The 144,179-nt window shown below is 38.8% G+C and overlaps 3 protein-coding genes, 1 long non-coding RNA gene and 1 pseudogene across 5 annotated transcripts; 1 reads left to right on the top strand and 4 right to left on the bottom strand.

The window, feature by feature from the left end:
- Positions 1 to 29,667: 29,667 nt before the first annotated feature.
- On the bottom strand, positions 29,668 to 35,591 carry LOC131512117 (uncharacterized). The gene is made up of 2 exons (XR_009261968.1): positions 31,673 to 35,591; positions 29,668 to 30,662 (listed from the first exon to the last, which is right to left on the bottom strand). It is a non-coding gene; the product is annotated as an uncharacterized LOC131512117 (long non-coding RNA).
- An 18,480-nt stretch (positions 35,592 to 54,071) lies between these two features.
- On the top strand, positions 54,072 to 54,530 carry LOC131512116 (cytochrome b-c1 complex subunit 7-like). Its single transcript, XM_058730406.1, has one exon. The coding sequence runs from the start codon at positions 54,176 to 54,178 to the stop codon at positions 54,404 to 54,406; it is 231 nt and encodes a 76-aa protein (XP_058586389.1). The 5' UTR covers positions 54,072 to 54,175; the 3' UTR covers positions 54,407 to 54,530.
- An 18,773-nt stretch (positions 54,531 to 73,303) lies between these two features.
- NMD3 (NMD3 ribosome export adaptor) lies at positions 73,304 to 106,297 on the bottom strand. 2 transcript variants are annotated; one of them, XM_058730402.1, is made up of 16 exons: positions 106,165 to 106,297; positions 105,552 to 105,607; positions 103,993 to 104,127; positions 102,221 to 102,317; positions 94,550 to 94,630; positions 93,394 to 93,522; positions 93,026 to 93,116; positions 85,626 to 85,704; positions 84,589 to 84,685; positions 82,679 to 82,796; positions 81,555 to 81,700; positions 78,731 to 78,843; positions 77,870 to 77,942; positions 76,550 to 76,656; positions 75,127 to 75,197; positions 73,304 to 74,688 (listed from the first exon to the last, which is right to left on the bottom strand). In XM_058730402.1, the coding sequence occupies exons 2-16, from the start codon at positions 105,593 to 105,595 to the stop codon at positions 74,555 to 74,557; spliced, it is 1,515 nt and encodes a 504-aa protein (XP_058586385.1). In that variant the 5' UTR covers positions 105,596 to 105,607; positions 106,165 to 106,297; the 3' UTR covers positions 73,304 to 74,554. The 2 variants fall into 2 exon arrangements, with proteins under 2 accessions (XP_058586385.1, XP_058586386.1); XM_058730403.1 differs by having other exon boundaries at positions 106,185 to 106,256.
- Positions 106,298 to 107,694: 1,397 nt separating this feature from the next.
- On the bottom strand, positions 107,695 to 110,864 carry LOC131512109 (small ribosomal subunit protein uS2-like; annotated as a pseudogene).
- Positions 110,865 to 127,482: 16,618 nt separating this feature from the next.
- Positions 127,483 to 131,879, bottom strand: LOC131513112 (uncharacterized). Its single transcript, XM_058732515.1, is given in 5 exon segments — positions 127,483 to 127,857; positions 127,860 to 128,575; positions 128,687 to 130,054; positions 131,682 to 131,720; positions 131,762 to 131,879. Coding segments are annotated over 5 exon segments (2,616 nt in total).
- Between the last annotated feature and the right edge of the window lie 12,300 nt (positions 131,880 to 144,179).

The raw sequence follows: 144,179 nt of genomic DNA, 5'->3' as shown, positions 1-144,179 counted from the left end.
AACAACTGAAAGATAAAGAGTTACCTGGGTGGTTCAGTCAGTTAAACATCCAAACTCTTGATTTCGGCTTAGGTCATGATCTCACAGTTCGTGAGATCAAGCCCAAGTTGAGACTGGTGGGCTCTACACTGACAGCACAGAGCTTGCTTGCAATTCTTTCTCTCCTCTCTCTCTGCTCTTTTCCCACTTCCCACCGCCCCCCACCCCTACTTGTGTGCATGTGCACATGGTCTCTCTCTCACTCCAAATAAACTTTAATGAATAAATAAATAATCAAACATCTCCCTGTTATTCAACCCAACCATCTTTATAATGTAAATTACATTAAACCCAAACATCTATATCATTTAAGTTACATTAAACTGCATTACATCAATGCTGATCATTTTTTATTTTTGTGAAATTTTGTTGGTCCTTAATTCATTTGGGTTTTATAGTTGTGTACCACCTAGAAGCACAAGGTGCTTATATAATTTATACCTAATTATATATCTGTATGTATTGAAGCCACTACATAAAAAATTCAAGTCACTATGGTATGAAGGGGTCCAAAGTTGGGGTGGGGGGTAGGCAGAGTAAAAAAGAAGTTACCAAAATGGGTGCAGGGGAGCAGGAAGTACAATCTTCCAGTTATGGAATGAGTAAGTCACGGGGATGAAATGTACAGCATAGGGAATATAGTCGATGGTATCGTAATGGTTTCATATGGTGACAGACGGCAGTTACACTTGTGAGCATCGCATAATGTACAGAGATATCAAACCACTATGTTGTAAAACTAATATAGCATTGTGTTGTCAATTAATTATATATCAAAAAATTCATTAATTTCTTTAAAGTTGAAGAAAATTATAAACAAAATGATCTTATTTATGTAAAATAGAGGAGCAACATACGTACATGTATATTTGTAAACGCATCAAAAATGTTTGGAAGGAGACATACCACACCATTAACAGACTTCTGAGAACCGAGGAGGTAAGTGTTTTGAGGGATAGAGATGGGAAGGAGCAAACTGAACTTTGACTTTATAATTTCTCTATTGTTTCAATTTATATGTAAATTTATTCATCTGACAGAGTAGAAAGTAAGTAAATGCATAAATAAAAGGGATTAGTAGATTACTCAAGTGATAAAAAGGGCACGGACTTTGGTTTCAGAAAGCATGGGACTAAATTTTGATTCAGGTGTTTCCTTTGAACTATGGTACTTTGGACAAGTCAACTAATCCTCTAAAGCCTCAGTTTTCCTAATCTGCAAAATACCAGTGGTAGTGACTATAGGAATATTGTGAAAATTAAATGAATTAAAGCATGCAACGTGCTAAGCACAATGCCTGGCATAGCACAGTGCCCAATAGATAAAAGGCATGTTTTTACTATACCAATTATTACTATTAATATTAATCACAGCTGTTTTATGAGATTATGTTAACTCTGAAAGTAGCAAAATGCGCTGTTTGGCCAATGCCATGGTTTTCTGTTTCTGCTGGACATCCATTATTTGCCCCTTCAGGTTCATGCCTCTGTGGACTCCACCTGCTCTGTGTCTTGGGAAGGATGACCTTTATGAACTACATCAGCAGATCCCTGTGTCTTTCAGCCTCCAGACAGGCTCTGACAGTGGGTGCACTGGCAGAGTGGGGAGTGTGGGGAAGTACAGTATTCGTTCTCACAGTTCACTCCTTACCAGAGAACCATGGGTTGGGTGCCCACTGTACCAAAGCCCACAGCTTCTGTCCTCAGCCCTCTCTGGGTTCTGGTAAGCTCTACCTCCCAGGCCTAGGGTGGTCAGATCTTCCCAAGTTTGCTCGTCTTAGAGTTCTGCATTACCTTTGTGTTTTTTTCCTGACTCTGTAAAATGGTCCCTTTCTTACCCTCTTTTCAAATTATGCAGTTGGAATGTAGCACCTGTTTCTTCCCAGACTCCTACACATTCACTGTTCTGTAGTTTGGCTCCAAGGGGATAATCTAGCACAACCCAGATAACTCAACTGCAGGAAGCATCCCGTGGCAATTCCTGCAAATCTCAATAGATCAAACACTGTGCCATTTCAGTAGGATGGAAAAAAAAAAATCCCTGTTCTGCTGGTCTGAAATTCTACCTCTATAACTATAGGTTGTTCACTAACTGATGGTTATAAAAGATGAAAGTTTTCTAATTACAGGTTATAACTCCAAAGCGCCCATTCACAGCTGTCTGCCGAGGCAGAGGATGGAATCTTTGCAATGTAGTCTTGTCATCCCTGTTTTCAAGTTTTTTCTCTGCATGTGATTTGCACACTAGTGTTTCTTATACAGGCAACACCCCTTGGGTCAGTGACAATCAGCTTCCTGACAAAAACAGTACCTTTCGCTGGACCACTGGTCCTGCCTTTTATTTATTTATTTTTTTAAGTAGGCCTTATGCCCATCATGGAGCCTAACTCAGGGCTTACACTCATGACCCCGAGATCAAGGCCTGAGCCGAGATCAAGAGTCAGATGCTTAACCAACTCAGCCACCCAGGCGCCCTCCTCGTCTTGCCTTTATTACAACCTCTCAGTTTGCTCCAAGAATGCCACTTCCCTGTTCAAAAACCTACAGTGGACCCTCCTCTTACTTACCAATTACTTCTGTAGAATTCACTATGTGCTGGATCCTGGTCCAAGTAATGTATAACTATTAACTCATCTACACTTCACAATCTCCTTAGATAACTATTACTTTAGATAAGAAAATTGAAGCATAGAGATACTAGGTAAGTTGCTTTGGGTTACACAGCTAAGCGCTAGTAAGTCGAACTGACCATTAAATCCAAATACTCTGGCTCCACAGTTCATGTTTGTTTGTTTGTTTGTTTCCTAAATAAAACTCCAAAGCCAACATGGGGCTCAAACTCACAACCCCAAGATCAAGAGTGGCATACTCTACCAACTTAGCCATCCAGGCATCCCATAGTTCATGCTTTTAACCCCTTCCCCCTAAACCTCTTGCTGAAGAAATTGGTGCAGACTTTTACAGACTTTTTACCAGACTTTTACATTTCTCAAAAAAATGGCCCTATTGAGCTTTTCCAGTATGATCTCCCGTCACCTACTCCATATCCACTCATCCAATAAAACTGTTTTGAACGCTGTGTGGAGATGCAACCTAGTGAAATGTCAAACATTTAAAAACAATCCATCAACAGTGAAGTGGATGGATAAATTGTGGCACGGTCACACAATGAATGCTATACAGCAATGAAAATGAGCAAACTATGACCGCAAGCAAGAGCAGAGCCCAGCTAAGACTGGGACTGCACACACTGGGGCAGGAGCAGCACTCTCAGCTAAAGGTAAATGTTCTCCCGGGAGGAGCTAGAGAACGGGGCCTGTGTGGGGGAGGTGCTGCTTCCTGTGCGTCTTACGCCACCTCCACCCCTGGGAACACAGAGGCGTCAGAATGTCTTTACTGCCCTTCCTTGGTTATTACAGCTCATCCATTCCTCCTGGAGAAAAAAAAACACCAGGAGGATAACAAGATCCATCTCAGAAGGAAAGAAGGAAAAGCCCAGTAAATGATATCAATATTGAAATCCTGTGTTTCACTAAAGCAGCCTATGGCAGATGTTGGCATTCAAGACCTACCCTGCACACATGCCGGCATTATGGGTGATGTAATAATCTTAGTGAACTGACAGAAAATAATGTAGGTCCATCACCGCTGAAGAAGAAAGAGGTATTAATGATAATGAATTAGCATCTAAAGCTTTTTTTCTTTCTTGTTTTAAATTTATTTTTATTTATTTTTTTTATTTTGGAGAGAGAGATTGAGTGTGTGAGCAGGGGCGAGGGGCAGAGAGAGAGAGAGAGAGGGAGGGAGAATTCCAAGCAGGTTCCGCGCTCAGCATGGAGCCTGGCAAGGGGCTCAATCCCACGACCCTGGGGTCATGACCTGAGCCAAAATCAAGAGTCAGCCACTCAACTGACTGAGCCACCCATGTGCCTCAAGATCAAATGCTTTTGTATGCTTCAAAGTCTTATAGCAATATTTGCCCATTCTTTGTGTATCCAGAATCCTTGTATGTTTCCAGAATCCTTGAAAAGGTAGTCTGAATTATTATTACTGGTTAAATTTTTTTTTCTTGTTTCTAGTTCGATTGAGGCAGTAATTAACATCATTGTATAAGTTTAAGGTGTACCACAAAATGATTTGACTTACATATACTGTGAAATGATTACCACAGTAAGTTTAGTTTAGCATCCATAACCTCACATAAATACAACAAAAAGAGGGGCGCCTGGGTGGCGCAGTCGGTTGAGCGTCCGACTTCAGCCAGGTCACGATCTCGCGGTCTGTGAGTTCGAGCCCCGCATCAGGCTCTGGGCTGATGGCTCGGAGCCTGGAGCCTGTTTCCCATTCTGTGTCTCCCTCTCTCTCTGCCCCTCCCCCGTTCATGCTCTGTCTCTCTCTGTCCCAAAAATAAAAAACGTTGAAAAAAAAAAAATTAAAAAAAAAAAATACAACAAAAAGAAAAAGAAAAAGAATCATTTTCCTTGTGATGAGAACTCTTAGGACTTACTCTCCTAACAATTTTCCTATATATCATACAACAGTGTTAGCTATCGTCATCATGTACATCACAACCCTACTAATTATCTTATAACTGTAAGTTCTGACCACCTTACTTCAATTCTCCCTACTCCTCACCCCCCACCTCTGGTAATCCCAAATCTTTCTTTTCTTTTCTATAAGTTTGGTTTGGGATTTTTGTTATTTTTTTTTTTTACATCCCACATATAAGTGAGATCATACAGTATTTGTCTATCTCTGTTTGACTCATTTCACTTAGCATAATGCCTTCAAGTTTCATCCATGTTTTCACAAATGACAGGATTTCCTTGTTTTCTTATGGCTGAATAATATTCCATTGTGTATATATATACCACACCTTTTTTATCCATTTACCCACCAATGGAGACTTAGGTTGTTTCCATGCCTTGGTTATTGTAAATAATGCTACCATGAACATGGGGGCACAGATATCTTTTCAAGTTAGTATTTTTGTTTCCTTTGTATATATTTCCAGAACTGGAATTGCTGGATCATATAGTAGTTCTATTTTTAATTTTTTGCAAGAAGCTCCATGCTGCTTTCCATAGTGGCTGTACCAGTTTGCAATCTCACCAACATGCACAAGGGTTCTCTTTTCTCCACATCCTCTCCAACATTTGTTATCTCTTGTCTTTTTGATGACAGGCATTTTAACAGGCATGAAGTGATATCTCAGTGTGTTTGATTTGCATTTCCCTGATGATGAATGATGTTGAGTATCTTTTCATGTACCTGCTGGCCATTTGTATATTTTCTTTGGAAAAAAATGTCTATGTAGATCTTTCACCCATTTTTTAGTTGAACTATTTGTTTTATTTTGTTTTGTTTTGTTTTGCTATTGAGTTGTATGAGTTTTTTATATAGTTGGGATATTAACCCTTTATCAGATGTATGATTTGCAAATATTTCTTCCTGTTCCATTGGTTGTCTTTTCGCCTTGTTTTTTCCTTTTGCTGTGTAAGAAATAATTTATGTCCATTTATTTTCTTGGTACACTGTTTATATTTGATACATTGTGTAGCAACCATTTATGTAGAAACTAAGTCTCAGTTAAGACTTATGAGGATGAACATTTCTTCTAACAATAAAATCAACATTTCTGATTTTAATTAATTGTTAAAATATAATTTAAAAAATTGATACAAAACTATTTCTTTGAATATCAATATTTTCAATAGAATATATACATTTTTTTAATTCCCATATCATTAAATGTATCATTTTCCAGGGGAAAAAAAGTACAAAGGGGTATATACCTTATGATGTAATTTATATAAAGTTCGAAAAGCAGACAAAATCATTTGCTACTGTCAGAAGTAAAATAATAAGTACACCTGAGAAGTGACTAAAAGGAAGCATAGTGGGGTTCTGAGGGTCTGAATCATATTCTGTGTCTTGATCTGGGGCTGGTCACATGTGTGTGTTTTATTTATAAAAATTCACCAAGCTGTAGACTTTGATTTGTGCTCTTTCTTGTATATGTAGCAATAAAAAGTTTACTCAGACACTCACACAAATTTACAATTACTAATTTTAGTTCTACGTGCCAGTCACTCTATTTACCTCTTTATGTTTATTATCTTTATTATCATCACAAAATCCTCTGAAGTAGGCTCTGTTATTTACAGAGTTTATCTCCTCCTGCCAGCCCCCAGGTGTCTCCCAGATTACCCTTATTTTCTTCCTAGCATTTAACACAATACATAACAATTTTATGTTTCTTTATCATCTGTCCCCTTACCCGAATGTACAGACATGAGGTTTGACTTTTTTATTCACTAATATAACTACTAGGTGAGGCCAATGCCTGGAACACAACAGGCCTTCAATAAATGTTAACAATTGCTAAACAAATGAGTACCTAAATTTTGTGAAGCCAAAGAATACAGTACAAGAGAGAATGGCAGATGGGACCTACTTGAGTGTGGCTACCCAGAGACGTCCTCTCTAAGGAAACCATATTCCCAGATGGCCAGCATTCAGGAGAAGGAAGAGCAGAGAGTGGGAGGAGGAGCACTTGTGAGGGTACAGAGCTGGGACTGGCTTGCTCACTGGAACAAGTAGAGACCAGGGGGCCTCGAGTGTGGGAGCAGGGAGCTGCGGAACCCAAGCTCTCCAAAGTGTTCTACACATTTCTGCCACCATGCCTTTCCTCCTGCCAGCCCCACTTCCTGGAAAGCTGTCCTCTAAAATTTTATCCAACATTCAAGGTTCATCTCAAATCCCACCTCCTCTAAGAAATCTCTCCTGACAACTCCAGTCTGGAAGTAGGTGCAATGGCATTTATGTCACTTTGAACCCTCCAAATCAACCTGCACTTCTCCCATGACATTGACCTTATTGCACTTTGTGTTGCAATTATGTGTGCATGTATTTAATTCTCCCTTCTAGAGAACAAGGTACTTTAAGACAAAGAACTTGACTTACTCATCTTTATAGGACCCCCATTCCAAATGCTAGCATCATACCTTGCAAACATTGTCTAATAGGAACAGAATCGGGGTGTTGGCATAATTTGGCAGATGTGGGGAGTACAGAAATAGTGGGAAGCATTGTGCAAATATGAATGGAGGGGAGGGAAGAAGAATGAATCAATAGGAATACCTATACCTGCAAGTAACAGAAAAGCTAAACAACCATGACTTAAATGATGAAGGATTTATTTTTCTCATATAATCAATCCTAGGCAGTTACTCGCAATTGGTTGAGCTACTCACCTGTACCCAAGGCCCAGGCTCTTGCTTTATTTCTGCTTAGTATCCTTCACAAATTGGCTTTTGCCCCTGTGGCTGTCCCCTTGTGGGTACAAGATGGCTTTTGCATCTCCAGAGAACTTATCCATTTTCAAAGTGGGAAGAAAGGGGTAATAGTAAGGGGCCAAACGAGTTGCACCCGTTCCCTTTTACAGGGAAATAAAGTCCTCAGCTCATCAGCATGTTCTGCCTACATCTCATTGGTCAGAACTGGGTTACATGGCTAGCAACAAGGGAAGCTGAGAAGAAAGGGTTAAATGTGGTTAAAATTTTTGGCATAGACCCAGCTGTGGGCACTTTACCGTCATTAAAAAACTCAAGAGTTTCACTGAAAAGAAAGAAAAAGTAACTGTCTCTTGGAATAAGAAACATATTATTTTAGCCTCAGGGGTGATCTGTGCCCAAAGATGAGATCACAAGTACAAAAGTTAAACCAGGCATTTTAAACCCAAAGTCTGCAAGGGAACAAATGAGTAAAACAGGCAGGTGATTTCTATACAGATTTATTTTATATGCATATGAATCCCTAGGGTTACTCTTCACTTCCACAAGGTAATTTGCTTTCTCCCATCTTTCTCGAATTATGTGACATCTTGGTCTATATCACACTTTTGATATAGACAAGGTTACAGGATATATTCTAATATCTTATTAATTCTACCATAAAGACAACTGTGCAATTACATAGATGGATGGCAATTGACAATCAGCCTCCATGTCTGAAGAAAGCAGAGGGGTAGGAAGAAGATGGACAATAGGGAGCAGCCCTGTCCCCAATGAGCAGCAGCTATTTAGTGATAGTTGCTATGGTGAAATGCTACCAGATTTTTTATTTATTATTATTTTTTAAGGCTTATTCATTTTTCAGAGACAGACAGAGCATGAGCAGGGGAGGGGCAGAAAGAGACACACACACAGAATCCAAAACAGGCTTCTGAGCTGTCAGCACAGAGCCTGACTCGGGGCCCAAACTCACGGACAGTGAGGTCATGACCTGAGCTGAAGTAGGACACTCAACCGACTGAGCCACCCAGGTGCCCCTGCTACCAGATTTTTTAAAAGAAATCAGAAATGTTGATTTTTATGTGAAATCTCATGATTAAATGTTAAAAACAACTGTAGAAAGTTTCAAATGGGCTAAAGGTTTTGTGCCCTCTGAGAGCAGCTCGAGGATGAGAGCTCCCACTACAGTCAAGCCCAGCCAACCCCTTTGGAGCGTCTTTTAAACCCACGTCTAAATCTCAGCATTATCCGTAGGCACCTCTCCCACCTCCCAAATATGGGTTTTTTTTCTACTAACTTTGACCAACAAAAACGTTTTAAATGAAGACACTTCATTTTAAAACTGGAGTTCGGGGCGCCTGGGTGGCTCAGTCGGTTGGGCGTCCGACTTCGGCTCAGGTCATGATCTCGCGGTCCGTGAGTTCGAGCCCCGCGTCGGGCTCTGGGCTGATGGCTCGGAGCCTGGAGCCTGTTTCAGATTCTGTGTCTCCCTCTCTCTCTGCCCCTCCCCCGTTCATGCTCTGTCTCTCTCTGTCTCAAAAATAAATTAAAAACATTAAAAAAAATTAATTAAAACTGGAGTTCGTTTATAAGAGCATTTTTTTTTAAGGATTGAACTACCTTTGTTTAACCTTTAGGAAAAATTTAGAAAATTTTACATCATCAGGCTTAAAAAGCAAAACCAGATATTCTAGTGACCTTACAGAGCAAATACTGACTCACAGAATGATGAGATGATTGCTTCTTTGTTGACTTTTCTGTTTATTTGTATCCATTTAGAAAGTGCTTTTTGCTTTATAAGTCAAACCAATGGTCCGCTTTCAACTCAAAAACAAAACAAAACAAAACAAACCCTTAACTTTTTTTACTTTCTTAAATTTTCCAAAGTAAAACTTTGACAAATAAAGCTCTGCCTTGTCATCAAGCATTTTGATTTTTCTTTTTTTCCTGTTGTTTCATGTTTTCCCATTTCACTCTGGCCCTAGGCTTTCTGGTAAGCCTATATAACAAAACCAAGAGTAATTTGACAGAGAATATCCTCCTCACCTCACAAAATAATATTCTTATTGATTTATGTCACTGTAACTAGCCAAGGCAACCATTCCCCAATCTCAAATGTAATATTGTTTTTCTCTCCTCATGATTGAGGTGCACCTTTCAGACTCTGTCTGACCTTGGTGCCTGTATCTTACATCTGCTTTTCTCATGATTGGACCACAGGGCAGCTTTCTCACCAGGTCTACAATATTCCTTTTCCTCTGAGAAATCCTTTAGATTTTCTATGTCCCTTTCTCTTTCTCCGAGATATTAAAAGAAAAAAAAAAAAACAAAACTATTAAAAACTGAAATAAATTTTTCAACATGATTCTTCTAGCTACATAATATCCATCTGTGCCAGACAACTTTAGCAACTCTCCTCATATAAATGTACCTGTTTGAAGTTTATACATCAGCAGTAAATTCTTTGAATGATCCCCATTGGTCTTTCCTATTGATAATCACAATACATACCACCTTCCCATGTTTATCTAATGCTTATTGCTCCTTGATTTTTCTCAATGTTACCATCATGGTGATTAGGTTCAATATGGTGAAAGGCATTGGTCTTCCTTAAACATAAATCCAAAATTTGCCAAGTACGTTATTTATAATTTATGTTCTTTGTAGTTCTAAAAAGCATTTGGCATTACTTACAATAAACCTATGTAGTCAGGTTAATTTAAAGAAAAATAAAAATGGAAGTAATATATCTTTCAGAATGAGGATGACATAGTTATTGTCACAGAGCATAAAATCTGGCTTGAAGTCTTCTGGCATGCAAGGGAAAAGAAAACCAGAGTATTATATAAAGCTCTCATCATGTAATCAAAAAAGTGTATGAGTTCTTCCTTCGATAAATGAATCCACTTAACAAATGTTTCTGGAGGACTCATAATGCCTCAGAGGCCATGTTCACTGTGTTGGATACAAAGATTGAAGATATAAAAATGACCTGAAGAGCCCAGCAATCAGTGGGGTAGACAGACACATAATGATAATAGAATGAACTGAATTTAGCAGTTGAAATATGTGCAAGATATTACAGAAGCACTTACTCGAGTCAGTAGTTCTCTCTTCTGAAGAAAGAGCAGGTAACCACCTAGGACTGAATTCACAAAGTTTCCATGTACTAGATACCCAAGCTAGAGGACAACACAAGATAGAGGAGCAAAGAATTCCTGGGGCTTCAGCTGAGAAAATCAGTGTAGTTTGTATTAAGTAAACACAATCCATTTGTGTAAAATTGTGTTTCCTCTTTGATGAGTGACATTGTATTTGAGGTATTTCAGGTTCAAACTTTAGTAAATTCAAGGATATGTACCTAGAAAAATACTAACCTATTCTGGGCTATATAAAATATAAAACATGGGCCATTCTGCCTTATTTAAAAGCAGTTCACACAACCTGCAGTTTTAAGACCGTGCATCACTAATTGACATTTGGAGCAATCTGACCAAGAGGGAATTTGGTCAATAGAAACTCAGCAATTATCCTGGATTATGCAGGTTGACCCAACAGAATCACAATGGTCCTTACAAGAGGGAGGTGAGTGATAATGAACTTTACTTTATATAATATATATATTAGTTCAAGTGGGACTTGAACTCATGACCTTGAGATAGAGTCACATGCTCTACTGACTGAGCAAGCCAGGCGCCCCATGGAGTGATGAGTTTTAAAGATAAGGAAGGGGCCACAGGCCAAGGAATACAGGTAGCTACAGAAGCTGCAAGGAGCAAGTTGGTGGATTCCCCTGCCAAGCTGTCAGAAGGCATCAGCCCTGCCAGTACCCTGACTAACCCAGTGAGACTGACTTGGGTCTTCTGACCTCCAGTACCATAAAGGATAAAGTTGTGTTATTTTAAGGCACTAAGTTTATGGTAATTGTTACATTTAGGAAACTAACACAAACACTGTCTCCTCCCTGTCTGACACTGTGGACTACCTTAGGCCTTCGGCTCATTTAGGAACAGACAAGGCAGCAGTGACACAAATTTCTGTATTAGCACACGTGAGGAAGAGCAAGACATCCACTCGGCACCTGTGATAAGAACTGAACTGGGAATGTAGAAAATTGAAAAGGCACTGTCCTCTGAGTTGAATGTGTGCTCAGGGTAGAAAGCCTAGTTTCAGCGGGTTGATTCACAAGCCGGGATGAGGAAATCAGATGGCAAGTGAGTGCAGACCATGTGTTCACACTGCTCGTTGTGAAAGGGAACTAATTTAGCCATACATTTTAGAACCAACAAAGCATTGGATTCTTATACGAAGGGAAATTCGTAATGTAACAAGTAATGTCCTCAAGCAGCAGACTTATAATGATGTTCTTAAAACCTCAAGAAAACAAGAACATATTCTTTGGGTCACAGCCCAGGAGAAGCAAATTTTATAGTAGCAACACAAATTGAGTCAGAATACATTATTTGTGGCAATCTAACTTGATAAAAAATCTAGCGAGTTGAGAGCACCTGGATGAATTACAAACAATGATTCAATGGAAATGGTCTTACACCTTTAGAAAAGTTGGCTTTAAAAATGTATATTAATTTATTGTCTTCGAGAAAGAGAGAGAGAGAATTGGTGGAGGGGCAGGGGGAGAGGGAGAGAGAGAATCTTAAGCAGGCTCCATGTTCAGCACGGAGCCCCCAGTGGGCTCCATCCCACACCCCTGGGATCATGACTTGAGCCAGAATCAAGAGTCAGATGGTCAACTGACTGAGCCACCCAGATGCCCTGAAAAGTTAGCTTGTAAAACCAACAAACATATTAGCAGTGACTTCTAATTTGTTTTGTTTCGTTTTGTTTTTTAACAGAGAGAAACTGAACAGGACAAGACCTGCCTCTGTTTATGCAACTACCAAGTGTCTGCATTCTAACAAGTAGGGTAGATTTGAAAATCTCTTCCCAGCATGGGTTGCTGGGGGCACTGTCTCCAGGCAGTTCGATTCTACACTGTATACTGCAGAATTTACACTCTACTGCAGATCCTGGTTTGCGTTTTGTGACAGAATCAAATGATTGGATTGATGTATTCGTACTGACTAGAGAGTAATTATATTGCACAGTGTGCATTTTTTAATGGCATGTCGATAGGCACACAGAATATACCATACCCATGTGGAATTCTAACAACTCGTTGCTCTGTAAAAAATGAGTGAAAATGCTGACTTGAAGAATTTCCATCTTAGCAATCATGAAATACTAGTCGCCCTGTGCAATATCTCAATTCCAGGTGGGAATGAGTAAAGGGACTGGGATTTTTAACTCCTCTCACTAGCAGCACATAGCTTTCTCTAAACCCCACACAAGAATATATAGTTGGATCTTAGTCTACAGATTCAGGATTACAAAAACATTTATTCTCTTTCTCTGCTTATTTTTGGCCATTTTTTTAAATTTGGATTCTTTTAATTCAGCTTAATTTCTGCTTGGGCTTCCATCCTGCAGGACAAGGAGGCAAGGGCTCTTCCTCTCTGGTCATGCTGGCATCCCAGAATTTGGAGCAGTGGAACACAGTGAGAGGAAGATTGGCTCAGAGACATCCGCCATCACAGGTAGCAGCCCCTAGAGTTCCAGGTTCTTTTCACTTCTGCCCTAACCTACCTGGGACATGGGAGTCTCTGTGAAACTGCCCCAAGCAGATTTCTCAACACTAGTGTCTTGCCACCCTCCCAAAGCCCTGCCTAGAAATTAAGCAAGCAGTTAAGAGAAATGAATCCAGCCTGTCTGGGTTCAACATTCAGCTCGATACTTGCTAGCTATGAGATCAGCAAATTATGTAACCTCTCTATGTGGTAATTTCTTCAGTTGTGAGCTGAGAATATAGCATCTAATTCAATGGGTTGTGAGAAGTAAATACATGCCATGCACTAAGAATAGTGTCTGGCATATAGGAACCCCATATGTTTTGATATTCACTAACATGTAAGCTCCATAAGAGCAAGGGTCTATATGTATCTGTCCAGCAATCTTAGAACAGTGCATGGTGTGTACAAGAGTTGAGTGAGTGAGTATTGAAAGATTCAGGGCATGTTTTTCTCTGTCCCAGGACTTCAGAGCTCTCTGTTCTCCTCCTGCTTTCTCTTTCTAGTCCTGGGAAATCTCTCTTTAGTCTTGGTGAAATCTTTTTTCTTTTGGGTATCTGGCCAGTATGTTGTTTCTGTGCTTTTTGACCCACACCTTCCCCACCTCTGCTCCCAAAGCCAGGAAGACAAGCAGACTGGGCTTGCTCTTCTCTCAACCACATCACCCCATGGAAGCAAAGAACAGACTTAATTACCTGCTTCAGTGGAAGGAAGAGAAAAGAATACAGAAGAAGAGCAATGGTTAAAAACCTCAAAATAGTACCATCCCAAGAGCTTTGACTCTTTTTAAACTTGCAGTTGCTTCTGAATGAATCTTAAGGTTGTGCAAAATGATAGGGCTTTATCATATAATCATTACATGAAATGTAACTCACGCCTGCTCACACGTCAACTGAATCTAACCGGGTATGATTCATAGCTTCGTCACCATGTCGCATTACCGGCCAAAACACAGCTTCCTCCTGGATGCCCTGGACGGGATGGGGCTGGCTGTGGGGCGGCCATGTCATTGGAATCATATCAGTAAGCCATTTTCTATCTTTGGTAAAAACTCTACTCTAGTTGTTAGGTACACATGCAGCCCACACCCAAGCACTCCGCATACACTTTCTAAACAGAGGTGGGGCAAACACTGTAATGGCAAGTTTCCTGCCAAGTCAGACTTCAAGTAATGTTCTCCTTCTCCACCCTTCCTCCCACCTCGTCCTCCATCTTCAGCTCTAGGCAGAACAGATAGTTACCAGCCTCCAGTGTATTTGCCAAAGCAGTCTGGGCTTCATTGCCAAAAGACACACCCAGAAATACATGTTTGCCCCTATCCAGTTACACCAGCCCTGATATCAGCTGGAAGCCTCCCCATCCTTCACTTTCAAGAACCCAGAGATCTGGACCCAAAGTTAACTGGGCTTCCTCTGGGACAGCAGGACAGGGCCTACACATTTTCACTAACATTTCTGGCGAGATTGTGAAAACTCCATTTCAAAACGGACCTGAAGTTGGTTTAAGGTTTTATTTCAAGGGAGATGTATTTCCTGGTGCTTTGTTTGCCCAGGTATGGCTCAGATTAGTGTAATGTGTGCACTGCCTAAAGCTGAAGATGGTGAAACTATCCTACTGGCAAAGACAGCTCTCCCTCAGCCTAACTATTATCCAGGGCTCACTATTATGCCATAGGTACAGGGTAAATATTGATGAGCATTTGAAATGACATAAAATGGAGGTAAGAGCCCTTGACCAAAGTCCAAATATCCGTATCCCAGATTATGGCTTTGTCACTCTTTACCCTTGGAAAAGTCAATGACCTTGCCTGGATCCACTTTCCCCATCTGTATGAGATATTTTTGAAATATTTTCAGATCCTATAATTATCTTTGCCTACATTCGCCTACTTACTGACTCTATACCATCCATCCCTTTGGGAGGACAGATATCCTCTACAACAATGGGTCAGCATCCAAGCCCATAGCTGCTTCTTATTAAAATACATAATCATGCAATAAGTCTAAAATCCCTAAGTATCTTCAGTTTCAAAGCAAACCTTGGAGTAGGGTGACCAATTCATTTCAATTTGCCCAGGACGTTCCTAGTTTTAGCACTGAAAACTCCACATCCTAGGAACCCTCTCAATCCTAGGCAAGTCAGTATAATTGGTCATGCTACCTAGAGGTCTGGACCTATGGCTTAATTATGAGCCATAGTGTACAGATTACTTAAGGAAGAAAAAGCCTGGTAAGAATGTGAGCTCCAGGAGGAGTGAGTACTCCAGTTATCTATTAACAAACCACTCCAAAAGAGTGACTTAAAACAAGAGAAATCATTCGTTTTCTCATAAATCAGAGCATTGAATGAGCTCAGTCAGGTGATTCCTGCTCCGGGTGTCCCTTGAGTTTGCAGCCAGATCGTGGTTGAAACTGATATCCTCTTGAAGCCTTCTTAACTAGCATGTCGGCACCTGGCCTGGCATACTTGAACAGCTAACAGCTCAAGCTCCTCAGATTTCTCCCTCCTCTCTTTTTCCCTCTTTTACTCTATCTCATCTCTCTACATAATCTCCCCAAATGGTGCCCACAAGGTAGCTGGGCTTCTTACATAGTGGCTAAAGGCTCCCAGAAGCACAGCATTTTCTAATCCAGCCTATGTCACACTGCATCACTCATGCCATGTTCTTTTCATTAAGGAAGTCACCGATGTGCATCCAGTTTCAAGGGAAGTGACATAGACTATACCTCTTGATGGAAAGAGTATCAAAGATTTTGCATATGTTTTAAAACTACCATAAGGAAAGGTGCTTACATGGCTCAGTTGGTTGGGCCTCCGACTTCAGCTTAGGTCATGATCCTTCATTTCTTGAGTTCAAGCCTTGTGTCGGGCTCTCTGCTGTCAGCACAGAGCCTGCTTCGGATCCTCTGTCTCCCTCTCTCTGCCCCTTCCCTGTGCTCTCTCTCTCTCAAAAATAAACCTTTAAAAAATAATAATAAAACTACCATAAGGAGGAAGAAAGATACCCCTTCTAGGTCAGAGAATTTGCTAGAAAAAGAAGAGAGGTAGAGAAAGCAAGTTATCAGATGGATATGTGTTATGGATCACCACCACACCTCCCCAGACCATGAGATCGGGGCGGGGCGGGGGGGAGGTATCAGATAGGACAAGGGGCAAGAAGAAAGTTAGGAGTGGAGGAGCTGCTACGACTTTCCATTGAACAACCACAACAAGCTCACTTAGGTAGTGAGAATACTTAACTACTCAGAGACTTCTTTGGTTGCCATATGGCCCAGAAGAGCCCCAGATGTTCCTGCCAGCCTCATGAAGGATGTGAGGTGATGGTGGTAGTGGTAAAGATGCCACAGAGCAACAATGACGTGATTCTGAAGTGCCTTATGTTCGGATTCATAGGCACTCTCCAACCTTAGAGAGAAGGAACTGTGGCATCAGAGAAAATGGAAGTAGGGGTGAGTCTGTAGGAAAGGACTTTGGGCCGACTGAGTCCAGAGAATAGACTAAGAGCCCTCCCAAGACACATCACCCGACTGGATGGACAAGGGCAAGCTTTGGCCCCTGTCAGGATGGAGACAAGGGGAGCTTGAAGGCAGTAGACAACTGGTGTGTGGACTCAGAGCCTCTCTCCTCCCCACCACCTTGCAAAGGCAATGGAGTTATCTGAAAGCAATGAATACACCACAAATTGGCAGGTTTAAACTTCTGGCCCTTTCTTTCAGTCTCCACTTCTATTCAGGGTAACAGCTGTGAGGAAAATCAGGTCAGTGATAGAGGGAGAAAAAGCAATATTTCTTTTGCACCTCTAAGTTACAGTGTTAAACTTGTTCCTGAGCAATACGAAAAATAGGAACCACTCTTTTGATTATCTCATTCCCTGCCCTGCAGTCACAATAGCTCCTCTCACTCACCTCTGACTTGCCAAGCCATTTCTTCCCTTGCACCTTTTCACCTGTGGTTCCCTCTGTCTGGAATGTTCTCTTAGCTGGTTCTTTGCACCTTTTAGATTTCACCTTAAATGTCAACTTCTGAGTGAGGCCTTCATTTACTGCTTTATCAAAATGGATCTACTCTTATTTTTCCCATTCTCAATGCCTATTTTTTTTTTTTTCTGATAATCAATTCCTCACTCCAGTCACTCTCCCCAACCTGCTCTTCAAGGGCATCTTTCCTCTACAGATAGCTGAAAGGACTCTAAATCATCCTCCTAAAAAAAATTTTTTTTTTAATTTTAGAAAGAGAGAGCACATGTGAGTAGGGGAGAGGTCAGAGGGGAAGAAAAAGAGAATTTCTTTCTTTCTTTCTCTCTTTCTTTATTTCTTTCTTTCTTCCTTTCTTTCTTTCTGTTTGGTTTTGTTTTGTTTTTTTGAGAGAGAGAATTTCAAGCAGGCACCATGCTCAGAGTGGCTCCCAATGCAGGGCTCAATCCCACAACCCTGGGATCATGACCTGAGCTAAAATCAAGAATCTGATGCTCAACTGCCTGAGTCACCCCGGTGCCCCTCAATCATCTTTCTTAAGTACAAATTCATATTTGCAAAAATAGAGTAAAACTTCACTATGTAAACAATACAGTTAATACTTGCCGATAAGGTAAGACAGGGCCAAGTAAAATGTAAGTTCCTCATTACAACAAATGATAGAATAAATTGCCTGTGCTCTGGGTCTATTTATAGCTGGCACTTAGCTTTCCTCTGGAATTGGGCTCCTCTGGGCTGGAGCCCAAATTTAAGTCAATGCAAGAAAATACAGAATCAAGACTCTATTTAAACTGCAAATGGTCTGTTGTGTCCCTACCTGGGGCCATATTCTTTATTGTCAGCAGTGCCTGGCTTTTAATTTTGATTCATTTTTCAAGTTCTTCTTGATAAAAAACTATGAGGATATAAGACACGCTCTTTTATTTTGGCAGGGTTCCCAGCTATGATTGTGGCTTGGTGCCTCCAGGCAAACAGCTATAGGACCCAGGACTTCAAGTTCTCTCTCAAAGTACTTCTATTTGGAGAACTATAAAGTGACGTTAAACACTCTTTGAGCTTCAAAATAAGCACATTTCAAGCCAGTCTCTGTGGTGCATTTTTACCACATATAAACTCATTGAGTTTCATAGGTTAAAAGCATAAAAGAATAAGTTTGGGGGGAAAGCAGAAGTTCAGTTTTAAAAATACTAACCAAAGGGGCATCTGGGTGGCTCAGTGGAGGAAGCGTCTGACTCTTGATTTCATTTCAGGTCATGATTTCATGGTTGTGAGGTAGAGCCTTGCATTGGGCTCTATGCTGAGCGTGGAGCCTGCTTGGGATTCTCTCTCTCTGCCCCTCCCCACTCATACTCACATGCTCGTTCTCTCTCTCTCTCTCTCTCTCTCTCAAAAGAAATAAAATTTTATTTTATTTTAAAATAAAATAAAAATAAAAAATAAATAAAAATAAAAATAAAAATACTAAACAAAACAAAAAAATTCTAAGATGTACATGAAAAATACAGGTATTTCTAAGCTTTTTACAAGTATTTTTATTCACTACTTAGTTTTTTTTAACCTTTTAGTTTGAAATACTGATAGGATCCTTCATCCAGCTTCCCCCAATGGTGACATTTTACATATAATAGCAAAAAGGAAATCGACATTTGTACAATAATGTCAACTAGACCAAAGATCATGTTCAATTTTCAGCAATTTTTACATGCACTCATTTGTGTGTTTGTGTTTCTATGCAATATATGCATATGTAATCCCAAGTACATATATTTATGTAGCCACCACCACAATCAAGACACCAGAATGTTACCTCATCACAAAGGAACCCCCTCATACTCTCCATTTATAATCACATCCCATCCTAACACCTGTCCCTGCCCCATGGCAAACTTTAATCTGTTTTCCATCTCTGTAGTTTTGTCATTTTGAGAACGTTACACAAAAAAAATCACAAAGTATTAACCTTTCGAGATTGACTTCTTTCACTGAGTATAATGCCTTGAGATACAGCCAGGTTGCGCATCTATTAATATTGCATTACTCTTTATTACTGAGTAGTATTCTACGGTATGAATGTACCAGAGTTTTGTTGTTTTCATTTTGGAGTGATTACAAAGCTGTTATAAACACAACATTCATATACAGATGTTTGTGTGAATGTAGTTTTCATTTCTCTGGCATAAAAATCCAAGAGTGCAATCGCCAGGTCATTATAGTAAGTGCATGTTTAGTTTTTAAAAAAACTGCCAAAGTATCTTTCCAGAGTGGCTATGCCATCCCCATCAGCAATGTCTGAGAAATCTGGTTTCTCTGCATTCTCTCCAGCACTTGGTGTTATCACTATTTTTTTACTTTAGCTCATCTGATAAGTGAGTAGTGATATCTTGCTGCGATTATAACATGCATTTTCCTAATGGATAATGATATTGATATTTTATGATATTTTGTGTGTTTGCCATCTGTATCTCCTTTTTTGGTGAAATATCTCTTCCAGTCTTTTTCCCATTTTCAAGTTGGATTGTTTTTTACTGAGTGTGGGAATTTTGTTGTTGTTTACTGTAGATACAAGATCTTTGGCAAAGACATGGTTTAAAATGTTTTCTGAAGAAATGGGCAGAAAACATGAATAGACACTTCTCTAAAGAAGACATCCGGATGGCCAACAGGCACATGAAAAGATGTTCAACGTCGCTCCTCATCAGGGAAATACAAATCAAAACCACACTCAGATACCACCTCACGCCAGTCAGAGTGGCCAAAATGAAGAAATCAGGAGACTATAGATGCTGGAGAGGATGTGGAGAGACGGGAACCCTCTTGCACTGTTGGTGGGAATGCAAATTGGTGCAGCCGCTCTGGAAAGCAGTGTGGAGGTTCCTCAAAAAATTAAAAATAGACCTACCCTATGACCCAGCAATAGCACTGCTAGGAATTTATCCAAGGGATACAGGAGTACTGATGCATAGGGGCACTTGTACCCCAATGTTTATAGCAGCACTCTCAACAATCGCCAAATTATGGAAAGAGCCTAAATGTCCATCAACTGATGAATGGATAAAGAAATTGTGGTTTATATACACAATGGAATACTACGTGGCAATGAGAAAGAATGAAATATGGCCTTTTGTAGCAACGTGGATGGAACTGGAGAGTGTGATGCTAAGTGAAATAAGCCATACAGAGAAAGACAGATACCATATGGTTTCACTCTTATGTGGATCCTGAGAAACGTAACAGAAACCCATGGGGGAGGGGAAGGGAAAAAAAAAAAAAAAAGAGGTTAGAGTGGGAGAGAGCCAAAGCATAAGAGACTGTTAAAAACTGAGAACAAACTGAGGGTTGATGGGGGGTGGGAGGGAGGGCAGGGTGGGTGATGGGTATTGAGGAGGGCACCTTTTGGGATGAGCACTGGGTGTTGTATGGAAACCAATTTGACAGTAAATTTCATATATTAAAAAATAAAAAAATAAAAAAAAAATAAATAAATAAAATAAAAAAAAAAATAATTTTCCTAAACATATATTTCCTAGACATTTATAATGTATTTGAAAATTAAAATATTGATTTAATTCAAAAAAAAAAAAAAAAAAAAAAAATAAAATGTTTTCTCTCAGCCTGTAGCTTATCTTTTCTTGCCATGAACAGGGTCTTTTGAAGCAAAATTGTTTTTCATTTTAATGCAGTCCAATTTATCAACTTTCCCTTTTGTGGATGGTACTTTTGTTGTCATGTCTAAGAAGCTTCACTTAGCCCTAGGTCTAAAAGATTTTCTCCTGGGTTTCCTTTCAGAAGTTTTTATAGCTTTACATTTTACTTTTTTTTTTTAATTTTTTTTTTTTTTTAACGTTTATTTATTTTTGGGACAGAGAGAGACAGAGCATGAACTGGGGAGGGGCAGAGAGAGAGTGAGACACAGAATTGGAAGCAGGCTCCAGGCTCTGAGTCATCAGCCCAGAGCCTGACACGGGGCTCGAACTCACGGACCTTGAGATCGTGACCTGAGCTGAAGTCGGACGCTTAACCGACTGAGCCACCCAGGCGCCCCGTCTTTACAGTTTACTTTTAACTCTATGGCCTATATTGGATTAATCTTTGTATAAGGTAATGGGAGGTAAGTCACGGTTTATTTATTTTATTTTTGCTCTGGATGCCCAATTGTTCCAGCACAATTTGTTGAAAAGACTATCTTTCCTCTATTGAACTGCTTTGCCTCTTTGCCAAAAACCAGTTAGTAGTGTATGCTGGAAAGATTTGAAAACAGGTACTCAAATAAGTACATGTACATGGATATTCATATCAGCATGATTTATAGTAGCCAAAGGTAGAAATGGATAAATAAAATATGGCACACACACACAATGGAATATTATTAAGCCATAGCATGATGCATGCTACACGGTGGATGAACCTTGAAACATTATGTTAAGTGAAAGATGCTACAAACAAAAGGTCACATATTGTGTGATTCCATTTATATGAAATATCCTGAATAAGTGAATTCATAGAGATGGAATGCATATTGGTGGTCGCCAGGGGCAGGGGAGAAGGATGAGCGGGGAGCAATTGCTAAACAGGTATATGGTTTGCTTTTGGGGTGCTAAAAGTGTTTTGGAGCCAGATAGGCATGGTGGTTGCACAACATTGTGAATATATTAAATGTCACTTTAAAATGGCTAATTTAAAAAAAATTCTTTTTAATAAAAAAATAAAATGGCTAATTTTATGTTATGTGAATTTTAACTCAATTTCTTTAAAAAAAATCAGTTGAATGTATTTGTGTGGGTCTATTTATTATCATCCAGCCTTGATTACTATAGGTATATAATTAAAATCACGTTTCTCACAGGAACCCTCTTGCACTGTGGGTGGGAATGCAACCTGGCGCAGCTGCTCTGGAAAACTGTATGGAGGTTCCTCAAAAAATTAAGAACAGAACTATCCTATGACCCAGCAATAGCACTGCTGGGAATTTACCCAAGGGATACAGGAGTGCTGATGCACAGGGGCACATGTACCTCAGTGTTTATAGGAGCACTTTCAGCAATAGCCAAATTATGGAAAGAGCCTAAATGTCCATCAACTGGTGAATGGATAAAGAAGATGTGGTTTATATATACAATGGAATACTACTTGGCAATGAGAAAGAATGAAGTCTGACCATTTGCAGCAACGTGGATGAAACTGGAGGGTGTTATGCTAAGTGAAATAAGTCAGTCAGAGAAAGACAGATACCATATGTTTTCACTCATATGTGGATCTTGAGAAACTTAACAGAAGACCATGAGGGAGGTGAAGAGGGGAAAAAAGTTACAGAGAGGGAGGGAAGCAAACCATAAGAGACTCTTGGATACTGAGAATGGACTGAGGGTTGATGGGGGGTGGGAGAGAGGGAAAAGTGGGTGATGGGCATTGAGGAGGGCACTTGTTGGGATGAGCACTAGGTGTTGTGACAATAAGTTATATTTTAAAATAATAAATTTAAAAATAATAAAAATAAATTTTAAAAGAAAAAATAAAATCATGTGTCTCAACCACTGGTGAACTGAATGAGTAGACGCTTGTTTTCACTAAGCTCTTTCCCTCATTGTGCTGGAAGCTTTCCCCAGAGGCACAGACTCTTCTGCCCCAACATACATTCACAGGTCCCCTATTATTTCTCTCCTTATTACATGCAGGAAGTAGTTGGCTTTGCTGACACAAATTATCATAGGGTCTCAAGAAACTGGTAAGTCAAAGTTGATTCATATTATCACTTCTATCTTCTGCTTACCCAGCTAATTATTTAGATAAATCTCCTCCAAGTATTAAATGTAATATTTGTATGTATTATTTAAAATTATATGCATGATTGAAATGGGGAAAAGAGAGTTATTAATATTTCTATTACTCTCTAGAGTTATTTAGAATGTGAATTACTAGCTCATCAAGATATTTAGATGTTTACAGCTTAACTTATTTCTGGGTTTTATCCTAGTGAGAAAGTTCCCGGCAGGCATTTTATTTTTTTTTTTTATTTATTTTTTTTTTTTTAATTTTTTTTTTTTCAACATTTTTTATTTATTTTTGGGACAGAGAGAGACAGAGCATGAACGGGGGAGGGGCAGAGAGAGAGGGAGACACAGAATCGGAAACAGGCTCCAGGCTCCGAGCCATCAGCCCAGAGCCTGACGCGGGGCTCGAACTCACGGACCGCGAGATCGTGACCTGGCTGAAGTCGGACGCTTAACCGACTGCGCCACCCAGGCGCCCCCCGGCAGGCATTTTAAAGACACCCATGCACTGTCACCAAGAGCTGTACTGGGCTTGAATGTTTCCACAGAGCCATGGAACATTCCAGCCTGCCCACTTACAGAAGGCTGGGCCCGTAACTGGGTTTCTTAACCAGCCAGGGTGGAGGCTAATTGGGTTGTACAGCCCTATCTTATGCCTGTGCTTGACAAAGTGAAGAGCTCAGTTGTTGGGTCAAACCTAAAATTTGCTGACTTTGTGGATCTGGTATGAGGATTGATTTTTGCTGTCTTGTCCTTCCTTTCAAATGCTACAGTGAGACAATAAAGAGAATCTGCTCATGTCAAATCCCTGCTTAAAATCTTCCACTAACCTCAGAATAAAGTCCAGCATCCTGGCATGTCATACAAGCTCCTCAGCTTTCCAGATTCCTCTGACCCCTTCTCCTCTAAACGTAAGTCCCAGTCTTAAATATTTGTACTCCCAACACTTTGCCATGTTCTTGTTTGACCCTTCGCATATGCTGTCACCCTTCAAGCTTGGTTCAAATAATCCCTCCTGGAAAGTTCTCTGTGACCTCTCACAATCAGGATCAGGTGAGGGGTGTCTCCACATTTCTCCCTTCCATGGAAAAGCTTACTTGTGTTGCAATTCCCTGTTCACTTGTTTTTCTCCCTCATAAGATTAAAGACAGACCGTGCCAGGTGTTTTGTAGGTGTTCCATAAATGTTTCTTAAATGAATACATTTATTAATTTATTATATTTTTTAATATTTCTTTTTTTAAAGTTTGTTTATTTATTTGGGGGGGGGGTGGGCAAAGAGAGAGGGAGAGAGAAAATCCCAAGCAGACTCCACACTGTCAGCACAGAGCCTGATGCGGGTCTTGACATCACAAACCACGAGATCTTGACCTGAGCTGAGATCAAGAGTTGGTTGCTTAATCAACTGAGCCATCCACCCACCCCTTAATTTATTATCTCATCAGAGATATTTCTTGGACATCTTTTATGTACCAGATACTGCTTTTTATGTGTGGATATAGCACTTTATATAAGACAGGAACAGCCCTTGCCTTTTTAGAGCTTATACTATAGTAAGGTAAAGAGACAGACAAGTAAGTAAATGAATAAGTATATAATAAAGTATGTGAAGAAAAGCAAAACAGAGGGAATGAGGAATGAATGAAAACCTCTGAGCTAGAAATCAGGCTGTTCAAACTACTGCCACAAAAGCCAATTGTGCTACTATAAGTTCAATTTGACATTACATGGATTTATTTTTTAATTTGTGTGCATCCTACAAATTTTATTGTCTTCTATACAACATCCATTGCTCTAGGTCTAGGATACCACAGGGAACAAAACATTTTTATTAGGAATTTTTATTCCTGTTCTTGTGGAGCTAACAAGCAAGTGTTAGCAAATATATAATGTATCAGACGTGATAAGTGGTTGGAGGAAAATAAAGCAAGAAAAAGGCAAAGAAATTATTTTTATTTTTTTATTTTTTGTTATTTTCATGTTTATTTATTTATTTTTTAACTTATTGTCAAGTTAGCTAACATACAGTGTATTCTTGGCTTCAGGAATAGATTCCCATGATTCATCGCTTACATACAACACCCGGTGCTCATCCCTACAAGCGCCCTCCTCAATGCCCATCACCCACCTCCCCTACTCTCTTAACCCCCACCCTTATCAACCCTGGTTTTTTTTCTGTGTTTAAGAGTCTCTTATGGTTTGCCTCCCTGTCTGTAACTTATTTTTCCTTCCCTTCCCCTATGGTCTTCTGTTAAATTTCTCAAATTCCATATATGAGTGAAATCATATGACATCTGTCTTTCTCTGACTGACTTATTTCACTTAGCATAATATCCTCCAGTACCATCCATGTTATTGCAAACGGTAAGATTTCATTCTTTTTCATTACCGAGTAGTATTCCATTGCATATATATACTACATCTTCTTTATCCATACATCAGTTGATGGACATTTGGGCTCTTTCCATAATTTGGCTATTGTTGCTAGCACTGCTATAAACATTGGGGTGCAGGTGCCCCTACGAATCAACACTCTTGTATCCTTTGGATAAATTCCCAGTAGTGCTATTGCTGGGCCGTAGGGTAAATCCATTTTTATTTTTTTGAGGAATCTCCACGCTGTTTTCCAGAGTGGCTGCACCAGTTTGCATTCCCACCAACAGTGCAAGGGGGTTTCCCTTTTTCCACATCCTCACCAACATCTGTTGTTTCCTAAGTTGTTACTTTTAGCCACTCTGACAGGAGTGATGTGGTATCTCAGTGTGGTTTTGATTTGTATTTCCTTGATAATGAGCATCTTTTCATGTGTCTGTTTGCCATCTGGATGTCTTCTTTGGAAAAGTGTCTATTCATGTCTTCTGCCTATTTCTTCATTGGATTATTTGTTTTTTGGATGTTGAGTTTGGTAAGTTCTTTATAGATTCTGGATACTAACCCTTTATCTGATATGTCATTTGCAAATATCTTCTCCCATTATGTCAGTTGCCTTTTAGTTTTGTTGATTGTTTCCTTTGCTGTGCAGAAGGTTTTTATCTTGATGAGGTCCCGGTAATTCATTTTTGCTTTTATTTTCTTAAGGCAAAGAAATTATTGAGTGTGTGTTGGGGGTGGATGTTGACGGTAACTGGCATTTTAAATAATCAGGGAAGAACTCACAAAGAAAGTGGCATCAGAGCAGAAAACTGAAGGAGGTGGGGGAACAAGCCAAGTGGTTATCTGTGGGATGAACAGTCCAGACAGAGAGAATGGAAAGTGCAAAGATCCTGAGGCCAGGGTGAGGCCTGTAAACCTAAAACCTGCTCCTAAATATGCAGTAGAAGTCCAAGTTATATCTGAGAGCATAGCTCTGAACTAGACTGAGAAATCAGACAGAGCTGGGTGTGAGACTCAGGGACACCACTCACTGGTTGTGTGGCTTTAGCCAAGCTTTAATCTCCTTGGGTCTCCAATTCTTTTATATTTTTTTAAAGTTTATTTATTTATTTTGAGACAGAGGGAGAGAGAGAAAGAGAGAGAACAAGTGGGGGAGGGGCAGAGAGAGTAGGAAAGAGAGAGAATCCCAAGCAGGCTCCATAGTGTCTGTGCAGAGCCTGGGGCTGGATCTCACAAACCGTGAGATCATGACCTGAGCTGAAATCAAGAGTCGGTCACTTAACCAACTGAGCCACCCCGACAGGCTCCCCAGGTCTCCAATTCTTCATTTGTACAATCAATGTCTACTGAAGAGTATGTTCGTGCTACTCCAACAGGATGATAGACTCTATATACTGTGCTCTATAAACTGTAGAGGATTACAAATGTCCGTTTTAACTATCTTCTCATATACCATATCTTCTAGGATTGCCAGAAATGTTATTAACTAGATTATTTGATGATCTAGTTACAATGATCTAGTTATGATGAAGAAGCACTTGTTGTTTTTAATGTTTATTTTTGAGAGAGAGAGAGATACAGAGCACAAGTGGGGGAGGAGCAGAGAGAGAGGGAGATACAGAAACCGAAGCAGGCTCCAGGCTCTGAGCTGTTAGCACAGAGCCTGATTCAGGGCTCGAACCCACAGATGTGGGATCATGACCTGAGCCAAAGTCTGGTGCTTAGCTGACAGCCACCCAGGCACCCAGCACTTGATGTAACTAAATGCAACATAAAATTATAGAATTTTCAGCTTCTTATGGTATATTTGCATTATGTAGTCAATTATTTATATAATATGATTTTGACAAACTTTGGATCTCAGTATTTCTTGAAAGAACTATCTTTTTTTTTAATTTAAATTTCATTAAATCCAAGTTAGTCAACATATAGTATAATAATGATTTCAGGAGTAAAATGAAAGAGCTATCATTTTTAATCACTAACAGTATCTGGACTTTCTATGCCATTCAAAGTTAAATGTTTTTAAAAACTGATATTTAGGTTTGTTGTTGATACCTATATCTATATATCTATCTATACCTATATCTATATCTAGATAGATAGATAGATAGATAGATAGATATTCTTTGTCAAATTGATTTTGATTCCTGGTTCTAGACATTGGCCAGATTATTCTTGTCACGATTTTATGATTTAAAATTGAATTCAGCTATTCCTTAACTGCTATGTGGAAAAGAGCCTCTATCATTTTTAGTTTAGATAAACATAGTACAAAGGAAGTTTAAGTTCAAGGAAGTTGAGGTCTGAGCCTCTTGAAGTCTGGGACAGCCCTGACAGGGATACATGTGTTTTGTTGGTGACTGGAACAAAGGGGAGGATTCATTATGATCCCTCATTAGACTTTTATACTATACATTATTACATACATTATATGTATCACCACACAGCTCCATATGCAAAGCTACATTTGTGTGTGCTATGGGTAATATAAAGGATTTTTAAGTATAATTTTGTTCTGTATGAGTCCTTCAGGAAACAATGCAGGCAAACATACAAAGAGAAATCACAGCATGTGACAAATGACAAATGAGTGGCATAGACAATAAAGGTAGAGGAACTTCAGAGACAGAAAGTTAGTTTACTAATTGGACAATCAAGCAAGGCTTTGCAGAAGAGTTGGGACTTGAATTGTGGAAACATCACTCAGAAATGAAAGAAGAGGAGGAAGACATTTCTAAAAAGGTATGGCAAAGGCCCAGAGAGGGTGCCTGTGGAGAATGTTTGAGAGACACTGAGCAAAACGATGTAACTAGAACTGAGGGCGGATCTGAAGCAAAGGCTTTATACAGGAATAAAGGGTGGAAAGAAAAGTCTGTTAGGAGAAAATGTGGAAGGCTTTGAGTGATTTGATCACTGATACAAACACTGTTGGTGGGAATAGTAAATTGACACAACTTTCTAGGGGGCAGGTCAGCAATATTTCTCAAAATGCACATTCCTTTTGACTTAGCAATCTCTCTTTTTTTTTTTTTTTTAATTTTTTTTTTTTTTCAACGTTTTTTATTTATTTTTGGGACAGAGAGAGACAGAGCATGAACGGGGGAGGGGCAGAGAGAGAGGGAGACACAGAATCGGAAACAGGCTCCAGGCTCCGAGCCATCAGCCCAGAGCCTGACGCGGGGCTCGAACTCACGGACCGCGAGATCGTGACCTGGCTGAAGTCGGACGCTTAACCGACTGCGCCACCCAGGCGCCCCAGCAATCTCTCTTTTAGGAATTTTTTAAATGCTTATGTTTGAGAGAGAGAGAGAGGGAGAGAGATTGCTTGGCAGAGGGGGAGAGAAAGGGAGTTAGAGGATCTGAACTAGGCTCCAGGCTCTGAGCTGTCAGCAGACAGCCTGATGTGGGGCTTGAACTCAACGAGCCCCAAGATTATGACCTGAGCTGAAGTCCGACACTTACCCAACTAAGCCAAACAGGTGCCCCTTCTAGGAATTTATTTTTAAAAACGTATTCCATTTCCAGGAACTTATTTTAAGGAATTTACTTATGAGGGAATTTAATTGATATAATCAGATAAGATCTCAAAGACTTGTGTAAAAGGATGTTTATCCTAGTGTTATTTATAATAGGAAAATAAAACTAACTGTCCCACATATCAAACTGGTATTAAATAATAGCATCTTCACAGATGGAATCCCCAATGCAACCATAAAGGAGTATTTTTCAGCATTACCAAAGATATGGAAAGACAATGTAAACATGAAGTGAAGAAAGCAACCCACAACACCTAAAACTCATGTAATATTGTGTGTCAACCATAATTCAATTAAAAAATATATATCTATGGGGGCACCTGGGTGGCTCAGTCGGTTAACCGTCCAACTTTGGCCCAGGTCAGGATCTCACGTTTCGTGAGTTCAAGCCCCACGTCAGGCTGTGTGCTGACAGCTCGGAGCCTGGAGCCTGCTTCAGATTCTGTGTCTCCCTCTCTCTCTGCCCCTCCCTAGCTCATGCTCACTCTCTCTCTGTCAAAAATAAATAAACTTTAAAAAAAATTTAAAAATATATATCTATGGAATAGTATCACCACACTGATCCCTTGTGTTGCCATTTTATAGCATATTCCCCACCCTCCTCTGTTCTTGACACCTGGCATCCACTAAACTACTCTTCATTTCTATAATTTTATCTTCTTCAAGAATGTTATTTCAAGAGAACCATGATGTCCATGACCTTTTTAGAAAGGCTTTTTTCATTCAACATAATATCCTTGAGGTCTATGCAAGTTATTGTATCTATTAATAGTTTGTTCATTTTTAATGCTAAGTATTATTCCATGGTATGAATATATCCATGTAACCAATCACCCATTGATAAACATAGTTTCTTTCCAGTTTTTGTCTATTACAAATAAAGCTGCTATGAACTTAAAAAGAAAAGAAAAGAAAAGAAAAGAAAAGAAAAGAAAAGAAAAGAAAGCACACCACAAAAAATCTTTATACAATATGAACCTGCAGGGGTGGAAATATTTTCTCTTTTCCCCTTCTACGTGCTTTGGTTGGTCTAATAATTAAATCAGCATAAGATCGATTAATAGGAGGGAAAAAAATTTAATTTCATACATACAGGAGCCCTATAAAAAATATGAGATTCCAAGAAGGAAACAAAGCAAGCAGCTTTTATAACTTTCAGACAAGGAAATGATAAATTTGTGAAGAATTGACAAGATAAAGGGGTTTGGGATTGAGGTAGTAAATTAGTGAAGAAGTAACATGTTTTGTTTATCCAGTCTTCTCAACTCTAAATCCCCTGTCTCCAGTGATAAATGCTTCTTCCTTTCTGGTACAGGGAGAATACCTTTCACATGATAGATTTATTTTCTACTTTTGGAGTACAGAGGAGGGTCAGAGCATTCTTATACTGGCTGTTTCTCAAGTAACTTTAGTTCAAAATCATCAATATGCCAAAGTGGCATATTTTGGGGTGGCAATATTCTGCCCCATCTTTGAAACTTCAAAGAAGTTTCACAATTCAGAAGCTGATTGGAAAATTTCTCCCTTATCTCATTGAACAAGTCTCTTGTCTTTGAAAACAGGTCAGTTCAGTTAAACAGTTGTGTCTCATTTCAGGAGGCGGTGCTGCAGGTAGGCTCCCAAGGTTAGGCTTACATGGTGTGAGCATCTGCACCAAGTATTTAATAGCATACATTTCTATGGAAATAAAATAAAAACAATAGTTAATGATTGGAGCAGACTATAATTGCAGTTTCTGAGTTCTGAAGGCAGCTAGTCAAGAAGATTTTTAGATGTCAGGCTCAAAACATCTTCCGATGGAGTGAGGACAAGCAGGGGCACTCTGACAGATTTTCCTGGTTTGCTGTTTGAATATCTCTGGTGATCCTTCTGAGTGATCACACAGCAGCCAGCAGTCATGAAGACTGTCCACATGTGAACTATTATGGTGATTTCTCTGAAGTTTATATCAAGTTGTCCAACTTCAGCATTCATGGCTTTGGGAAAGGGCAGTTTCAGTTCTCAACGATTACAAGTCAAAGGGATGGGAGATGTTAGTTTGGAGAGTTGTAGCTACAAATGGGAGGAAATTAGACACGTTCAGTATCCAGTACAATTTACTGGTAGACAAAAAAAACCTCAAAGACAATTAACAGGACTAGAATCTGGTATCTATAATGCTGTACTACGGTTTTCCATCAAACATCATTTTTCTCTCTATAGACAACCCCATTTCTCTCAGAGATAATCAAAGTAAGATGAATTTTCTTGCAAATAAGTCTTGTATTAATAAATTTGGCCTGATTATTTACATAAGTGCAATAAGACTGGTGATTAACTATATAAACTCTTTTAAAGTCTGCTTTGCTGGAACTTTTCATAACAAATCTCAGATTGGATTTTTAAAACCCTCTTAAGGCTAAGAAGTCAAACCAATAATTGTAATCAGATTTTTACCTGCAATGTCTATAGATTTGGATGAACTCCTTTCTTCGCAAGGTCCCCAAAATATTTTGAGGTTCCTGGGCCTGCCAGGAAGTGACCTTCCTTACTTGCCTCATAGGGTTTTGGGTACCCTATAAGTAAGGCATCAGGCTGTTTTTGATAAGGGGGCTTTATTGACCCCAATAAAGTCAATATGATTCATTAACCATATTTTTAAGGAACAATGTGATTAGTTCCTTAAAGCTGCTTTTTTTGTATTTTTTTTTTTAATTTATTTTTGAGAGAGAGAGACAGACAGAGTGCAAGTAGGGGAGGGGAAGAGAGAGAGGAAGGCACAGAATCCAAAGCAGGCTTCAGGTTCTGAGCTATCAGCATAGAGCCTGACATGGGTTGAACCCATGAACCTGTGAGATCATGACCTGAGCCAAAGTTGGATGCTTAACCGATTGAGCCACCCAGGCACCCCAAAGCTGCTTTTAGTTCTTTAAAGCTGCCTGGTCTATGGACATCTCTCTCAAATGTAAAAGTCAGTTAAAGCCTTAATAATATAACCACTATTTCTAATTATGTTATGAGAAGATAGATTTTTACTGAACTTATGCAAATAACTATATTGCCATGAAAATAAGAATACTCACTAAAAGTTTTCAAATACTGGAGGGATCAGGTAAGGAGAAAAAGTAATTGTTTCATCTTTGCCACAAAGGTATACTTTACCAAATTGCTGATAGCTTAGGAGAAAAGAGAAAAAGGCTTCCTTAAATCTGGAAAAACAAAACAGTAAAGAACCAGCAATATTTCAAACAAAAGTCATAAAAAGTTATAATCATCTTCATCAGTTTATTCATTTCCATATAATTAATTTTGTTGATCTTGATGTTTTGTTAGTTTTATGAAGCCTCTAGTTTCTCCATTAGAGTTCTATAAATTCTTACCCAGTTCAGTGGTATTATCTAAAAGTAATCAGAAACCTGTAATTGTTAGAGTCCTTTCTGTGAGTCTCCTTGAAGATGAAGCATTTTTGCAGGAACACTTTTGCAAAAGCATCTGACTAAAATAATAACTGTCTATAAAGACAGAAGGCTTTTAAAAGGCCATAGTAAAAGATCTGATAAGAATTTTTTATGATGCAATCAGCAAGGTAATTTATTTCTATGACACAACATTTTAAGATGATAAATGCAATTATGACTAATAACATTACCTATCATATTTTTAAAAATGTTATACAATTTCTGGAACATATATGTATATATTTTTAAAATTTTTAATGTTTATTTTTGAGAGACAGACAAAGCATGGGCAAGGGAGGGACAGAGAGAGAGGGAGACATGGGAGACACAGAATCGGAAGCAGGCTCCAGGCTCTGAGCTGTCAGCACAGAGCCCGATGCGGGGCTCAAATTCATGGAGCGCAAGGTCATGACTTGGGCTGAAGTGGAACATTAAACTGACTGAACCACCCAGGCGCCCCTGCAATTTCTGGAACATATATTAATAATATCTATCCATACAGGGGCACCTGGGTGGCTCAGTCAGCTAAGGATTGGGACTCTTGATTTCAGCTCAAGTCTGGGATCTCATGGTTAGTGAGTTGAAGCCCTATGCCCGGCTCCGCACTGACAGCATAGAGCCTGCTTGGGATGCTCTCTCTCCTTCTCTCTCTGCTCTTTCCCCACCCATTCCCATGTGTTCCCTCTCTTATTCCCTCTCTCTCTCAAAATAAATAAACTTTAAATAATAATAATCTATATCCATACAAATACAACACAAAGAAGATTTAACATCACTTCTGATTTAATAATGCTTCCAGTGTAATTTAACATATCAAATAATTCCAATTAGTTTATCAACTCTCTTCTTTACAAGGAGAGAGAATATATCTTTCAAGATGGTCCAGGGACCCTCTACAAAATCCCAAAGTAAGCTCAAGGTCAAAAAGACTTCACTTAGAGTTTGATTGGGGCAGGGGTGCCTCAGTGGGTTAAGCATCTGACTCTTGGTTTCAGTTCAGGTCATGAACTTGAGGTTTATGTGTTCGAGCCCAGGCTCGAGCCCCATGTCAGGCTCCATACTGCAGATGTAGAGTCTGCTTGGGATTTTCTCTCTCTCCCTCTCTTTCTGCCTCTCAACCCCCCTGCTCTCCACGCCACTCAAAATAAATAAATAAACTCAAAAAAAAAAAAAAAAGGAATTTGATTTGGGAAAAGTTTGTCAAAAATATCAGTAGGTTTTAAACATTTGATTAAAGGGTCACAGGTTAGTGTGGAACAATATTAAGTTATTCATTTAACCAAAGTGACAACTAAAAACAACTAAAGACTTAGCAGGAAAATACAGAAAGTTACATAGTAGAAAAAAATTTAGTTCTTTTAATAGAGAAGACTCTGTTTTAAGTAATCAAAGACCTCATAAAGGGAACATAACGTGAGGAAATTAAAACAAAACACAAAATCTTTGCCTTCTAGGCAGATTTCTTAAAGGATGAAGAAAAACCTTCTACAATCTTATCAAAAGCAGACCAATAGTCCAAGAAAACTGTCCTGTTAGCAGACAAAAGAAATTTAAGTGTTTTTTTTACATAAGTACACTATTGATACACTATTGATATTAGACCTTATTTCAAAAAACGCTTATAATAAATATATTCAATTTTAGCTAGCATGACCATACAGGAAAAATTGTCTTTCCTTCTCTCTATTTCTCTCTTTTTCTCTTAAACAACAAGCTATTATACTACTTTTTCCCTTAACAAAAATACATCTCCATGTCTCATACCTTTTCTTAGCCAAAACACATCTTTCTTTGCTTGCATAGTTTTCTTTTCCTTACTATTTTATATATTAATTAGAATTCTTAACTGTTAGAAACATTTATTTTTAGTGAAAACTAAGTAAGCAATTGTGAACTATTATACCAGTATTCTGTAGATTGCCAAACCCATTAAGGCATTTCATAACCTCTAGAAGCATATGTTTTCTTGAAGTACAATTTTTTTTAATGTGAAATAAGACATGTTTATTGGTAGATCCAAATATGTTTAGTATCTCTGCAATAAGAAGCCAAAAGTATATAAACCTATGTTCAATAATTAATGTTTCTGTATTTTACCTTACTTAGAAATGACCTAGATATTCAATGAATTTCCATCATTTATACTTAACTTAGCAAAACTCTGAGGGTTTAAGTTGCTAAAGAGATTTAAGAAAATTTACATAGATGTATCATTAAAAAATGATTACTGTTGGGGTGCTTGGGTGGCTCAGTCGATTAAACATCCAACTTCAGCTCAGGCCATGATCTCACAGTAGGTGAATTTGAGCCCCGCATCAGGCTCTGTGCTGACAGCTCAGAGCCTATAGCCTGCTTCAGATTCTGTGTCTCCCTCTTTCTCTGCCCCTCCCCAACTCACACTCTGCCTCTCTCTCAAAAATAAATAAATATTTTAAAAAATTTTAATGATTATTATTGAAAGTTCACTTAAACATTTTTATCTTCCTTACATTTATTTAATTTACTAATTCTTAATAATCATATTTAGATTACTGAAAATTTCATAAGACTTTAAAGCAGCTAGCCATCATCTTAACTTACTTTTCTTGCTGACAAATTTTGTTAACAGGGATAACATGAGCTTATTTGACTTTTAGTAAACCTAAAATACAGTACCATTAACTGTTTTTAAATGCCAATAACTCTAAAGACATTCATTTTTTTAATTACACCAACTAACTTAAACTAGGTTTTATTTACCAAAGCTACCTCAGGTAACATGAAATGAAAGTACATGGGTTGATTTCTATTACGCTTCTGAGAGTTTAGAAATATTTAATTTGATAAGTGCTTATCTTTCTTTAAGCCAATTAAATAGGGTTTTACTACAAATTAATTTTGGTAATACCATTTGGAGACAGGAAACATCAATCACACATGTATAACATATGTGGATAAACATACATAAATTAACACACAGGGCAGACACAAACTGAGAACTTAGAGCTTTCACTCTAAAATTTTAGCCATGAATCAGGCAGGTACAATAATACAAAACTCACTAGTTTACAAATAACAGTTGGATCCAAATTGTATTTCTGGCAGTTGGAATAAGGTAAGTTTACCCACTCATGTGGCTAATTTTTTTACTATTTGTGGAGAAGACTTTTAAGATTTGTATTTGCCCTTGACAAGTAATCTTATGAAAGCTGTAGACTAGAGTTTGAACAAGGGAGATTTCATTGCAGATTGTATTTTTAAAAACCTCCTACACACACTTTATTTCCTTCAGTCTCACGTGATTATGGACAGTGTTTTAGTTATCTCCTATGGTGTTTACATTTCAATGATATGGTAAGACTCACATCTTCAAGGGACAGAGAAAGAATGCAAGTTTTATCTCAGGAATTTTGGGGTATACTTGTCTATTATCTGAAATTTAAGGTAAATACTATTTAAGTCGACTTCATGCCAAGCACAGAGTCCAACAGAGGGCTTGAACTCACAACCCTGAGATCAAGACCTGAGCTGAGATCAAGAATCAGACACTTAACTGACTGAGCCACCCAGGTGCCCCTAAGGTAAATACTACTTAAATTTTTCTCTCTTTTTTTAAATTAAAAAATATATATATTTTTCATTTTATTTATTTGAGACAGAGAGTACAAGCTGGGGAAAGGGGCAGAGGAAGAGAGAGAGAGAGAGAGAGAGAGAGAGAGAGAGAGAGAGAGAGAATCTCAAGCAGACTCCATGTTCAGCATGGAGCCCAATGGGGTGCTCCATCCCATGACCCTGGGATCATGACCTGAGCTGAAATCAACAGATGCTCAGTTGCTCAATTTGAGCTCAAATAAATACAATTTTAAAAAATATATTTTTTTAATTTAAAAAAAGAGAGAGAAATTTAAGTAGTATTTACCTTAGGGGCACCTGGGTGGCTCAGTCAGTTAAGTGTCTGATTCTTGATCTCAGCTCAGGTCTTGATCTCAGGGTTGTGAGTTCAAACCCTCTGTTGGACTCTGTGCTTGGCATGAAGCCTACTTAAATAATATTTACCTTAAATTTCAGATAATAGACAAGGATACCCCAATATTTGCCACCCAGGTGACTCTAAATTTCTTTTTTTAAAGTGCAGGACAATTGCATTTCCAGGGTCCTGATTTTTTACATTTGAAAATGTCTGGAGGCAAGTAGGAAAGGCTCTCTGTGGACTTTGTTGTTCTCAGAGTTATGCTTTTTTTTCTCTAAATATCCAAATTGCAAATCAAGAATTGTTCATTTCAACTCCTTTTTTTTCTCCTTTCCTGATGGCTATCTTCAAAGAATTGGATAGCTTCTCCCATTATAATGCTTAGAGGTTGACTAGCCCACCCAATCACATTGTTTTGAATTTGCCTTTTTGATATCAGGGAGGAATTTTCCTACCAAGGCAGAAACTAAAAGATCTCTATGCTCTAGAGCTTCAGAATTTAGTGCAGTATGCCTTTGAAAAATCTGTATGAAGTGCTCAACAAAGGCCTTTGGATGCTCTCCTTCTTTCTCAACATACAATTCAAACTTAGACCAGTTCCCCTTAGTGGGAAAAGTTCAACTACTGCTTCTATCAGCCCCTGAACAGTAGCCTTCAGCTGCTCCATTTCCTGATCATTCATAGGAGGGCTTGAGAGAAATTCTGGTCATGTTTCCTCTTTGAGAGGGGTTTTCTCCAGGGGTCCATCTGACTTGTCTGTTAACTACAGTACAATCAAGGGTGAAAAGAACACCCTTGCAGCTAATCAAGGCTCTTGTGAGTGAGGTTGTAAATGGCCATTAATCTAATTTCTACCGAAATTCGGTAGTATCTTCTGAAAGTGGAGGTAAAAGGGCTTTATAGTTTAAAAGATCAGTTGCTGTCCAGAGGACATGAATTCTTCAGGTGGGGCTGGAAGATTCCAAAATACATCTGCAAAGGATATTGCATAGGAAGGCCTGAGCCTGGCAGAGCCTGATCATAGAGACCTGGAAAGCAGGGGCAGTTGAAAGGACAGCAAAACAAGTCTGCTAAATTTACTTCCTGCTGCTTTTGCTAAATATACTTCCTGGCTTTCAGCATTTGCATGAGAGACCTGCATGCCCTGGACCTAAAGATTAGGCTGGAGTGTTCTCTATAAATCTTGTAGGGGAAGAGAAGTTAAAACAGGTAGCCAGCTGTTTAAGGGATTTTGTGGGGAAGGTGGAGGAGTTTGGGGAGCTAAGGGAATTTGCTGAAGAAATAGAGCTAGATTTTAAGAAGGGGCATTTATGTTGAATGTGGATTTTAACTCTTTCCTAAGTCTAATTTCTGTTCTTCCATCTTGTTAAGGAAGTCCCTAAGGCTAACCATTATACTTCTTTGTATCCACTTTTTAATTTGATCTTTCCATAGGTATGAATAGGACAATTTTTTGGAACGAGAGCTCTCTAAAACTTTTTTCAAATACAGAAGTTTTCCAATTCCAAGGACCCATCATTGACAGGTAGGCTCTTATATCCATCTCAATAGTTACTCAAATCAATAACAATATTATGGCACACAAGACATAAGAGGTGTCCCAAAAGAGAGTACAAAAGATGCAGCACTCATCAGACCCAGAAAGTTCACCCCCAGAGTTAGCCTAAGAAAGCAAAGAGTCGGGGTCACAAGCAGTAAGAATGGTGTAATGAAAATGTTGTCTCCAGTTTCCCATGAGAACATGAGATGACTCCAGCTACAGACCTACACAAGTGCTACTAAAATGAGACTTTTCCAGCACTAACAAGACAGCAAAGGTTCAGACAATAAAGGCCCCTTATGGGCTGGAAGCTCTTACGACAAACTCCCCTAAGAACTGGCATGGCCAGACAAAGAAAGTACTGCTTGTAACTGAGTACCTCAGGACCCTAATATTCAACTGGCCACCAAATGTAAGCTGGTATGTGTATCTTCTGGCTGGCAGTGACCAAACAGAATAGTCTAACTAGTTACAAAGCCAAGCTCTGAGGACATAGAACAAGATGAAAGAAAAACTTTATCTGGTGACCCCCAGCAAAGCTTGTCTAAACAGATCCTGGTCTGGTGAGAACTATGAACTCACCAGTCTGTGATGCTGGGTCAAATAACAGGCTTATAGGACTCATGCCTGTGTTCTGCTCTATGGTTTTCTTTGTTGTGACAAATGACATGAAAGACAGAGACAAAAGAAAACACTGACCATCTCTGGGAGAAAAAGGATCAATAAAAAACAAGAGTGCTCGTAACAAACTTTTACCAGAGTTGCTATACCCGAGGAACTAGTTCACACAAATTTTCTCTCCTGCTAATCTAAATTTAGAAAAAGGAAAGAACTCTTACCACTCTAGAGTGGTCACTTACCAGACTCTGCAGGCAAAGAACTGGAAGACTGGCATGGTAAGAATTCTCACCTTCTGCTGGCTCCTGTCACAGGTCCCAGGACCTCTCAGCGGCTGCAGTCAGTGGAGAGCTCCACATTAGGCACCAAAACTACACGGTTAAAAAACTTTTTCCTTCTTCCCTTCTTGCTGCTTTGGCTGGCCTAATAATTAAATTGACATTAGATAGATTAACAGGAGAAAAAAATTAATTTTGTACATATGAGAGCCCCATAAAAAATATGAGACTCAAAGAGGTGACCAAAGCAGGAAACTTTTATACCTTTCAGACAAGGAAACGATAAATTTGTGAAGAATCGACAAGATAAAGGGGTTTCAGCTTGGGGTATTAGTGAAGAAACAACTAGTTTTGTTAATGCACCCTTCTTGGCCCTAAATTCCCTATCTCTAGTGATAAGAGTGCCTTCTATCCTTTGGGTACAGGAAAAGTAACTTCCATGTGGTTTTCAGGGGGACAGGGGAGGGTCAGAATGCCCTTCTTGTACCAGCTAGCTATCTTTTAGGTAACTTTAATTCAAAATAACCAATATGCCAAAAGGGTATTTTTGGGGGTGGCATATTCTGCTCTCCTTCAGCTCCAGTTTCTTAAAGGTTATACAAGATAGACAAAGAATATACCAAAATGTTAACAAGAGTTAATGGGTGATTTTTTTTTTATTTTTTGGAAATAATCAATACTTACCTGTCCCCAATGTGATTAACTGTGATAACGTGGTTAAGGATGCTGAAGATGCTCGGTGCAGTGCAGGGCAGGTGCCTATGAAAAATGGTTCTTTTACAACAAAGCCCTCCTGAAACCAATGCCTGAAGTCCAAAGCATAGTGAAAGGCCAGCTGTGCAGACATTTTGTTGGAAGGTAAGCTTTCACTTTCTCTGATCACACCAAGTAGGAAGAGGGGCTTTAGTTAACATTCATTTGGGTGTCAGGCTTTGTGCTAGTGTTTTTCATAGATGGTCTCATTTAAATCTCCAATACTCCTATGAGTTGGGTACCAGTGTTATTCTCATTTATATATGGAGAAACTGAGGCCCAGAGTGGTTACATAATTAACAAGAGATGGAGCCAGGATCCAACAATGACTCTAGAGTCCACATTGACTATGACACTCTCCCACCCATGTAATGGAAGACAGGGAGACAAATCCATCGTGTAGATCTCATCCCAGAGCCACCTGCTAAAATGCCCGTGGTGGAGAATTAGGCAGCACACTATCCAATGGGAAAATTCTGGATGGGGCCTGTAGGAGCCATTTGATACTGGGCCTGGCACTTGCTAGCTTTGTAACTTTGGACAAGTCATAACCCCTCCGAGCCTTGACTTCCTCATGCATAAAAGGGAAATAATATGACCTGAACTGCAGGCCTCCTAGGATAGCTATGAAGATCAAAGGAGACAAAATACGTGGAAATCCTATGAAAACTGTCAAGCGCCATGCAGGTAAAAGCTATTATTAGTCATAATACAAATATGGAACCCTCAGAGTGTGAAGACTGGACACCAGATTGCTCTGAGAAGCTCCCGAAGGGTTATTCTCAAGGGACTGTATCATAGTGTCCCACAGACATTTGCCCTCACTGCGCCCTGATAATAGTGCTGTGCTGTTTGGAACAGGCGCCTGATTTGCACCACAGGCAAAACACACTCTGTGGAAACACCAACCTGTGAGTAATGGACTCTGAGGGTGAGCTAAGTGATAGCATTCCCAAAACGCAAACCCTGGCCTGGAAAGCCATTCAGAGAACTGACTCTGATATTCTAATAGGAAGGTCTTTCTTGGTTCATGAGAAAGGACAGAATAAGCAAAGAATGATGGTGTCCACAACATGCCGAGCCTTGCCTGACTAGGCCCCTCACAAATATCTTCTCTGAGCCTATTATTATAACCCCATTTTGCAGTTAGAAAAACTGAGACTCAGAGTGGGTAAGGAGCTTGCCCACGAGATTGCTAAAAGATAATGAGAAAATTAAGGGATGAAAACACATTTACTCATCGATTTCTGTTCTGATAAAGTTATCTAAACTTTTTTGGTTTAGTCCCTCCAAAATGAAGATAATTAATAAATGATATGATTTCTTAGGTTTATGTTGACATGTTAGGTAAAACTTACATTGATTAAAAATATTTTATTATAATATATGCCATTATTTTGAGACCAATGCATTGCTGCCAGACTCTCATGAAAATCAAATTAATTTAATAAGGTGAAAGATTTATGCGATCTGGTAGAATCATGTTAATTTAATAGGAAATAGTTTTCTCTAATTTTTTCTCAATTAAGAGGGAAAGGTTTTTGATTTTTAATTAAGAGAAATGAAAGGAATACTTATAATGAATATGATACCTTATTATTGTCAGTAATAAATAGACATATAAATTTATGTTTAACACATAAACAAATGGCCCACAAAATGAGCAGTTCCCAAAGAAATATATATTTTTATCAAGCATATCAAAGTTCACTAATAATCACCTAAATTCAAAGTAAAACAATGAGATCTCACATTTTACATATTGAATAAGTAGAGATTTTTAAAATTTCAATATTTATTTATTTTTTTAAATTTTTTTAACGTTTATTTATTTTTGAGACAGAGAGAGACAGAGCATGAACGGGGGAGGGGCAGAGAGAGAGGGAGACACAGCATCGGAAGCAGGCTCCAGGATCTGAGCCATCAGCCCAGAGCCCGACGCGGGGCTCGAACTCACGGACCGCGAGATCATGACCTGAGTCAAAGTCGGACGCTTAACCGACTGAGCCACCCAGGCGCCCCTAAAATTTCAATATTTAATGTTGTTTAGTGTGATGATGGGCATTCTCAAGAACTGCTGGTGGAACTGCATACCATTACAACTTTTCTGGAAATGATTTGGTGATGCGTATAAAGATCCTTCGACAATGTGTTCTTTGACTATGATAGATTAAATATGACCAAAAATTCTTTGTCACTCCCCTCAGAAAGAGATGTGGTCCAACCATTCTCTGGAAACTGGCCTGGGACTGCTCTGACCACGAGAGCAAGCTGGAAGAGACCCTGTGCCAGTTCCATGCCCAGCCTTTAAGTGGCCTGGCAGCTTCCACCTCCCCCATTTGGAATCCAGTGGAGAAGACCACCTAGGTCAGGGCAAAGGCCCCAGCTGACAGCCAGCACCAACTTGTCAGTCATTGGAGACAGTCTCCTAGGCAGTAGATCCTCCAGCCCCAGTCAAGCTACCCCAGCCAGGTAACATCATGTGGGGTGAGGCAAACTATCCCCAGATGGCAAAATTGTGTGCAAATGAATGATTGCTATTGTTTTAAGGGACTGGGTTTTAAGTTTTGAGAACATGTTACATAGCAATAAATAGCTTAAGATTGACCCAATAATTTTACTTCTAGAAATTTATCGTCAGGTACTAATCAGGAATGCAGACAAAGGCTTACATTCCAAAACATTTTTTGCAGAGTAGTTTTGGAGCATTTTAATATTTTAATTAGGAAAATAATTATGAAGATCACAGTATATCCATTATGGAAGTAATTTAAATGTTAGCAATGCAGGAAAGACTTATGATATACTTTTAGGTGGGAAAAAGTCATATAAAGAACTATGCATATAAAAAGGAAACAAATTAAGGGGTGCTTGGATGGCTCAGCCGGTTGAGCATCCGACTCTTGATTTCGGTTCAGGTTGTGATCTCATGAGTTTGTGAGATTAAGCCCTGCGTCAGGCTCTATGCTGACAGTGCAGAGCCTGTTTGGAATTCTCTCTCCCCCTCTCTCCTTGCCTCTCCCCCAATCACACACATGAGCTCTCTCTCTCTCTCTCTCAAAAATAAATAAACACTTTTAAAAAAGGAAAAAATTAAAAGTTAGTAGTGTTTTTTTCTAGGCAAAATAATTATGAGTGATTTTATTCTGTCTTCATATTTTTGTGATCACTGCAGCATCAGAAAAAAATAACTCTTAAAATTAAGAAAACTATCAACTTGCAAAATCTGTCCATAGATAAAAAAAAATAAATTTCCATTAACTATAGTTTCAAAGTTCTTCATAAAATCATTCTACTGAGGCATCTGGCAATATTGATGTTGAATCATCTAGTTCGCATAACTGACAAGCCAACAGGCAGTTACATTGTAATTTTTAAAGTCAGCAAGAGACAGACCTATTAGCAAAGGGCTTTGATAATCCACAAACTAGATGTAAAAATCCTGAATAATTAAGCAGTTCTAATGACGTGGCACAAAGTAAAATAATGAAGAAAAGGCTTCAGAAAAAATCAGACTAACATCTTTGAAAGTCTGTTACCTGCCAGATTTCCCACAGCCATACCACTTAATCCTGTCAACAGCCTTGTGTGGTAGATAATATTTCCACTTTACAGATGAGGACCCTGTGGCCTTGACTGAAGTTCTTAAAGCCTGCGACTGCACAGCTGGGAGTCAGGCCCAATGCATATGTTCTTCCCACAGCACCACATCACTCCACAGCATGTAAGGCTGTTTGAAAAAGTCTTTCTTTTATTCTAACACAATTAATGAAATATTTAATTGGACTTTTTAAGCCTCTTTCATAGAATCACTTTCTTCTTGCAGAACTTGAAGTAATCCTAAAAAAGTCAAAGCCAATTTTGTGACAAGCCTTGACTTTTCTTGAACAATTGAAAGGGGTTTGGGGGAGGAGGACCAGCTTACAAAGCAGAGGTACTTACGACACAGCTCCTCTCCTCCTTGTGCTCTCTTCTCTGGCATCTCTTCAAAGCCCTATTTTTTTTTTTTAATTTTTTTTAATGTGTATTTATTCTTGAGAGAGAGAGAGCACACACACATGAGTTGGGGAGGGGCAGAGAACGAGGGAGACACAGAATCTGAAGCAGGCTCCAGGCTCTGAGCTATCAGCACAGAGCCTGACATGGGGCCCGAACCCATGAACCATAAGGTCATGACCTGAGCCAAAGTTGGACACTTAACTGACTGAGTGACCCAGGTACCACCAAAGCCCTATCTTTAGCATGGCTGAGGCTTTTAGTAAGCTGGAATCTGGCTGTGCTTTTTAGTTTCATTCACTATTCATATTTGTTTTGGTTTCCAATAGGCCATATTCATTTTGGGATCCAAGATGTGAGGAGCCAGTACCACAGAGAGACCCCACGGGGCATTTGACAGGATAAAATGGAGACAGATGTCAAGCAAGCCCAGTGGTGTTTTGTTTTTAAGGGAGTAACTAATAGTAATAACAGCTAAGATTTCCATAGAGTTTATTTGCATCAGCCCTGTACTATGCACTTTACATGTGAACATTACCCTATTTAAATCCTCACAACTCTAAGAGGTACACACTAATTTTGATCTACATTTTACAGGTGAAGATGCTAAGGACCCAGATACCAGACAGGTGGTGGTCAGGGTATGAACTGTTTGTCTGATCTCAGTCCCTGCTTCTAACTGCCACATAGACTGCATTCGTCAGGGCTGTGGTTTCAGAGAGAAGTCTGCATCTTTACTCTTCTGTCAGCTTCAGAGGGAACCCTGAGTGAACCCTGGGAGAAAGGCCATGGCTGGGAGAATGGAGAAATGGGAATTCCAGTTTTGCAAGGCCAAGCTGGAAGGTGGCTTTTCCCAGGGTGCTTCTCAGTACCAAAGTGCTAAGTACCTTGAGCCTTCTTTTAAAGTGTATTTCTAGGGGCGCCTGGGTGGCTCAGTTGGTTAAGCATCCGACTTCAGCTCAGGTCTGATTTCACTGTTTGTGGGTTCAAGCCCTGCATTGGGTTCTGTGCTGACAGCTCAGAGCCTGGAGCCCGCTTCAGATTCTGTGTCTCCCTCTCTCTCTGACCATCCCCCGCTCACAATGTGTGTGTCTCTCTCAAAAATTAATAAACATTTAAAAAATTCTAAAAATAAAAAAAATTTAAAAAAATAATAAAATAAATGTATTTCTATTCATTCACCATTCCCTATATCTAAAAGGATATAAGGGGGGCCTGGGTGGCTCAGTCGGTTGAGTGTCCAAGTCTTGATCTCGGCTCAGGTCATAATCCCAGGGTCATGGGATCAAGCCCTGTGTTGGGCTCCATGCTCAGTGTGGAGCCTGCTTGAGACACTCTCTCTCCATTTGCTCCTCCCCTGATTGCGCACACACTCTCTAAAATAAAATTTTAAAAAGTCATAAAAAAACTAAAAGGATTTAAGGTAGTTTATTATGGTAGAAAAAAATACAACATGAAGAAAGAAAAAAAAAAAAGAATGGACCTTTAAATATTCAATGGCTAACATAAAATCATGACCAGCAATTGTCACAGATCACAGTGTTCATTAAATTGAAATAAACCAGTGGCTCAAGACCAGCATAACTAATGCCACTATTAAGATCGGGAAAATAATTTATCCTGAAAGCAAAGTGGCACAGTACAATGTGATAAGCAGCGCCCTCATATCTGCAAATATATGCCTAAATATCAGGTAGCAGAACAGTGTGGCTGAGCACAGAGACGCTAGAGCCAGACTTCCTGGGTTCCACCACTTTCCAGCTAGGTAATCTAGGGAAAGTTATCTAAACTGTCTGTGCCTCAGTCTCTTCCTTTAGAAATGGGGACTAGGGAAACATGGAGGATTAAATGAGATAATGGATATGAAGCAGCGTCTGGCATGCATACAGCCCTGTGCCTGTGTGTTCTAATGTTACCATCAGCCTGGCTTGAAACGTAGCAGATACTTCCCACCATAGGACCCCTATACCCATTGCATCCTCTGCCTGGCACACTCTTCCCCCATCACACATGTGGCTCACTCCTAACCCTCCTTCAAGTCTTTGCTCTAATGTCACTTTCTCAGTGAGTTTCCAAACAACACTATTTAAAATAAACTGAGATGTTTTCCCTATTCTTCTCCCACAAACTTAGTAGCCTTTATCTCCTGCCCCAGTTCATTTTTGTCCTTCTTCTGAACACTCCTCATGCTCAAATAACCAATCACATTATTTCCTCTGTTTTTTGTCTATTTTCCTCCACTAAATGAAGGCAGGTTTCTGTTTAATTCACTGCTCCATTCCCAGCACCTAGAACAGAGCATGGCAGAGTTAACGTCCAATAAACACGCGTTGAATAAAATCAATGAACAAATTAATCACTGTACAGTCAATTGCATGGTCCCTATGAAACACCTGTAACGGTAAGTCAGTCAAAAAGTGAACCTGTAAGTTGTCTGGACTTTTCAATCATCTCATAATAATTTGAAAAAGAGTTTGAAAGTCTTATGAAATTTATTGATAACAGAGGTAATTCCACTGAGATTTTAGGTGACATGTACTGTTTTATACTCTTTGGTGAGTTCAGAATTAGTGATTAAGAGTCACTTTCAGCAGGGGCGCAGCTAGATAGTCAAAACATGGAGTAAGAATAAAGCATTACTGGAATCAAATCATCACTCTGTCAGTTCTTAATGGAGCCAGTCCAAATAATTCATAGGTTTTATCATCCAGTTCTCTCCTAACAGCAAAGCAAGGACAGGGAAGCCAGTTATTAATGAGAACATCTTATTTTATGCATCAAAGGAACTCCATGCTTCATAACACAAAGGCAAGTGTTAAATGTGCAGAACTTGGGGAGAGACACCAGAACACGTGGGGCTCTTGCTTAGTACTAACAGTTACGTGCCTGCACAAGCCTCAGTGGTGAGCAACCATCTTTTTAGTCAGCGAAAGGCAATCTAGCAGAACGGAAAACATGCCACAAAAAGAGCAACAGAGGTCAATGAGGTGAGTCAGGCTCCAGGTGGAGCTGGGAAACTCTCCCAGTCCCAAAGGCAGATTGACCTGTGTCATCCACTTGTGGTGAAATGCCAACATCAAAGCAGCTGACATTACTATACACGACTTTTAGGCCAAACAAAAAGCTTTGGGTAGCTCTTGGCTTTCCCATGGTTCAAGTATGAGAGCTAAGAATATTTCTATGATAAATGATATTTCTTTATAAGGTATTTTAGGAAAAAAAAAAAAGTTGAATGGACTAAAGCTGCATTCTGAGCATCCTACTGTTAACCTTATCTTTCTTCATGTAAATTACGGCCTGAGCACAGACCTCACTGAGGTTCCCAACATGAGAAAGAACTGTGTGGCATAAATTGATGGCTGTGAATGAGCCTGTGCCTCAAGGCCCACAAAGCCATCCCATGCCCTCAGCTCACACCAGCCCAGCCACTTTCCACTTGGGTCTCTAGTCTTCTGATTCTTAATTAAATTCAACCCCATCTTACTCCTTTCTTTTTTTTTTTTTTTAAGTGTGATTCCTTTCTCACAGCTAAGCAATAGGTTCCTTAAATGACAAGGGCTACGCTTTACAATTCTTCTCTTGCACCCATAAGACTGGGCACCATTGAATTGACATATAACATTGTGTAAGTTTAAGGTGTACAACACGTTGAGTTGATACATTTATATACTGTGATTACTAAGGTAGCATTAGTTAACACCTCCACCACTTTTCTTTTTAAAAAATCAACTCAGTTTCACTGACTTTTTTCTATTATTTTTCTAGTCTTTATTTCATTTATTTCTGCTGTTCTTTATTTCCCCTCTTCTGCTAACTTTGGGCTTGGTTTATTCTTCTTTGTAGTTGCTTATGGTGTGAAATCTGATAAAGATATTTCGTTTTTCTTTTTTGGGTGGGTATTTTCTGCTTTTTTTATTTTTTTAAATTTTTATCCAAATTAGTTAGCATATAGTGCAGCAATGATTTCATTAGTAGATTCCTTAATGCCCCTTACCCATTTAGCCCATCCCCCCTCCCACAACCCTCCAGCAACCCCCAGTTTGTTCTCCATATTTACGAGTCTCTTATGTTTTGTCCCCCTCCGTTTTTATGATTTTTGTTTCCTTTCCCTTATGTTCATCTGTTTTGTCTCTTAAAGTACTCACATGAGTGAAGACATATGATTTTTGTCTTTCTCTAATTTCACTTAGCATAATACCCTCCAGTTCCATCCACGTAGTTGCCAATGGCAAGATTTCATTCTTTTTAATTGACGAGTAATACTCCATTGTGTATATATACTACATCTTCTTTATCCATTCATCCATCGATGGACATTTGGGCTCTTTCCATATTTTGGCTATTGTTGATAGTGCAGCTATAAACATGGGGATGCATGTGTCCCTTCGAAACAGCACACCTGTATCCCATGGATAAATGCCTAGTAGCTCAATTGCTGGGTTGTAGGGTAGTTCTATTTTTAATTTTTTGAGGAACCTCCATACTGTTTTCCAGAGTGGCTGTACCAGCTTGCATTCCCAAGATTTTTTTCTTAATGTAGGTCTTTATTGTTATAAACTTCCCTCTTTTACTGCATCCCATAGGGTTTGGTATGTTGTGTTTCCATTTTTGTTTAAAGATACACATTTTTTAATTTTGCTTTTGATTTCTTAGACCCATTGCTTGTTCACAAGCATGTTGATTTCCATATGTTTGTTAATTTTCCATCTTTCCTCCTTTTATTATTGATTTCTAGTTTCATATTATTGTGGTCAGGAAAGATACTTAAGATTTCAATATTCTTAAATTTGCTAAGATTTGTTTTGTGACTTATCACATAATCCATCCTGGAGAATGTTTCATGTGCACTTGAGAAGAATGTGTATTGCACTTCTGTTGGGTGAAACATTCTGTATATGTCTGTTAGATCCATTTGGTCTAAGGTATAGTTCAAGTCTGGAGTTTCCTTACTGATTTTCTGTCTATATCCATTGTTGAAAGGGTACTAAAGTCCCCTACTATTAATTGTATCATTTTGTCTATTTCTGCCTTCAGATCTGTATTTGCTTACTGTATTTAGGTGCTCCAGTGATGAGGACATAAATAATTGTAATAACATGTTGATGAATTGACCTATTTTCATTATATAATGACCTTCTTTGTTTCTTGTTACCATTTTTGGCTTAAAGTCTATTTTGTCTGATAGAAGTATAGCTACTCCTGCTCTCTTTTGGTTTCCACTTGCACAGAATATCTCTTTCCATGTCTTCACTTGAAGCCTATGTGTGTTCTGAAAGTGGAAAGTCTCTTGTAGGTAGCATATAGTTGGGTATTGTTATGTCATCCACTCAGCCACTCTCTGTCTTTTGACTGGTGGATTCAATTCACCTACATTTAGAATAATTAATGGTAGGTAAGAACTTACTAATGTCACCTTACTTATTGCTTTCTGGCTGTTTTGTACTTCCACTGTTCCTTTTTTCCTTTCTTTCTGCCTGCCTCCGTGAATTGATTTTCTGCGGTATTTGCTGATTCTCCTCTTTATCTTTTGTGAACCTACTACAGGTTTTTGCTTTGTGGTTAGCAAGATGTGTGTACATAAGACATCTCGTAACTAAAGCTGTCCATTTTAAACTTATAGCAACTTAACTTCAATTACACATAGGAGGTCTACCTTTCTACCCCTCCCCTTTTGTTTTTGATGTTACAATTTACTTCTTTTTATACTGTGTATTAACAAATTATACTAACTATAGTTATTTCTAGTTCTCTTGTCCTTTGATCTTATACTAAAGTGGTTAACACACCACCACTACAGCATTAGTCTGAATTTGACCATATGCTTAGCTTTACCAGTGTGTTGTCTATTTTCGTGTTACTAATTAGATCCTTTCACTTCAGCTGGAAGAACGCCTTTCAGCATTTTTTGTAAGGCAGGTCTAATGGGGATTAACTTCTTCAGCTTTTGTTTGTCTGTGAAAGTCTTTATCTCTTCTTTTCTGAATTTTTTTTTAATGTTTATTCACTTTTGAGAGACACAGCACGAGCAGGGAAGGGGCAGAGAGGGAGATACAAAAACCAAAGCAGGTTGCAGGCTCTGAGCTATTAGCACAGAGCCTGATGTGGGACTCAAACTCACCAACCCTGAGATCATGACCTGAGCTGAAGTCAGACACTTAACTGACTGAGCTACCCAGGTACCCTTCTGAATTCTTGATTGACAGGTTTTGTTCTTTCACCACTTTGAATATATCATACTACTCTCTCCAGGCCTGTAAGGTTTATGCTAAGAAATGCACTCACAGTGTGGGGCATTGAGGCAGTGGGGATACCTACGGGCCAATTGAGGGAATCCACTAGCAAAGAGTCCTTAGTGGTTCATGGGCAGTCTTCTTGGTGGAATCTGTGACACAGTAGGATCCACATCTCTTTCATGCTCTCCAAGAGTTCAGATTGTTGCTCTTCCAACTTTTCCTGCCCCCCTCAGTCATGGAGCTCATGACTCGGTACTCTGGATGGAGAAGAGAGAAATGAGCTTCTTTGGCAGTGTCCCACACAGCTGGAGAAGCCAGATGCTCACCCACACATTCCTTTTCCTCTACAGGAGAGATCAAAGGCCAAGAAGATTTCTCTTGGCCCTAAACTGTGTTGCCTTGGGGTAGAAGTGATACAGATAAAATCAAACTGTTCCTCTCACCCCTTCCAACGCATCCAAACTCATGCTTTTTTTGTTTCTATGGTGCGCTGGAACTTCTCCACTGGAAACCTGGCTCTTTTGTTTGTGGGTGACTGTTGAAGACTGTTTTCTGGGGTTTTCCGGACTGTTTTCCGACCAACATCTATATGCCTATTACATGATGTATGGATGGGCAAAGACTCCCCCCCAGAATCTGTGGCATGTGGTACTGGATCCCACAGCTTCTATGAAGGCACTCTGATGGATGCTACATTGTTGTTGTTGGGAGAAGGACACAAACTATGGGCATCTTATTCAGCCATAAAGCTGACATCACCCTCCAAACAGCCCAGCCCTTATCTCTCAGCAAGCTGAGAAATTCAAGAACAGAAAATTATTGACATCTTACCTCTTTACCACAAAACTCTTGGATACATCAACCAGCTCTTAACCTCCAGCTCCATTCCTACCTTTCAGCTTCATCTCTGTCCAATATTGCCTCTAAACTTTGAACTCTAGTTTTCTAAACTAAAACGGCCCCCTGTTTTCTGTCTTATGCTTGCCCTTTGGATTTGAAATGGACTTGGCTTCTTGGATTTGATACCCTCCTTACTCTCTGGCTCCATCCACCCAGAGTTTTTACTCCAGGATGTCAAGCCTAGGCTCCCAGGATCCAATCTGTCATTATCCACTACTACGGAACTTATCTAGAGTTCCCTTTGGGGAGAGCAGGCAAGAGTAGATGATGATTGGTCATGCCACAATTATCATGAACACAGTCAGAAGGGGAGGGTACAATTCTGCTCACTGTCTGCTGCTGCTACCACCAGCATCAGCAACACATGTCCGTGTCCTGGATGAGTGAGAAGGAACAGTCTGGCTTAGCTCACCACCACCAGAAGCAACAATTGATTTATCAGGGACAACAAGGCATGAAAATAGAGAAGACTACCCAACTATAAGCTCCCTGTAGGGGAATCATATGTGCATCTTATTCATAACTGCTTCTTCATGGCAGGCTGGTGTATAACATGTTAGTAGGTTTTGATAAATGTGTTGAAATAATTAATCAGGAAAAGAGTGGTACTATCTTTGATTTCCATCTCATTGTCCTTGAAAAGAATTTAAGGCAATAAACATGAATGTTCCAATCATGATGTGAGACCTTGCAAATATATAAATAGATCAAATGAGTCACATGTAGTCTTTACTCTTAAGAAGTTTATAGCTCCCTTTAAGCACAAAGGCAGACACGTTTTAGACACTATGTGTTAAGAATTCCACTACAAGTATGGATAAAGTACTATGGGCACACAGCACTGTATGGTATAGTATGTATATATGTATGTAATTTATTATGTTCACATTGGGAGCCTATAGGAAAAGAAAGTGACATTTGAGCTGGGCTTTGAAATATGAAGTATTTGAAAGAAACTTATAACAAGGATGAGACTGACCATATCAGGACTCTATGAGGAAAAGCCCCAGCCTGACAACAGAGTCAGGTTCAGGGCTGCTAGTGCCTCTCTGGTAGACAGCAAATTGCGAACAAGTAGTCTCTATCACAGAGAGTCCAGGATATACTCGAGATGTCCTAGAAGAACCCTGGGGTCATATATTGGGAGCACAAGGTTTATGACAATTGCAACTCTCCCCCAAAGTTGACTAACGATCCATGCAGCTCAGCCTGGAAAATGTCTGACACTGATCAGTTTTAAGGTTCCCTCAGCTGTTTCGGGGCTATTCTGCAGGCCCTGGGGATCTAAGCCAGATGAGAATTCTGGTTCCTCAGAGAGGGCCTGGAACCATTTGAGCCATTAGAGCATGGCTGGCTCTCTGTGGTCACTCCAAGAAGATACCTCCTATGGCAATTTCCTCAGCTCCTCAGACCACCAGAAATAGAGCCTCCCTGAAGACCTAGGCTGGTCTCTACATACGGATGTAGACATAAACTAGGGGATACCTTTTTACCTGCAGTACCTATAAAATCAATAGGATATAGGTTGGGACCCAGATACTGATGCCCATATGGGAAGAAACAGTCCATGACCAGTAAAAATGTGGTGGGGATGTATTAAAGCCAGAAAGTTATCTCTCTTGACTAGTTAGAAAATAGTAACTCTACAGAGTAAGAAGCCAGTTATACATAATTAAAGAGGAAGTGAGACCCCAAGCAGCTAACCTGAAGATCCTAGGAAAGGACCACAGGCTGTGAATCAGGATATTCATAGATCTCCCCAAACTTCATCAGGGCCCCAGCTGCAGCACTGCTACTTGCTGTTTGTCTGTGGACAAATCACATTTCTGTTAATTCAATAAGTATTATCCATTTAAAAAAATAAAATCTTTTTTTTTTTTTTAAAGGAGGGGTTTCTGGCTGGTTTAGTCTGTAGAGAATGCTGACTCTTAATCTTGGGGTTGTGACTTCAAGCCCCATGTTAGGTGTAGAGATTACTTAGAAAAATAAAATCTTGGGGCGCCTGGGTGGCTCAGTCGGTTGGGCGTCCGACTTTGGCTCAGGTCATGATCTCGCGGTCCGTGAGTTCGAGCCCCGCATCGGGCTCTGGGCTGACAGCTCAGAGCCTGGAGCCTGTTTCGGATTCTGTGTCTCCCTCTCTCTCTGACCCTCCCCTGCTCATGCTCTGTCTCTCTCTGTCTCAAAAATAAATAAATGTTAAAAAAAATAAAATTAAAAAAAATAAAATCTTTGAAATATATAAATATTATCAACAGTATTATCATAATAGAGGAAAGAATCCATTTGCAAAGAATAAATGAGCCTCATTTAAATTATATTATGAACTAGGGATGCCCAGGTGGCTCTGTCGGTTGAGTGTCAGACTCTTGATCTTGGTTTAGGTCTTGATCTCATGTCATGAGTTTGGGCCCCAGCGTGGGCTCCATGCTGGTCATGGAGCTTACTTAAGAAGAAGAAAAAAAATTATATTATGAACTAGAATTAACAACTAACAACAGTATCTTAAATAGTACAAAGTTTCAATTTCCAAGATACTTTCCCATTCATCATTATATATAATGCTTGTTATCCCTGGTGAGGTGGGCCAGTGAGACACTAACAGAGAGGCTAACATGGACCTCCCACTGTTTCACAGCAAAGCAGGAGTCAAGCCCAAGAAGACTAATTCCCAGTCCCATGGTTTCTTAATCCTGATTGTGTGGCCACCAAGAAAACCATTGTGATCCACTCATTTTACTGATTTTAATGATTTTATCCAATCATTTCCAGATTTTATCTGCAAGGTGCTTTCCATCTGAGTTTCTCTGGTGACAAACTTCTACAGCTAACTGCTCAGTACTCAAAGCACCTAACACCTTAATACCTACTACATACTTTATGAAAATGTTTTGTGGTAGCGTTTGAAACAAATAATCATCTTTCTTCTCTTTGTGATGTGTGTTTCCTTTTGTATGTAGTAAGAGGAATATAAAACAAATGAACTTTACATCAGGCTTGTCTGAAATCACAACTTGGTAAGTGTATGTTAAGGTTGGTAAGACATGCTGTTAGGGAGTTCTGAGGAACAATTCATCACAATAGAGACTTTTCGAAAATTCCATATATTGCCTTATTTTAAAATCTGAATTCAGGAATCAGGAAGGATGCCAGCAAGGTCTTTAATTTGTTTGCCACTGTATGCAAAGTGCCCAGTGCCCAACCCTGAGCAAGCAGGCACTCCCTCAGTGCGTGCCCACTGGTCTCCAGTGTTTCCTGGGCCGGTCCCACCCACTGTACCTCACCTCAGGTCACCAGCATGCTTACCATTATCTCCAGACATGATATGTGCCCCCTTCGCCACCCGGTGTTCCATTTGCAGCTTTGTCTTGTCCAACTTCAAGCTCTGGTTTCTGTTATCAATTAGCATAAGCTTGAAAAGAAGCACTGGCCCACATGTTGGCTGGGTAATAAATTTACACCAAAATCACAGAGGAATAAATGGAAAATCCAGCAAAACAGCTTAATGAAACTTGGCAGCAAGCATGAAATAAAAATGTCCTGCTCCTCTTTTGAAATCTATTTTTTGAGGACACTTACAAGCTGCTGGTATTACTTGGAGTGCAGCCATAAGCAAAACCAAAGAACAGAGGAAAGGAGTAGGGAAGGAAAGAAGTTAGCTGGCCAGTAGGCTCTAGGTTCACTTGGTTAGTTTTGCTCAAAACTACTAAGTCACTGACCTTTGTCATTTAGTTTAATACATTAGTCTTTTAAGAGTCTCAGGTCAAAATGGGGAGCTGGCCTGCGGTTGCAGCATCAAGCCAGTGGCTGGAGGGTATTTGAAAATGGTATTACAATGCTGCAGGGTTCAATAAACTGGGACTAATGCAAGATGATACAACATATGAGAATGATGATGTGAAAGAGGCCATAAGAAGGCTTCCTGAGAACCTTTATAACTACAGGATGTTTCACATTAAGAGAGCACTGGACCTGACCATGAGGCACCAGGTCTTGCCTAAAGAGCAGTGGACAAAATATGAGGAGGATAAATTCTACCTTGAACAATATCTGAAAGAAGTTATTCGGGAAAGAGAAGAATGGGCAAATAAATAATCATGGAGTTGATATCTGTGGTTGCAGCTGCCCTCAAATATTTTTAAGAAGTTGGGTAAACCCGAAATGTACAATTTGGAATTATTTGAGCTGCAATGTTATTACTTTAAATAAATGTCTATTGTAATTATTAAAAAAAATACATTAGTCTTTTAAGAATATATCTAACAGTTGAACCCAAAGAAAACTCAAAGGTTTGATATGTTAATGATAGAATTTAAGAGAGTATGACACTTGAGACTTACAGGTAGGAACTTCTTGTAAGACCTCTTATACCCTGACACTCCTTTTAGATTTAAAAAAACAAAGCTCAAACTTGATTGTAAGTTTTCAATAAAAGTTCTCCCAACACTCATTCTAAAAGAAAACCACAAGATTCCATCTGTCATATTCTGACTTTACCACAGTCCATTCCTCTTTAGTAATCCGTAAGCTTTTCTCTGATGCCAGACTGTGCAGACTCAAATCTCAGTTCTGCCACTTGGTTCAAGCTGAACCACTTGGGGCAAAGTACTGAACCCTTCTTTTATCACTTACTAGCTGTATAACCTCGAATAAGTGATTTAAACCTCTTCTGCCTCAGTTTCCTCATCTAAATGGAGATAATACTATTACCTACCTCACAAAGTTTTTGTTAAGGATTACATAAATTAACGTATATTAGGCACTTAGAATGATGCCTGACATGTAGTAAAAGCCGTTTGCCATTATTATTTCCTCTTTAGAATAGACATCCTGTAGGTCTGTAATCTCAACAAGAGTTGGTGATGCAAATACTAACCATAAGCCCCAGGAACAACAGAAGATAATGAGAAAGCAATGTTAAATCACAAATTCCACATTCCATCCAGCAGTTTTAACCAGTGAGCTGCAGTTTCACTTTTTCTCCTTTGATCACCCTTTTGATCTAGAAATACAAGAAAGGTGGTGAACTTGAAAGGCAAACAGCAAGAAGGAGGAAGCGGGGGAAATAAGCTGGTGGACTTTAGACTGGACAGTCAGCTCCCTTAGTGTGGAAAGCTTCACCTGCCCCAGTGCTGCTCTGACATGGTTCCACCTTTTCCTTCCCTACTTCCTGGCCACAGAAGCGTGGAGAAATGGAGAGAACCCTACGCTGGGACTGGCAAACTCCCAGAGCCATCAGATGTAGAAAAAAGGGCATGAATCGGAATCAGCCCTCTCGTCTGTCTGTGGCTCTGTCACACACCTTTGAGTGTCCTAGGGTGGGTCACCTGAATTCTCCTGGTTTACTTCATCTTCAGAACGAATAGAGAAAACCTATGCTAAGTACCTCATGTGAAAATAAATTGAAATAAGGCATGTGAAAGCATTGTGAAAAGTATAAAGTACTATAAAAAGTTTCATTAATGACAGGATTTGAATTACTATAGCTTTCTCTAATGTTAACAGATACTATACACAAAAAAAATGTTCTATTATCAAATTAGCTTAGCAAATGCTGGGTTAAGAAAATTCACCAGATTTCTCTACTTAGGATAGTGGTCCCGAACCCTTGATCTAATATGCCTTTGGTGAAAACGTCTATCTTTGTAACACTTCCTTTACACCCTGAAACAAAATTCATAGACATATCCTACATAAACAATTTCCAAAAGGACCACCACCAACAAAATATGTATTTTAATATATAAATTCTTGGGGCGCCTGGGTGGCTCAGTCAGTTGAGCGTCCGACTTCAGCTCAGGTCACGATCTCGCCGTCCGTGAGTTTGAGCCCCGCGTCAGGCTCTGGGCTGATGGCTCAGAGCCTGGAGCCTGCTTCCGATTCTGTGTCTCCCTCTCTCTCTCTGCCCCTCCCCCATTCATGCTCTGTCTCTCTCTGTCTCAAAAGTAAATAAATGTTAAAAAAAAAAAAAAAAAAAAAAATATATATATATATATATATATATATATATAAATTCTTGGGAATAACTAAACCAAAAGACATAAGTCAGACACTTGTATGGAGAATCACGTGAATATGACAGTTCAAACGGGGCTACAAAGTTGTGCTGCATCAGTGACTCAAATACAACCAGTTGTGTTTGCTCACGATGTGCTTTTCTGAAATAAATAATTCTTGGCAAAGCTCCAAACAAAATACAATCTTCCCTTGACTGACATGGTCATTCATTATAGTCCTAAGACATTCAGTGTCTATTATAAAATCACAACTACTTTGTATTTATATATAAAATGGAGGTAGGTCCTCAGCTTAATTATAAACAGATTTTTCAGCTATATGACAATAAATGACAAGAGTAAGTCCCAGACAGCCAGAGATAATTCTTGCTTTTGTGGGACTGTCTGTGCAATGCAAGCTAGCTAGTGTCCATAACCTCTAGGCCAATCAGTATGACAATAAAACACTCCCAGAAATTTATAATTTATAAAATACTCCCTAGGGGACAGTACCACTCCATTGAGAATCACTGTTACAGTCTTTAACATGACAATGTGACCTACAAAGAAGGAAACAGCAGAATATGTAACAACAGAACGCTTTTTTTCTCTTGCTTAACAACAGAACACTTTTCTTTCCCAAGAAAGTCAGTCTAGGAAGACTATTGTTTCACTAATCACACTTTGGGAAATATTGGTATCGATAATTTTTTAAAAAGAAGATTCAATAGAGAAAGCCTATGAAGTAACCTGCCACAAGTGAACATCAGTAAGAAGGCTCCGGAGATATGTTTTCCAGGAAAGTCTGATGCTTGGCTGGACCTCTCAATTTGTTACACACTTGGGTCCTTGGGCTTTGCAAGCGAGTGTCACTAGCTTTGCTAGTAACAGACTGGCACCAAACAGAAATTTCAGGAAAAGACTTTTATTGGGGCTTATGCTCTAGCACAAGGGAGATAGCACAAAGAAAAGGGTCCTTCAGATTGAATTCCCAAACAAAGGCCAGGGAAAGTTTTCAAAACGGCTAAGACAGAAAAGGAGTGCAAGCTAAGCATATAGGGGCAGGGCGAGATACATAAAGTTGGGCGCACAGGCACAATGGGTAGCATATGCTTCCTCATGCATCTCATGTCTCATTAGCATTTTAAATCTCCACCCTGGGGTGTGATTTTTAGTATTATAAAGAGGGAAAAAATTGGTGAAAGGTTAGCACTGGGGCCCACCTAGGTATAGACTGGTTTGGTAGTCACCAGTCTTCACAGTCAAGTCTCTCCTTTGGTAAGCATCCTGCTTCCACATTCCTGCAAGATGTACTGTCAAAGGGCATAGTGTTTGCGCCATCAAGGAACCTGGGTTTTGCAGTCAGGATAGAGGGAAGGTGAGTCCAGTCCCTGCTCTATCTCAAATGTATTGATAATACAGGAAAAAATGTCATCTCTCCAAAAACAAGAAAGAGGGAGCTCATGGAAACTTTTCTAAGACACCCAGACATCACAGACACAGAGCCTGAGTTTCATTACTGCCATTCAGGATAAATGGTATGAAAGTTTAATATTTGGAGTCCAAGCTGTTGCTTGGAAGTCACTTTTATGGTGCTTGGGCATATTAATTCATAAATTTATTTTTCAAGGCTTGTAAATTTCTCTTATGTTCATTTCCCAAAAGGAAATGGGATTTCTAGCTCAGTCCAGTGAATGAGATGGATAATGATTGGTATTTTTTTTCATTATCAATTCAATATATACAATTAAAACAATGAAATATTTAGTTCCATTATTTTCCCCAACTGTAGATTTTGTAAGCATTGAAAGGTATGTTTAAATTGTAGTCTACATTTTAGATTTTACTTCCCAAACCTAGCTCTAACTCATAACTTAATGACTATTAGAAAAATAAATGAAAGCCTCACTATTCAGGGCCTACTAAGGCTAAAAATGCCCCCATCTCTACCTAAAGTGGAAGAAACAGACTCCAGTAAATAATTATAGAGCAATTAGGTGAATGCTATTAGCTATAGGACCACACAGCAAAACACCTCACCCAACCTAGAGCCTCAGAAAAAGTTTCTTGAAGACTAATTAGTAGGGAGTCAGAATTACCTCCTTAATTACATGGACAATACATTTTTAAGATTTTAAGAGAAGTGTGAGAATAATGCTTCCGATTTTATAAATACTTAGTGTGCACTGGTGCCATCTGGTGGACATAAACTAAAGCTAAAACTATTATTTTAAAGAATTTGGGGCTTCCCTCATTTTTTTTTTCTTAAAAAGCAGAGAAATATATTTATATTACTTTGCAAAAAAATATGTCTTATAGTTTCTGTAACTTGGGGACCAATATATCAATTCACTCCTAGGTTTTCCCTATCAACCTAATTCAGGTCACTTACTACATGGCCACACCTCATCTTCATCCAGATTTGTGAATGGGCTAAATTACCACATTATAAGTAAAATAAGTACTTGACAGTGGTGTAGCAAAAGAAATTCAAATGAATTGGGCAACAAAAGAGCACAAGTTACTTCCATATTTTTATTTTTTATTTTTAATGTTTATTTATTTTGGGAGAAAGAGAGCGAAAGAGAGAATGAGTGGGGGAGCGGCAGAGAAGACAGGAAGAGAGAGAATCTCAAGCAGGCTCTGTGATGTGAGTGCAGAGCCCGACGTGGGGCTCAAACTCAAAACCTGTGAGATCATGACCTGAGCCAAAATCAACTGTGAGACGCTCAACTGACTGAGCCACCCAGGCACCCCTTTCCATATTTTTAAATTCATCCAAAGGTTTTTAGAGAAAAGACTTACTTAAAAAGTCTAAATTATGGGGGCACCTGGGTGGCTCAGTCAGTTGAGCATCTGGCTTTGGCTCAGGTCATGATCTCGTAGTTTGTGAGTTCAAGCCCCACATAGGGCTTCCTATCAGCATGCAGCCGGCTGCAGATTCTTAGTCTCCCTCTCTCTCTGCCCCTCCCCCACCCTTTCTCTTTCAAAAATAAATATTAAAAAAAAGTCTAAATTATGGATATCAATGGTCCTGCTAAAACAAGACCCAGAGAAGCAAACCTTAAGGAGAAAGAAATTATAACTACATCAGCGTTAAATATTTCTGCTTAATGAAGGACATTGTTTGCAAATTTAACAAGTAATACAATGAGATATCTGTAATGTCTGAAACCAGCAAGGGCTATTTACACAATACCTTTCTTTAAATCAACACAAGGCAGAAAAACCAAAGAAAGGAAAGAATATGAATAAGCACTGACCAAAAAAGAAACAAAAGTATATTCAATACATATCAAATAAATATAATTAAAATGAGGTATCACTTTACACTTATCAGACCGGCAAAAAAATATTTATAAAGGATATTAGCAAGGGCTAGTGAAAATGTGAGGAAACAAAAGCCCTCAAGTATTCTGTTGGAAAGAAGTCTGGCAGTACTTAGTTAAGTATGCATATATTCTTATTCATTTTTATTTATTTTGAGAGAGAAAGAAAGAGAACAGTGCAGGAGGGCAGAAAGAGAATCACAAGCAGGCTCTGAGCTGTCAGCACAGAGCCCAACATGGGGCTCGATGTCATGAACCATGAGATCATCACCTGAGCCAAAATCAAGAGTCAGAAGCTTAACCACTGAGCCACCCAGGAGCCCCTACTTATTTTTATTTTGAGACAGAGAGACAGCGTGAGTAGGAGGGAGGGTCAGAGGGAGAGAAAGAGAATCTTAAGTAGGCTCTCAAGGTGGAGTCTGATGCAGGGCTTGATCCCACAACATTAGGATCATGACCTGAGCCAAAATCAAGAGTAGGATGCTCAACCAACTGAGCCACCCGGGTGCCCCTAATGGTTATATTCTATAACCCAACAGTCATGTGCCTGGGTGTATCAGTTACCTATCGTTGTATAATAAATTACCCCAAGATTTAGAGGCTTAAAATGACAAACATTTATCATCTCAAAGATTATGTGGGTCAGGAATCTAGACGTGGTTTGGCTGAGTGCCTCTGAGTTTGAGTTTCTCAAAAGACTACAGTCAAAGGTGAGGTGGGGGTTACAGTTATCTCAAGTTAAGTGGAGAATTATGTTTCCAAGCTTGCTTACATAGCTGTTGGTCAGAGACATAAGTTCCCTGCCACATAGACCTCTCCATAGGGCAGTTCACAACATAACAGCTTGTTTCCCCCAGAGAAGAGACAATGAGAAATGGCAAGCAAGACAGAAGTCACAGATCTTTGGTAAACTACTCAGAGGTGACATCTCATCACTTTTGCCATATTCTATTCATTAGAAAAGAATCACTTGGTCCAGCCCATATTAAAGGGGAGGAATTTAAACAAGGACATGAATATCAGGGGGCAAGGACCATTGGGAGCCATTTTAAAGTCTGCCCACCACACTGGGTATATATCCCAGAAACTCTCAACAGATCAATAATGAAACAGGAATGAAGCTGTTCACTGTAGTACTGTGTGAAAGCTGTAGGCAAATTAGATGCCCATCAATGAGAAAATAGATGAGAAGAGAAAATGTGATACAAACATATGGAAAAATAACATGCAAATGAGGAAGGATGAACCAAATTTCTATGCAGCAACATGGATCCACTTCAAAAACATAATGCTGAGTGTAAAAAAGTAAAGCACAACAGACTTTATTTAAATTTAACCCATGGAGGTGCCAGAGTGGCTCCATCAGTTAAGCATCCAACTTCAGCTCAAGTCATGATCTTGCAGTTTGTGGGTTCGAATCCCCATCAGGCTCTGTGCTGACAGCTTAGAGCCTGCAGCCTGCAGGCTACTTCAGATTCTGTGTCTCCCTCTCTCTGCCCCTTCCCTACTCGTGTTCTTTCTCTCTCAAAAATAAACACTTAAATAAATAAATAAATTTAACCCACGAATGATATTATATATCTTTCAAGAATTTCAATGTATCTACATAAGAGTATGGGAGGTAGGACATATGAGACATGGGTGACAAAGGGAGAAAACAGTGGACATGATGATTTCCATGAACCAAAATAAACATGCCACAAAATGAGTATAATCAATTCAATTCTGTGGTTCTAAAGGCATTAAAAAACAAAGCCCAAAAGTAAAGACAGAAGTAAAACTAATGCATCCCTCCGTGGCTATGCTCCAGTCTCCGGTTCTCCTTCCTACAGATACCCAGTTACTGATTATAAAAGGTATATATGTGGTTGAGACACCTGGGTGGCTCAGTCAGTTGAGCATCTGACTCTTGATTTCTGCTCAGGTCATGATTCCAGTGCTGTGGGATCAAGCCCCACATTGGGCATGGAGCCTGCTTGGGATTCTCCCTCTCTCCCTCTGCCCTTCTCTCCAGGTCATGCTCTCTCCTAAATACATACATACATACATACATACATACATACATACATACATACATACATAGTACGGCTACTTAAAAAAAAATCTATGCAGTGCATATGTATCAAGTCTTTGTATACATTAGTTACCCACTGTTTTTCACTTTACCTACCCTTCTATATGCTACTCTGAACATCAAACTATATTTCTATGCTCTCTTGCCAGGTGGCTTCCGTTAGACAGACATGAAAGGAACTGAGGAAGCTGAAGGAAGAGAAAGGTTCGGACTCCCAATGTGTGACAGCTGTTGGCAGGCACTCTTGCTGCTACGGGAACGGAGTGATTCCAGATGAGCAGCCGGGGCAGAGGCAACACGCTTCGGTTAAGTGTCATGTCTTCAGCAGATCCAGGCCTACCTCTGAGTACAGCAAGAGGTCAACACAAATGGCTGCAGCATGTGATCTTCCTTTTCACCACTCCAGCCCCACTTGTCTTCCTTTTGGCACTTCTAGCCCCTTTATGTCAGTACACAGTACAAACCATCTGAAAAATACCGCTTTTCTATTAGCCTCATAATAGGACCCTCTAGTTTTAAACAACTGAATTCCCATTTTACAAATGAGAAGATTCAGTCAGAGAAATGACTTACTTGCCTGACTCACAGCTGGGATATGAACCTAGGATGGATATCTGGCTCCTGAGCCTATACAATTTCTAGTGTTCTTGCTTGACTGGAAATTCTAAAACCATAGACAATGGAGGAAAAAGTAGAGGAAATTGGTGATGTTATCATCACATAATTAGGTTAGAGTCCAAAGCCAGGGGCTATTAGATGATTTTATTCCTCAAACCAGTAAGTCTCCACCCAACTCTTCTGAGCTTCAGTTTATTCCCAAATACCTGACAGCAAAAGAAAATGCTACTGCAAATGTGAGCACATTCACAGCTCTGAACACTTCTATTAGAAGTGCTTTTAATTTCCTGACACAGAAATTTCTCTGGATTGTCAAAACTGAAAAGCATTAGCTCTGTTAGTTGCCTTCTCCCTCAAAATAACCTCCCATAAGCTGAGGCCCTTCTTCCCTTTTGCTAATATCAGCAATAACAAAAGAAAAAATGGGTTCTTTTGTGAGACTTTTCTAAATAAGTTCCACTAGACAGAACTGAAACAACACACACACACACACATACTCTCTCTCTCATCACTTTAACTTTTCTCTAAGGACCATCTCAGATTATCAAAGATGAATAAATTGCCCAATAAAATGTGTGAACATTCTCTCAAACAAATGACCTGATAGCAGCAAAGAATTATTTCTTTTCCTAATACTAGCTCTTCTACATGGCAATGCTTTTGATCCTTAAATTTTAATTCTGAAATAATTATATACTCATAGGAAGTAGCAAAAACAAAAAAAGTACAGGCAGATAATGTGAATTTTTCACCCAGACTCCCACCATGGTAACATCTTGCATAATTTTTAGAAAATTATAGGACCAAAACCAGGAAACTGACGCTGACATAATTCACAGAGTTCATTCAGATTTTGTAAGTTTCATAAGCATTTGTGTGTGTGTGTTGTGTGTGTTCACATGTGTACAATTTTATCACGTGGGTAGTTTCATGTAATCATCACCACAATCAAGAACTGTTTCATCACCAAGAAGCTCTCTTGTGCTACTCCATTACAGCCACACCCAGCTCCACACACACACCCCCCATCCCTAAACCCTGGCCATCACTAAACTGTTCTCCATCTCTATTAATTTGTTTCAAGAACGTTACCTAAATGGAACCATACAATATGAAACCTTTTGAGATTGTTTGTTTTCACTCAGCATAATTCCCTTGAGATCCATTCAGGTTGTTCTATCAATAGTTCATTCCTTTATACTGATAAATAATATTCTATGGTATGAATGTACAAGTAGGTTTATAGCAATGATATTTAATTTTCTAAAAAATGCTTTTCCTAACAAAATACTGCATGAAAACCAAATGTCTAAATAAAAATGAAGCTGCTCAGCCTGACAACAGTCAGGAAAAACTGGAGCTAGATCATCTTAACCTTCCCCACCTGCCCAAGGCACCTTCCAGAGCACTATTTAAAACCATTAAAACCTATAATACAGAAAGGAGAATATATATGGGGATGAACCCAGAATAGGTTTTGTACTTGCTCAGATTAAGTGTGAAAATAGGAGTGACAGGCTGCTCTAAGGGAATCTTTAAGAGTACATCTACTGTCACCTGAAATCTAACCCTAATTAAGCAAGTGGGGAAAAGGGAGGTTGCCTATTTCTATAAGAAAAAGTATTATCCAGGGCACCTGGGTGGCTCAGTCGGTTAAGCAGCCGACTTCGGCTCAGGTCATGATCTCGAGGTCTGTGAGTTCGAGCCCTGAGTCAGGCTCTGTGCTGACAGCTCGGAGCCTGGAACCTGCTTCAGATTCTGTGTCTCCCTCTCTCTCTAGCCCTCCCCTGTTTGCGATCTGTCTCTTTCAAAAATGAATAAATGTTAAAAAAAATTTTTTTTAAAAAGAAAAAGTATTATCCATCAAAAACTGCTTAGTGAAACAAATTTTAAAGACACAAAGATTACCAGTTAGTTACTGCCAATAATGCTGCATAAGAAACCACTCCAAAACTCAAAAGCTTAATAATAATCACTTAATCTCCACTCATGGGTTTATCAGCCATTTAGGATGACACTGCCTTTAAATGTTCGATTCTGAGCCAAGTTGGAGAAGGCAGGGACTACTACCCAGGGCATATTCTTCTCATGGTGATGACAGAAGGACAAGAGCACAAATGCAAATAAGCTAAAGCATTTTAATCTTACCTTCTTACCATGTTTGCTAACATCCCAAGTCACAAAGTCAAATCTAAAGTTAAGGGGCGAAGAAATACATTCCACCACCATGAATAAAGGGCAAGTATAAAGCTATATATTACTACAGAGAAATTAAGAATTTTGACCAAGAATTCAATGTACCACATACACAAAGACTTGCTATCTCCCAAAATATTTCCTCCATCAGAATATGCCTCTGATTAAGACTCTGATCCCCCCAAAAAATGGAAACACTGTCAGGGGTAACACTTTATTTCCTATGAAAAGAGAAATGGCAAACATGACCACGGAAGGCAAAGAGTAAGAGATTGGGGGAACAACCCCAAACTTCTTGCTATTCTACATATTTACCTAGGATCAGAGTTTGTCTATCTATTCTCAAAGTACAAAGACAAAATGCCACAGTGAAACTCTACAATCAAAATACAAACTTTTTTAAAGATCCTCTTTGAAGTCACAACTCCACATTCCAGACCATTCGGAGTATTACCACCCCAGAAATCTGTCTGGTAACATTCCAGGGAGACTTGTACAGTACTTGTTTACACTGACACCCTTAAAGCCAGATGAACATTGATTTATCTTAGCCTCTATTAAGTAGTCAGCCCTTCAACATTATTCTGATCCAAATATACAAACACAGGAAAACTACCACACATATTTGGTACTTCTTGATTACCGCCCAATAAATTTCCTTCTGATTACAGTATACCTTCTCTGTATAGGTCCTGTGTCCACATGATTATTTACAGATACCATTTGTGCTATTATATACAATGAAATACCCTGGAGTAAGAAAATTTACTGTGTTAAACTGAACAGTCTATGTTAGCACTATAAAATCAGAATTCTGTGGCTAATTAGCACTATACAGATAAAAATTTACCAAAGTTTAGAATTAGATGCAGGTCCTACTTGCATAAATAAAATGAAGTCTTTTTTTTTTTAATTTTTTTTTTTAATGTTTTTATTTATTTTTGAGGCAGAGAGAGACAGAGCATGAGCAGGGGAGGGGCAGAGAGAGAGGGAGACACAGAATCCAAAGCAGGTTCCAGGTTCTGAGCTGACAGCACAAAGCCCCATGTGGGGCTTGAACTCACAAACTGCGAGATCATGACCTGAGCTCAAGTCGGACGCTTAACCGACTGAGCCACCCAAGCGCCCCAATAAAATGAAGTCTTGGGGCGCCTGGGTGGCGCAGTCGGTTAAGCGTCCGACTTCAGCCAGGTCACGATCTCGCGGTCCGTGAGTTCGAGCCCCGCGTCAGGCTCTGGGCTGATGGCTCGGAGCCTGGAGCCTGTTTCCGATTCTGTGTCTCCCTCTCTCTCTGCCCCTCCCCCGTTCATGCTCTGTCTCTCTCTGTCCCAAAAATAAATAAAAAACATTTAAAAAAAAAATTTTTTTTAAAAATGAAGTCTTGAACAACATAAACAACTCTCCCTACAAATCCCATTTACCATCTCTCCAATGCCATTAAGATCTGATTTCCTATCTTATGGACAGACTTGTAAGGAATTAAAGCCAAACTATACCCAACAAAAATTTCTACCCATTTTTCGAAGTATTCAAAAATCAGATAGTATTAACTACGTATTTGAGGACCTATGCATTGTGCTATATCTGCACTGCACTAAAGAAATGTAGTCTAGTTAGAAAGACAAAATACATACATAAATAGTAATAAAAACTTAGGAAACAAATAAAAACTAACCAAGTAGGACAGATAGTAACTGCTACAAAAGTTCAACAGATCAATATGAATTGGGCCTCATCTGAGTTAACCTAGAAATCATTAAGTGAAAAGAAAGAACATGTAAAACATCAAGAATAGAATATAAAAGAGATACTCTCATAAACTGTACCCCATGGAAGGTATATTTCTGGAAAGAATTTTGTAATATGTCCTAAGATTCTTATATACTCTGACACAGTCATTTCCTAAGAAAATAATGAGCAAAATGGACAGATGTTTATGGGGGGTAGGTGGAGAAAACCAACCTGGAAATGCCCAACTTCAAAGACTAATCAAATGGTGGTGGTATTATCAGTCTATCAACTGGCTAATGCCACAGCAATGCTGTACAATGACCACAAATCCTGGGGCGCCTGTTCTCACAGCTATGATAGAGGCCCAAGCCCTCTTGAAGCCTAAACTCAGAACTTCCACCTCCTTCTAATCACCAAAGCCCAGAGCAAAAGGGCACTACCTACAAAGTTACATCAGGGGTCAGCAAACTACAGGCCATAGGCAAAACATGGCCCACAGTCTTTTTTTTTTAAGCTTTATTAGAATATAGTCACTCCCTTTTATTTACATATTGGCTATGGCTCATTCATGCTACTATAGCAAAGTGATTGTGACAGAGACCATTAGACTGCAAAGTCTTAAATGTTTATTATTTGGTCCTACGCTACAGGATAAAAGTTGTGAGTGAAGAATTAGGACTATTTTTGCAATCTGGCAGTGGAGTATTGGTTTATTATTATATATATTTAAGAATTTTTAATGGCGAGGATGCCTGGGCGGCTCAGTCAGTTAAGCATCAGACTTCTGCTCAGGTCACATTCTCACAGTTCATGACTTTGAGCTGCATCGAGCTTTCTGGTGTCAGCACAGAGCCCACTTTGGGACACTCTGTCTCCCTCTCTCTCTGTCCCTCCCCCACTGGTTCTCTCTTTCTTCTCTCTCAAAATAAATAAATAAACTTAAAAAAAAAAAAGGCAGTGAAATATGCAATTGAAATAAACATTGGAAACATTCTTTTAAAAAAAAAGAATTTTTAATGGCTTAGAAAAGACATAAAATAGTTAAGAAGTAAAAGGTTTAAAAAAGTATATAGACAGTATGATCTCACCTCTACATAATCATGTATAAGTACGTGTATTACATATAAATAATTCATATACATATATTATTTTCATATATTTTTTAAAGACAAGGCACAGATTGGGAAAATACTTGCAAGACACATCTGATAAAAAGGACTTGTATCCAAAATACACAAGAAATCTTAAAACTCCACAATAAGAAATCAAACAACCAGGTTTAAAAATGGGCCAAAGATCTGAATAGACAACTCATCAAAGATACACAGATGGCAAATAAGCATATAAAAAGATGTTCATCACGTGTCATCAGGGGACTGTAAATTAAAGTAACAATGAGACACCACTACCTATTATAATGGCTGAAATAAAAAAAACTGACAATACCAAATGCTGATAAGAATGCAGAGCAACAAGAACTTTTTTTACATTGCTGGTGGGAATGCAGAATGGTACAGCCACTTTGGAGGACAGTTTGGCAGCCTCTTCCAAAACTCAAGATAGTGTTACCACAAGATCCAGCAATCAGGCTCCTAGGTATTATCCAACTGATTTGAAAACTTATGTTTATACAAAAACCTGCATAGGGAAGTTTATTGCAGCTTTATTCATAAGCACCAAAAGCTGGAAGTAACCAAGATGAATGGATAGGTGAATAAACAAAGTATGGTACATCTATACTATGGGGTATACTCAACAATAAAAAAATAAACTAGCAAGCCACAAAAAGAAAGAACATTAAAGACATACTGCTAAGAAGTGAAAGAAGCCAGTATGATAGGCTACATGTTATGTGATTCCAATTATATGACACTCTGGAAAAGGCGAAACTACAGAAACAATAAAATGATCAATGGTTGCCAAGGACTTGGGGTTCAGGATGAATTGGTAAAGTGCAGGGGATTTTTAGGGCTGTAAAATTACTTGGTATGATACTATAATGGTTGATTCAAGACATGAACTTGTGAAAGCCCACAGGACTTCATTGTACAAATAATGAATCTCCCTATATGCAAATTTTGAAAAAGCATTTAAGTCAGGGGATTGAAAGACTGTGACAAATAACTGTATTACAAATATATGAAACAAGCTCACTGAAGGGGATGGGGAGAAGGTGCTGATCTAAGTAATGCTAAAAATGAGTACAGTCTGTAAGACTAAGGCAAGGGAACCATACATAAAACACAAGGTTTTTTATGGGACACAGGTGTGTAGTAGAATTGAGTAATTAAGTAAATGGATGGCAGATGATGGGAACAATGGCCAAAGTTATAACAATTCAAACAAAATAAAGTAGCATTAGATAATAACCCAAAATATAATAAAGGTATTCATGAATCCATATTGCTATAAATAAATGACTGAACAAATTAGTACATGGGAGAAAAGAGACAAATCTTCCATACAGAAGAGTTCCAAATAATTTATACAGATATCCCACCTTCAAGGAGGGGCAGTATGACTCACTACTTCTTAGGTATAGGCCGTGCAGAGTGACTTCCTTCTGAAGTGCACATTATGGAAAGGGGGGAAAAAGAGTATAGCGGAGAAATGACAAGCACTACCTCAGTCAGGTGATGAAGGCCAACATCAACAGTGATAAATCATGTTGCCAGTATATGCCCTTGATAAAATGTTATGAAAATAGCGTTTTGCCTGTGGTCTTCCTCCCAATAACCCATAATCCCACTCTTAGGGGGAAAACATTAAATTCCAATGGTATGGTATCCTACAAAATATTTGATGAATACTCCTCAAAACTGTTAAGGTCCTCAAAAACAAGGGAAATCAAAGAAAGAGACACTGCCAAGAGGAGACTAAGGAAAACATGACAGCTAAATGTAACATGAGGAGGAAGTGTCTGGGTGGTTGAGTCAGTTAAGCGTCCAACTCTTGATTTAGGCTCAGGTCACGATCTCACACTTTTGTGAGTCCCATATTGGGCTCCACGCTGAGCATGTGGCCTACTTGGGATTCTCTCTCCCTTTCTGCCCCTTTCTGACTCGTGCACATATGCACATGCATGTGTGTGCATGTGTGTGTGTATCTGTATCCACCCATTTCTCTCTCCCTTTCTAAGAAAGAAAAGAAAAGAAAAGAAAAGAAAAGAAAAGAAAAGAAAAGAAAAGAAAAGAAAAGAAAAGAAAAGAAAAGAAAAAAGAAAGAAAGAAACATACATACATTAACATGGTATCCTGGATGGGATCTTGGAAAAGAAAATGTACACTGAATAAGAACTAAAGATACCTAAACTACAGCCTTTAGTTAATAATAATGTAATAGTACCGGCTCATTAAATAATAAAAAAAGCTGGGTGTGGCACGGGAACTCTGCACTATCTTCTCAATTTTTCTGAAGATCTACAACTGCAAAACATAAAATCTATTAAAAAAAAAAATGTTAACAGCGATGATCTCCCTATAAGGGAAATGTTGGAAATTTATGCTTTTGTTTTTCTAATTCTCTGTACCACACACATTTTCTAAGATAAGCTCTATGCTGCTCTTAAAAGTGTATACATACAAGATTTGTGTTTTTTCCAACTTGTTTAAGTACAAAACACTAGAACTGTGATTATAAATTTTAAAAGCAGATACTATTAAATAGTTACAATTTGCTATGAATTGTATACGAAGAATTTTAACAATTATCTGTGTAATGAGCAGTATTACTCCTTTTTAAAATGTGAAGAAATATGGGGTGCCAGAGTGGCTCAGTTGGGTAAGTGTCTGACTCCTGATTTCAGCTCAGAGTGATCTCTACTGCACAGTGCTTGGACTCTCTCACTCCCTCTCTCTCTTCCCCTTCCCTGCTCACTCACACTCTCTCAAAACAAACTTAAAAAATAAAATAAAATGTGAAGAAACAGAACATCAGAAAGTTTAACTCATATAGTTAATAGATGGCAGGTAAACAGACTCCAAAACATCCTTTTATTTCTATATAATATAGATTCCCCAGAATTTCCTGTGCAGTACTTCATCAACTAATGCTAGTATATATACTACCTGAAAGCACTTCACAACAATGCTATGAAGTGAATTATAAAAAGCCATATTTATGTGAAACTGTGTCATAAGAAAAATGTGTGACAGGCACCACTGCAGTACTAACTTCACCAAAACCAGAAAACAAAATCTCCATCAGATAACACAACAAGCTGCATTACTATGTAAAAAACACAGTGGCTACCAAACTTACACCAAATAACTTTTAAGTACTACAGAGTTCTTGTTTTACCAGAAATTATCATGAATTATACCTTTTTCCTAGGTAATAAAGCAGTTCTTTCAAAATGTGTTGAGTCAAAGAACTAAAATTGAATATTTTCCTCACACTACTTTGAAATTCAAAGAGATACTGAGGCTGACTTCTTGCTTTCATCAAGGCTTACCACCCCACTGCTCAAATTATTTCAACATGTGACAGAATTGATAAGCAGAATGAATAGCCTACATCTGTGCTTCTTATGATGCCATTTCATGATTCCTTAATTCACAGGGTGATTCAACTGAAGCTGAAGAATTTTAAGTAAATTGGTTTATTTTTAGGTAAACTGGTCTGTATCATGAAAATAACCCAAGAGCAGACTGCATGTGGGGTCTGAACAAGGGAAACCCAAAACCTGCCCAAAGAGTTACGTTATAACATCAATATGCATGAACAAGATCAAATATATATGGACAATAGCCTGTCAAAAGGACACAAAAGCCAGATTGATGGGGTACCCACTGGCCAAATCTGGGACAACGCGAGCATCAAAGTAAAAAATTCAACCAATAAAAAACCAAACAACCCAACTTCCAAAAACAGACAAAGGATCTGAATGGCCATTCTACCAATAAAGATATATGGGTAACAAGTACATGAGAAGATGCTTAACATAATTAGCCATCAGGGAGACGAAAATTAAAACCACAGAAAAACACCACCATCCACCTATCAGTCTGGCTTTAAAACAACCTGACACCACCAAGCGGTGGTGAGGATGCAGAATAACTGAAATGTTCATACACTGCAGGCGAGAAAGCAAAATGGCACAAACCACTTCAGAAAAAGTTTGGCAATTTTTTATAAAGTTAAATACATGTATACACTTATAATAGGATCCAACAATCCCATCCATACTTATTTACCTACATAAAAGGAAAACCTATACAGAAATGTTCACAGCAGCTTTACTCCTAATCATCAAAAGCTAGAAATTCAAATGTGCCTCAACAGGGGCATGGATAACTGGAACACCGTATTACTCAAAATGAAAAGAAACAAACCTTGGGTGAATCTCAAGTGCACCATGCTGTGAAAACAGACTCAGAGACTACATACTGTATGATTTCATTTACGTATTTTGGAAAAAACAAACCATAAAGTCAGCGAACAGAACAGAAATTGCAGGGGTTGGGGGGATGGTTAAGGATGAGGGAAGGGCTTGAAAACAAAGGGGTAGCAAAGGGAATTTGCGGGGGGTGGGGGGGGAGGTTGGAGGAATGATAAAATTGTTCTGGAATTTGTGGTGGTAACTGTGTGAATCTACATGTATTAAAATTTATGGAACTATAAATGACAAGACTGAATTTCATTGTCTTTAAATTGAAAATAAATTTAAAAGGAAAAAAAATCAAGAAAAATCATGATTAAAAAGGAATAAATCCTCTAACTCCTTAAAACAGAAAACCAACTAACCACCTAAGAATGCTTAGGGACATCTGGACTAATCAACAGCACAAGTCTCCAGATACAAATGCATTGAGAATTTGGTATTACTTCTGGGAACTTGGTATTACCTCTAGTCCTGCTAAAAGGGTTTACCCTAAATCTAATCATGAGAAACCATCAAACAAGCCCAAATTGGGGTCATTTTACAAAATAACTGGCTTGGACTCTTCAAAAATGCCAATTACATAAAACATAAAAACTCAAGAACTGGTCCAGATGAAAGAAGTCTAAAAAGAGATATGAGAACCCAGTGCAATGCACAATCTTAGATTTATTTTTTCTATAAAAGACTTCATAGGTGGGACAACTGACAAAATTTCGATATGGCCCACTGATTAGATATCACTATTGTGTCAATGTTAATTTTATGATTTTGATCATTGCCCTATGGTTATGTAAGAAAATTTAATTAGAAAGAAAGCAAATGAGGTAAGCGTTGGCATTTGGCAAATCTGAGGAAAGGGTATCCAGGAATTCTTTGTACTATTCTTGTAATGGTCTGAAATTATATCAAAACTGAAAGTAAATTATTAAAAAAAGTAACATCCCTTGGACTAAAAATAACAGATCAAGTAATCTAAAGGGTGGAATCAATATGAACAAATTTACTAAAATAGTCTAGAGAAAACACTGGCACTTACTCAGTATTGACTACAGAGGAGTGTCTAGTCCTGACACTCAAGCCTGGAGTTCTAGATTCTACTATGGCAAGGATTAGCTTGATGCTGTTAAATTATACAAGCAATTCTCCCTTAACTCTTTGCATGCTCATAAAAAGACTTCCACCTATAAAACAACACCTTCAAGTGAAGATCTGGCTACAAAAGAAGATAATTCATCATACTGACTTAGAAATTACTCATATTTATAAACTGGGTTATAAATCAGCTTCTTGAAAATTTGATTAATACCAGCCTCCCCAAATTGTATCAACTCTGGGACATGAACAAGAGTATTTGGGGACCCATAGCCTGGGAACCATACTCTTAAAATGGTAAGTTTATCAAGGCTGTGTAACTGTGAGGGCTCCTGGCTATCACCTTTTCTATTAGCCACATTCCTTCACCTCGTCATAGCCTTCTTTCAACCAAGAAGTTTCATTACTCATAAAGACAACATCAAAGAGAATAAGACTAAATAAGTTCAGCAGGAAACTGTATTTTTAGTGGGAAAATCATGAAAAGTACTCAAATAATTTCACCTGGGAAAACTGCATAAGATACTATCATTTAAATATGACACTAATACAATCACTTTAAGGACACACAAAAAAGGGGAAAATGTTTTTATTTCATGCTTTTTAAAGTCTTGACATACAAGAGGTAAACCAAACCACAAGTGAAAACTTTAAATATGCAGACAGAACAGGAGCCACTATAAAAACTTCAGGCCTTTATCCGTAACTTCAGAACTGGGGAGTCTAATCTTAAAAAAAGGAAAATGCTCCATTCAGCACTCACTTAATTGCCTTATTTAGTGGTATACCTAGAGTTTATGAATTAGCTCTTGGTTCTGGCATACTTAGTAAGTCTGATATTGCTTATAGAAATAGGATCTTAATACTTCATTCTCAGAACACTTTAAAATTCAAGCCAATGTTTTTCTTTCAAAGAGTGGAAGGTATTTCTCATTCAAGTCTGATTCATGGTTTTATAAAGCATAAAGATCATTTTCATTATTTCATCATGTATATGCTGGATTCAAATATTCTTTTTGATGGTGATCTACTCAATGACAGAAACTTAATATGAAGAAAATTCCTTCCTTCTCAATTTGTAAACCAAAATTTTAAAAGCAAAAATGTCTGAAGTGATAGGAAGACATTTTTATGACATAAGCTACTGCTCTAAGCTGCTGGCCTGAGCAAAAACAACGAAAGTACACATTGTTAACTTTTAAGTAGTCTATGTTTGCTACAAATCCATACATATTTTAAACATATTTTCTTCTGCAATAAAAATCAAGATAATCCCAATTTAACAGCTTTTGAAGATGTTAACATTTTGAATAAAATAACTTCTCCCGAATGTCCAGGAATAAACTGAACCACAACTTACCTACCCCAATGACATAAAAATGATCAAAGTGCATAAAAAGTTCCTATTAAAAATGATTCTTCATATGCACTTTTACTAAAGCAATCAATGCAAAATGAATGTAAAGCTTGTTTTATGATTCAAGATTTAGGTAACCTCCAAATAATCACAACTTTTAAGATTTGAAATCCAGTGCTACAGTATGGAAAAGAGTAGGGTCTCCTAAAAAAGCAAACATAAAATTCCACACACCAAATGGCCTCAATATCTGTAATAATTACATTCTCCATAATCTTTTATCTAAAACTTCAAAGCCATCAATCTCTTTCAAGGCTCTGAATGAGCAATCAAAATAGTCCCATTTATTCAAGTTTAAAACTAAATTTCTCCTCTCTCAATATGGAAGCACAAATGGAATAGACAATAAAAGTTATTTTGTCCAACATCCTGAGCCTACAGATATGGAAATCATCTACAACCCAATCTCATTGTGTCATCATCGATTCACCTTCTTCACCAGTAGCATCTTGGGAAATATGAAGGTCTTCAAGCATCTCAGCCAGACTAATTCGAGGTGCTCCTTCATCATCTGTGTCACTTTCCACAGGAATGGTTGAATCTAAAAAAATACAAGGAGGAGTTCAAATACAAATATGAAAATATACAAAATGCCTACTCTACCATCTTTCCTATCATTTAAACATATTATATTAGCAGTTCCTGTACCACATCTAGAGCAGGCATTTATATTCACTGAATGACTGAACTGCATAAATATATAAATAAATATCCACTAGTATAGAGATCAGAAACTTGAAGGGTCATGCTCGGATACAATGATATCAAATGTGATAGGGCAAACAACATTTTAATAAGTCCTACTGTTCTGCAAGTGTTTTTATTTTTTGCAAATGTTTAATTAGAGGACTTTTAAAACCACACAGTAAAAGTCATTTATGGAATGAAAGTTTAAGATACCAAAATACTTACACGGGGTTAACATATCTATACAAAAGCAAAAGATGCAACTTAAATCAAACACTCGTAAAACACTAACCTCTATAAATGTTTACATTTTTTCTAATTGCCTCATCTTCTTCAAGATCTTCAAGGAAATCTTGGTATTGCCTACAGAAGAATAAAGAAACATTTAAATATTTCATCTTTACCAAGACTGTATGGAGTTGTTTTCCTCATTTTCAGCACTGTAAGATAAATGTGTCCCATGTATGAAAATCTTTAAAAATAATAACTGAAGGTCAAATATGGATGTTAATTAAATAGTATGACAAATTTAAAAACATATTTTCTTTCAAAATTACATGATATATACACAATTGGGGTGACTGGGTGGCTCAGTCCACCTCTTGGACTTAGCATGCAACTCCTGATTTCAGCTCAGGTCATAATCTCACAGTTTGTGAGTTTGAACCCTGCATTAGGCTTGCACTGACAGCACGGAGCCTGATCATGATTCTGTGTCTCATTCTCTCTCTCCCCCTCCCCTGTTTGCACTCTCTTTCTAAAAATAAATAAACTTTAATGTCCCTCCCCTCAAGTCATATGGCTAAGTTAAAATACATGCACTTTTAAGTCTATAGATGAAATAACCAAATATGTACTTATAATATCTAATTTAACATTATATATTTATAAATACTTACTTTAAATTACGAGACTATATTTTGCTATCTACCACTCACATTTCATGACACAATTTTATTTAAACTCATTTTTTTAGACAGTGTCTTAACCATTATTAAAACCATTTTTCAATCATCCAATATAATTTTCTAGAACCCAACATCTTCATTTCTCCTTAAGTTGTTTGAAAACCAGCATATTTAGAAAAATCTGAGGGTTGATGGGGGGTGGGAGGGTGGGGAGGGTGGGAGATGGGTACTGAGGAGGGCACCCGTTGGGAGCACCGGGTGTTGTATGGAAACCAATTTGACAATAAATTTCATATTAAAAAGAAGGAAGGAAGGAAGGAAGGAAGGAAGGAAGGAAGGAAGGAAGGAAGGAAGGAAGGAAGGAAGGAAGGAAGGAAGGAAGGAAAGAAAGAAAGAAAGAAAGAAAGAAAGAAAGAAAGAAAGAAAGAAAGAAAGAAAGAAAGAAAGACAGCATATTTGATATTAAAGGGCTATTTTCTTTTCATCTGGAGTCGTAAGTACTCATTTGCTATTTGTGATATCCACAATGTAATTACTAATGTTAACTTTTCAAATGTGTTGTTTACAACAATGTTGCAATTCTCAGGTCAAAACCCAGGAAATAATAATCAAATCTGTTAAATATCATTATATCCTCCCTACATTGATTCGATATCCTCTTACACTGATTCAATTAACACAATAAGAATACAAAATTAACACTGAATGGAATAATCATGTGATGACTATATAAAATATAAAAACTATAAAGATGTATTATAAGGATTTCCTTTGAGACAACATATAAGGTTTAAAGAAAAGTAGGACCTTTCATCATCTGTATCCATGTTTTCTCTATCTCTTGCAAGCTCTTTCAGTTTCCAGTTTCTACGACGCTGACGTTTGGTACGGTCATAGTTCTTCTTGATTAATACCTAAAAGTAAAAGAAATATTTGCAAAGTTACAAAAAAAATGGGAACTAAATAACGGGGCCTCCAAGTCCAATAAAGTTAAAAAGAGAAAGATTCTGAGAATGCCAAAAAGTCACCAAACTGATGAGTGGTTACATCTTAGGGAAAAAAAAAATAGGGATCAAGAGGCAGGGTCAAGAGAACTTTTAACATTTTTCTTCATGTAGTCAGTATTTTATGAAAATGCAGTCAGCCATCATTTGCATGTGTTATAATTTACTAATGAAATTTTCCAGTGACTAAAAATTAAACTGCTTTTTTATACCCAAAACTTCAAATTTCTGATGTCTTAATCATCCTGAAATATCACAGGCAGGCATTTTTCCTTTTATTACTACTAATAAGCACTTATAGAAGTACATAGATCTTTCACAAACGTATGTCCTAGGGAAGTTTAAAAAATTGTGGAATAAGTGAAAATAATTTTACACAATGCAAAATCTTGTATGACTGTCTTAATCTCCTCTTACAACCTTGTTAGACTTTTATCTAAACTATGCTTCTATTTCCTAATTTACTAATCAATAAAAGCACAACTGGGTGGTGAGAAGGGGAGTCCTTCTTATATCCTGACTTTATTTTTACCCACAGCTAAAGAGATTAGTGTTTATTTTAAAAGATAAGTCAAGCAGGAGATAAAGTCTTTCCCATTTCATATTCACTCTTGTTCATGATTCTAATAAACTCATGTTAGTATTTAACAGTTTTTTTTTTCAGAAGTAACATTCTTTCTCTAAGACTGAACACTGTAAAGATTATTTTCAACTGCAATTATAGTTAAGCCTGAATAACCTGAATAATAGTTTAAATTCTAAACGCCTTAACTGAACAATATATGAAATAAGCTAAGCCTAAAAGAATGAACCTAAATTAAGTTCTAAAGGTCATCATTTTTAGCTGCAAATTTATTTTTGCTCTACGGATGGTACCAAGCCATTCTGACAGAGAGTGAAAATTCGATTATAAGATTATAAGAGCAACAAAAAAACCTCAATAAATCTTGGATTTTCTCCTCAAAGACACATGATTAAACATGAAGGCTTTTGCCATTACACCTTAACTCCAATTTCAAAAGAAACCTCTAAATAGATTTTATTTTCATAAATGTGAACTCGTGCATCTTACCCATAAGAGTTATCAATCCTCTTTAACACAGGAAAAAATCTAAAGCCTTACCACATCTGGGACTCTATCTGAGTTCATTTTGTTGACATGCTCATCATTTAAGTTACAGTTGGCCAAATCAAATCTGAAATAAAAACAATTAAACACTTAAGGACAGAAACATTTATCCTTTCCACATTACTTTTTATTTTATTTTAATTTTATGGAATTTAGAGTTCCTAAGATTAACATTTAATATGCTTTTCCACATTAAAAGTTTTGCAGTTTACTATACAGTGAACATGCCTTTATAAATACTGGTAAACACAAATTGCACTGCTATCTGTGAGTTTCACGTATTACCCATCACTGTCCACCTTATCATATTGCAAAAGAATCAAAACAGACATAGATCAGTACAACATTAAGAATTCAGTTAGATGGTTCCATTTAGTTTACTAAAAAAAATGATTCTTTAAAAAGATGGCCAAAATGGAATAACTATGAGCTTTTGTCCAATCCAGTTTAATTTAGCTACCAATAAGCAAACTGTAACGCTCCTAAACTCTTAAATTCTTTTTGGAATAAACAGCTTTAGTATTTTAGATGGCTTTGCTGGATCCCAAAGAAAATTTGCAATGTCAATCACCAGTTTAAAATACTATAGTACTTATAGGAGCCCCAGGGTGGCTCAGCTAGTTAAGTATCCGACTCTGGACTTCAGCTTAGGTCATGATCTCAGGGTCTTGAGTTCGAGCCCCATATTGGGCTCTGTGCTGCACTGGGCATGGAACCTGCTTAAGATTCTCTCTCCCTCTCCATCTGCCCCTTCCCCACTCACGTGCGCATGCTCACACTCATAAAAGAGTGAAGGGGACAGGAGAGGAGGGGTGGGGGGGGGAGGGAAAAGAAATACTATAAAATAATACAAACCCCAATACCAGGTCTCCAGGATTTAGAAGATGTCCCAAATGAGTGCGACAGAAGTACTGTTTATCTGTATTCATTTCGGATGTTTTCTGTACCCAGACTTCCCCAAGTGTATGCTTGACAGGAAAGAAAATGTACTCTTCAATAATCCAGGCATAACTCAAAATGCATCTCACAAAAACTATATACAATGTTGATTTTGGTTTTCTAAATTTTCATTTTAAAGACAGCAACTGTTTTATTTTTCAGATCTCTGAAACATTGTCAAAATTAACAAATTACTGTATTGAATACAGAAAAACTCAAGGAATACATAAAATAAGTATGTTTATTAAGATTTTATTCAAGGCTTTATAAAACATTAAGAATGTCACCTAAATACAGATATCATATATATAATTTTCAAAGCAAATGTTTTCACAGGGAGATAGGCAATACAAAGAGCAAAAAGAATAACTGAAAAAGTACAAGAATCTTAACTCTAGAAAATATCCTAAGCAACCCCTTATTTTATACATAAGGTTCAAAAAACCAAGGTTCAGACAAAACATTCTAGCAATCCCAGTGGTGGCACAATCCCAGTAGCTGCTGCTGCTGCTACTACAGAACCCAAATCTTTATGAAATTAATTTTTTAGACGTCTACTATTTGAGCTATAACCCTTTTTTTCCTTAATACCTATTGCAGAAACAACATTCCAAGTTTGAAATTTTAAACTAGAAACAATTAAAGTCCCTTTCCAAGATAGGATTTTACAAGCAATTATAATTGACATTTCAAATTTCTAGGCTGAATTAAGTATAGCATTTGCCAATACTTTTTACTAACAAAAAGAGCCTAAGTAAAATGGGATCAAGAGGGAAAAAAGTAGGGGTAATAAACAGAGGAATTAAGGAATCTCAGAGAGGCAAAAAGAGACAGAGGGAGAAATGAAAAATGACAGGTCCCAGATTTAGGAAAGAACTGAAAAAAAAAAAAAGTGAATCCCTAGTTTCTTCAAAACTAAACATTCATTACCAAATGATATGACAAAACATGCTCCTTGGTATTTACTTACCCAAAGGAGTTGAAAACTTGTCTACACAAAACTGAAAACACAAGGATGTTAATACAACTTTATTCATAATGGTCAAAACTTGGAAGCAGCCAAGATGTCCTTCACTAGGTGAATAGGCAAATAGGCGTGGTAAATCCACGCAATGAAATATTATTTGGTACTTAAAGATTATACGATTCTAACTATATACAATTATGGAAAAAGCAAAACTACAGAGACAGTAAAAAGATCAGTGATTGAGATTATGAGAGAGGGGAAGGACGAACAGGCAAAGAGCACAGAGGATTTTTAGAGCAGTGAAAATCCCTTTATGACACTATAGTGAGGGACACATGTCATCATCAAACATTTGTCTAAACCCATAAAATGTACAATATTAAGAGAGAAACATAATGTAAACTACCAACTTTGGTTATCATGTATCAATGTAGATTCATCAATTGTAACAAATGTACCACTCTCACGGGTGGATACTGATAATGGAGGAGGCAACAGCATGCATATGCCCTGCATGTATATACAGGGAGTATAGGGACATCTCTTACTCCTCATAATTTTGTGGTGAACCTAAAACTGCTCTAAAAAAGTACAAGACTTTCAAAAACATTTTTTTAAGAACTCAGGAGCTCCCACTGGCTAAATATGGGGCAGTCTGAATGGGAGGAAAGAAGCAAGACAAATGAGAAAAAAGTCATAACATTATTATGAAGAGATCTGGCTATTAGTGAAACAGCCAAACGCTACTATGACTTGACACATCATAAAAGATGCACAGCAACACTTCTGAAATGTTCCGGCCAAAAATAACCTAAGTTTAAGAAAGCCTCTTAGATCCACTTTTCATTAAAAGAAATTAAAAAGAAAGCTAAATGACATCATGAGGAAACAAGAAGAGATCCGTAAGATAAATGCCCCAGTTGCCTTAGGAAGTTTTTAAAAAAAAAGAAAAAGAAAGAATGGAAGGGGACTATTATTAAGTAAAAGATTTAAGAGGTATAATATTCACATTCAATATATGGTCCCCAACTAGGTACTACTTTGAATAAAACACAAGAGACATTTTGGGACAAACAAGGAAATTTGAATATAAACTATATATGAATGATAATACTTTGATTATGTAGAAAAATGTTCTGTTTTAGAGATGCATTCTGAAGTATTCAGTAGTGGTAACATATACTCAAATTTAAAATGTTTGAAACTTTTTATTTTTTTTTATTTTTTTTTTTAATGTTTATTTATTTTTGACAGAGAGAGAGAGAGAGACAGAGCATGAGTGGGGGAGGGGCAGAAAGAGAGGGAGACAGAATCCGAAGCAGGATCCAGGCTCTGAGCTGTCAGCACAGAGCCCAACGCGGGGCTCGAACTCACGGATCGCGAGATCATGACCTGAGCCGAAGTCGGACGTTCAACCGACTGAGCCACCCAGGCGCCCCGAAAAATGTTTAAAACTTTTTAGTCAGAAAAAGTTTGCTTGTCATTTGGTCCTCCTATATAACAGTAAAGCAAAGAAGTGCTTTTTCACAATAAACATTTTTTAAAATGTTCCCAACATTAAAGAGAAACATGAATTTACCAGAAAAATTAAGTCTAATAAATTTCACCACAATGACCACACACTAAAAACAAATATGGAATGCATTTGTAATCTAATGAGGTGTTAGCTTTATCTGGAACCAAATTTTGGAATTATACTAACTAAAAATACAAGAGAGGGACCAAAATAATGAACTGGGGGGGGGGTGGAAAGATGGGCAGGACGGAACTTACCTTTTTTGATATCATTCCAGCCCCGGCACTGCGTTTTAAATCTCGGACTATGCTGCATTCCATCACAATAAATTCCTCTAGCTGTTTGGGATGGCATAAACTATTGAAAGGGTTACTCCAGAAAGTGCTTCCATCAATATCTGCAACTAAGTATAAACACAGAACATCAAAGAACAACAGAAATGAAGTATTTCAAATGTGTTAATTAGGAAGAAGTTGATATATATGAACTGAGTGGCATGAGGTCAACAGAACCACAGTGGCAACTTTCTAGAGTCATCATTTACTCTTATAAATCAGCCCCAAACTTTTCACAACACAAGAGAAATTTCAGGTGTCAGTTATATCTTAAGTAGTTACTATCATCAGAATCCCACAGAGGTAAGTGTCTGTAAAATAAGATCAGATCCATTCAGTTGTATAGTTGTTCCATGTGCTGGCACATTAGAAATGTTATCAATCATCTTAGCTGCTTAATTTATGGTAAGTAAAGTCCTACCTGACAGATGTTCATCCCAATACTGCAAACATACCTTTGACTTATGAATCTAATTGACAAGGATAATAAAGGACTCTAAAAACTATAAACTCTATTTTTATAACAGAAAACTACATTACAGGAAATACATGAAAAAGATCAAGAAGTAGAAGATGCAAGCAAGTACTGAGACGCCTATCAATGTGAGATCTTTAAAAATTAGTTTTTATAAAAGGAATGTTAAAAATTATGTGTGATAATAAGAATTAGTTAAAATCCATATTTAAACTAAATGTTTTACTGCACTGCAAGAAGTCAAATATTCCAAACTTTGAAATATTTGCTAAACATGAAACTTGGCAATGAACCCAAATATTCACAAAAACTAAATGACATAAGTCAATTTCAGTAAAAATATATGAACTAGAACTAGTAAATTTTTTTAAACTTCACAGATTTATTTCTTCAAATAAAAAACATAAGGGTTACTAATCAAAAGCAGTGTTTTGTAAGAACTAAATAGCAGTAAAACTCTTATCTAGTTTTTCGTAACAAATATTGATGAGAATGTTTGATAAAATTAATAACCTAAGTTATTACTGCTTGCTGGACAAAACTGTCAAGGCAAATATTTCCTAAAACTCACCTTGAAGGGTATTTGGATCTATGAGATGGATGGCGCTGGTTACTCGAATGCACACACAAATCTGGTTCATATTTCCCAGGCTTTGTGCCAGTCTTGGAGACAGACAAACAACATTATCCTAGGCATAAGAACTAATATTTAGAGTGAAGCAAATTCTAAATAACTGTCTTCAGTAAACACTCATCAATATAAGCCTGACCCAGGTGTATATGCCCAAACCAAAATGTGATTTTTTATTCTATTTATCAACAACGGGCCTAAAGAAAAGAATCAAATCTTAGAGAAACAAAAAATAAGCTCTTCCTTCTTAAGATGGGAACATCAATTGTAATAAACATGCTTTAAAAGTATTTTTCCAGATCTTATTCACCAAGCTATAAAGTTTATTTCAATTTTACTGAAGTGTGAATGCTTACTGCTCTATGGTAGTACAGTGTGAATTCTAAAGTATTATAAACATCAGAAGGAGAGTGATTTTCTAAATCTACTTGTGATTTCTTTCAATTTCCATAAAGAACAAATTTCAGAGGAGCTACATGTCTATCATGGCTATATGCACCAGTATGTAATCAAAGACTTAATGCATGAAAAGCACATATGTCCATGTGTACACTAGAAAATATTATCAGCAATGTAGTTACCTGTTTTTAAGCTACATTAAAATACAAAAGAGTTATGTTTTAAGCTATATCTATTCTTAATCATAGGCTCCTCCACTGAAGGAGCATTCTGTGCATCTCTAATAGAACCTAGTCCAGTACTTTGTTTTTAACTTAGTAAGCCTCCAAATATTAATGAAAATACTCTTTTATGTTGTATAAAAATATTCATTATCTGGCCCTTTAGAGAAGTTTGTTAACCCTGTTTTGCGGGGTTTTTTGTTTTTTGGTTTTTTTTAAGTAGGCTCCATTCCCAACAGCGGGGAGTTAAAATCACAACCTTGAGATCAAGAGTCACATGCTGTACCAACTGAGTCAGCCAGGCACCCCTGCTGACCCTGTTCTAGGCTATCATTTCATTCCCGTTACTACACACTACACCATAAATTAGTGAAAAAGTATCTTTATAAAAGCTTTAGAATCACTGACTTAGGCATAAATCCTGGCTTCTTCATTTTGTAGTCATGTAACTTTGGGCAAGTCATCTAATCTCCCGAGGCTTCAATTTTCTCACGTTCAAAATGATATGATTTAACCCAATTATAATGAGATGTGAAGAAGTGAAATTTACTCAAATATATTAACTTTATATGGGATGGTCACAATAAATTATGGCATTTATCATTATTAGTAGATATTGATATAAAAGTTCCTATATGGTATAGACCTTTAAACATATAATCTTTAATACACTGCCTTCTATTTAGTAGATCCTCAGTAATTATTTGTTGAATTTTAATTCATTTATATTTTTGAAGCAGGGTTCTACTTTAATGCAATTAAATGAAATGATGATATACATTTATTCAGATGTTTTTAAATCACAAAAATGATTCTATGATCTCATTTTCACAATACTGTTTAATTTCATCATGCCAAAATCCATTTTACACACATTTTACAAAGTGGTTCACTGATAATTATTTTAATGTCATTTCCTGTATTCAAACTTTCATAAAACTTTTCATGTGTCCAATAGGATCAAAAATTTTAAGGAATATGAACATTAAAAAACTGCAAACAGGCCTTTTAGTTAGTACACCAAAATGATAGGTATGCCAATTTATAATTTAAGTGTGATTATTTTAATATCTTTTTAACATGACTGCATATGTCAGAAAGGAATCCTTTAAGAGTTACTCTAAATTTTTAACCAATCCCAGAAGAAAATCAGGAGTTAATAATAATTACATATAAGCCAATTAATTACTTGTACTCTTTTATCGACATAAATTAAATGAGAAAAAGTACCTTGCAAATTGGAACAATTTCCACAGAAAAAGTGCTTTTGTAATTGTATGTGTTACTATGGATATCCTGAGAGATCAATCTCTGTGAGGCTTTGTGTCTGTTAAGAAAAAAAGTTTATAATAATAAAAAGACAAAGGTCCCTACTTAGATAGTCTAGAGAATATCAATTTTTATCAAATCAAACCATCACTGTCCAAGGTTTGAAATAGCTCCCTGGTGCCTGTATTATGGCAAAGCCTAATTTCAACCACTTATACTTCAAAACCTTCACCAATCAAACTGCACTCTACCTCTTTTCAACTTTACCTACTCAAAACCTCTAAAACATGCCCTTGGCTCAGACCAATGTAGTCTATATATAGTATCCATTTAAAGCCACACTAATGTCCACCACAAGCCTTTGTTCACACTAATCTCATCTTTCACTATACTCTACCTTTCAAAATTTCCCATTTTAGGAGCTTCAGGCCTTCCTCTTCCATGAAGCTTCTCCCCAAAGCTCTCTACCCCCATCTTTCTTTTGTCTTATTTAAATACATTCAATCAAAGGTTTAGCACTATACTACTTATCACAGGGTGAGGTCTAGCTCCCCAAAGAGATTCTTATGTACTCTTTGGCTCATAATTCCCTTAAAGTGGCTAACCCAAACAGATGCTTACTAATTATGTAAGTATGTAAGTATTCTTACTACAGCTTTTTTTTTTACAATTTTTAAGTTTATTTATTTATTTGAGAGAGAGAGAGGGAGAACAAGCTGGGGAGAGACAGACAAGAGAGGGAGGGAGAGAGAATCCCAAGCAGGCTCTGCCTTGTCAGAGTGAAGCCCAACTTGGGGTTCAATCTCAAGAACCATGAGATCATGACCTGAGCCAAAATCAAGAGTCAGACACTTAACCGACTGAGCCACTCAGAAGCCCCTTCGACTACAGTTTTAAATATTTTAATGTAAGAGAAGCAGTCTAAGCCTGAAGAATGGATGTGACCTATGTCCATTACCAGCTCCTTAGACTTACTCACATTTAGGTTCAGAACATACCTACAGGGAACTGTACACTGAAGAAATTCTACCATCTTCTGAGCATGCTGTTTTGAGGAATAATAGAAATCCAGCCCATCTTTAAAAAGAAAAGAAAAGTCACATGAAAATCATTCTGCAAATAAAATTTTCCTCTACTAACATGACTATATCACAAATTAAATGTGTAGTAAAAAACTAAATTATCAGAAAACATAAAGATTCACAATTTTAGGGGTGCCTGGCTGGCTCAGTCAGTTAAGCGTCCAACTGCTGATTTCAGCTCAGGTCATGATCTCATGGTTCCCAAGTTCAAGCCCCACATCTGGCTCTAAGCTAACAGAGTGGGGACTGCTTGGGATTCTCTCTCCCTGCCCCTCCCCCCATCTCTGTCAAAATAAATAAATAAACTTTAAAACAACAAACCAACAACAACAAAAACATTCACAATTTTAATCTCAGACAAAGTAAAATTCAAGGTCAAAAGGGGAGAGAAAAACACTAAACAGAAGAATATTTTATATAATAAACAATCTACTAAGAAGATAATAGGAATGCACCTAATAACATAGAAGTGAGATGCAGAAAAAAAACTATTAAAAAGAGAAAAAGAAATTAATAAATGTTAACACATGTGCAACATTGTGGGGGACTAGTATGAGACTATCAAAACCAAAATGACCAGACTAAAAAAAGAAGGATACATAGAACTTGAATAATTAACTATCAAAGTTGATTTAACTGAGATTATAGAACACAGTCCCAAGAATATATATTATTTTTTAAATTCACAGAATATTCATAAAACAATCATATACAAATATTTTTAAGACTTCAATAAATTCCAAACATTAATTAGACAATATTATCTGATCACAATGAAGTAGCATTAAAAATCAGCAACAAAGGGATAATTAAAAGTAGACCTACCTGCTATGAAATGTTTATAGAGATATTCTTCCAAACAACTCAGCTAATAGGAAACTGAAATAACTCAGAGTAGACAAAAACAATTTAAAAAAAAATTTTTTTTAACGTTTATTTATTTTGAGACAGAGAGAGACAGAGCATGAGCGGGGGAGGGGCAGAGAGAGAGGGAGACACAGAACCGGAAGCAGGCTCCAGGCTCTGAGCCATCAGCCCAGAGCCCGACACGGGGCTTGAACTCACGGAACGTGAGATCGTGACCTGAGCTGAAGTCGGACGCTTAACCGACTGAGCCACCCATGCACCCCAACAAAAACAATTTTGAAGATGAACTAAGTTGTTGGGAACATATACTTCCCAATTTGAAAACTTGGTAACTTTAAGTAGTCAAGACAGCATGGTACTAGCATAGGATACATATACAGATCTATGGAACAAAATTGACAATCCAAAAATAAACTGTGACATTTATAATCAATAGATCTTTGACAGAGGATCCAAGCAATTCGCTGAGGAAAGGATGGCCTTTTCACTGGGAAAACAGGATATCCACCTGGCAAAGAATGAAACTGGACCTTTGTTTTACACCATACACAGAAATTGACTCAAAATGGACTAAGGAATCAAATGTAAGACCTTGAATACAAAATTTCCAGAAGAAAAGACAGAGGGAAAAGCTTCATGACACCAGTCTGGGCAATGATATCATGGATATGACATCAAAGGCACAGGTAACAAAAACAAACAACTGGCACTACATCAAAGTAAAAAGCTTCTGCACAGAAAAAAGAAACATCAACACAGTGAAAACACAACCAACAAAATGGGAGAAAATACCTGCAAAACATATATATCAGATAAGGAGTTAATCTCCAAGATATATTAGGAACTCCTATAACTCAAGAGCAAAAAAACTAATAACCTGGTTGAAAAGTTTGAATTTTTTAAATGGGCAGAGAAACTGTATAGACATTTCTCCAAGTAAGACATACAAAAATGGCAAACAAGTATATGAAAAATGCTCAAGGTCACAAATCATCAGGCAAATGTAAATCAAAACTACAATGAGCTATCACTTCGTACTCTTTAGGATGGCTATTATCAAAACAACAACAGGGGCACATGGGTGGCTCAGTCGGTTAAGCAACTGACGTTAGCTCAGGTCATGATCTCACAGTTTGTGGGTTCAAGCCCCATGTCGGGCTCTGTGCTGGCAGCTCAGAGCCTGGCGCTTGCTTCAGATTCTGTGTCTCCCTCTCTCTCTGTTCCTCCCCTGCTCGTTCTGTCTCTCAAAAATAAATAAACGTTAAAAAAAAAATTAAAAAACAACAACAGAAAACAAGCATTGATGAGAATATGGAGAAAAGGAACTTTTGTATACTCCAGTGGAAATGCAAAATAGTACAGCCACTATGAAAAATAGCATGGAGGTTCTTCAAAAAATTAAAAATAGAACTACCATATGTTCCAATAATCTCTAAGTATTTATCTAAAAGAATTGAAATCAGAATCTCAAAGAGGTATCAGCACTCTCATGTTTATTGCAGCATTATTCACAGTAGACAAGATGATAGACATTTGGGTTGTTTCCACAACAGAGGAAAACATAATGTATATGTACATACAATGCAATACTATTCAGCCTTAAAAAGGCAGGAAGTTCTGCAATATGCAACAAGAGGAGTGAACCCTGAGAACATTATACTAAATCAAATAAGTCAGTCACAGAAAGACAAATACTGCATGATTCCACCAATATGAAGTACCTAAAATACTCAAATTCATGGAATCAAAGAGTAGAATGATGACTGCCAGGGACTGGGAGGAAAGGGAAATAGGGAGTTACTTACCAATTAATGGGCATAAAGTTTCAGTGAAGCAAGATGAATAGGCTCTAGAGATCTGCTATATAACACTGTACTTACAGTCAACAATACTATATTATACACTTAAAATTTGTTAAGAGGAACATCTCATGTTAAGTATTTATATATCACATTAAAAAAAAAGATAACATTAAGAAAATGAAAGACAGCCTATGGGTTAGCAGAAAATATTTGCAAATCATATGTATGATGAGGAGCACCTGGGTGGCTCAGTCGGTTAAGTGTCTGACTTCAGCTCAGGTCATGATCTCACAGTTCCTGAGTTCGAGCCCCACATCAGACTCTGTGCTGACAGCTCAGAGCCTAGAGCCTGCTTCAGATTCTGGGTCTCCCTCTCTCTCTGCCTCTCCCCTGCTTGCACACTTGCTCACTCTCTCTCTCAAAAATAAACATTAAAAAAAAATTAAAAAAAAAAACAACTCCTAAAACTTAGCAAGACAAATAATCCAATTAAAATATGGGCCAGGGGCACCTGGGTGGCTCAGTCGGTTAAGCGTCTGACTTCAGCTCAGGTCATGATCTCACAGCTCGTGAGTTCGAGCCCTGCGTCAGGCTCTATGCTGACAGCTCAGAGCCTGGAACCTGCTTTGGATTCTGTGTCTCCCTCTCTCTCTCTCTCTGCCCATCCTCTGCTGTGGTCTCTCTCTCTCTCTCTCAGAAATAAACATTAAAAAAAAAATTTAAAAATGGGCCAAAGATCTGGATAGTTATTTCAGATAAATTTCATCAAAATTTATTTTGAGTTATTTCATCAAAAAAAGATACAGGGATGGTTAATAACCTTATGAAAAGATAATCAACATCATTAGTCATTAGGAAAATGTAAATTATAACCACAAAATGAGATACCACTTCATACTACCCTCTAGACTGTCCATAAACAAAAAGAGACCATAATATTGGTGAGGCAATGTAGAAACTAGAACGTCAAACACTGCTGATAGCAACGTAAAATGGTACATGCACTTTGGAAACTCTTCCAGTTTCTTAAAAGCTAAACATAAAAAAAAAAGATAAACATAAATTATAAATTTACCATATGACTCAGCAATTCTATACCTAGGTATATACTAAAGAGAAGAAAACAGCTGAAACTCTTGCTGAAAATAAAAGAAATATGCAATATATAGTGGAAAAAGGTAGCTATAGCTATAAACACCAGGTACATAGAATCAATATGTATTCAAGAAAACTTATTTTTATATTTGTAGATTTTTATATTTATATATGTATAAATATATATTTATAAATAAATTTATATTAGAAAACAAACTTTCAATTAATTCAAGCAAAATAAAATTTTAAAAAGTAGAAAGAAAAAAATTTTGTAATATTTATGGTGATGAAAATTAACTAGACTTACTGTGGTGATCATTTAGCCATATATACAAACATCAAATCATTATGATGTACATCTGAAACTACTATGTTACATGTCAATTATATCTCAATTTAAAAAGTTTTAAGTAGAAGAAATGATTAATTAAAACAAAACTTTAAAAAGTGTATTCAAGAAAGGAGATATTTCAAATCAGTGGGAAAGGATAGATTAACCTAGGAAAAACTCTAACTGGTTAACATTAAAAATCCCCCCAAATAATTTACTTTTAAAAATATAACTGTGGGAGTATACAAAGCTTTCCTATGTCAGGCACAAAATTTATAAGCCAGAGCTCTATAACTAAAAAATAAAAAATTTAAATAAAAGGCATGTGACAATGCAAAAAAAGTATCTGCTCTCTTAGGCTCACATTCAAATGCACACTAGCTCTCTCTAAACATACATACATAATATACACATACATACAATGGGATTAATATCCAGAATAAGACACAAAATTAATGAGGAAAAAAGACAATTCACATAAGAAGCGAGAGATAAACATAAATGGCTAACACATATATAAAAATATTAACCCTCATTAGTAATCAAGGAAATGCAAATTAAAACAAGATACCATTATTTTACCTACTAGAACAGCAAAAATTACAAAGACCAATTTGATAGTGTTGGCAAGTGCTGAGACTAAACTGGCACTATTCTGAAGACAATCTAGCAGTACATGTAAAAATTTAGTAATTGCATACTCCTGCCTAGTCATTTCTTTTTTTTAATTTTTTTTTAAGGTTTTATTTATTTTTGAGAGAGAGGAGAGAGACAGAGTGCAGGCAGGGAAGGGGCAGAGGGAGAGGGAGACACAGGAACTGAAGCAGGCTCCAGACGCTGAGCTGTCAGCACAAAGCCCAACGGTGGGGCTCAAACCCATGTGATAGTGATCTGAGCTGAAGTTGGATGTTTAACTGACTGAGCCACCCAGGTGCCCCCTGTCATCTCAATTCTTGAACTCAATCTCACAGAAAACCCACCAAATAAGCACAAACATTAGGATATTTAATACAGTGCCATTTGTAGCAGCAAAAAATGGAATATCTTGTGGACCAATAAGATATAACTAATTATACAAGGATTAACAAATATATATACGCACACACACACAGTGGTTAAAAATAATGAAATAGAACCACGTTCAAAGACATGGCAAGGTTTCCAAATACATTAAGATGGCAGGTCACAGAATATTATAGAATGATCCCCCATAAGGGGAAACAAACGCTACCACAATTTACATACAGAACACATTATTATATGATCTTGTTTTAAGGGACTAACACTGGGGATAACAAAGGGATAAATGGAACATAGAGGTCTTTTATTCATAGATATTTTTATCTCTGAATTTTTAATATTATTATGATTTTAAAAACAAAGTTACAAATAAAGCACATTCAAAAATTTATTTAAATCAAATCAAGAACTAGTAGGGGGAAAAAAACAGATTAAATCCTCTGGATGAACAAAGGGCTGTTAAATTTGCAATATTTGGGTTTTGAAAATGAGTGCAAAAGCATGACCCAGAACTGGGGCGCCTGAGTGGCTCAGTCGGTTGGGCATCTGACTTCGGCTAAGGTCATGTTCTCACAGTCCGTGGTTCGAGCCGCACGTCAGGCTCTGTGCTGACAGCTCAGAGCCTGGAGCTTGCTTCTGATTCTGTGTCTCCCTCTCTCTGGCCCTCCCCCCGCTCATGCTGTCACTCTCTCTCTCAAAAATAAACATTAAAAAAAAAATTTAATAAAAAAAAAAAAGTATGACCCAGAACTTATCCAAGTCTTTTGCTACAAAACAATTCTGTGAGTACATATCTGTCAGGGTGATGAGAAATAATAGTGTTTTGCTTTCTTAGCTAGAATATTTGGATCTCCTCGTCCCCAAAAAAGTTACTCAAAACCAAGTTACTCAAAACAATGATGTATTTTTGCCTGGTGACTAGCCACAAACAACCAGGCACTATGTTACACAGACAAGAAGGGACCTTACCTTAAGTATACCTTAAGAATAGCTTAAGTATTCATTAAATTGTGTTTTACCAATTTAGACTATTAACCTTATGTCTACTGGTAAAGCATTCAGGTCAGACACAAAGCTTAAAAGATGTTCTCCAGGTGACATCACTACATATATTCTCTCCCCAATGTAAGGACCCAAGACCACACTTCTCAAAAGTACTTTCCCAAGACATACAAGATATAAGCAACACATCAGTTAGTAACAGTGGAACTCAAAAATGAGGAGTACGATACAAGAATTTGGTCATTCCTTCAAGAACAGGTATCTCTAAGCCTATACTTTAGAGACTAGGAAAACAATATACGTACATGTTCACCAATAGCAAACAAATATTAACCTTTAGCAAGAAACTTCAAGAGTCTGCTTAAGAATATTTATGTTTTCTACTATCAGTCAGAGAAATATTTATCCATCATCTAACATGTATACTGTATCAACAGAAAGTGCTAAGACAGAACATACTCTAAGGAGCCATTATGAAATCATACAAAAAATTTTAAATTCCACCTTTAAGAAATCTAAATATATCATTTGCATATCAAAAACAAAAATATTACAGGGGCATCTGGGTTGCTCAGTTGGTTAAGTATCCAACTTTGACTCGGGTCACGATCTAGCAGCTCATGGATGGGTTCAAGCCCCGTGTCCGGCTCTGTGCTGACAGCTCAGAGCCTGGAGCCTGCTTTGAATTATGTCTCCCTCTTTCTTTCTGCCCCTCCCCTGCTTGTGTGCGTGCACTCATGCTCTTTCTCTCTCTCTCTCTCAAAAATAAACATTTAAAAAATACTACAAAAGAACTTACAAATCTCAAAAATAATTTTTTTCCAAACAGAAATCGATCTCTGCATAAAACAAGATCTCGATGAATTTTCCATCATAGCACTTTATATTATATTAATGCAGCTACTGGCTTACTCATCTGGTAGCTACTTAGTGTAAATTTAAATTAAAATAGAAAAAAAATTAAGAATTTAGTTCCTCAGTTGCACCAGATACATTTCAAGTATTCAATAGCCATATACGGCTAGTGGCTACCATAATGGACAATACAAATAAAGAACTAAGATTTTTTTTCCTTCCTAACAGAAGAAACTATTCTTTTGGACAGTACTATTCTAGCCATTGTCAATAAAGAGAAGACTTCTTACGTTAGTTGAAATAAATTTTGACATCATTTCAAATGTTTTCAAATTTTAACTCACCATGAATTTCTTTGATACGAAGTGTATTCTGATGCATTCCATATTTCAAAATCAACTGTTCCAGATAGTAGAAGGTTTTTTTGTGCAAAGTCTAAACATAAATGCATTATTAGATTAATAGATGAAATGCAAACAAACAAAAAAACCATCTATAGATATAGCACACTGATTTTTAAAACAAAACAACCTCTAAAGATGACCTTAAATGTGATAGTGACCTATTTTTAAAGATGAATGTTGCAGAAACCTAGACCATCCCTGGTGCCTGAGGATTTGGAAAGAAAAAGGAGGAGGTTTTACTAACTGTTCATAACTGACAAAGATAAAATACAAGATGAAGGATTCACTCATCATCTTTCTGTCAATACCTTTTGCCTCACTTGAACCACAGCCTTCCAGAAATCTTTAGCTTCTACTCTGTGGCAATCTCCACACATCTGAGGCTGAACAACATAATCCACCACAAACACTTGCTGAAGGATAGCACCATTCATTACCTGGTAAGGGGGAAAAAAAAAAAAAAAAATCACTCCTTCATTCTTTCCTTTTTATTTAGTAACATTTTTCTTAAAAGAAAATAATATTTCAAATTTAAGAACTTTAACATTTAAAGTTACTGTGGGGAGCCTGGGTGGCTCAGTTGGCTAAATGTCCAACTCTTGATTTCAGCTCAGGTCATGATCTGACTGTGAGTTTGAGCCCCACTGTCAGTGCAGAACCCCCTTGGGATTCTGTCTCCCTCTCTCTCTGCTCCTCCCCTGGTTGCTCACTATCTGTCTCTCAAAATAAATTAAAAAAAAAATAAACTTAAAAAACAAAGTTACTATTTAACTTAAAGTCTTTTTCCATGAATGCTTTGAGGACATCAATAATAAACCAATTAAAAAACTATAAAAATAAGTTATAGTATTAAGAAAAACACGTAAATTTAATTTGTAGGATTAAATTCGCATTTCATATTTACTTTTCAAGTGGCTGTGAAGATAGTCTTTGAAGAATCTATGTATCTATATACTTGTGTGTGTGTGTGTATTTGTGTGTGTGTGTGCGTGCGCGTGCGCAGAATTCATCCTTAGAAGAAAAAATAAGACAAAGAAAACTCTAAAAAAACAAACAAACATTCCTTACTTAAATTGTTACCAAACATGGCCAATCACCAGAAATCACCTGGGAAGTTTTTAAACATAGATTTCTGGGTGTCACATCCAGACGGATCCAGTTGGATTCACTTAATGTGAATTACTGTGATGATTAGCCAAGTTTGAGAAACACTGTCTTAGCTCATGCTTTTACTTCAATCTTTTTCCTAACTTTTAAAAATTACTTTAGCCCACTAATCATTAGCAACAGCTGGTCTTACTAGCAACCTGATCATCTGTGCAGATGACCCAAAAGAAAACAAAAGTTAAAATTAAGATTACTCTTTCCCTTTTAAGCTATTCAAGCCATAAGGTAAACTTACCAATATCTCCTCATTTTCACTACCTACAATTTAGACATGCTGAGAAACTTTGTATAGCTTACCTCTTTCTGAATAGTCAGTTTAACTTTAAGTCTCTTAGAATGGGGCTCAGTCCAAACAAAACCTGCATCTACAAGCCGTACCTTCAAAAAAAAAACACAAACAAAAAGAAACCTAAATTCCCACCAGAGAAAAAAGATGAAAGAACTCATTAATAGATTTCATAGGATGTTTAAGGAATCTCATTGGCATCACTACTCAACAACATCAGTAAAAAAAAAAAAAAATTATCATTAGAGGTATGGCAACAAAAAGAGCAAATAAAAGGACGATCTAATGACTTCATCATTTACAAGAAATCTCACGAACAAGTTTCTAGTTGGATTATTCTCTCTACATTAAATACATTGGTTTTTTAAAAAATTCATTAAAGGGAGTCTCATATTGAATACTGAATCCACAATGGTAACTTACCGCTAAATCAGCAGGGGCCAAAAAAGTTTGCTGTATGTAAAGAACAGAATGTAGCTCAATATGGCTAAAATGGGTGTTTCAAGGAAGAAGAGGATTGGAACAAAAATGGAGGCTGTTTCAATAACTTGGGCAGAAAGTGCAGGTGACCTGAACTAAGAAGTGCTGGAAATAAAAGAAGCAGAAAGACCCATGAGTTATTTAGGAGATAAGATTTACAGGATTGAGTGATACTGTATATGGGAAGGATGAAAAGAACAGATTCTAAAATGATGCTCAAGTATCCAGCTTGGGCATCCAGGTAATAACTATTTTTCTGAAACAAAGGACAGATTTGATGGAGAGAAGATACTATTTTTGGTTTCAGACATTTAAGAGGGTTTATGTATGATACACCCAAATGAAATTGTTCAGAGGATAGTAAGATATATATTTGATTTGGAGCTCTATGGAGAAAACTGAGCTGAAGAGAACAGATTTGGGAGACATCAGTGGGCAGATGATGATTTTGTCAACTCTTGTCTGATGAGAACTAGACTTGCTAGTGTAGATGCAGCTCTCCAGAGTAAAACCCTCCTCACATGACTGGTTCCCCTAAAGCAAAACCCAGGTACAAGAGGGTGACAGGCAGTGTTTAATTCCCTCAGTCTCCATCTGCAAGGGTCAAGAAGGCAGCCCAAAGGCTCTAAGACTGCCCTTCCCTCAGCTTCCAACCTCATCCACAGGAATGGAGAGAAGACCCTTGACACCCACTTCAACATTCCCTAACACAGCCTCACCACACTATCCGTCCTCAGACAGTCAGAACTGATCAACTTAACTGGGCCCTTTATTCTTCTTTACAACATCCTCAAACATTTCAGTCACCCCTCATCTCCCACACTCCAATTACATATATTCCCTATTCTGTCCCATCTAACACTCCTCCAAAAATTCTGAAACCCTTTCACAGCGCCCTCTGGAACTCAACATTCACTAACACAACAAAGCCTCCTAAATGCTCAATCTTTTTGCTAAACATTCCCTTCACCTTCTAGATCTCTTTACATAGAATGCTCCCCTAAAGCTAATTAAGGACTAATTGTTCTGTTTTAATTCCTATCACTGGACCAAGAGCTAGACAGGTGTCCTTCTTGCTCTTAACTGCTAATTCCAAACCACCTCCCTGCCTCCTCCTTAAACACACCCAGTTTTGAATCTGAAGGCTATGCTACCCACTCTGTTATAGTCATCTGTTAACCCCTGGGTCACCCCTCTCATTTCTCAAAGACTTTAGCTCCTGGCTCACTGTTGTTGTTTCCAACAATATTAGTACTTAGTGATTTCAATATCCTTACAATACCCTAGCATCTCCCTTCTTTGAGTTCCTCTTACAAGATCTCGTCCTCCTTCTATCTCAGCTATTCATATCCTTTTACCAGTAAGTTTTACCAATAACTGAAACCTCTCCAAAATCTCAACTCCAAACATCCCGTCTCCCACCTCTTATCTTTCCAGCTCATTTGCTCTAGCTCCTGGGCACTAAAACCCCTGCAACCTATTGCAACCCACGATCTATTCACCCTACCACCTTCTCACTATCTCTCATACCTCTTTATCTACTCACTTCCATCATATCCTAGCTTAATTTCAAGATCAATCATCAAAACCATTCTCATGCATACACTCAATTCCCTTGGTCCCTCTCTCACTTTACTTTAGTCATCTGGCTAAATCACAATCTTTGTTAAATTCAGTACACTGCCTGCCCCATGCCTTACCTGTACAACTGATGGCGTTACAGAAAGAAATACACATCATGCTAGTCTTTAAATTTTTAACAGTAATCTTTGTAACCATACAACATCATTCTAGTACATTCTCTCTCTCCCACTCACTGGAGGACTATTTCACAACTTCTCCTCCACCCTCAAACATCTAATAGTTTTTCCCTCATAACTACTGCCCAGACTTCATTTCTCAATTAGAAAAGTAATCAGAAGATTTTCCAGAAGTTCCCACTTACCAATACATTCTCTCCTGTTACCACAAATGAACTGTCCTTGCTCCTATCAAGACCAACCTTAAGAATGCACCATTAGGGGCGCCTGGGTGGCGCAGTCGGTTAAGCGTCCGACTTCAGCCAGGTCACGATCTTGCGGTCTGTGAGTTCGAGCCCCGCGTCAGGCTCTGGGCTGATGGCTCGGAGCCTGGAGCCTGTTTCCGATTCTGTCTCCCTCTCTCTCTGCCCCTCCCCCGTTCATGCTCTGTCTCTCTTTGTCCCAAAAATAAATAAAAAACGTTGAAAAAAAAAATTTAAGAATGCACCATTAGAGAGCAGAGATACTTGTTTTGTTCCACAAAAATATTCCAGGTTCCCAAAATGGTGCCTGGGAGAGAGTAAGTGCCAAATATTTGTTGATATTCTTCCACAAGTATGTTATATACTATCTCTTTTCCACTCTTCAAGGGCATGCCCCAGGCAATTATTCTGTCTCTGTGCAAACTGTTCCCTCTGTACTCTACAACTCCTAGATAACTTACAAATATAACTACAACATCTCACATCTTGAGAAATGGGTCCCTTCCCCTTATTTCCCTCTACCCATTGCCCCATTTGTTTCCCTTTAGAGCAAATCTCAAAAAAAAAAAAAAGGAAAAAAAGAATTACCTATACTTGTCACCTCCAATTCCTGTCCTGTTCTCTCATTTCCATTCAAATCAGGTCTTTTTATCTCCACCACTACACATAAATTGCTCATTAAAGTCATTAGTAATCTTCACATTGCTAAATCTACAGAATTCATGACTTGACCCATTAGCTGTAAATTACACAATCACTTCCTTTGTAAAATACCTCCCTTGTGTTCCAAGACACTACACTCACCTAATTTTTCATCTATTTCATCTAGCAACTCCTTTTCAGTGTCCTTTGATTTGTCATCTTCCCAAGCTTTTATCAGTAAAAGATCCCAGAATTCAGTCCTCAAATTGCTTCCCTTCTCTAGCCAAACTCCCTAGGAAATATTCAAGTTCACAGCTGTAAATAGCATCTATATCCCAAATTCATTACCTCCAGTCTGGACCACCCCCCTGCTGATTTATCCAGCTGCCTACTATTTCTACTTCCATGTTTAATGGACATCTAAGTACCACTATGAGATAGTTCTAATCTCTCCCACCCTGACCTGCTCCTTTTGAAGTCTTCACTACCTACTAACAGCAACTCCCTCCTTCTGGTTGCTCAAGAATCATGGATGTCAAATCATACTTATACTCATCTATCACATACACACATCCAGCTTCATAAGTAAATCCTACTGACTACCTTCAAAGTAGATGCAGAAACCGTCCATTTCTTACCACCTCTACTACTGACCCAAATACCACCATTACTTATGATTACTACAATCACTCCCCATAGGTCCCTACTTCTACCTTCACCCCCACCTCCTTCACATGCATTCTAAACACAATGGCAAAGGATCCTGCTAAAACATAAATCATTCATCTTGCTACTACTCTACACTATACCTACTCTACCCATTACATTCAGAGTAAAAACCTGACCTTCCATGACTTTCCATGATTGCTGTTTTCATCCCACACTACTTTTCCCCTCCTCACTCCACTCTCTCCACACAGGGATGCTCCTGCCTCTACTTGTTTTCTCTACCCATTAAGTCTCTTCTCCAGATTCCTGCACAGCTCCCTCTCATACTGCTTTTAAGGTTTACTCAAATGTCACCTTATCAGTGAGGCATTACCTAACCACTCTATTTCACTTGTTTGAATATAGATGACATACAATGCCAACTGCTCTAGTTTAAATTACAACTCTTCCCTGTGTAGTTCTTAGCCCCTTCCTGGTTTTTCCTCCCACAGAATTTAGACCTTTTAATATACCGTATAATATACCGACTTATTTTGTTCAGTGCCTACTCCACACCCTCTCCTCCAACTAGAATGAATGTTCCCTAGGGTCGCCTGGGTGGCTTTGTCAGTAGAATGTCCAATTCTTGATCTCAGGATCAGGTAGTTGAGTTCAAGCCCCACCCTGAGCATGGGGTCTACTTAAAAAAAAAAAAAAACATAGAATAAAAGTTCCCTAAGACAGACATTTTGTCTCTGCTATATCCCCAAGACCAAAAGCAGACTGGCACAGAGCTGACACTTAATAAACGCTGCTGAATGAACTAAAGAATTATTAAGGCTCATCAGACATTTGACAAAAGCCTGAAAGTGAGAAGTACAAAAATGAGACCAAGTTACACAAAAAACTGACTCCAGAGCCAAATTAGGAGAACAGAAGGAAATTTTTGAAAAAAATTATCAAACCTTCAGAAAAATTCAACAAAATGCATTGCTATTGGTAGGAATGTAAATTGGTACAGCCACTGTGGGAAACAGTATGGAAGTTCCTCAAAAAATTAAAAATAGAAATACCAGGGGAACCTGGGTGGCTCAGTTGGTTGAGCCACCAACTCTTGGTTTCAGCTCAGGTCATGATCTCACGTTTCGTGGGTTTGAACCCTGCATCAGGCTCTGCGCTGACAGTGTAGAGCCTGCTTGGGATCCTCTCTCTCTCTGCCCCTCCCCCGTCTCTCTCAAAATGAATAAACTTTAAAAAAATCTAAAAAAAAAACCAAACAAACAGAAATACCATATGATACAATAACGCCACTACTATTTAACCAAAGGAAAAAAAAATACTAACTGAAAAAGATATATGCAGTCCTATGTTTACTACAGCATGACTTGTCATAGCCAAGATACAGAAGGAACCTAAGTGTCCCTCAGTAGATGAATGAATAAAAAAGATGTGGTATATAGAGAATGGAATATTACACAGCCAAAAAAGAATGATATCTTGGGGCACCTGGGTAGCTCAGTCAGATAAGTATCTGACTCTTGTTTTCGGCTCAGGTCATGATCTCACAGTATGTGGGTTAAAGCCCCGCATCAGGCTCTGTGCTGGCAGCGTGGATCCTGCTTGGGATTCTCTCTCTCCCTCTCTCTCAAAATAAATAAAAATAAGTATTAAAAAAAAGGATGGTATCTTGCCATCTACAGCAACATGGATAGACCTAGAGAACATTAAGCTAAGTGAAATAAGTCAGAAAAAAAAAAAGAAGTCAGACTGAGAAAGACAAATACCACATGGTATCATTCATATGTGGAATCTAAAAAAACAAGTGAACAAACAAAAAGCAGAATGAGACCTATAAATACAGAGAACTGATTGTTGCCAGAAGGAAGGGGACTGTGGGGGCAAGCAAAATGGAGAAAGGGTAGTGGAAGACACAGCTTCCAGTTACGGAATGAGTTGTGGGGATAAAAGGTACAATACAGATAATATAGTTAATTATATTGTATTACTGTTGTAAGGTAACAGATGGTAGCTACCCTTGTGGTGAGCACAGCATAACATATAAAGATGTCAAATCAGTATGCTGTACACCTGAAACTAATGTAACGTTGTGTGTCAACTTATACGCAAATTTTTAAAAAGTTTAAAGAAAAATTTAAAAAAAATTTTTTTTTTAAAGAACAGAATGCATCAAAAACATTAAGACTTTGGTAAAGATTCTGGAACTTAAAAATATCACTGCTGGAACAACAAAAATCAATACAGAGACTGGAAGATAAAGCAAAGGAAATCACTCAGAAAAAAAGACAAAAAGATTAAAAACATCCCAAGGAGAAAAAGACAAACTTTTAAGCCAATAGGGACAACATTTGACTAACAGAAACTCCAGGGATGAAAAAAAATAAAACAAAGGAAAAAATTTCAAAGAACTATTTCATGTTATTTTATCAGAGCTTAAAAGAGAATTTGAAGGGGTGCCTGAGTGGCTCAGTCAGATGAGCATCCAACTGGATTTCAGCTCAGGTCACAATTCCAGAATCATGGGATCAAGCCCATTGGGCTCTGTGCTGAGCGTAGAGCCTGCTTGAGATTCTCTCATTCTCTCTCTCTCTCTCTCTCGAGACTCTCTCTCTCTCAAATAAAAATAAAATAAAATAGAATCTGAAGACTTTCAAACCGAATCCATTTCAATTAAAAATATACCTGGTATCAAAGTTTAACACAAAGAAGGCTGAAAGTGTTATGCAGAGAGAGAGGTAAACTGGACTAAAATCCTGTTTGTTTTTTTGGAGACAATGATGCACTCACTTTATTTATTTTTTTTTTTTCAACGTTTTTTATTTATTTTTGGGACAGAGAGAGACAGAGCATGAACGGGGGAGGGGCAGAGAGAGAGGGAGACACAGAATCGGAAACAGGCTCCAGGCTCCGAGCCATCAGCCCAGAGCCTGACGCGGGGCTCGAACTCACGGACCGCGAGATCGTGACCTGGCTGAAGTCGGACGCTTAACCGACTGCGCCACCCAGGCGCCCCTGCACTCACTTTAAATAACAGGCATAAATATTTTCTTTCTACAGCAATAATGAAAATAAAAAGAAACTGAATACCATAGCCCTAATACTATAATCTCCTAAATTATGTTTAGCAATGGTATATTTTTTTAATGTTTTATTTTTTTTTTAATTTATCTATTTATTTTTTTAACGTTTATTTATTTTTTGAGACAGAGAGACAGAGCACGAACAGGGGAGGGGCAGAGAGACAGAGAGACACAGAATCTGAAACAGGCTCCAGGCTCTGAGCTGTCAGCACAGAGCCCAACGCGGGGCTCGAACTCACGGACCGTGAGACCATGACCTGAGCCGAGTCGGATGCTTAACCGACTGAGCCACCCAGGCGCCCCTAATGTTTTATTTTTTATTTGAGTGAAAGAGGTGAAAGAGACAGAGTGTGCATGCACGAGCAGGTAAGTAGCAGACAGAGAACCTTAAGCAGGCTGCATGCTTAGCGCAGAGCCTGCTGCAAGACTCAGTGTCATAATCACGAGATCACGACCTGAGCGGAAATCGAGAGTCAGACACTTAACTGACTGAGCCACCCAGGGACCCCAGCAATGCCTTTATATAAATATTTTCATAAAAAACTACTGCACATAAGAGGCTGGAGATAAATAATGAATGAAAAAAACACATTTCACATTAAGTCTTTTAAAGCAAAAAGATTTTCATTTCCATAAAAAAAGAATATATATAACTTTAAAAATGGACACAGTTTTGTAGTAGGGTGCTTACCAACAGTAACATTTAAGTTATTTTTGGAAAACCTACTGGTAGGATTTTCTGAAAATAAGAGATTAAAATATAAAAACAGTAACACATGCCTACAAAAACCAATTTTAACTAACTGACCTACCTTACTCAGAGGGCCTTTGATTTTTTTCAAACACAAAGCAAGAAGTTCCCTGGATTCTAATGCACACTGTATCCAAGTTCCTGGTGGCTGGAAATATCTGAGAAAGAAAATACACTGAAACCCAGCATTTCTCAGGAAAGACAAAAATTTCAATGTGAATCTGCAGACAATCCACTGATTATTAGTAAGATATAATAATACCCAAGGTTGATATGAAGCACTTAACCCAAATATATTTAACAGTTCCAGAAAACTTTCAATTAGATCAGTAGCTTCAGTTTAAAATGTGAAATCCTAAGTATATTTGAGAAAGCCAGTCTCAAATAATCTATTAAAGAGGTCTTAATACTTCAAGCACCAGCAAAGAATTCCAGTGAGGACTGAAAAATGCCTAAAAGTTCTCTAAAGCTACACTCTGAAAAACAGGTAAGAAATCATCTTAAAATGGTATTAGAATGGTTTATAATAAGCATCTAAGATGCTTGAGAACTGCTAATTTCTCACACACAAAAAAGATAAATTAGCACCTCATACTATGTATCAACAGTAGTTCAGACTTTTCATGTATTTCAAGTCCATTCCCAAATGTTAAATTGTAAAACTTGTTATTAAATCTTAAATAACACCTAATTAAATTAAACCTTAAATCCTTTGTGCACATGCTTTAAGATTTTTAGCCCAGTCTGCTCAGGACTTAGGAGAGTGCCAAGCACATAGTAAACACTCAATAAGTATTTGTTAAATACATAATACTTCTAAATATGTTACGTGAATGCTTGTTTTTGCCATACTTAAGTGCATATTCTGATTTTCACCTTTAAAGGTTCATTCAAAAACCTTATACAGGTCCATTTGTAATAAGCATGCTTCTGGAGTCAAAGGGCTTCATATATCAATTAATAAAGCCTTTCATTCTGATGACAAAATTAAGGTTTAGAGAGGTTAATTGGCAGAGTTTCAAAAAGCTCATTCGTGAGAAATCCAAGACAAACTAGGTCTCCTGATTCTTTGTCTCAGGCTTTTTCCACTCCACCATGCTTTCAATAGATCAAGCCTCATACTCGCCAAACTTGCAAACTATAAACTCCCTAAAATAGTACAGAAAAATTTCATGTTTTTGTACATATGTAAATTTTAAGTATTTTTCTGGAAAGACAGTTTTCAAATTCCCATAGGGATTCATGAGCCACCTCCCCCATCCCTAACCCATTTGGGAAATCACAGGCAATTAGTTTTATATGGGCAGTGTCACTGGGCAGTTTTGTGTTACTTGATAGCTTACTACAGTCATTTAGTTACATGGGAATTTTAATAAATTTTCAAAACACTTTGCTCAAATACTTAAAACATTAAAACTTAGGAGGGTTTTTGTCATACATAGCATCTGGTAACTAAAATGAAAAAAAAAAAAAAAACCTCATGATAATAACAACAGTATGTCCTTAGTAATCTCTTTCACTTACCCTTATGAACATCAACTCATATCTGCTCACTGTATACAGCAAACCTATTAATCTCTTACAAGGAAAAATATTTAAAAAAACAGCCAAGCACCTTTCCACTAACTTTACCAGATTAGCAGGGCAAACCAGGAAAGTACATTACAAAATTGCAAATCCTAAAATCTTTGGCAACACCAACATAAGTAAAAATTAAATGTCAATTACATGCACTTTATTCTATGTATGTTGGTGTCATCTCAGCATATGCCAGTGGCTCTCCTATCTACAAATCTCAACTTCAAGTAGGACAAAATAAGTACTACACCATACCTTTGACATTGCTTGCAGAAAGACACACAGACCTGCTTCGGAATGCCTTGGCTGATGTCTACTTTACTTCGCAAACAGGCCACACAAATATTGGCAGGATTTGGACTGATTGGGACACCACACTCACAGCACAAGCTTAAATAAATAAATACAGCATAAATTTTTCATGTTAGGTTTCATAAATGCATTTGATGCCTTGATAAAGGCTATCAAACAAAAGCCTTCCAAGTTAGGCCATATTATCTCTACGTTAAAAAAAGAAGAAAAAAAAAAAAAAACTTGCAGAACAATCTTCAAAGATGCTATAAAGCATCACCTTGGAATACTGCACCAAAAAAACAAGGATGGCTAGAACTTCAAAAATCCTCAAACTATGGTGATGTTCAGAAGGTCTAGAGAGTGTAAATTATTTCTAATAGTAATCATCAGACAGCTTTATAGTCCAAAGGCATTTTTTTTAAAGGTGCCAGTATAGGGACTACCAAAATGTAAACATTTACCCAGAACAGAAAATTTTTCAAAGGATGGAGAGAGACTCATGTCTAGTGATGCGGTAAAATGGACGGGGGTCTTAACTCCAGGTGTACTGAGGACAGAAAATGTTTAGGAATCATTGATGCTGTCCCAAAGAAATGTTCTATAACCCGTAATGTTCAAATATAGTAGTCACCAGGCACATGTGGCTCCTGAGGACCTGAAACATGCCTAGTATGATTGAAGAACTTCATATTTAATTTTTCATCTTAGTTTCTTTACATTTAAATAGCCACATGTGGCTAATGGCTATCACATGGACATCCAGAAGAATGTATAGTGAATATTTTAATACTCTTAAAGCAACTATTTTAATTTTATTTTAATACTCTTAAAGCAAGTATTTTACTACGACAAACTTTCCAACTAAAACTGAATTCAAGGGGCGCCTGGGTGGCGCAGTCGGTTAAGCGTCCGACTTCAGCCAGGTCACGATCTCGCGGTCCGTGAGTTTGAGCCCCGCGTCAGGCTCTGGGCTGATGGCTCGGAGCCTGGAGCCTGTTTCCGATTCTGTGTCTCCCTCTCTCTCTGCCCCTCCCCCGTTCATGCTCTGTCTCTCTCTGTCCCAAAAATAAATTAAAAAACGTTGAAAAAAAAAAAAAATTAAAACTGAATTCAATTTTCTCAAGAAATAAAGCTTTCCGCTTTCCCCACTTAAGACAAAGAATTCCATCTCAAAAAACAAACACACGAAAAGCTTCCCTCCCAGGTAGTGAGTTTCTTTTTTTTTTTTTTTTTTAATTTTTTTTTAACGTTTTATTTATTTTTGAGACAGGGAGAGACAGAGCATGAACGGGGGAGGGTCAGAGAGAGGGAGACACAGAATCTGAAACAGGCTCCAGGCTCTGAGCTGTCAGCACAGAACCCGACGCGGCGCTCGAACTCACTGACCGCGAGATCACGACCTGAGCTGAAGTCGGCCGCTTAACCGACTGAGCCACCCAGGCGCCCCGGTAGTGAGTTTCAAAGACTCACTTCAGCATCTTTAAATGCAAGGGGGATGGGGAAAAAGGAATAGGACTCACATGTGTCCAGGGGTGCGGTCGGCGGATTCCGTCATATACTCCATGTTTCTGTATCCCTTGATTTCAAGAGAGAGAATGAATCATGGGATTTAAGTCACTTGCCTATTCACCTCTATACAAATCTTCCTTCTCTTTCCTTCTCTTTCTCTGAATAAGTCAGACAAGCCTCGTAAAGCAGCAAATAACCAATTCCATCTAGCTACTTTGTAAGAAGTCACTTCCTTTAACATCAGAACCAAAGAAATTCCAGAATTCCAGAGTTTCCCTGAGCCATTAAACTCGGCTACTGGCCGCAAGCATCACCACGGCGCCAACTCCCGCGGGAGGAGAAGGGCGCTCAGGGGGCCGGGGCCGCCACCCCCACCCTCACCCTCAAACCTGCAGCGACCGGGCCTCAGCCCCGCGCCGCAGAAATCGCCGTTGGTGTCACGGCGCCGCGGCCCACCCACCCAGACCCCGCACACGGCGGGTGGAACCTCACGCGGGCTCCCGGCGGGCAGCGCACACGCGGCACGCACGCGGCCTGAGGCCGGCCGGAAATCAGGGAATCCGCCCCACTCTCTCCTTAGGGACCCCGCGCGACCGCTAAGCCGGGTCTCCGCCCAGAACCTACTTAACGCCTCTGGGACAGACCCAGTTTTGCGGGAAATCTGCGACAAAACAGCCCCTGTCACCTCCAGGTGACACCTCCAGGCTGCCACACAGCCAACGCCAGCACGACGAAAGTCTCGCGAGACAAGAGCTCGAAATCCCGTGGACCGAGAACGAGGAGTTAAAGGGGCCGGTGGGGGCGGAGGAAGGGGAGGGCTCAGGCGAGCCGTGCAGTGGGGCCTGGGCCCAGAGGCGGGGCAAGCGGAAAGGAGTGGGGAGAGAAGGCTCGGCCTCTCTCCTGCAATAGTGGGTGGTACTTACATAGACTTTACAACTCCTCTATTGGGTTATCATCTTTCCCGATTTTCCCTGGCCAGAGTTCACTCCACGCTAACCTCGCCCTTGTATATAAATCACTTTTCAGATATCCTCATTGGGAGCTTGCTTGCTTCATGATTATATAAATGATTATATAAAAGTTGTATGTAAACAGTACCACAACACACAAATTAAACTACATCGAGGGCAGTGTCTCTTTGTTCATCATCATATGCCTAATGCCTGCTACATCCTGAATACTCAAATGCAGACTTGTTGAATAGATGAAAGAAAGAAACGTATGACAATTATTTGTGAAGAAATCTGATAGTTTTAGTCCACTATTAGAATGTGCTTCCTGATAGCGCACTTCATATCTCCTTATGACTTTATACCTTGATCTTAGAACTGCACAGACCATGGCTAACCAGTTTTTCATGACAGAATCTCAAATATTTGAAGAGCACATTTTTTTCTGTCTTCTCACCCCAATTTCAAGGACTAAGCAAGGTCATCTAATAGAAGGTGATCAAAGAAACCCTCTCATTTCTTGCCTAGGATACTTAAGTATTTTCCCATTCCTTCTCCTTACTCCCAGACTCCAACCTATCTTTATAAAATGCAAATCTGATTTTGTCACGCTCTCCTGCTTTTAATCCTCCAGTGGTCTCTGATAACCTTCTGGTAATTTCCAATTTCTCTGCGTAGAAAGAAGACCCTTCAGGATCTAATCCAGACATACCCTGTCACATTCCCAAGCATGCAGCCATACGGGCCAACTGGCAGATCCTACAGGAACTAGTCTACCTTGGCTTATGCCTAGGACAATCCACCTTAAATATTAAGCTCAAGTATACTATATTAGTTTCCTATTGCTGCTGCAATAAACTATCACAAATTTTATTTATGCCTTAGAACAACACAAATTTATTATCTTACACTTCTGTAGGTTATAAGTCTAAAAAAGACGTTTCTCCTTAGTGTGTGGTCCTACAACATCTTTATAGAAGGTGTATGGCTCTATAATAGTGTGAACAACACTAAATTGGATCATAAATTTTCTATTCTGCACGTTCCACAGATTCAACTGCTGGAGAGAAATCTGGTCTCGTTCTTCTCCAGATTCCCTGCACCTAGCACAGTGCCTGGTGCAAAACAGACCCTAAATATGTGTTGGTAAATTATTTATTCGTTTGTTATGCACAACTCTGAAGAAACAACGTAACTCCCCATTTTTTCCATTCCTATTGTCATTTCCCTTAAGCCAAATACCACTAGGAACACAACTGTAGTTAAATACATTGTGTCTATTCTTCACTGAAGTGAATGCAAACATACCATGAGGAATCATGGAATGTATCAGGAGGAGCATGTTAGAAAAAAACCTATCATAGAATTTGGGCTTTCATTGGGTAACCTCAGAGAAGGTCTAAGAAAGCAGGTCTTCTCTAGATTGGATGCTGTCAGAAAGCAGGGGTAATTCTATAAATGGATATCTCAACAAATCTTATGTATAGAAAGAGAGGCAGAAAGAAAGCCAAAATTAGTAAAGAAGTAGCAGTTACTCATCTTGGCCAATAGAGGGGGTATTTGGTATTTTCCTGGGTGGCACAGTGACCTTGTATTTATCTATGGTTATACAAAATTATGCGGTGGCTTTGCTTTGTCTCATTTTAGTGTGGTGTCAAAGTAACTTTGTCAGAGGTTGGTACAGTGTGAAATTGTTTATGTCTAACAGGAGAATAATGTGGGTTACCTGTGAGTACACAGGCCAGCTTCTGAATGTCAGGGGCTGGTCTTTTCTTTCTCCATATACTTCCTTAATACCCTATTTGATTTAGCACCAAATGACACAGTGCCAGGTTTGTCAGGCACTGGATATACAACAGTGAACAACACGACTGGTCCCTGTTCTTGTGGAGCAGATAAGGGTGATAGCCCAAAAAATTATGTAATTGGCTGAGAGTTCTATAGCATGTAAGTGGCAGAACCGGGACCCGAACTATGGTTAATTAAACTGTACCCATGTCCTCACCACCACACTGGGCTGCCTGCCTTTCTGAGGATCAGGTCATCTATTATTCACAGGCTCTTTTTTTTCTTTTTTTTCTTTTTAACGTTTTATTTATTTTTGAGACAGAGAGAGACAGAGCATGAACAGGGGAGGGTCAGAGAGAGGGAGACACAGAATCTGAAACAGGCTCCAGGCTCTGAGCTGTCAGCACAGAGCCCGACGCGGGGCTCAAACTCACAGACCGAGAGATCATGACTTGAGCCGAAGTTGGCCGCTTAACTGACTGAGCCACCCAGGCGCCCCTCTTTTTTTCTTTTAAGAAACTTTATTTTCCATCAACCTTATTTCCATTTCTGTTTAAGAGTCTGTGGATGGAGCAACTTAGGATCCCTCAGGGGTTGTTCCCACCCATTCAGGGGCCCGAGCAGTGGGAGCTGCAGCCCAGTCCTGAGCAGTGGCTGAGAGCCCCAGTCTTCAGTAGGAAACTGCTGGACCGGCACTGAGGACCCCGCATGTCTCAGACCACCTGAGACCTCAGGTTGAGTAGCAGTAAATTCGGGACCCGGGGCAGTCCATTCACCTGGAAATCCCTCCTTGGTCACAGCCTTTTCAGCATCAGCCTGCTCTTCCTTCTCAGTCTCTTCAGGATCTCTGTGGAAGGAGAGAGAGGTCAGGTGTGGCCTCCCACAGGTGTTCATGGGAGATGGTGCACGGGAGTGTGTGCAGAACCTCCCAGGCCAGCATCCACCGCCTCGGACCCACTGAGTGAGCTCCCTTGCTGTTGCGTGGGATGGCAGTGTCCACACAGCGCCGTGGAGAGTCTGGGTTACACAGAGCAACGGTGGGTGGGTTAACATAAGACACCTCTGTGAGGGGCTGGTGGTCAGCCCTGAATCAGTGACCAGCAGAAGACACGGTTCCCGGGAGGCAGCCTGGACCTGGCTAGTGAAGGTTCCAGGAGTGAAGTGGCCCACAGTAGGAGGGGCTCCAGTGGCAGCCGTCGAGTTGAGCACAGCCCAGTGGCCAGTGTTCCTAGAATATGATGCCGACATTAACCGGGTTTTTGATGGCAACGATAGAACAAACTGCCGGCAGAAGCTTCCCATAGATCTCTCTAGATTTGTAATGCACCATCACTTTCTTTTCGGTAGATGTACTGTTCTGTTTGGAAGTCAATGTTAGTGTCATCTAAGCGAGTTCTGTTGCAAGGAATTAGAGGACATCCTCCTCCCTTTGCAGGACGTCAAGGGCTCTGGACATTGTGCAAGTTTTCCTTAAAGTTACATGGGAGCCTAGAACAACACCTCCATATGGACCCCTCTCTTGTTAGCATGGAAAGGCCACAGGCTTTTCATAAATGAAATACTATGTGGCAGAAAGTACCTACATCTCTCCTCACACTTCTCACCCCTCAATAATAAGATCTCCAGATGTCAGAAGTAAGTACTTTGTGTCAAATCTGTCTGCTACAAGCCTAGGATGAGCTTGGTCTCAGAGTGAGATAATAGGGGCAAATTACACCAGAAAGAAACTCATTTTGCACTTCTTCATTTAATCCTCAAATCTCATCTGGGAAAAATGGGTTTTCTAATCCCATAGTCCTTATGCTCAGGATATCTATCCTTTTTCAAATCTTAGCTTTGGTGTAATTTGATAAACTTAGATTCTGTGTGTTTGGCCTTGGCCTTAAAATGGAATTCCTAAAAGGGCTGGAAGAGTATGACCTCCTAAGAAGTTACAGGTGCATTTTCTAGATTCATTATGTATAAATTCATTTAAAAAAATTTTTTTAGATCAGAATCCATAAAATCTCTCTCTCAACCAATTAATGTAAACATAAATACTGATTTTTATCTCTTGTGGTTTAGACTATAATATAACTTTGTTGGAGATAGATTGAATGTTTTATTTTTTTAATGTTTGTTTATTTATTTTGAGAGAGAGAATGAGTGAGCATGAGCCGGGGAGGGGCAAAGAGAGAGGGAGAGAGAGAATTCCAAGCAGGCTTCACAGTGTCAGTGCAGAGCATAATGCAGGGCTTGATCCCACAAACTGTGAGATCATGACCTGACCCAAGATGAAACTATGAAAGTTTTTTTTTTTAATTTCAGAAAAAAAATCTTTCAGATCTAGACTAGGCAAAGAATTCTTATATTCAACAACAAAATCATGATATATAAAAGAAAAAATTGGTAAGTTGAACATCATCAAAATTAAAAACTTGCTCTGTGACAGACCCTGTTAAGAGGACAAAAAGATAAACTACAGAGTGGGAGAAAATATGTTCAAACCATATCCACCTAAACACCAGTATCTTGAACATAAAAAGAACTCCTGGGGCATCTGGCTGGCTCAGTCAGAATAGTGTGCAATTCTTGATTTTAGGGTCGTGGGTTCGAGCCCCGTGTTGGATGCAGAGATTACTAAAATAAATAAATAAATAAATAAATAAATAAATAAATAAATAAATAAACTTTTAATGTTTTTATTTATTTTTGAGACAGAGAGATACAGAGCATGAGCAGGGGAGGGGCAGAGAGAGAGGGAGACACAGAATCCGAAGCAGACTCCAGGCTCTGAGCTGTCAGCACAGAGCCCTATGCGGGGCTCGAACTCATGGACTGTGAGATCATGACCTGAGCTGAAGTCGGACACCCAACCGACTGAGCCACCCAGGCGCCCCAGTAAATAAACTTTTAAAATAATAAATAAAAATTTAAAAGAAACCTCAAAACATATAAGTAAAAAAAAAACAATCCAATTAGAAAATGGGCAAAAAACATGAAGAGACAGTTCACTGAAGAAGATATTCAGTAGTCAAACAAGCAGATATGAAGATGTCTAACATCATTAGGGGTATGCAAATTAAAACCACGGTGAGATATTACTACCCATCTATCAGAATGGATAAAATAAAAAAAAAATAGTGATAATACCATATGCCAACAAGGATGCAAAGAACCTGGATTGACTCACATACTGATGGTAGGAATGCAAAATAGTATAGCCACTCTACAAAACAACTTAGCAGTTTCTTTAAAAGCCAAAAATGCAAGTACCATACAACCTAGCAATTGTACTACTAGGCAGTTATCCTGATGAAATTAAATTTTATGTTCCCATAAAAACCTGCACACAAATGTATATAGCAGCTTTTTGTTGTTGTTGTTGCAATGGCCAAAACAACCCAGGTATCTTTCAACAAGTAAATGAGTGAATACACTGTGTTGCATCCACACCCTGAAATACTACTCAGCAATAAGAAGAAGCAAACTGTTGTGCAAATAACAACCTGGGTGACTCAGTGTGACCCTCCAGATTCTCCAGAGAATTATGCTGAGTGAAAAAGCCAATTCCAAAAGGTTATATGCCATATGTTTCTATTTATGTAACATTCTCAAAATGACAAAATTAGAGAGCTGGAGAACAGATGAGTGGTTGCCAGAAAATAAGAATGAACGGAAGGGCAGGAGGGAAGGAAGTAGGTGTAGCTATACAAGGACAACATGAAGGATACTTGCAGTGATGGAAATATTCTGTATTTTGACCATCTCCAAGCCAATATCCTGACTGTGATATTGTACTTATAGTTTTGGAAGGTTAAAGGGTTCAGGAGATCTCTCTGCATTGTTTCTTACACCTGCACGTGAATCTACAATTATTACAGTTTTTAAATGGTTTATGGGGTTCGTGAGTTTGAGCCTCGACTTAGGCTCTGTGCTGACAGCTCAGAGCCTGAAGCCTGCTTCCAATTTCTGTCTCCCTCTCTTTCTGTCCCTCCCCCACTCGCACTCCGTCTGTCTCTCTCTCTCAAAAATAAACAAACATTAAAAATAAAAAATAAAATAAAAAATCGGGTAAAGCTTTCTGTTTAAGGAAAACAACTGCCTGCTTTTATCTCTTGTAGTAGTTTTCTTCACAAGTCTTCAACACTTTTGTCTACATTGTTGGCTGACTAACCTCTTCTCCCCAGTGTCCTTACCACTGGCAGCATCCATGAAATACAGTTCTGGTTACCAGGTGAAGGGGAAGTCTATTGGGCAATCTTCCAGGAAAACTAGCTTCCTTAATAAAAAGGCACAGACTCAATGGATATGCCATTTGCCCTCACTCTTGGCTCCTTTGCCCTTCTCTCTGCTTCAGGTCTGGAATGCAAATGTGATGCCATCTACCATAAGGCAACAAGCAGTAAGGGCATATGCCATCATGCTAAGGATGGTGAGGCTAAGAGCTAGAGACAAACTGTGTCTTGACTGTTATCTTGAGGTGGCACCAACCTTGGGCTGTCCACCTTTAAAGTTCTTTCTATTTAGCGGGGAAAAACCCACCATTTTATTTTTAAGCCAACGTTGGGCAGGTTTTCTATTATTTGGAACCGAACACATTTCTAACAAATCCCTCACTCATGGGGGATTCTCAGCAGGGCTGAATACTTTGTCCACCTTAAAAGACTACTGTAAGGATGAAAAGCGTGATAGCTACTTAATATTCTTTGTGTGTTTCAGAAACCAAATTGCTGACACTGCATTTTCCTTTCTTCTTTCTCTACAGTATTTTATGTTTCTTATTATTCTCCTCAGCTGGGCTTGAATTTGTATTATAATCAGACTCTTGCCAGTCGCTCTCCTAATTGAATTGGGCTTTTGTTGTAGCTGAGACAGCTCAGAATTTTTTAATGGTCTTCCAAAACCATTCCAGCCCAGGGCAGATGCTCCCTTCTTCGACCTCACAGCACTTACTGTCTGCACTTCCCAATTGCCGATTCATCATGCACTGCCCCATGACACTTCTCATACAGCTGTCATAGAGTAATCGATGCTTAGAGCTGGAAGGGACGTTAAAGATCATCTTCTCCAGCCACCTCAGTGCGTGTGAGTTGTGGTTTAACTCTTGGATTTTTCTTTATCCCTTCCTGGGTTTACAGCTTGTAGTCTCAACTAGATCTTAAGCTCTTCGAGAAGAGAAAGATACAGAACAAATATGTGTTAAATTACCTGCGACAAGCCAGACCCCTTACACTCATTTAATTTTCACAACAATCCTAAGAAGTGGTTAGTGATCCCCACCTGACACGTGAAGGAACTGAAGCTCAAGGAGGTTGTTACTTAGCAAAGGGACGATGCCTAGAAAGAGGAGAAGCCCAGATTTTGACTTGGATCTTAAGATGCTTAAGTGCCTTTAACCTCTTTCAAAGTTGCTAACCACTTGATTAGATTTTGCCCTTTGGAGTTCTTCAACCTTTAAACTTTAAGAAATTCTGCATTCTGTTCATATGCTTTCTCTCTTAGTAAGAGATTTAAATTATATCTGTGATATTGTGATTCATAATAAGACACATGTATTTGGTTTTCATCTCCAGTCCTGACACAGGGCTCCTAAAACTCTTGTAAATTCCTAAGTGAATTTATCTGCCAATGTGAGGGAAGCCTCTATAAAATCCCAGCAGGAAGGGTTTCAGAGAGCTTCCAAGTGGGTGAACACATCCATGTAGTAGGAGGGTGACGCACCCCAATTTCATGGGGACAGAATCTTCTGTCCTCAGGACCCTGCCAGACCTTGCTCTATGTATCTTTTCATATGGGTGTTTATCTGTATCCTTGACCATATCCTTTAAGAAACTGGTAACGAGTATTTCCCTGAGTTCTGTGTGCTGCTCAGCTCTGTGAATCTAAGAAGTGGGTCATGAGACCATTGATTTGTAGCCACGTCAGACAGAAATTGTGGGTAACCTGGGGACCCATTACTTGAGATTGACATCTGAAGTGGGGTGAGAACACTGTTGTGGGACTGAGGCTTTAACCTGTGGGACTGACACTATCTTCTGACTCTGTTTCCAGGTGTCAGAAGAGTTAAATTGTAGTACACCCAGCAGGTGTCCTGGAGAATTGCTTGGTGTCAGAAAACTTCCACACATTTGGTGACCAGAAGTATCAAAAGTGTTATGAGTGTGGCAGTAGTGTAAGAGTAAAGGGGAAACGCAAAAGAACTGTAGGCTTTTCCAACTCAGTATCTAATAGCCAAATAAGATAATGGTTCTTTGTGTGTAACATTAACATTTTTTAAATGCAATACTGTTAGAACAAAAATATTATACTGTTTTGATTTAGTGAAAAAAAATTGTTAGATATCTGCCATGATAAAATTTTATAGCAAAAACACATATATTGTGAAGTTAATGCAGAACAGTTTTTTCTTCCTGAACAGCAGCAAACAGAAGTGCCTTGTAGAGAATAACTCTGTAAGCTATTTGTGATAACTTGCACCACTAAGAAAAACTAATAGAAATACTTAGAGAAATGAAATTTAGTAGTTCCAAGTTTCCAAGAAATGTCAACAACTTTTGATTCCATTAAAAATAAACCAATGGTATCTTTCTTTTTTCATCTGCAACATACCCTACCCTATTTTTTTTTTTTAATTTTTTTCTAACGTTTATTCATTTTTGAGAGACAGAGAGAGACAAAGCATGAGTGGGGAAGGGGCAGAGAGAGGGAGACACAGAATCTGAAGCAGGCTCCAGACTCTGAACTGTCAGCACAGAACCCGACGCGGGGCTCGAATCATGAGCTGTGAGATCATGACCTGAGCCAAATTCGGACGCTTAAGCGACTGAGCCACCCAGGCGCCCCTGCAACATACCCTATTTTAATCTGAGCCTACCAGATTTTAACTTGGAATTTGAAGCCTTTCAGTTGCACTACCTTTTTGCAGAACTTTCTTAAATGCCAGATTGGCAATTAAGATGCAGGGGGTAATTTCCTTTACTATCATTGCTATTGTTCATGTAACAAAAAAAAAAAAAATTAGGTAATTGGCTTTGAAGAGCACAATCCTATAGCTGTCATCCATCTCTGATATAAGCCAAATTTGATTTTGAAGTATAAAGATAATCTCTTTATTTAAAAAAGTGTAATTTTATATTTCTGCATTTTAAAAAGAGGTTAGTCATAATTTTAGATGCATGCTTTTAGTTAATGTACTTATACATGCCACCTTTGGGAACACAGATGTATAATCTGAGTTTATTTATAACTTGCTGATTATATACTGCTTAAATCTGCAAACTTGAGATATTGCAATGAATATAAATTTTAAAAAAATCATCGGCTGTGGTAATTGGTTGTACATGTCTAAAATGTTAACCAAAAATAAATAAACAACCTGCTAAGTAAATAAATATATCTAATAGGCTCCTGTATATCACGAGGCCACACGGGCATCTAGTCATGGGTATGATGGTACTTATTTACCATAAGCCTCAGAGGACAAGGGCTGTACCTAGTATACCTTTGTATACATTGTGTCTAATACAATCGAGTGTAATAAATATTTGAAAGATGAATGAACGAATATGTTTCCTTCAGGGGCATTCAGATATCTCACTTCTTTGAGTTTCTCCAAATTGCTAGCACAATGTTTTGCTTAAAATAGACATTTGTCGTCTATTGGCATCATTGGCATGAGTGTTAAAAGAAAGGGAAAAGTCTCCTTTGTCTTTCCCACCAGGCCACACTATTTTTCCAGGTATTACTAGGAAATATGCATTTTCCAGACAGCTGGTCATGAACACGACAGTGCCAAGAGCTCTGGCAAACTAGTTACGCCCTGTGCATCAGTCATTCCACTTCAACTCTTGCCTTTCTCTGAACCTATGACAATCTGTTAAAGAATTATTAGTAATTGTTTCTCTGTTAAAAACACCACTTAAAAATTTGAGATAATGTACCACTTTGACAATGAGAAAAGAAAAAAAATGAAGAAATGATTCTGTTCATATTTTCTATTCTCCCACTTCATTTATAAAGAAGCTTATAATTTATCTGGGAGGTCTCAAGTTGGCCACACCAAATCCAATCTGTAGAAATTTTTGACAGCCTACTATTGGCTTTTCAAAAATTGAGTTAATTGCTCCACCACAAAATATTCTTAGTTACAAGCAAGAGAAACTGATTCTGGCTTATTTAACAGAAAGGAATTTGTGAACATGCTCATCGTAGGCCTCAGAATACAAAGGAAGGTGGAGAACCAGACATGGGCCATGCAGCCAAGAACACCACCCAAAATCACACATTAGAGCCAACTTACCCAGTCAAGCCCACACAAACATCACTCTCGTAGCCTGTACCACGGACACACTATTGCTGCTACCACTGCTGCCTCTGCTCTCCTGGGAACGCGACTAGGTGGCACCTATAGGGCTTCCTGAAGTCCCTGCTCCTTTGCATCAATTAGCTCCAAAGTTCAGGGCCGGTACCTGAAATCAGGTGAACCTAGATCACATGAGCAAATGGAGACTGGGCAGTAATTAGAGATGGAGGGAGAGTTGAGCCTTTGCCTGCCACTGTCCTGTGCCTTTCTTGCTGATTTTCATATAACTTCTCCTACTTTGCCACCTCTGTCCCTTCCAAGTTCAGAATCCCTAAACAAGCTAAGTAATTTGCACATTCATTGCCAAAATTAACACAGTTGGAAGCAGGAAGTTAAGAAATCTAATAGCCAGCTGTTCTTGGTAAATATTTATTAGGCCATTTTTAGACAGTGGTAATGTGTTCAATTAATATTTATAAATGTAAAATAGAAAGTCCTAAATGGTCATGACTGCACTCCTCTCGCATTCCTTTAAAATTCAGAATTAGCTCCTGAAGAGACTGCGAGTGCCTTGAGAAACCAATTAAAATTTTAATCCCTATGTGGAATGATTTTCCTTGCCTGCATTATTGTGCAGGCTCACTGTTACCTAGTCCATTAGCTGCACTGTCAACCCTGCCCCTCTCTCATAACCTTTAATCCACCTAACAAAGTGAGCAAGCAAACGGCTCAGTGAAAATTTACTTGAGTTCAACAAACTCTTGGATACACTCATTAATTTTCTCAAAAATCTTCCAAGAAAGTAAGTGGTGGCCCAGAATATGATATGTATTTATTTGTGAGTTGCTTGGCATGCACTCACGAGCCTTAGTTTCACATAACAAGGAAATGCTTTTGGCCGCAAACATTTTTGTTTCACAATTCATCCTCTAAATCCTAGCAAATAATTTATTGCTGAAATTTAAAGGTTTTCAATAAAACCCATCCCTGGCAGTAAAAATTGTGGACAATAAAGAATTTTGGCACATGCTACATATACCAAAAGACCAAACTGTCAGATTTAGACTCAGTTTATATTTACTGAGCATGGATTATGTGTCAAGTTCTAGCCAAGTTTACAAACATTAGCTTAACTGTCACTACAAATCCATGAGGTAGATTTAATCACACCTTACTGAGAAGGAAAGCAAAGCTCAAGGTCTATGGGACCTAACAAAGACTACAAAGCTAGAAGGTGGTAAAGCCAGGGTTTGAACCTGACTCCTGATCCTAATCAATTCTCTGCCTTAGCAGACTGATCCAGGATGAGTAAGAGTTTCAGCATGAAAAAGTAGTTAAGGTACACTAAAGTTTAAGTAGAGATGTGTAACATCTAGCAATTCTTCCCTAATTAAAATATTACAGATGAATCCAATGATGAACCCAAATTGCTGGGATTGCATTGAGACACTGCAACTTTGCATCCTATCATTTTAAAATTGAGTTCAAAGGAAGGACATGTCTAAAGCAAATGGGTGTTTCACCTGATGAAAGCATGGTTAGATATAATTCTCCACATCTCAATGCATAGGTTTGGAAGGCAAAGACAAATGAACAAAATAAAGCAAAACCACATAGAAAATAATGAGTAGAAAAGTTGTCTTATAATGGCTAGTGACTACATAATTAGACAGTCTATGGTTGGGGCAGATATTTTGCAGTCTTTTTTTCCTTCTTCAGTCTTTATCATTCCTTGTCAACCTAAGTAAGCCCGGACTTGTAGAATAGGACCTAAAGCTGGTCCAAGGGTGCATTAGCATGGGTAATGGATTCTCGCTCTGCTCCACAGCATGGAAATCAGGAATATATCTGGCCCAAGGACCATCAGGGTAATGGATTCTTGCTCTGCTCCACAGCACAGAATTCAGGATTATATCTGGCTCAAGATGTTTTAGCTTAGAGAGGTTAGAGTAATGAATGAAAAGTTTATTTAGGAGTATGAGTACTACATACTCTACACCTGCAAGCCTTACATAGGTCATAGGACTCTGAGATAGATGAGGTGCACCTAGCCACGGTATAGTTTTCTCCAGCATGTACCCAAACAAGACCATGTCCTGGACTGCTTTAGCACCATATGTGTACGACTAGGTCTGAAGTGGGCAGCTGAGCTTTGAAAGGTATGATGTGAGCTTCATTTGCTCAGATTTACCAGATACTGTGTATTTGCTGGTGTGGCCTTTTTGAGAGATCTTCAGGGGGAAGCACTTCTGTCTGTTAACAGGCAAAGAGAACTGATCTCTCTACTGCATACTCTACCAGCTCTGACTTCATGCTGCACCTTTAAATATATAAACCATGTTTGACTTGCCCAAGTGGTGTCTGTGTCTGGTTGTTTAGTTGATCTGAGCCTATTACTCACATTTATTAACTTTGTGTGTGTGCAGAACCAAATGTCTAAAAAACTTCCAAGATCTTGGATTATTGATTAAAGACTCTTCTCAGAAGAAAAGTATAGAATTATTGCCAAACTGGTGCTTGGTAATGGTTCTCATCCTTGACCAAAATGTAAGGCTCAACAGGAATCTTCAAGAAATGATCTCTTTCCATCACATCTATCTAAATGAATACTCTTTTAGACATATCACATATTCTTAAACTAAGTTCTGCTAAGTAACTCACACAGAAAGGAAAGTCTAGGTCAAAACAGGCATAAAAATTTATGAAATGTGAAATGTGCTGTAGTGGTAAAACTTCTAGAAGGGTCTTTGTGTAGCAACAGAATCTAATGTCTTTTTTTATGTAGTATTTTGATATGCTACATATGGGAGGAGAAAACCTTCAAAAGTAATTTGATACTAATTTGAAAATGTAGGTGTAGACTTACAGGAATTAATAATCTCTGGAAAATATTTTTATCTGCAACATATCCTGTTAAATTAACGTCTACTCAGCAGAAAGCTGCTTCTTGCATTCTCCTGTGTTTACAGCTGATGGAACCCTCAGTCCATTTCCAATATTCATTTAACCATTTACCCATATCTTTTACTAAGAAGCACTCCTTCCCATTTTATTGTATTGGCTTGCCGCTGTTTTCCCTCTGTGGATCCAGGCCAAAGGAAAAAAATTAACAAGGTTATAATGTCTTTGAAAACTTTTAAAATGGCTACTTCACTCTTATTATTAAAGCCATATTTTTAGGGAAAGCACTAGGATATAGCACTCTGACATAACTTAGCTTCATAAAGCATTTAGCTGTTTTTAAGGTTAATACAGATATTTAATAGGCTTTTTCTTTCAATCATTTTCCAGTTTGTGTAATTCACCAATACTACTGTTTTGTAGTAGAAAGGATAGAGTCACAAAAAGAATAAAATTCCTTTCACACGGTTTCATGGTTAGACAATGGGACTCCATTACTTAGCCTTCTGGTTTCTACTCCCCTACTTCTTCAGATAAATTATATTAACCAATTTACTTTAACCTTGAAATTATCAGGTCAGTTTTTTTGTTTGTTTTGTGTGTGTGTGTGTGTGTGTATGTTTTAATCGAGAAGGTTAAAAAATTTTTAAAGTAAACTCTTTATTGAAATGCAACAACCAAAGAAAAGCACACAGATCTTAAGTTGTACAATTTGATGAATGTTCACAAACTAGACACATCTGTGTAAACAATGCCAGATAAGAAAAAGAACATGGAGTAGCTGGCTGGCTCAGTTGATAGAGCATGTGCCTTTTGATCTTGGGGTTGTGAGTTCAAGCCCTTTGTTGGGGGTAGAGATTACTTAAAAAAAAAAAAAAAGATTAGGTTAAGTAAACAACATAACCAGGACCCTAGTTGTCCCCTTTGAGTCCTAACCCCAAGAGGTTTCACTCTCCTATTTATACTATAGATTAATTTTGCCTATTTTTAAACTTTACATAAATGTAAACTGCAGTATATATATCTTGGATCTGGTTTCTTTCACTCAACATCACATTTATGAGATTCATCCATATTGGTACATGTAATAATTGGTTTATTCCACTGAATACACTGTGATTTATTTATCTTTTCTACTATTGATGGATTTTGGGGTTGCTATTATGAATAGTGCTGCTGCGAACATTCTTGTACATGTCTTTGATGAATATATGTGTGCATTTATCAGGGATATACTGGGAATTAAATTGTCAGGTCTTAGGCCCTCATTTGGTACTGGCTGTCTTTTTCTTCTGGTAGGTTGAAGAGTATGCTAGAGTTGGCTCCCACCAGGTCACAGGCCCCAATGGTTAAATTTTCAATAATTTTGAAAGCTAGTTGTTAAACACAACCATTATTAAAAATTAAATAATATAGGGGCGCCTGGGTGGCGCAGTCAGTTAAGCGTCCGACTTCAGCCAGGTCACCATCTCGCGGTCCGTGAGTTCGAGCCCCGCGTCGGGCTCTGTGCTGACAGCTCAGAGCCTGGAGCCTGCTTTGGATTCTGTGTCTCCCTCTCTCTGACCCTCCCCCGTTCATGCTCTGTCTCTCTCTGTCCCAAAAATAAATAAAAAACGTTGAAAAAAAAATTAAAAAAAAAAATTAAATAATATAAACTTAAGTAAGTTATATCAAAACAAAGGTAATAAGTATTCAAATTTCATTACCTCCCATTGTATTACATTTGACTATCTTTAATGCCATTAAGGTTATTTATATCAATTGTATTTGTATGGTGGGAATACATTATAATGGTGCACTGTCAGGTATTTCTTCAGCAATAGCCTGTGGGTAATATGAAATTGACTACAATGGAGTGTTTACACCATAGGAACTGAGAAATGCTACTTATAAGGACTTGATTTATTGTACTATTGATTTATACAGACTTAAGAAAGTGATGCGGAAATGTGAATAATGCAGGTTAAACTCAAAAGTGTCATATTTGTAGTTGATATGTTGTGAATAGCTAAAAAGTTATCAAAGCATGGTTGAATTACAGATATAGATAGACTTCAGCAAAAATCAACAAGAGCATTCTATAAAATCAATTGGCTATATGGAATTTAGAATAAAAAGTATATATTATATTGTATTTTTTTTTATTATTTGTCAATTTATGATATACACACCATACTTTTTTTTCCCCCTTGAAAGCCCATTGTCCAACCTTTACCAGCACAGTTTTGGTTATAGTGCTATCACACTGTGATTTAAGTTTACTTTCCCTGATGACTAAGGAAGTTGAACACATTTTCATAAGTTTATTAGTCACTAGAATTTTTTGGTAAAATACCTATTAAGCTATCCATTTTTCTACTATGTTCTTTTTCTTATTGATTTATAAGAATTATTTACATATTCTTGATGAGTCCTTCATTGAATACATGTATTGCAAATGTCTTCGCCCATTGTGTGATTTACCTTTTCACTCCCTTAGTAGTTTTTTGTTTTTACTTAAAGAAGTTCTTAATTTTCATTCAGTACAATTACCAACATTTTCCCTTGTGGTTAGTGCTGTTTCTATGCAGTTTGAGAAATATTTGCTATTCTGAAGATGCCAATGTTTTCCTCTAGAAGCTTTACTATTTTACCTTTCACATTTAAATTTTTTTTAATGTTTATTTATTTTTTTTGAGAGAGAGACAGAGCACAAACAGGGGAGGGGCAGAGAGAAAGGGAGGCACAGAATCTGAAGCAGGCTCCAGGCCTGACTGTCCTGATGCTAGGCTTGAACCCATGAACCCTGAGATCATGACCTTAGCCAAAGTCAGACACTTAACTGACTGAGCCACCCAGGTGCCCCATACATTTCACATTTAGATCTGCAATCCACTTGGGATCAATTTTTCTCTATGGTAAGGGGAAAGCTAAGTTTTGTGTTTTTTTTGGTCCAGATGGATATCCAATTGGCCCAGAATTATTTTTTTAAAGACCACAAAATTAACTCTACACACTCAATTCCTATACCTTTTATCTCTTTCTCAAACACAACACTGAAAGTCACATAATAAGCAATTCTGTCAACATCTTCTTTTTCTGATATTTATCATTAGCACTTACAACTTTGCAAACTATTTACTTTCAAAATATTAAAACAATTTCTTTCATGAAATTAAAACAAATTCTGATAGCACACTCAGATTATTCAACAAGCCAATATTTATTTGTATAAACTTATGAGAAAGAGTAGATATACTTGTCAATAAAGAGTGACCAATTCTTTCTTCAAAAGAGAAAATAGACTGTTGACCATGACAATCTGGTTTTTCCTATGTACAGGATTATGTACTCTAGGAGTAATTAAAATAAATAAAATCCATCCAGGAAGAAGACACGAATGGGAATATCATTTCTTATATATGAGAATTAATTTTTAATTCTGCTATTGATTCTATTGTTTAGAAAGAAAGCAAAAACCCCACATTTCAATTGCATACACTTTATAAAATGATGGACAGATTTTTTATGTTTGCAGTTTGATTATAAAGAGGACCTAACCTTCCACTAGAGGGCATCTTTACCCCATTTGGACTTCTGTTTTGGACTTTTGTAAAAATAAATAACAGCAACTAACCTTTTGCTTACCTTTTAACTATACCAGACCCTATGGATAAAGTTGTGAATGGTCTTGGTGTTAAAAGAGATCTTATAAACACACACATAATCTTTCTCACTAACAGTTCCTGTATTAATAGCTGTTACTGTTATGAAATTGTCTTTGGAACTAATTGTCCCAATTCCAGAGCTTTTCTTTTCCACACAGACAAAAAAAGTCCCTTTCAGTATAGGCAGTATGTATATAATCAACACTAAAATACTGATTATTTAATTTATTATGTACTCTATAAAATAGACTTTCTAATTGTTATACCAATGGGAAAAATCACAAAGGAAAAATGGATACATTTGACTCAATACAAAAATATTTAAATGTAAGGTAAAATTATACACACAATTGAAATGCAAATAAAAAGCTAGAAAAATAACTTACCAATATGAGAATGTATTAACAGCACCAAAATATATAAATACTTCATGCAGATATATAAAACACAAAGCTCTTAATAAAAGTAGACATAGTATGAATAGATAATTTAATAACAAAGTTAAAAATTAATAAGTCTCATTAATAATCTAGAAACAAAAAATTATGATATACTTTCTAACCTACAAGGTTAGATAAAAGATAGTAAATGGTAATGAAGGTGGAAAGAGAAGCACAATTTCGCACACTGCAGGTATAAGAAAGTGCTGACTTGTAAATATGAAGAGTGATTGAATGGGAAAATCTTCATTTTTCAGCCAAAACAGTAAAGATTGGCTCAGGTAAAAATCACCAATAAATGCTAAATGTAGGGGTGCCTGGGTGGCTTAGTCGGTTAAGCATCTGACTTCAGCTCAGGTCATGATCTCACCATTCCTGGGTTTGAGCCCCATGTTGGGCTCTATGCTGACAGCTCAGAGCCTGGAACCTGCTTCGATTCTGCGTCTCCTGTCTCCCTCTCTCTCAATCTGTTCCTCCTCCCCCCTCTCCACCCCCCCCCCCCCGCTCATGTTCTGTCTCTCAAAAATAAATAAATGTTAAAAAAAAAATTTAAGAAATAAATGCTAAATCTAGAGGAGACTATCTACAGGGTCTTACGGTGTCTTCCCATTGTAGAGAGGGAAACATTTTCCCTTTACCTTTCTGGGTTCCGTGGTTAAAATCCCCCCATAATAAAAAACAGATTTAACACAAGAAAAAAAGTATATTAACATGTACACCTCATATATATGTGGGAGGTACCCAGGAAAAATGAGTAAAACTCCCTGAAACGGCCCAAGTCACGACCTTAAACATCATCTTCAGGTAAAGACAAAAGAAAAATATTGGGAATTTGGGAGGTCAGTTATGGAAGCTTACCAAGAAAAACACAGTAAACAAGGTAAGGTTGTTACGCAGATTTAAGAAATCACCTTCTTCATTGATGAGAGTTTCTTGTGATTTAGAGTCATTCTTTTCTTCCTGGTACAGACAAAGACCTCCTTATCAATGGAGATTCTCTCACCAAAGGCTAAATTCAACTTTATTTTTAGAGCTACTCCTGTGTCTACCCTTAATAATAATAATAATAATAATAATCAGCCCCAAATAATCCTTACACCAAAGAGGAATATTTTATTGTGGCATATCCCGCTACCCTTCACTCCTACCTTTGAAACTCCCTCCAGAAGTTTCACAGTCCAGAAGCTGAGTTGGTAGGATTCCTCCACCTCAATGAACCAATGTCTTAGTCATAAGAATATGCATCAGTTCAGTTCACAAGTTGTGTCTCACTTCAGGAGGTGGTAAAGAGGAGAAAAAAACAATTTCTCCCCTACACTTCTAGGTTTTTGGATGAGATTCCCCAGAAATAAAAAGATTAACAAGAGAAAAACAAATTTAATTATGTAGGTACATATGGGAGCCTCGCAAAAATATGACACTTATAGCAAGGAACCAAAGCAAGAAGCTTTTATACATTTTAGACAAAGAAACAATAAACTTGTGGAGAACTGACAAGACAAGGTTTGGGCTTGAGGTGAAATGGTGAAGAAGTAACAAGGTTCATTTATATAGCCTTCTTGGCCCTATCTCCTATTTTGGTGATCAGGAAACTATCTACCCTGCTGCTATAAGGAGGGTACTTTCACATAGGAAAGTTATGTTCTACTTATGATATACCCTGATTCAAAAGACCCCCCGAAAACAAACCACCAGAGTCCAGAGTCAAAGCCAAGCGGCAAGGGTCGTTTATTGCAGGTTCGAACCTGGTCCTCTGCGCACTCGTTGCCAGTGACGCTAAGAGGCCCCGAGAGAGGATCTTACAGCTTCTTTTATAGACAGGCACAAACAAGTTAGGGATTTTTTGGTGGTTACAGAGCTGTTATTGGTTGACATTTAAATTTGAACACTCAGCAGAATTTGATTGGTTCCCGCCTTTATTTCAAACCACTCAGCAGAACTTGATTGGTTCCCGCCTTTAGGTCAGACCACAACTGGGCACGCCCTGGCTGGTTCCGGGAACGGGAGGGGGGGGCGGGGGGCGGGAGGTCTTTGCAGTTGTGAGTACACCTGGTAATTTTTCTCTTAGTCTCTCATTCCCCCCTCTCTTTGGTGACTTAAGAGCCAATCTTGGATCTTATGTGTCTGACTCAAATGTTTCGGTAATGACGGGTTGATATTGGGTCCTAAGGACCATCAGTTGGATCGTGTTAACTCGGTCTTTGATAAAGGCAACTAGTTTATTAATAATATAAGGCCCGAAGGTGAGGAGGAGAAGGAGGAGTATAAGGGGCCCAGCTAGAGCAGAAAGCAGGGTGGCTAGCCATGGGGACTGATTGAACCAAGACTCAAACCAGCCTTGTTCTCGTTCACGCTTCCGTTTGGCCAGGCCTTCTCTAACTTTAGCCATGGACTCTCGGACTACTCCGGTGTGGTCAGCATAAAAACAACATTCTTCTCTTAAGGCTGCACATAAACCTCCTTGTTGGAGGAAGACTAGATCTAGCCCCCTTCGGTTCTGTAGGACCACTTCAGAAAGGGAGGTCAGAGATTTTTCGAGGTGCGAGATTGAGTCCTCAAGTCTGGCTATATCCTCATCAATGGCTGGCCTTAGGCTATTGAACCCTCGGTGCTGGATGGCTAGTGATGAGATCCTTGTTCCTGCCCCTATGGCACCGAGGCCAAATAAGGTGGCCAAGGTTATGGCCGTAAAGGGTTCCCGTTTTGTTCTTATTGACTCTCTTGCTTCCGTCCCTTCTGTCCACAGATCATATACAACATTTTCTCGGTGGTAGATAACCCTTGGAAATATTAATACCATGATACAATATTTGGGTGACAAATTAAAAACATCTCTGCTAACACATGGGGTGAGCCCTGTCTTAGAACAAATCCACCAACTGTCAGGAGCTGGAATTATCCATTTAGATTCATCTATAGAGTAATTAGTTGGGGCACAGAGCTGGATATGGCTAGAGGGGACCTTTCCTATACAAGTCCCATTGCCAGTGACCGCTTGCAGTGTGAGGCCGGGGCCCTTTCGATTCCACTTGCAAGCTGCTGGCGACTCTTCTCCTGACTGTGAAAAAGGGGCAGCTAAACCTATGGCTTCATAGAAGGGGGGTTTTATATCAACATAGCCAGCAGGCCCTTGTTGCCTCAGGGTCTGATCGGTTTAAGGCCTCATACGCTGCTGTTAGCAATTTCCATAGGGAGTCTATGCCTTCTGGGTTCTGATTTTCTTGGACAGCTTGTGCTTTTACTCCTGGGGTAAGGGCGGCGGTCCTGCTGGAGGGAGTAGTGGGGATCTGCCTGGGGATAGGCTCGTCTCTTTTTTTTCTCTTTTTTAATACCTGATTTGGCCCCACCCGTTGTACAAGAGGGGAGACTTCTAATTTTATTTGAATGGCAGTCCCAAAGAGGGGATATTGATATAAGTAGAGTCCCCAAGTGAGTCCTGAGACCCACCGCCTGTCCTTTTTCCCCTCCTCTGTAAATCTTACACAAATAAGGTTACAGTTTTCATCATACCTGGTGCGGGTACATGGTTGGACATAGGACATTTCAATAAATTGGGGTTTTACTTCCCACTTCCATTCCCCATCATTGGAGGTGACACAACTCCAGGCTGCGCAATAGAGGGTTTCAAACCCCCACATGTGTGCCTCATCACCCCCGTCCTAAATCCCGGACATGCATAAAATCCATTTCTACTTATTGATACCCTCCTTTGCAGTTGCCTCCATTTACCTCCTTCCATTTTTTCTAATGGACTAATTTTTTCTAAATTAAAATATAAATCTGGCACCAGGTATTTAATGGGGCAGTTCCTAGGGTTTTGTTGTAGACTTCATGAGTCTCTAAATTAGTAATTTCCCATGTCAAATTATAGGAGTTGTGGGGGTTTGGATTTATAGACAGAATTTGCAGAACAATCAAGAGGAGGGCAAGTATCATAGTTTCGGCTCAATCTGTTGGCGGCGTAGGGTCAATTTTAAAGGATTGTCCTTAGTCCGATCAACAGTCCAGGTTGTCTTTGAAGGTCCCATGAGGTCTGAGAACGGGTCCACTGGTTTGGCGTGGGTGAAATGGATCCAGGTGGCGATTCCGTCTACTTTGATGGCAGTAGGCGTTGTCAGGATGACCTGGAAGGGTCCTTTCCACCTGGGCTCCAGAGTTCCCTGCCGATGACGTTTGACGAGGACCCAATCCCCTGGCCAGAATTGATGAGGAATAGGCGGGGGTCCAGTCTCATAGAGTTCCTTTAATTTGGGCCATACATCTTCATGGACCCTCTGCAAGGCTTGTAGGGAGAACAAAAATTCAAGACTATATCGTTCTCAGCTTTGACAAGGTTATCTTTTAGGTTAGGGATGATGGGGGGTGGTCTACCATGTATTATTTCATAGGGTGTGAGTCCCAGTTTGTATGGGGAATTATGCACCCTGAACAGAGCGTAGGGGAGAAGGACCACCCAATTAGCGCCAGTCTCCATGGTCAATTTGGTTAGGGTCTCCTTTAATGTTCTGTTCATTCTCTCTACCTGTCCTGAGCTTTGGGGTCGGTATGCACAATGTAATTTCCAACCAGCCCCAAGTATGGAAGCCAGTCCCTGACTTACCTTAGAGACAAATGCAGGTCCATTGTCTGACCCTATCATTACTGGAAAACCATACCTGGGCAGGATTTCTTCTAGGATCTTTTTGGCTACAATCTGCACCGTTTCATTCTTGGTTGGAAAGGCTTCAGTCCATCCTGAAAAGGTATCTACAAAAACTAGCAAATACTTATATCCATATTTTCCTGGTTTTACCTCAGTGAAATCTACTTCCCAATAGGTCGCCGGTCTGCTCCCTCTTTGTCTTACCCCTGTTGTCTGAGGATTGCTACTCGCATTGTTGAGTTGGCACACTGTACATTTAGTGACTACTTGATCGACCTTATCAGAGACATTTCTGATTTTTAGTCCAGTCTGTCTCAGTAAGTCCAACATTCGCCGGGAACCTAAGTGGGTGCTGCGATGGATCCACTCTAGAACTTGCCATCCTAGTTTATCTGGGAGTATAATGCTGTTTTTGGAGTCTCTCCACCAGCCATCTTTGATTCGGGTCATAGGAAGTTTGTTTACTCATCCATTGAATGTCGATTTCTGAATACTCAGGGCTGGGGGCAATTCCCGGGGTCCGGGGTCTGGCAGCTGTAGGGTCAGTAATTGCGCTGAGGGCCGAGCTATGTTTTTTGCAGTCTGCTCGGCCAAATTGTTGCCCCGGGAAACTGGGTCGGTTGTCTTCTGGTGTCCTGGGCAATGCACAATCGCTAGCTTTTTGGGTTCCCATAAGGCTGCTAGCAGGGCTAGAATCTCTTCTTTATTTTTGATGTCTTTCCCTTCAGCTGTGAGGAGCCCCCATTCTCTGTATATCGCCCCATGTACATGAGCGGTGGTGAAGGCATATCGGCTATCAGTGTACACGGTTAGCTTGCGGTCTCTTCCTAACTTTAGGGCCTGGGTTAAGGCTATTAGCTCAGCCTTCTGGGCCGAGGTTCCGGGGGGTAGAGCTTCTGCCCACACCACCTCGGTCTCTGAAGTCACGGCCGCCCCCGCATACCTTTGTCCTTGGTGAACGAAGCTGCTTCCATTGGTAAACCAGATGGCGTCTGTGTCCGATAATGGCTGATCCTGCAAGTCCTCCCGGACCCCATAAACTTGAGCCAGTATGTCGGCGCAGTCATGAAGTGGGGTTCCCATGTCTGGGTCTGGCAGCAGTGATGCTGGGTTCAGGGCCATTGGGGGGGTGAAGATGACCCTGAGGGGGTTCAACAGCAGTCCCTGGTAATGAGTGAGTTGGGCATTGCTCAGCCATCGGTCAGGCGGCTGCCTGAGGATGCCCTCGATGGCATGTGGGGTGGTGACTTGTAGCTCTTGGCCCATGGTCAGCTTATCTGTGTCCTTTACCATTAGGGCAGTGGCTGCAATCATCCGGAGACAGGGTGGCCATCTGGCGGCCACTGGATCTAGCTTTTTAGACAGATAGGCTACTGGCCTGCGCCAAGGGCCCAAATGCTGGGTTAGCACTGCGTTAGCTATGCCTCGGTTTTCATCTACATATAGGTGGAAGGGTTTGGAGACATCGGGGAGTCCCAGGGCAGGTGCTGATAGCAGAGCAGTTTTAATTTGTTGGAAGACCTGTTCGGCTTCTTCCGTCCAACTAAAGGGCTGTTGATCTTTTGTTCCCTGGTATAAAGGTTTTGCTAATTCAGCAAACCCTGGTATCCATAGTCTGCAGAACCCAGCCGACCCTAGGAATTCCCTCACCTGTCGTCGTGTCTGCGGTCTGGGAATACGAAAGACAGTCTCCTTCCGGGCATCCGTTAGCCAGCGTTGCCCCCCTCTCAGTAAGTAACCCAGGTAAGTTACCTCTGACTAGCAGATCTGAGCCTTCTTTCCTGAGGTGCGGTAGCCTAAGGTTCCCAGAGTTCGCAGGAGACCTTCGGTTCCCTGGATGCAGGCTTCGGGTGTCTCGGCAGCTATTAAGAGATCATCAACATACTGTAGGAGAGTTGTATTAGGGTGTTGTTGTCTGTACTCACTTAAATCTTCGTGTAGAGCCTCGTCAAACAGGGTCGGAGAGTTCTTGAATCCTTGTGGCAGTCTGGTCCAAGTGAGCTGGCCATTTATGCCCCTGTCTGGATCTGTCCACTTGAATGCAAATAGCTCTTGACTTTTAGGCGCTAGTGGTAGGCTGAAAAAAGCATCTTTTAGATCCAGAACAGTATACCATTGTTCTTCTGGGCTGAGGGCGCTCAGGAGAGTATAGGGGTTAGGAACGGTTGGATGTATGTCCATCACCCGCTTATTGACTTCTCTCAGGTCCTGCACTGGTCTGTATTCCCCGCTGTTGGGTTTGCGCACGGGCAGTAGGGGGGTATTCCATGCTGAGTGGCAGGTGCATAGGACCCCGAAGTCAAGGAGGCGGCGGATATGCAGTGTGATGCCATTTTTGGCTTCCGCGGGCATAGGGTATTGGCGCATGCGGACGGGGTCTGTCCCCGGCTTGACCTCTATAAATAGGGCTGGGCGATGTTTTGCTAGCCCCATACCACCCGTTTCTGCCCACGCGTCTGGGAAGCATTGAAGCCAGGGCTCGATGCCCTGATCCAGAGGAGTGGGTTCCTGATGGAGCCTATATTCATCTTCTAGTTTCACAGTGAGTACAGATATGGGTTGGTTGTAGAAGTCAGTCACTGTGGGTCCCCCGGGTTGGAAATGAATTTGGGCCCCCATTTTGGTAAGCAAATCCCTCCCCAACAGGGGGCAGGGGCTGCCGGGAATGACCAGGAAGGAGTGGGTTACCTTCCCAGTTCCTAAGTCCACAGTCCTCTGAGTTGTCCAGGGGTACTTCTTTATTCCGGTGGCCCCTTGTACCCAGGATGATTTTTCAGATACTTTTCCATGGGGCTTGACCAGAACTGAGTGCTGTGCCCTGGTATCAACTAGGAACTGGACCAGGGTCCCCTCCACTGCAACGTTACCCTAGGTTCGGGGAGGGGATCCGAACCCCGTCCTCCCTATTCTGTATCTTGGGTAAACAGTATGGGGGCTATTTTAGGCTGCCATTATCCTTGGCTGGGGCAGGGTTGTTTCTTCTTGGGGCATTCTCCTATCCAATGGCCTTTCTCTTTACAATAGGCGCATTGATCTTTAAGTGCCGCCTGGGAGGGCGTGTTGTTTGAATGCCTTCTGGGGGTGGCTGTTCTTTCTGGACTATAGCGGCCAGGACTTGAGTCATTTTCTCTGTGGCCTTGATCTGTCTCTCTTTTGGGGCGTCCCTGTTGTTGTAGACCCATTGTGCTATACGGAGCAGATCCTGGATCTGTTTACCTTCTAAATCCTCTAGCCTTTGGAGTTTTTTCTTAATGTCAGGAGCTGCTTGATTTACAAAGGACATAACGACAGCAGCCTGGTTCTCAGGGACTTCTGGATCCATGGGGGTAAACTGCCTAAAGGCTTCCATTAATCTCTCTAAGTAAGCAGCTGGACTCTCTGCCTTTCCCTGTACAACCGAATATACCTTAGCCAAATTGGTGGGCTTGCGAGCTGCAGCCTGGAGACCCGCCATCAGAGTCTGGCGATAAATGAGTAGCCTTCCCCTACCTTCTGCCGTGTTGTAGTCCCATTCGTCCTGTGGAGGGGGAAAGCCGCATTAATGAGGTCAGGGTTAGATGTCAGCCGACCGTCGTCTCCGGGAACCAGCTTTCTTGCTTCTAATTGGATCCTCTCTCGCTCCTCTGTAGTGAACAGGATGCGGAGGAGCTGCTGACAGTTGTCCCAGGTGGGCTGGTGGGTGAACATGACACTGTCTAAAAGAGCTATTAGGTCTTTAGGGTTATCAGAGAATTGAGCGTTCTGTGTTTTCCAGTTGTAAAGGTCACTGGTGGAAAAGGGCCAATACTGGAGTCGGGAGTTGCCTGTTTCATCTGGGGGTCCTATTTCCCGCAGGGGTAGGGCCACAGTGGAGTCGGGGAGGCGAGGGTTTGGCTCACGCTGGGTGTGCCCGCGGGTTCAGCCGGCTGGCCCCTCGCGGTTGGTTTCATTTTCAATGGGGCCCAGCACGGCTGCTGCCTCCCTCCTGGTTCCCCTGGGGGGGCAACTAGCGGGGCGACTGGTGGGGCGGCTGCTGCGGGCAGGGCCCGGGGTACGAGGGGAGGGGGATGATAGGGTGGAGGGTCTAGGGGTAGTAGGTCCTGACTATCAGGCAATATGGGATACAAGGGCGCGGCTGGCGTCCTTGATTTTAGGGGATCTGCAGGCCACATGGCAAGGACCTTACACGTTCCAGAGGATAGGAAGGGGGCCAACAAAGGGGGTGGGTTTTCCACTAAGTTCCGCCATACAAGAATGTAGGGAATCTGATCCGGGTGTCCCTCGCGACCCGGTAGAAAAATCTTTGATTTCACCTTAGCAATTATAGGGAGGCAGAAAGTTCCTTCGGTTGGCCATCCAACGCCGAAGGTTGGCCATTCGGAGTGGCAGAGGGTTATTAATTTTCCCCGCTGGATGTCTAAACTCAAATTCTGTCCTCTGGTTCTAACATCCCTGAAGTTAGCAACGAAGAGAGAAACGGGAGTGCTTTGAGATTGGCCCATCTGTATCCTGGAGGTGGAGGAAAGAATTAAAAGGAGAAACAGTAAAGTTATGAGGATTTCTGGCTGGGTCAGGCCAGGTCACCTGTGAAAGAGAAGGAGTTTAACACTTAAAGGTTATAGAATAGAGAACACAACACTTAACACAACACTTAGATCGCTAGCGCGTTTCGGGTGTCTGCCACCCGAACAGAAAAATTCCGATGGGCCCAAAAAGGTGCCCCAGACGGGTGCCAGTGGACGTCTCCTACTGGACCCGACTGACTGCCCTATAGCGTGTCCGCCAGGGCCGTGTCAGTCACCGATACAGATCCCGCGCGGGAGAGCCAGAAACGAACAGACAAACAGAAACGGACAGAGCCGGCTCACTTACCGATCGGTCTCAGGGACGACCCGTTGACTTGGGGTCTGGTGGATTTGGGGGGATCCTGGACGAGCCCCCAAATGATATACCCCAATTCGAAAGACCCCCCGAAAATAAACCACCAGAGTCCAGAGTCAAAGCCAAGCGGCAAGGGTCGTTTATTGCAGGTTCGAACCCGGTCCTCTGCGTACTCGTTGCCAGTGACGCTAAGAGGCCCCGAGAGAGGATCTTACAGCTTCTTTTATAGACAGGCACAAACAAGTTAGGGATTTTTTGTGGTTACAGAGCTGTTATTGGTTGACATTTAAATTTGAATACTCAGCAGAACTTGATTGGTTCCCGCCTTTAGGTCAGACCACAACTGGGCATGCCCTGGCTGGTTCCGGGAATGGCGGGGGGGGGGGGGGGGGGGGGGGGGGGGGGGGGGGGAGGGTGGTGGTGGTGAAGGTCTTTTCTTTGCAGTTGTGAGTACACCTGGTAATTTTTCTCTTAGTCTCTCACTTAGAGGGGGCAAAGGAAGGTCAGAACATCCTTGCACTGACTCTTTCTCAACTACCTTTAATTCAAAATAATCAATAGGCCAACATGGCACATTTTAGGGTGACATGTTCTGAACCCTACAGCAGTAACACATCGAGATCCCAAAACTATGCCTATAAGGTTCAAGCAAGGAGGTAGTTAATAAGAAGCATTTCTATGGAAACAAAAGGAAAACAAAGGTTAATGATTGAAGCAGCCTATAAAAAGCCCAATTTGAGTCCTGAGGGCAGCCAATGATTTCTAGATGTTGGGCCTATAGCATCTTTTTCAGTTTGAATGTCTCTGGTGATGCCATCACGTGTTCTGAGTGGCCACACAGCAACAGGCATAAAGGTTGTTTATACATGATCTGTTGCAGTGATTTCTCTGAAGTTTATATCAAGTCACCCAACTTCAATTTTCAGGGAGAAAGGACAGCCTTGAAGTGAAGAAAACCGGAAATGTTAGTTTGGAGAGTTGTAGCCAGATACTTGAGGAAATGAGAAGATTTCAGGATACACTCCAGTTTATAGGTACATAAAAAACCTTCAAAGATAACTAACAAGAGTAGAATCTAATAATCACCAGAGTTGTACTACTGAACATAATTTTTCTCACAGATTGCTTATTAGTAACAAGAGAAAAACCCCAGCTAACATAATGTAAAAAGCCCAGACAACCCCTTGACCAGACCAAAATTAATACAACAAACAAGAGACAGGTGGCACATACATTAAGTGCCTCCAGGTGTGGTCTCCTGAGGACATAACATTACTAATGTACTATTCTAGGCAAGATGCATAATCTGAAACTAATCTTCGGGAAATGTTAGACCAACCCAAAATAAGGAATATTGTACTGTGTTTTCAGGGGGCTATTTTTGTTTTCAAAACTGCTAGTGTCATAAAAGACGGTGAAAAGCCAAGGACTTCTTCCATATTAAAGGAAACTAAGGGGCTCCTGGCTGGCTCAGTCAGTGGAGCATGCAACTCTTAATCTTAGTGTTGTGTGTTTGAGCCCCACATTGGATGTAGAGATTACTTAAAAGTAACATCTTAAAAAAATGAGAAAGACTAAAAAAGATGTGACAACTAAATACAGTACCTGAACCTACATTGAATCCTGTGCTGAAGAGGAAAAAATTACTATAAAAAGCATTATTGGGTCAATTGACAAAATTGGATTATGGATGGTGGATTAGGAAATATAATTATATCAATATTAAGTATGCTAAAATTGATAACTGCACTGTGGTTATGTAACAGATATACCTGTTCTTAGTAATGTTATAATAAGTAAACAAGGAGGCCATTAGACTAGGGTGGTTTTGAAACCTTAGCATTCCACATAAGCAAACTAAAACCTAAGACTGTAAATACTTCAACATTAAGAAATCAAAACCAAAGGACAACCAATCACACCCAGCCAGCTAGGTTTTTCCAAATAAGGCAAACATAAGTTTTAGCCAATCAAATAATTTCTTTGTTTCCACACTTTCTCTATAAAAATCTTCCCCTGCTTGTGTCAGTGGATTACCCTTAACCACATCTGGTGTGGTACTGCTGGATTCTAATCAATTTTTGTTCAAATAAACTTTAAAAAAATTATAAATATGCCTCCATTATCTTCTAACAGTTCATACAGACTGGAGTATTAGGGTTAAATATAGTGGGAAGAAATGGTTCGCAAAAACATACATATTCTCTGAGTTTAAATCTATACATCCATCTATCTAGATTAGATAGACAAATAGGTTGTAGGGGCAGAAAATTTTTCATTCTACCCTTTAGGTTCTTTGGCTGGTCTAATAATTAAATTGATATAAGATAGGTTAACAGAAGAAAAAAAAATTACTAACATGTATACCTCCTATATACATGAGAGAAACCCAAGAAAACTGAGTAACTCCCCCAAATGGCCAAAGGCATCACCTTAAATATCATCTTCAGCTAAAGGCAAAAGGAGATGCTAGGAGTGGAGATTCAGTTATGAGAGGTTACCAGGAAAACCACAGTAAACAAGAGTGAGGTTCTAATACAGATGTAAGTCCATGCCTTCAGCACTAATAAGAGTTTCTAGATTTAGATATCCTTCTCTTCCTGGTACATAGAGGGAGACACCATTACAAATGGCGATTTTCCTTATAAATGTAAATGTCTCTTACAAGAAGGTAACTTCTACTGGGCTTTCAGAACTTCTCTTGTGTCTGCAGCTTCTTAAAAATAACCAGCTTAAAATAATCATTCTGCCATAGAGGCATATTTGGGGTTGGTATATTTTGTCTCCCTTCAGTTCTATCTTTGAAACTTTAAAAAAGTTTCAAAACTCAGAATGTAATTTGATAGACTGCTCCGTATCTCACTGAACCAGTCTCTGTCTTGAGAATATGTCAGTTCAGTTAAACATTTGTGTCTCATTTCAGGAGGTGACCTTGCAACTGGGCTCCCAAGGTCAGGCTTATATTGCACAAGCAATCAGTAATTAATAAGAGGCATTTTTATGGAAACAAAAGAAAAACAAAAGGTTAATGATTGGAGCAGATTATAAACCAGGTTCTGAGTCTAGGTAGGAGCCAGTCAAGACTAGATGTTAGGGTCAAAGCATCTTCAGATAAAGTGGGGGCAGGCAGTGGCAATCTGAAAGATTTCGTATTTTGCAGTTTGGATGTCCCTGGTGATCTTTCTGAGTGGCCCCCATGGCAATAGGCATGAACAGTCTACACATGAGCTATTGTAGCAATTTTCCAAAATCTATATCGAGGTGTCTAGCTTTAGTTTTTAGGACTTCAGAAAAAAGGGGCAGTTTTAGTTCTCAATGATTCCAAATCAAAAGGATGCAAGAAAACTGGAAATGTTAATTGGAGAGTCACAGCCTGATATTTGAGGAAACCAGAAGAATTTAGGATCCAGTCCAGTTTGTAGGCAAACAACAAGCCCTCAAAGACAATGAATCAGAACTAGAATCTAATATCCATAAAAGTATGTTACTGAAACTTACTTTTTCTCTCTAAAATTACCCTCATTTCCACCAAAGATAGCCAAATTATGGCTAATTTTTTTGCAAAATAAGGCTGGTTTCAATAAATTTGGCCTGATTATTTACATAAGCATGGCAAGAATAGTGGTTGGCCATGTAGGCTCTTTTTAAATCTCCTTAGCTGGAACATTTCTTAAGGAGTCTTATATTGAACTTTTAAAAGCTTCTCCAGGCCAGAAAGCAAAGCCAAAGATTTGCCATCAGATTCGCCTTGTAATACCTATAGATCTGGGTAAATTCCTCTTCTCAAGGTCCACAAAATATCCTAAGGTTCCTGCATTTGCCAGAAAGTGACAATCCTTACTCACCTGGTAAGGCTGCTGGAAACTCTGTACAAACAAGGTACCAGGCAGTTTTTCCAAGGGGCTTTATTAGTTCCGTAAAGTCAACCTTAGTTCCTTAAAACTGTCTGGTCATACCTGAGTCTATGTGTATCTCTCTCAAATATGACATTCCAGTCAAAGCCATGGTAATATAACTAATGTTTACAATTGTATCCTGTTATAGGAGAACATTATTATTGAACTTATGCGAATAAATAAATTGCCATAAAAACTGTAAGAATGCTCACTGCGAGTTTCTGAATTCTGGAGGGGTTGGGTAGGGAGAAAAATATAAATGTTTCAGTTTGTTCACAAAGGTATATTTTATCAAATTGCTATAAATTATAGTTAGCTTAAGAGAAAAAGTTTCCTTAAATCTGGAAAAACAAAACATCTTTAAAAATCAGCAATATTTGAAACAAAAGAACCCCAAAACATAAAAAATATAATTATCCTCTTCAGTTCATTCAGTCCCATGTTATTAATTCTTTTTTGCCTGAATCTAGTTTTTCCACTAGTTCCAGAAATTCTTCCCCAGTTCACTTTTGTGATCTTAAGGTTATCAGAACCCTGTATTCCTCAAAAGTCCTTTCCATCAATATCTGAAGATAAAACACACTTGCAAAATTATCAGAGTAAAACAATAACTGTCTATAAATGACAAAAGACTTAAAAATGCCCAAGGTTAAAGAAATGCTGAGAATTCACTCTGATGCAATTAACAAGGAAATTTGGTTACTTCTGTGACAAACAACACTTCAAGATAATAACTAGAATTACAAGTGCTAACATTATACCAAGACAAACAAGATTTAAAAATTTTTTTTTAACGTTTTTATTCATTTTTGAGACAGAGAGAGACAGAGTATGAATGGGGGAGGGTCACAGAGAGAGGGAGACACAGAATCTGAAGCAGGCTCCGGGCTCTGAGCTGTCAGCACAGGGGCCCGATGCGGGGCTCGAACTCACGGACCGCGAGATCGTGACCTGAGCCAAAGTCGGCGCTCAACCGACTGAGCCACCCAGGCGCCCCAAGATTTTTAAAAACTTCATACATTTTCTAGAACACTTATATTAATAACATATCTTCACAAATATAACCTAAGAAGGCTTAGCATCACTTATTTGACAATACTTCCCACGTAATTTAATATACTAAATAAGCCTAATTAGGTTAACAAATTTTTCAAGAGCTTCTTGGAACCTTCTAAAATATCCCAAAGTTTCTTCCAGATCAAAAGTACTTCATTAAGAATTTGACTTTGAGGGGTGCCTGGGTGGCTCAGTCAGTTGAGCGTCTGATTCTTGATTTCAGCTCAGGTCATGATCTCATGGTTTGTGAGTTCGAGCCCCATATCAGGCTCTGTGCTGACAGCATGAAGCCTGCTTGATTCTGTCTCCCTCTCTTTCTGCCCCTCCCCTACACACTCTCTATCTGTCTTTCCAAATAAATAAAAATAAACTTTATGAAAATGAATTTGATTTTGAAGAAACCACAAGTGTTGGTGAGGATGTGAAGAAAAAGGAACCCTTGTGCACTGGTTAGTGAGAATGCAAACTGGTATAGATAGCCACTATAAAAAACAGTATGGAGTTTCCTCAAACAATTAAAAAATAGAACTACCCTACGATCCCATAATCACACTACCAAGTACTTACTCAAAGAATACAAAAACACTAATTTGAAAGGGTATATATACTCCTATGTTTATTTGGAGCATTATTTACAATAGCCAAATTACAGAAGCAGCCTAAGTGTCCATCGATGGATGAATGGATAAAGAAGATAAATGGATAAAAATGGATATATATTTATAATGGAATATTATTCAGCCATAAAAAATGAAACCTTGCCATTTGCAACAACATGGAAAGAGCTAGAAAGTACAATCCTAAGTGAAATAAGTCAGTCAGAGGATGACAAATACCATATGATTTCACTCATATGTGGAGTTTAAGAAACAAAACAAAGGAAAAGGGAGGGAGAGACAGAGACAAACCAAGAAACAGACTCTTAACTATAGAGAACAAACTGATGGTTACCAGAGGGGCGGTAGGTGGGGGGATGGGTAAAATAGGTGATGGGGATTAAAGAATACATTTATCATAATGAGCACTGAATAATGTATAGAATTGTTGAATCACTGTACTGTATACCTGAAACTAATATTACACTGTATGTTAACTATACTTAAAATTAAAAACTTAATAAAAATTTTTAAAAAAGAATTTGATCTTGGAAACTTCAAACGTATCAAAATGTTTGGACACTTGACTGAATAGGATCATCATAGGTCACTGTGAAATACTTAGTTATCTACTTAACCAAGTGACAAAGTCTTCAAAGGCTACACAGTTCTGAGCAAAACTTAGCTCTTTTAATACCAAGAAGACTAGGTTTACTTTAGTAATCAAAAACCCAACAAAAACAACATGAAACACAGGAAATCACTTTAATAAGATACAAATTCTTTTTTCTAGGCAATCACCCAGAAGGTAAGGAAAGACCCTTTACAACCTCTTATCAGGAGCGGACCAATAATTCACACAAACTTTGCATTTTTAATAGATGAAAGAAAATTAAGTTCCAGTTTTATATAAGTTCATTATTGATATTAAGGCTTGTTTTTAAAACTCTTAGAACAAATTAATTCAATCTTATCCACTTTGATCACACATAAAACTCCCTTGCCAAAATTCCTTTTTCATAAACCTTCCACAACTTTCTATGTCTATTTTAGTTGGTCCCTTGTTCTCTTTCTCATTAGAGATAATCGGCTTTGCTTTAGGACAAAATTACTTTCTTTTCCCTCAACAAAAATGCAACTCCGTTCTTCATACTTTTTCTTAATAAAAGCATACATCTTACTTTCTTTGCATATAGAAATGTGTCCCTTATGATTTCTAGCAGTTTTAATTGCATACATTAGAATTCTTAACCCTTAGAGACTTTAGTTTCTAGTAAAAACTAACAAGAAATTGTAAACTGCCTGTTACACTGGCATTCTTTAGATTGGCAAATTTATGAATACATATCATACTTTCTAGAGGCATGTGCCCCTTTAATAGTACAATCTTTCTAAGTGGCACAAGACATGCTTACTAACAAACCCAAGCATTTTTAGTTTTTCTGTTATAAGAAGATAATAGTAGATAAACCTGATGTAGAGAACAAAGGCAAAAGAAATATAGAAAAAATTAAATTTCCTTACAACTTACAGTGACCTTCCTCTAGGAACTCGACTGCCTCCATGTTAATACTTTAGCCTAAAATAAGCCTGAGCCTGACCTCCAGGATCCTGTAAGTCTCCTTTAACATATAAACATTCCTTTGGCAACTTCCTTTATCTCTACCCACCAAGATGTATGCTAGCAATCATCCTTCAAACATATGGCCCACTGATAAACATCTGAAGGGTCTCACGACTAAGGTTTTACTAAAGAATAGTAAATAACCTCATCCCAACAACAGCTAGCCTTGCAAGGTCCTGGAAACCTTGCTTCCAAATTCCTTAGAGATTTTTTCTATCCCTAACCCTCTCCCAACTTGAAAGTACATAATCAGCTACTCCTCACAACCCCAGCGCAGCTCTTTCTGCCCACAGGTTCTGCCCCGCGCTGTAATAAGACCACCTTTTTGCACCAAACAGGCCTCAATAATTCTTTCATGACCATTTGCTCCAAACCCCAACGTTTTCACATCAAAACCTATGTTCAATAATGTTTCAGTATTTTATCTTATTTGGAAATGATCTACATATTTAATGAATTTCCATCATCTAATTTAACTTAGTAAAACTCTAAGGTTTTAAGTTACCAAAAATATTTGGGGAAACCATTTAAGTAGACAAAAATAATGCTGAAAAAATCATCTATAAACTTTAACCTCACTTACACTTATTTAATTCACTTGTTCTTAATTATGTTCAGATTAGTTATGAAAATTTCATGTCTTGCTGACGAATTTTGTAACAAAGATAATATAAATTTGATTAGTAAACCCAGGTAGTTGTCTATCTACATTACATTTAATGTTGTAACTCTGAAAACATGTCTATTTTAATTAAACCAATACATTTCAAGTAGCTTTTATTTACCAAAGATTATCCTAGATCAGGTGAACTTGAAAAGCATCCAGGTTAGTTTCTGTTATTCAGTTACATTTTTTTTCAGAATTTTTATAAACACTAAATATATATAAGCACTTGTTTGTTTAAGCCAACTACATAGAGCTCTTCCACAAATTAATTCTGGCAATACCATCTGGAGGTAGAAAAATATCACACATCTACAATATACATTCATAGATACACATAAACATACACAGACACAACCATGGACCTTACAGTTACCAATATTTGTGGAGAAGATTTTTCATTTGCCCAATTTCCAAATACACTCCCTCCCTCCCTCCCTCTCTCTCTCTCTCTCTCTCTCTGTCTTTAATAACCCTACTAATGAGAAATTTCTCCCTAAAGTTTGCATTTCAAAGAATGGCTCTTATGTCCTAAAGAAAAAGGGCATAAAAAATCTACATCGCAAAGGCACAGAGAAAGTATACAAGTTTTCTCTGAAGTGGAAGTTTTGGGGGCATATTTGCCTATTATCAGCGGTCTAGTGTAATTTAAATATGCCCTTCCTTTTTCTGAAGTGCAGGAAAATTCCATTTACAACGTCCCAATATCTGCAAGCATTTTGAGATGAATGTACAAGGTCTGGGATTTGGTAAAGATAGGTGGGATATGAACTGCTTCTAGAGTCACATTCTGGCTTTGTAGAGAGTTGCAAGACAAAAACAGTTGTTTCAATTGTCCTAAAAAACTGAATTACAGGGGTGCCTCTGTGGCTCAGTCGGTTAAACGTCCAATTCTTGATTTTAGCTCTGGTCATGATCTCATGGTTCATGGGTTCAAGCCCCACATCCGGCTCTGTGCTAACAGTGTGGAACCTGCTTAGGATTGTTTCTCTCCCTTTCTTTCTGCCCTTCTCCTGCTCCCACACGCATGTGCACACACTCTTTCTGAAAATAAATAAACTTAAAAAAAAATGGATTACAGCCTGAATATCAAGGGCATGATCATCTTTTCAACTATACTTGCTTCTTTCTTTAGGGGCACATGGGTGGCTCAGTCAGTTACATGTCTGACTTCGACTCTGGTCATGATCTCACAGTTCCTTGGGTTCAATCCCTACACTGGGTTCTGTGCTAACAGCTTGGAGCTTGGAGCCTGGAGCCTGCTTCAGAGTCTGTGTCTCCCTCTCTCTCTGCCCCTCCCCCACTCACACTCTGTCTCTCTCTCTCTCTCTCTCTCTCTCTCTTTCTGAAAAATAAACAAACATTTAGAAAATTTTAAAAAAAAAAACTTGCTTCTTTATATCAGGGAGATTTCTAACTAAGATGGGAATCAAAATAGGGGCGCCTAGGTGGCTCAGTCGGTTGAGCATCCGACTTCGGCTCAGGTCATGATCTCGCGGTCTGTGAGTTCGAGCCCTGTGTCAGGCTCTGTGCTGACAGCTCAGGGCCTGGAGCCTGCTTTGGATTCTATGTGTCTCTCTCTCTGCCCCTCCCCCGCTCATGCTCTGTCTCTGTCAAAAATAAATAAATATTAAAAAAAATTTTTTTTAAAGATGGGAATCAAAATAATTATGCCTTTGTAAACTCTGTATAAATATTTTAACAAAAGCCTTCTTTCTGAGTGTACAGTTCAACCTTGGCCTTTTATCAGCCTCTAAACATTGGACTTCAGCTGATCATTTTTTTGAGGGCCTAGGAGTAATTTTGGTCATTTGTTCCTCTGTGAGGTGGGTTGTGAATGACTACTAACTTTCTAACTCCTGTCTAAATTTTGTAAGATATTCTAAAAATGGAGGTGGAGGGCTTTATAACTTAAAAGATCTGTTGCTATACAGGGGATAAGAGTTCTTTGGGTGGAGGGTCTAGGATAGATCCACAAAGGAGATTGCATAGGAAAATCTGAAGCTGGTTGTTTACAGGGCCCTGAAAAGTAGGAGTGTGAAGAAATAGCAAAGTAAGCCCTACTGCCTGTCCCAGGTGCTTCTGGTAAATTCACTTTCTACCTTTCAGCATTTATCTTAATAACATGTATACTTTGGTCTCAGAGATTAGGCTAGAGTGTTCTTTATAAATCTTGTAAGGAAAGGGAAGTTAAACCATTAGGGAAAAATCTGTTATATGGTGGCCAACAGGACCGGTAAGGGAATTTCAATCCCTGCCTGAAGACTTCCCTTGCAGATTTTTGTTCCCACCCTGCTTGCCTCAGGCGCCAAATTACTACTGTTGGGAAAATAAGTAAAGTTCTGCACCATAAGATGGCCCACGGAACTAAAACAAGCTCTAATTCTCAGCTTAGAGACTCCTCTTCCGGGTTCTTCCTGTCCTGTTAGCTGTGCGTGCGCGGGCACGAAAGCCGTCAGGAATGCGGAAGATGATGCTATAAATTACCCTTCCCACCTGCATTCCACGCTCAGATCTCTGGAAAATAATCTCCTCTGAGCCCACGGGTGTAAAATAAACCTCCTTCCTTCCAAGATCTCCGAGTGCCGCTTGGTTCTTCTGCCAGGCGATCCAGACCAGCTTCCGTAATAAAAACAGGCAGATGGGGCCAGGTTTGAGGGAAAGGAATTTATGCTAGATGTGGATATTATTTTTTCCTTAAGTCTAATTTCTGTTCTTTCATCTTGTGAAGAGTCTTTAAGGCTAGCCATTATACCTCTTTGTGTCCACTTTTTAATGTGGTCTTTCTACAGGTACCAATAAGACAATTGTTTAGGGGAAGAGCTCGCTTTTAAAAAAAAAAAATTCAAATATAGAACTTTGTCCAAGTCAAAGAATTCATTATCTGGCAGTTAATGAGGGTCTATTAATCTTAACAGCAACTCAAACCATTGAGCACTTTTATGGCTTAACCAGAGATGAAAGAGCCACCCCACAAGAGGGTGCAAAAAAATGCAGACCTTCTTAGAACCAGAAAGCTTACTCCCAAAGGTAGTCTAAGAAAGCAAAGGCCTTCATTGTTATAAGTGGTAAGAATGGTGTGGTGAAAATATTGTTTCCGGTTTCCCACAAGAACATGAGATACCTCCAGACACAGTGCCAGTAATCTGTGATAGCAGGTAGATGCTACTATAATGGGATTTTTTCAGCACTAACAGAACAATGGAGGTTGAGAAGGCAAAAGCCCCTTATGGGCCAGGACTTCCAATAACAAACTCCCCTGAGAGCTGGCACAGTTAGACAAAGAGAATG

This window comes from Neofelis nebulosa, chromosome 5, assembly GCF_028018385.1.
Source record: "Neofelis nebulosa isolate mNeoNeb1 chromosome 5, mNeoNeb1.pri, whole genome shotgun sequence".
Classification (NCBI taxonomy): Eukaryota; Metazoa; Chordata; class Mammalia; order Carnivora; family Felidae; genus Neofelis; species Neofelis nebulosa.
The sequence above is the reverse complement of the archived record's forward strand: the minus strand, read 5'-3'. Positions and strand labels throughout refer to the sequence as shown.

Coding starts and splice junctions, on each gene's coding strand:
- LOC131512116 (XM_058730406.1), top strand. CDS start 54,176: ATGCAAGATGATACAACATATGAGAATGATGATGTGAAAGAGGCCATA.
- NMD3 (XM_058730402.1), bottom strand. CDS start 105,595: ATGGAGTATATGACGGAATCCGCCGACCGCACCCCTGGACACAT. Junction 81,701..82,678: donor AGATCCAAATACCCTTCAAG/GTGAGTTTTAGG, acceptor GTTTATACTTAG/TTGCAGATATTGATGGAAGC. Junction 74,689..75,126: donor AAATGTAAACATTTATAGAG/GTTAGTGTTTTA, acceptor GTATTTTTTTAG/ATTCAACCATTCCTGTGGAA.